At 44.7% G+C, this 111,534-nt stretch overlaps 2 protein-coding genes and 2 pseudogenes across 6 annotated transcripts; 2 read left to right on the top strand and 2 right to left on the bottom strand.

The window, feature by feature from the left end:
* Positions 1–12,452: 12,452 nt before the first annotated feature.
* Positions 12,453–34,762, bottom strand: CYP4V2 (cytochrome P450 family 4 subfamily V member 2). Its single transcript, XM_003933823.4, has 11 exons — positions 34,547–34,762; positions 31,254–31,366; positions 29,794–29,879; positions 28,805–28,995; positions 28,355–28,424; positions 26,882–27,008; positions 24,224–24,409; positions 20,695–20,797; positions 16,658–16,792; positions 16,385–16,564; positions 12,453–15,185 (listed from the first exon to the last, which is right to left on the bottom strand). The coding sequence occupies exons 1-11, from the start codon at positions 34,758–34,760 to the stop codon at positions 15,013–15,015; spliced, it is 1,578 nt and encodes a 525-aa protein (XP_003933872.1). The 5' UTR covers positions 34,761–34,762; the 3' UTR covers positions 12,453–15,012.
* A 46-nt stretch (positions 34,763–34,808) lies between these two features.
* LOC101042711 (uncharacterized) lies at positions 34,809–36,073 on the top strand (annotated as a pseudogene).
* An 11,409-nt stretch (positions 36,074–47,482) lies between these two features.
* Positions 47,483–111,142, bottom strand: FAM149A (family with sequence similarity 149 member A). Of its 5 annotated transcripts, XM_074396734.1 has the most exons (17): positions 104,870–110,246; positions 104,422–104,541; positions 99,161–99,257; positions 76,062–76,172; positions 75,638–75,776; positions 72,855–72,997; positions 71,477–71,602; positions 70,354–70,524; positions 69,116–69,309; positions 67,507–67,661; positions 61,725–61,828; positions 61,025–61,234; positions 60,542–60,622; positions 59,228–59,348; positions 57,880–58,008; positions 57,714–57,792; positions 47,483–48,690 (listed from the first exon to the last, which is right to left on the bottom strand). In XM_074396734.1, the coding sequence occupies exons 3-17, from the start codon at positions 99,175–99,177 to the stop codon at positions 48,617–48,619; spliced, it is 1,854 nt and encodes a 617-aa protein (XP_074252835.1). In that variant the 5' UTR covers positions 99,178–99,257; positions 104,422–104,541; positions 104,870–110,246; the 3' UTR covers positions 47,483–48,616. The 5 variants fall into 5 exon arrangements, 4 of the variants coding, with proteins under 4 accessions (XP_074252835.1, XP_074252837.1, XP_074252836.1 ...); XM_074396736.1 differs by lacking the exons at positions 99,161–99,257; positions 104,422–104,541; positions 104,870–110,246 and adding exons at positions 110,269–110,359; positions 110,669–111,142; XM_074396735.1 differs by lacking the exons at positions 104,422–104,541; positions 104,870–110,246 and having other exon boundaries at positions 99,161–99,298.
* On the top strand, positions 101,603–101,721 carry LOC120363682 (5S ribosomal RNA; annotated as a pseudogene).
* Positions 111,143–111,534: the final 392 nt, after the last annotated feature.

Genomic DNA, 111,534 nt, shown 5'->3' with positions numbered 1-111,534 from the left:
AATATAAAGAGATCCTTACCATGACAAGGAGACGATTTTCAAAGCAGCAAGAGAAAAACAATTCTTCACATAAAAGGGAAGCTTCATAAGTTTACCAGTGGATTTCTCAGCAGAAATCATGTAGGCCAGGAGAAAGTGGGATGATATATTAAAAGTATACAAAGTACAAAACCTGGCAACAAAGAATATAATACCAGGCAAAGCTGTCCTTCAGAAAGAAAGGGGAGAAAAAGAATTTCCCAGATTATTAGTTCATTTTCACACTGCTATAAAAATACTACCTGAGACTGGGTAATTTATTAACAAAAGAGATTTAGCTGACTCATGGTTACCCATGGCTGGGGAGGCCTCAGGAAACTTACAATCATGATGGAAGGCAAAGGGGAAGCAGACACCTTCTTCACAAGGTGGTAGGAGAAAGAGAGTGTGTGTGTATGTCCAGGGGAAACTGCCAATTTCAAATCTCTCACTATCATGAGATCTCAGCACATGATCTGTGTTAGGTTATGTGCTGTGATAGGTTAGACTCTGTACTCCCACCCAAATCTCATCTTGAATTGTAATCCCCACATGTTGAAGGAGGGGCCTAGTGGGAGGTGACTGGATCATGGGAGTGGTTTCCCAATCACCACCCACTAATCACCCCCTTCAATCCAATCACCTCCCACCAGGCCCCTCCTTCAACATGTGGGGATTACAATTCAAGATGAGATTTGGGTGGGAGTAGGGAACCTAATCTATCATTCTGCCTGCCCTTGGCTTCTCCCAAAACTCATGTCCTTTTCACATTTCAAAACCAGTCATGCCTTTCCAACAGTCCTTCAAAGTCTTAACTCATTTCACATTAACCCAAAAGTCCAAGTCCAAAGTCTCATCTGAGACAAGGCAAGTCCCTTCTCTCTATGAGCCTTTACAATAAATTTTTTTAAAAAGTTACTTCCAAAATACAATAGGGGTACAGGAATTAGGTAAAAGTTCCCATTCCAATTGGGAGAAATTGGCCAAAATAAAGGGATGACAGGCCTCATTCAAGTGCAAAACCTAGCAGGGAAGTCATTAAATTTTAAAGGTCCAAAATAATCTCCTTTGAGTCCCTGTCTCACATCCAGGGCATGCCAATGCAAGGGGTGAGCTGTCAAGGCCTTGGGCAGCTTTGTCCTTATGGCTCTGCAGAGTACAACCCCTACGGCTGCTTTCATGGACTGGCACTGAGTGCCTGCACCTTTTCCAGGCATATGGTGAAAGTGGTCAGTGAATCTGCCATTCTGGGGTCTGGCAGATGGGGACACTTTTTTCACAGTTCCACTGGGTAGTACCCCAGTGGGGACTCTGTGTGTGGGCTCTAACCCCACGTTTCCCAGGGACACAGCCTCTGTAGCAGACTTCTGCCTGGACAACCAGGTGTTTCTATACATCCTGTGAAATCTACATGGAGGATCTCAAAGCTCAACTCTTGTTTACTGTGTACTTGCAGGCCCAAGAGCACGTGGAAGCCACCAAGGCTTGGTACTTGCACCCTTGAAGCAACAGCCTGAGCTATGGCCTCTGCTAGCCACACTGGAGCTGGAGTGGCTGGGGAACAGGGCACCAAGTCCCAAGGCTGCATAGAGCAGTGGGACCCTGGGCTCAGCCTATGAAACCATTTTTTCCTCCTAGGCCTCTGGGCTTGTAATGGGAGGGGCTGCCTTGAAGATCTCTTAAATGCCCTGGAGACATTTTCCCCATTGTTTGTCAATTAACATTCAGCTCCTGGGTTTTTCTTTTCTACCACATGATCAGGCTACAAATTTTCCAAACTTTTATGCACTGCTTCCCTTTTAAATATAAGTTCCAATTTCATATCATCTCTTTGTGAATGCATATGACTATATGTTTTCAGAAAAAGACAGGTTATAGCTTGAATGCTTTTCTGCTTAGAAATTTTTTCTGCCAGATACCCTAAATCATCTCTCTCAAGTTCAAAGTTCTATAGATCTTTAGGGCAGGGGAAAAAATGCTGCCAGTCTCTGTTAAAGCATAGCAAGAATGACCTTTGTTCCAGTTCCCAATTGTTTCTCATCTCCATTTGAGACCACCTCAGCCTGGACTTCATTATCAATATGACTATCAGCATTTTGGTCAAACCATTCATCAAGTCTCTAGGAAGTTTCATACTTTCCCACATTGTCTTATCTTCTTCTGAGCTCTCCAAACCATTCCAACCTCTGCCTGTTACCCAGTTCCAAGGTTTCCTTCACATTTTCAGGTTATCTTTATAGCAGTACCTCACTCTGCCAGTACCAATTATCTATATTACACTGATAAAAGATATTACCTGAGACTGGGTAATTTATAAACAAAAGAGGTCTAATTGACTCACAATTCCTCACGGCTTGGGAGACCTCAGAAAACAATTATGGTGGAAGATGAAAGGGAAGCAGTTACCTTCTTCACAAGGCAGTAGAAGAGAGAGAGAGACCATGTGCACAGGGTTAACTGCCACTTTTAAACCATCAAATTTCATAAGAACATCCTCACTATCATAAGAACATAATGGGGAAAACATCCCCATGATCCAATCATCTACCCTCCTTTGGCACATGGGGATTGCAATTCAAGATGAGATTTGGGTGGGGGCACAGAGCCAAATTATATCTCCAGACAAATAAAAGCTGTGGGATTTCATCACTATTAAATTTGTCTTACAAAAAAAAATGCTAAAGGGAATTCTCAAGTTTAAACAAAAGGACGTGAACTAACATAAAAACATATGAAAGAATAAAACTCCATTAAAGGTACTCTTATACAGTCAAATTCAGAATACTCTAATACTGTAATTGTGAAACAGTCACTTTTAACTCTAGTATAAAAGTTAAAAAACAAAAGTGTTAAAAAATACTATAACCACAACAATTTGTTAATGAATACACAACATACAAAAGATGTAAACTATGGCATAAATAATAAAATGTGGAAGGAGAAAAAGTTAAAATATAGTATTTTTAAATGCAGTTGAAGTTATTGGCTTAAAATAGATGGCTATAGCTTTGAAATATTTTATGTAAACTTCATGATAACCACAAAGAAGAAGTTTGTAGTAGATACACTAAACATAAAGAGAAAGGAATCAAAGCAAATTGCTCCAAAAAAGTCATTAAATCACAAAGGAAGACAGTGAGACAAAAGAAGCAACAAAGGAGCTACAAAACAATCAGAAAACAATTAACAACATGATAGTAATAAACCTTTACCTACCAAGAATTACTTTAGGTGTAAATGTATTAAATTATCCAATCAAAAGACAGTGGATGAGTGAATGAAAAACAAGATCAAACTATATGCTGTCTGTAAGAGACTAACTTTAGCTTTAAGGACAAACATAAGCTGGAAGTGAAGGGATGGAAAAAGAGATTCCATTCAAAAGACAACCAGAAGAAAGCAGAGTTGGCTATCCTTATAGCAGATAAGATAGAGTTTAAGTCAAATGCTGTCACATGAGACAGAGAAGGTCATTACATAATGATAAAAGGGTCAATTCATCAAGAGGATATAACAATTGTAAATCCATATGTACCCAGTATCAATGCATCTAAATCTATAAAGAAAATATTAACATAACTAAAGGAGAAATAAATAGCAATGTACTTTCACCAATGAATATATCACCTAGACAGAAAATCAACAAGGAAACTGTGGATTTCAAAACACTGTAAGTCAATAGACCTAACAGACATGTGCAGAACATCCTTCCAAAAGCAGCAAAATACACATTCTTTTTAAGTGCACACAGAACATTCTCCAGGATAGGTCATATATTAGGCCACAAAACACATCTTAATAAATTTAAGAAGACTGAAATCATAAGTATCGTTTCCAAACATAATGACATGAAAAAACTCGATAACAGAAGGAAAACTGGAAAATTCAATAATACGTGAAAATTAACACACTCCTGAAAAACCAGTGAGTCAAAGAAGAAATCAAAAGGAAAATCAAAAAATATCTTGAGAAAAATAAAAATAGAAACAAAATTTATGGGACTGAAAATTCATGGGATGCAGCAAAAGCAGTTCTAAGAAGGAAGCTGATAGTGATAAATGCCTACCTTAAGAAAACAGAGGCCGGGCGCGGTGGCTCAAGCCTGTAATCCCAGCACTTTGGGAGGCCGAGGCGGGTGGATCACGAGGTCGAGAGATCAAGACCATCCTGGTCAACATGGTGAAACCCCGTCTCTACTAAAAATACAAAAAATTAGCTGGGCATGGTGGCACGTGCCTGTAATCCCAGCTACTCAGGAGGCTGAGGCAGGGGAATTGCTTGAACCCAGGAGGTGGAGGTTGCGGTGGGCCAAGATCGCGCCATCCATTGCACTCCAGCCTGGGTAACAAGAGCGAAACTCCGTCTCAAAAAAAAAAAAAAAAAAGAAAAGAAAAAGAAAACAGAAAGATCTGAAATATCCTAACATTATATCTGAAGCAATAAGAAAGAAAAAATACTAAGCCCTAAGTCAGAGGAAGAAAGAAAATAATAAAGGTCAGAGCAGAGATAAATGAAATAGAGAGTAGAAAAACAACAGAAAAGGTCAATGATACTGTTGATGTTTTTAAAAAGATAAATCAAGAGATCTTTAGACTAGGAGAAAAAGAAAAAAACTCAAATAAATAAAATTATAAATGAAGGAGGAAACATTACAATGAATATCACAGAAATACAGAAAATCACGAGACTACTATGAAAAACAATACATCAACAAATTAGATAACATAGAAATAGATAAATTCCTAGAAACATACAACCTACCAGACTGAATTAGGAAGAAATAGAAAATCTGAACAGGCCAATAATGAGTAAGGAAATTAAATCAGAATAAAAACTCTCAGCTAAGAAAAGCTTAGGACCTGATGTCTCCACTGGTGAAGTCTATAAACATTTGAAGAACTAATACCAATCTTTCTCAAACTTTCAAATAATTGAAAAGGAGGAAACACTTCTAATCTCATTTAATGAGGCCAGCATTACTTTGGTAGCAGAGCCAGACAAGAACATCACAAGAAAACAAAATTAAAATTATAAATCAATATTCCTGATGAACATAGATCCAAAAATCCTGAAGAAAATATTAGCCAGACTAAATTCAACAACACATTAAAAGGATCATGATCAACTGAGCCTAGGATGCAACATCTGCAACTCAATACATATGATTTACCACATTAACAAAATGAAGGATAGAAAATTGTATGAGCATCAGAAGAGATGCACTTGTACCTACATATGGAATCTAAAAAAGTCAAAGTCATAATAACAGAGAGTAGAAGAGTGGTAGCCAGAGTATGGGGAGTGCAGTCTATGAGGTGATTTTGGTCAAGGGGTCCAAAGTTTCGATTATGCTGTGTGAATAAGTTGGAGGATCTAATGTACAACATTGTTTTCCATCATCCTGAAGCAGCTATACTGCTAGAATGGTGGAATGGCATTTTGAAGTCACAATTACAATGCCAACTAGGTGACAACACTTTGCAGGGCTGGGGCAAAATTCTCCAGAAGGCTGTGTATGCTCTGAATCAGCATCCGATATATGGTACTCTTTCTCCCATAGCCAGGATGCATGGGTCCAGGAATCAAGGGGTGGAAGTGGAAGTGGCACCATTCACCATCATCCATAGCTATCCACTAGCAAAATTGTTACTTCCTATTCCCAAGACATTACTTTCTGCTTGCCTTAAAGGTCTTAGTTCCAGAGGGGAAAATGCTGCCACCAGAAGACACAAGGATTCCACTAAACTGGAAGTTAAGATTGCCACCTGGCCACTTTGGGCTTCTCCTACCTCTAAGTCAACAGGCTAAGAAGGGAGTTGCAGTGTTGGCTGGGGCGATTGACCTGGACTATCAAGATGAAGTTCATCTATCACTCTACAGTGAAGATAAGGAAGAGGATGTGAGAAATTCAGGAGATCCCTTCAGGCAACTCTTATCATTACCATGCCCTGTGATTAAGGTCAAAGGGAAACTGTAACAGCCCAATCCAGGCGGTACCCCATACAGCCTAGACCCCTTAGGAATGAAGGTTTGGGTCACTCCACCGGGTAAAAAACCACAACCTACTGAGATGCTTGCTGAAGGCAAAAGGAATAAAGAATGGAGAGTAGAAGAAGGTAGTCATCAGTACCAGCTATGCCTATGAGATCCGTTGCAGAAGTGAGGACTGTAATCGTCATATCTCCTCCTTATTTTGTTAAGAATATGTTTGTGCATATATACACTTGTACTAAGAAAATATCTTCATTTTATTGCCTTTTTCCTTTATCGTGTAACATAAGATTTATTTGCTTTGTATCAGCATTTAAATGTTAACTTTATGCAACTGCATTTGAATTGGGGATTGGTGCATTTCTGGTTGTACGAAGGATAGCTGTATTACATTCGGTGTAATTATCTTTAATTATACCTTATTATTGTCTTTGTTTGAAGATCATATGTGATTTCAGGAGATGCGTATGGGTTCAAATAGAGAAGGAGTGGACTCATGATGGTTAATATTGTCAACTTGACTGGGTTGAAGGATGCAAAGTACTGTTCCTGGATGTGTCCGTGAGGGTGTTGCCCAAGGAGATTAATATTTGAGTCAGTTGACTGGGAAAGGCAGACCCCTCCCCCGCCACTCAGTCTGGGTGGGCAACATCTAGTCAGCTGCCAGCAGGGCTAGGATAAAGCAGGTAGAAGAACGTGGAAGGACGAGACTGGCAGTCTTCCTGCCTCCATCTTTCTCCTGTGCTGGATGCTTCCTGCCCTGGAATGTTGGACTCCAAGTTCCTCAGCTTTTGGACTCTTGGACTCACACCAGTGGTTTGCCAGGGGCTCCTGAACCTTCGCCCACGGACTGAAGGCTGCACTGTCCCCTTTCCTACTTTTGAGGTTTTGGGACTTGGACTGGCTTCCTTGCTCCTCAGCCCACAAACTATTGTGGGATTTCCCCCTGTGGTCCTGTGAGTCAATACTCCTTATTAAAGTCCCCTTTATGTGTACATCTATCCTATTAGTTCTGTCTTTCTAGAGAAGCCTAATACAAACATGGTGACTACAGTTCATAATACTGTATCCTACACATGAGTTTTGCTAGAGAATAGATTTTTTGGGTTCTCAGCACACACACACACACACACACACACACACACGGAAAAATGATAACTATGGAAAATAAGAGACATGTTAATTAGCTTGATTGTGGTAATCATTTCACAATCTACATGTATATCAAATCATTATGTGGTACACAGTAGATATATACATAATTTTTATGTGTAAATGATACATCAAAAAAGTTAGAAAAATGCTGTACTCAAAAAGACCCTAATTTCATCTTAGGGTCACACAGTTTATGCACAGGTTTCATTTTAAAAGATGCTCATAACATTCCCAGTTACTTGGTGGCATGCAGTTGAAACCTCATCTCACTGAACTTTATTAGAGTTGCTTGGAGGCACAGTGAATAACGGATGGGTGTGGCTAGCTCCTCCTAGAGGGATATTTTAGCAAATGATATCTGTGCCTTCCTACACTCTACCAAAGAATCACGTCACACTGAAATCTTAGATTTGGAAGGACTGGGTTGATGTTTAGGTCCTATTCGCATTCAATTCAGGCAATGTAATATATCAGGCTTGACAAACCACAGTTCACAGACCAACCACATTTGGCTTTGTACCTGTTTTGTGAATGAAGTTTTATTGAAACACAGCCATGGCCATTCATTCACTTACTGTCTATGCCTGCTTTCATCTTACAACGGCGGAGTTAAGAAGTTGCTCCAGAAGCAGCATGGCCTCCAAAGGCAAGAAGATTTACTATCTGACTCTACAGATAAGGTTGGCTGAAACCTTCTGGATAGCACTTCTGACATAGACTTTAAATTTTCCTGTCAAAATACTTTGACTGAGGAGAAACCAGCTTTCCAAGCAGCCTGCTCCAACTCAGGGAGCTCTATTTTAATTTTATTTTTAAGGAAAAAACTCCCTGTATCCTGAAATATGCCTCCTTGCAATTTCTACCCTTCAGTCCTAGATTTATGTACTAGACCCACACAAAATAATTTATTCTCCTCTTTCTGCTTTTAAAATATTTAAAGACCATAATGACTTGCCCACTAAATCTTTGTTTTCTGTTCCTTGAAATTACAGTATATCATCTTGATCAGTAAATTAGAGCTTTGGGGAGTTTATTCTTAAGTAAATATTTTATGTATATTGCTGGAATGCAAAACTGTGTTTATTAGAAATGTAGGACAATGTTGCCAATAAAATATTTTCTGGTGAGAATGAAGTAAAATGCATATTTTAAATATGCATGTTGTGCTGTCTTGTAGATTTAGGATATGGAATGGTGCAGCAGCAGGCAACAAAACTCTCTACTTTGTGCAGTATGAAAGAATTCAAATTTTAGATTTCATCTGCTACCAGGCTCAGCAGAAAAAGACAAGTGGGACAAAAATCACAGCAAAATCACAGGCAGGACAAAAATCACCTGCCTTCAAATCACAGCAGAAACCCTCAGGATTTCCCTAAAAGGTGAGATTACAGACTTTTAACCTATTTAAATGTGCTTCTGTGTTTAGTTTGAAGTTTTCTCACAGTGAAACATGTTACATTCTAGTAATACAATAAAACTAAAACACCAGCTGGGCGTGGTGGCTCATACCTGTAATCCCAGCACTTTGGGAGGCTGAGGCAGGTGGATAATCTAAGGTTGGGAATTCAAGACCAGCTCGACCAACATGGAGAAACCCCTTCTCTACTAAAAATACAAAATTAGCTGGGCATGGTGGCGTGCACCTGAAATCCCAGCTACTCAGCAGGCTGAGACAGGAGAAGCGCTTGAACTTGGGAAGCGGAGGTTGTGGTGAGCCAGGATCATGTCATTGCACTCCAGCCTGGGCAACAAGAGCGAAACTCTGTCTAAAAAAATACTTAAAAACCTCTGTAGATCCAGGTGAACCAAATCAGAATTAAACTGAAAAGAGGCGTGGTAGGTAGAATTCTAAAATGTTCTCCCAAATCTCCCACTCAAATCCCGGGGATGGTGAACAAAATGAGATATCACATCTGCTCATGATTATGTTACACGAGAAAAGCAATTCTGCAGATGGGGTTGAGATTACTAAACAGTTGACTTTGGGCTAATCAAAACAGAGACGATCAGGGTGGGCTGAATCCCATCCTATGATCCCATTAGAAGCAGAGTTCTCCTCTGCTGTCAGCATGAGGAGAAGTCAGAGAGATTCAGAGTGTGAGAGGGACGAGCAGCAGGGAAGTGCTCCAGTGCTGGCTTTGAGATGGGCCATGGGGACAAAAGCCAAAAAGAACATGGCGACTTCACTTCCACAATCCCAAAGCGCTGAATATTCCAACAAACTGCACATGCTTCGAAGAGGATTTTTCTCCAGAGCCTCCCCTGAGACACTTTCCAGGATGAGGCCTCTCCACCTGCCCTTGTCCTAGATCCCCACGTGACTCACTTCGGTCAGACCACTGCCCAAGCATCGTCTTTTCCGGATGCCATCCTCCAGCAAACATCTCATCTGAAAAGCACCTTCCATCTCTTCCGCTTCCTGTCTCCTTACTATTTGTCTTTCTGCATAGTGCTTCTTATCCCCAGCCATTCTGTTACCTCCCTGACCATTTCTCTGCTGTTTTTCTGATGCCCTCTGTCTGTAACACCTTGCTGGTAGGCCTGGGGCTTGTCTGCTGTCTTTCCCCAATTCCCTGAGTAGCACTTGGCAGACTTTAATGAATGAAAGAGCAAAATGATAAATAAGCACACGAATAAGAAATGAAATGTTTTTTAAAAACAAGAGATTGAGAACAGGAAGTTTCCTTTACCCACAGTTGTAGACCATCTCATTCCCACAGAAGAGTCACAATCACACATGTAAAGTATTAACTGCTAGTTTTAGATGACACCGGAAATGACTGTGGGACGCATTCTGATCGGTCCTTGTTCTGCTGAACGCCCTTTGGTGGGAGTAAATGTCCTCTTGAGGTTCTGTCCAGCTGTATCATATGAGACACTGCAGTCCTTGCCTTTCCAAAACAGCATTGCTTTTGAAAACCACCACCCAGCACTGGCAACATCAAGCATTACTGATGGTAGTCATAATTAAGGCACAGACAGCTGAAAAGACTGAAGCACAATTCCACTCCGAGGAAGATGTGGCAATGTGATAAAATGAGTTGTGCCTGAGTGATTTAAAGGTCTTAATTTAGCCTGGGAAACACGGCAAAATCCCATCTCTACAAAACAAACAAACAAACAAACAAACAAACAAAAAAACCCATAAAAATTAGGCAGGCATGGTATGCACCTTAGTTCTAGCTACTCAGGAGACTGAGGTGGGAGCACCCCTTGAGCCCAGGAGGTGGAGGTTGCTGTGAGCCGTGACAGCACCACTGCACTCCAGCCTGGGTGACAGAGTGAGATCCTGTCTCAAAAAATAAATGTCTTAATTTACTGTATTTCCATAGCATAAAACTTAAAATATGGGCTTCATCTGAGCAAGACAGGAGGCAAAGCTTAAAGGTAGAATACAGAAAGAAAAAGAAAGGGAAGAAGAAAAAAAAAAGAAAAAAAAAAGTTACTCTCCTTCCTGGGAGTGCCCAATAGACACTTCTGTGTCTACTTTTTTTTTTTTTTTTTTTTTTTTTTTTGCTATTCAGCTAAAACACATTTTAAAACTATATATGGCAGTTTCAGTTTACTAAAAGTAAACTGAAAACATCTAAAAAAGAAGACAAGCATGTCTAAATAGTGTGATAATTTTTCTTCCTGATAAGATCTACACCGCTTGTATGCCCCTTATTGAAGGAAAAACATTACAACTTTTTATATAGGAATCTGCATTTTAGTATAGGCTTTATTTCTGTGAAAAAAAAAATTGAATAGTATCAGGAAAGGCAGAGATCAATAAATGCAAACCCCAGCAGAAAGAATATGATGGGTAAAGAGGAGAGAGAATCATGGGAGGAGAAAGAATGTGCCAAAAATTTGGGATAAGGAGAACCAGACGAACAGCTAAAGGCGGGAGTCGATTCCAAAATTGAATTCAGCCCAAGGAAATAACCATTTGGTGAACTCGTGGACAAGAAACTGAGGAAGGAATCCAGCCAGTTCCTTTTAGTAATTCGAGATGGGAGATGTGGCCCTGAAATTTGGCATACAGCTAGCCAGCAGGAAAATGAACCTGGTTTAATTAGAGAAGGAGAAAAATGACTAATTAGCCCGGGGAGTCATCAAGGCAGAACCAAAACACTAGACTGCTGAGTTAGGGGAAGCCTAGCTCATTCTAAATCGATGCATGTAACTTTAATTTTCCTACTATCTAGAAAAGAGACAACTGCGTTTTCTTAAACGGTACCGCGTTTAAACGACTGGTGAGCATATGTGCCATTAATCCAATCTAGAGAATGACTGGGCAGCACAAAGAAAACAGTGTGAAGACCTAAGATCATATCCGGAGAATGAGGTCCCTTCCTTCATCCTGCAGCCGGCCTGACACACACTAAGCCACTTTTGGTCATAAATGAAAGACAATCCATGTGAGCAAAGGGCAATATACGGGCTCTTGTGTTCCCAAGGAGGGTGGACCCACAGAACAGAGGGCAGGGCGGACACGCAGTGAGCCTCAGCGTCACCTGGCCTGTGGGACTCCGACTCCTCCAGGATTCTGTCCATTTCTTCTGTCTGCTTCTCCTCTACTCATCACCCAGCAGCTGCTCCAGAGGTTCTACCGCCGATTGCTCTTGGAGTTTCCACCACAAGAGATGAACTGTATCTCTTCTTCAATTGCAGCTGCAAAAGCTCCTGGGGAGAACTCAAATTCAACCTCTCTTAGGGCTGAGAAAGTGGGATCACCTAGGAACATGGCAGCTCCAATTGAAGCCACATATTTACATTGCGTGTGTATTGGGGAAGGGAAAAGATGGGGAGAAGAGAAGAAAAGATGGTAATTTATTGTCGGACAATTTCAAAAATGAGTGCTGCTCCCAGAAAAAGAGGGTGCCTAGGCAGACTAAAATTGTGTTTAATGTATCACTCAGGGATTAGATGCTGGAAGGAAAAATATTTTGATCTTCTAGACACATTCCAGATAAAAATGGATCTCTTTATGACCGCCATCCCTTATTGGGTCATTTGGTCCAGAAACTGACATTCCCCAGCTGTCTGTGACAATGTGCAGGGCCCCAGTCAGCAGTCCATCACCTGGAGAGGTTTCTGGACTCTAAATCCCTGGGGCCAGTGATGCCTGTGGTTTCTGCCGATTCCCAGTAACTGAGCTTACTTTGGGCCATCAGCCGAACAAAATGTTCTGGTGATTCTACTTCTTCTAGTCGATTTTTCGGTCAGAGAAATTCACAATCAGGGTATGACAACAGTGCAGGAAGCTTTTGTTAGAAAATCCAAGAGACACTGATGACATCAACTCCACAGTGCTATTTCCTTTATTACCCGTTAGGAATCAGCCACCCACTGCTTTATCTTTTTAACAATTTTCTACGTTTTGAATTGATATCATTTCTTAGAATAAAACGCAGCACCTGCATCTAAAATATAATGTATTTTTCTTAAGACATGTCTTTCAAACAGAAGACAGACAGGTAATGGGTGCATAGACACTTGATCCTCTTATAAAACAGGGTGGCATCCACATTTCAGTACCGCAGCACATGAAATAATTTGTCAGCTCCTACTCTGTCACAGTTTAAATGACCGATTAAAATAAGAGTAACAGTAATTCTAGAGCTGAATGAGGTTCTCCGGCCAAAAGGTAACATTAAGCAAGGTTTCACTTTAATGTCATGTGTTACACAGGGTCACTAAAAACAAAATGTAAGAGATAAAGGTACGTGCGTAAAATTGAGAGATAATACCAATTTAAATGAATACAATTTTTATTACCCAAAATCATCTTGGAAGGAAATTTTCTAATATACCCATTTTTAGATGATGAGATCAACCATTTGATGAGAATATTTCCAATTGTATCCCCTCCTTCCTTGACTTTTTCTCATCGGTTTAGGACCTGGGTTGTGCACATGGTGGCTCTCTGGGATAGTTAAGGGGTGCAGTGGCTGAGGCTTCCCTTGCCCTAAACGGCCCAGGCTGAGGGCTTGCCAAATGGCTACCCATTGAAAAATACATATCCCCCCTTGTTGATTGCACAATTCTATCTGCTATTGCCTATTGGGAGCATAATCATGTAAGTTCTAAAGTCCTTCCAGTTCCAAAGCCATTGATCAAACCCGTGAGACACTGAGAGACCGAAGATTACTGAGGAGTCTCTGCCAATAATAAATGGTATATAAAGGTAGCTGTGATTCTATGATGAATAAAAATTGAAAACAAAACAAAACCAATCTTGTTTAAATTATTAAATGAAGAAATCATGGAGTAGGCAGATGTCTTGTCTATCAAATTAAAATTCAGGGAATATGTGTCAGTTATCAGCTTGTTAAGTATGATCTGTAGGGTTGAATTAACTAAAGGTCTAACCCTAAACTAAGTGAGTTACTACTGAGTTACTAAATATAGACGAATGGCTTCCTTTTTCCTTTAAAGAAGGAAGAATCCCAGAAAAATGCCTACATCAGAAGCAGAAGACCCATGTTGTAATGACATGTCTGATCATCACCCTGAGTTCCACAAGGCTACAGCATATTGTAGAAGGCACATCGGTATGCGAGGGGGGAGATTTACAGTATAGATCTCTATGTATTTCCAGCTCTCTCACCAACTGGCAACATGACTTTGGGCAGCAACTTTTTTATTAATTCTATCCCCTTACCGTAATATAAAGGAGCATAACTAGATAAGTTCTTAGGCCCTTATAACTCAAAAAGGCATGATTAACCCTGTGAGGTACTGTGAAAAATTGGAGATTCTGAAGATGAATCTCTTCCAATAATATGATATATAAAGGTGACTGTGATTCTATGAGGAATTAAAGACTATACGTGCACAATGAAACGAGAAACTGTATAGAACCTATGAATCAACTTGTAAATAATCTGCTCTGCGTTATAAAATCTGAGAAGTGCTATAATTATTCTTGTCATAACTGATGCCACTAATATAATTTTAAAACCTAAAAGCCAGGCCGGGCGCGGTGGCTCACACCTATAATCCCAGCACTTTGGGAGGCCGAGGCGGGTGGATCACGAGGTCACGAGATTGAGACCATCCTGGTCAACATGGTGAAACCCCGTCTCTACTAAAAATACAAAAACTAGCTGGGCATGGTGGCGCACGCCTGTAATCCCAGCTACTCGGAAGGCTGAGGCAGAAGAATTGCCTGAACCCAGGAGGCGGAGGTTGCGGTGAGCCGAGATTGCGCCATTGTACTCCAGCCTGGGTAACAAGAGCGAAACTCCGTCTCAAAAAAAAAAAAAAAAAACCTAAAAGCCTGAGTCAGAATACGTAATTACTCACTCTTTTCAAATTATATTGTGTGTGTGTGTGTGCATGTGTGTGTGTTCCCTAGTCAACCTGAGCACCTTTAAAAAATTCTAAAGGTATTCTAGGCATGGTGCCTCATGCCTATAATCCCAGAACTTTGGGAGTCTGAGGCGGGTGGATCACCTGAGGTCAGGAGTTAGAGATCAGTCTGGCCAACATGGTGAAACCCTGTTTCTACTAAAAATTCAAAAAAAATTAGCTGGATGTGCTGGTGGGCACCTGTAGTCCCAGCTACTTGGGAGGCTGTGGCAGGAGAATCGCTTGAACCAGAGAGACAGAGGTTGCAATGAGCCAAGATCACACCACTGCACTCCAGCCTGGGCGACAGAGCAAGCCTCAGTCTCAAAAACAGAAAAATACAAAACTCAAAATTCTTTGTTAGACTTGATGTCAAGATCACTGGAGACAAGGAAGAATTAGGTCTAGGGAATTCAAGCATATTGACCTCATGATCTATAAATTGTAAATGCCAAGGATCTCTTAAAAGAAAGACCCTTGTCATGATAAAGGCACAACCTAATGACATAGTTAGGGTTCATCTGCATTCCTCCTCTTCAGCTTTATCCAGATGCCATTGCTTGGACGAAGAATCAACTGTCCTTCTAGACCAAGTTCTTCTCTTTTCTGGTTGGATTCTATCCAAAAGTGCCTCAGGATGCATGAAAGAATGGTCTTTTCTTCCATCATAGCAAACTTTTGACCTTCAAATTAATGTAAATATCATCACTTTGGTTATAGACTTATCCCAAACATGAGAAACAAGGGGTTCTATCATAGGAAGCAAGCATTTTATATTTTCACAGTAGGCAGAAGAAGAATCAGAACGACCTTGGACACTTGTTAAAAATGAAGAGTCATGAGTGTCCCTCCCTGCTCCCACTTAGCCTATCTCGATAGCTGGGGAGGGCCAGGGAATTTCTACTCCAGCTCATCCAGATAAATCCTGAGCTCGTTCAAGCTTGAGACTCACTACTCTAGATTATGTCTTAGTGTCTTTAATCTGCTATGGATCCACCAAAAAAGCTTCAGTTCACCCATTTCAATCTGACCTCACTTTACTAATGTCTGTATTTACATAAATAAAATGCTAGAGATGCTAAAACCAAAACAGTTTAAAACGCAGGGCGATGACGGGCATTCATTTTGCTTCAATACTTCAGCTGGCCATGTGGCAGCATTTTCTGTTTTGATTTGCAAAATGAAATTCTTAAGAGCAAGAAACACAAAAATTAGGTGAGCCATAAGTAATCACATGAAGTTTTCACTGCAATAAATTATATTCTACTGTAATTAAAAATCAAGAGCATTTCAGAACTCCACCACGAAACTGATTATGTTTTATGTTATGGGTAATTGTGTCTCTCTCCAAATCCATATGTTGAAGTCCTAACCCCCCATACCTTAGAATATGACTGTATTTGGAGACAGGTCATTTTAAAAAGTCATTAAGTACGAACAAGGTCACTGGGGCGGGCCCTGGTGCAGTCTGACCAGAGAGATCAGGACACAGCCCCACACAGAGAAAAGACTGAGTGAAAACATGGGGAGAAGAATGCATCTCCCAGCCACAGAGACGGGCCTCAGGAGAAGCAGCCCTGCTAGCACCTTGATCTCACACTTCCAGCCTCCAGAACTGTGAGAAATAAATTTCTGCTGTTTAAACCCCCCAGTCTGTGTTATTTTGCTACGGAAGCCCACGCAGGCTAATATACTAATATACCTTTTGACAATGATATTTTAAAATTGCAAAGCACAGCAAGTGAGGGGAAAAAAGAAACCAGCTATTTTGTTAAGGCTGTTGCGTACGGGCAATGTCACATCGCATCTCAAAGGAATCTCTGTGAGAAACCTGCTATCATCATGTGGGTCTGAAGGTCCAACAGTTCAGATGCATACAAACCTATGCAGTTCCTGGGTCCAGCAGAGAAGGGTACATAGGCGTATGGGTGGCGCCCTTGGGCATTCTCAGGGAAGAACCGCTCAGGCTGGAACTCCTCGGGATTGGGGAAGTATCTCGGATCTCTGTGCAATGCATATGGAATGATGACGGCTTCCGTGCCTTTCAGAACTCTGTAGCCCGCTGTCAAGAAGTAGTCAATACATCATGAGATGGGAGCAGGACAGACATTAAAGAATTTCCCTCTCCCTTCTACTTTAGTTATAGCATACTTACCCACTTCACAATCTTCACTAAGACTCCGGGCAAATAAGGGAACAGAAGGAAAAAGGCGAAGGGTCTCCTTAATAACACATTCCAGATACCGAAGTTTCTTCAGGTCTTCTACGGTAGCAGGACGGACAGACTTCCCTGATGAAAGCAAGTAGATAAGATGACCTGAAATTGTGGTGTGGGCCTGGGAGGCAGACATCAAAGAAGAACACATGGATCAAGGCATGGGATGCTAAATACCTATCAAATATCCATCAAAGAAGAACATATGGACCAAGGCACCGGATGCTAAATACCCATCAGATGCCCATCAAAGAAGAACACGCGGACCAAGGCACGGGATGCTAAATACCCATCAAACACCCATCAAAGAACAACACGTGGACCAAGGCACGGGACACTAAATACCCATCAAACACCCATCAAAGAACACGTGGACCAAGGCATGGGATGCTAAATAGCCATCAAACACCCATCAACAACACGTGCACCAAGGCACGGGACGCTAAATACCCATCAAACACCCATCAAAGAAGAACACGTGGACCAAGGCATGGGACATTAAATACCCATTAAACACCCATCAAAGAAGAACACGTGGACCAAGGCATGGGTAATACCCACAGCTAAAGCAGAATTTCTAACATTATGTATAATGAAAATAAAATGAGACAATGTGCCAAGTAAAATAAACAGACACAAAAGTTCACATACTATACAAATCCATGAATAGGTAAATCCATAGAGACAGAAAGTACATTAGAGGCTGCCAGGGCCAGGGGAAGGACGAATGAAGAGGGACTGGTTAATGATATACTGAGTTTCCTTTTGAGGTGCTGAAAATGTTCTGGAATTACGTGGACATGACTATCATACAATATGGTGAAGGTACTAAATGTCACTGAAATGTACACTTTAAAATGATGGATTTTATGTTACGTGACATTTACCTCAGTAAAAAGAAAATAACATAAGGAATTAATAATTGCAACTCAGTACACAAAGATTAGTTGCTCAAAAATTTTAGAACCAGGATTGTGGGTAGAAGAAAAAGTGAGGCACGATAAGCAGAAAACATGAGACACACAGAATAAAGACTCTAGAAACGATTATTGTGTCACTAATTCTGCAGGACCACAGAGCATCTGTGAAGCTGGCAAATCAGCTAAACATCGTAGGGGATACAAAAGATTGGAACCTATTCCAAAAGAACCTGTGAGCTCTTAGAAGACCCCATTTACCCCCTCAAGGCAATCTCAGCAAAATTAAAATCCATGTGAAAAAAATAAAATGACAAAAATTTGCCAAAAGGTTTCGATGGCGTCCATTCTGCAAAATAAAAGCTTGCCTCTTAATGTGAAATTCCGGTCCCCGCACAATGTGCACACAAAACTGCTTTTCCGTCCTCATCTCCATGAATGAGATGAGTTTTCACTGTCTCTCGCTCTCCACGACTGCCCTCCGAACCACAAACCTTTCCACGTCAGCGCCTGTGCTCACCTGCTTCTCTTTCCGGAAAGCCTTCTCTCCAGCTTTATTTCTGTAGTTTTCCTTCCTCACCTCTCGCTATGAAACCGCCTCAGATACTCCTTGTTGCTTGGCTAACACAACTTTATTCCTTTTTGCCTTGCAGTTATTGAGGAACTTTTAAAAAGGATAAAATGGAGGGAAGCCCCTTTGTGGCAGACTGATAATGGGCCCCCCAATATTAGGTCATAAACCCTGCAATCTGTAAACGTTACCCTATTTGGAAGTAAAGAACTCTTGGCAGATTTAAATTAAAGGTTTTACAGTGGGGCGATGATTCAGGTGGGCTCTGAATGCCCTCACAAGGATGCTTGTGAGAGAAAGACACACAAGCACACACACACCCCCCACACCACACATGCATGCATGCACGTGCGTGCACACACACACACCCCCAGACAGAAGAGAAGGTGACACAGAAACTGGCAGAGATGTCAGCGATGCAGCTGTTAGCCAAGGAAGGCTGAAGCGACGAAGGGTGGATTTTTTTCTCCGGAAGGAGCACAGTCCCGCCCACATGGTGATGCAGGCTCAGCAACGCTGATCTTTGACTTGGGTGTCCAGAACTGTGCGGGAACAGGCGTCTGCTGCTGGGAACCTCCCCATCTGTGAATGCGTCACAGGAGCCACAGGACACCAACACACCCAGCATCCCCACCTCCCTGCCTTCCTGCCTTGAAAATGAACGTGATACTTGGAACATCAATCAAGAAGACAAAAGCCAAGATGGCAGGGCTGGCAGGGAGCACAGGAGCAAGCCCAGGACCATGGACCTCCCTGCTGGCATCCAGCCAGGAGCCTTTCCTCTGGGTTGCTTGCTGTAGAACAGAAGTTTCACTCCTGGTAGTTTAATCCATCTTTTCTCTACTTTATCTCTAGAGGTCAGATGCAATCCTTTCTAAATCGGCTTCCCTGTACCTTTCTGAACAGTTTGACCAGCTACTCCGTTCTCCCAAATAGCACCTTCTTCACTCAAATGCACAGTCCATGATTCTTCGTGTATGTTTCTGTTTCTCCTGGGAAGCAGTAAGACCCGAGGACGGCAGCACGCATCTATGCACCCCAACATCTAACCTCAAGTATGCCAGCACGCATCTGTGTACCCCAGCATCTAACCTCGAGAACGGCAGCACGCATCTGTGCACCCCAGCCTCTAACCTCGAAAACAGCAGCACGCATCTGTACACCCCAGCATCTAACCTCGAGAACGGCAGCACGCATCTGTGCACCCCAACATCTAACCTCGAGGACAGCAGCACGCATCTGTGCACCCCAGCATGTAACCTCGAGGACGGCAGCACGCATCTGTGCACCTCAACATCTAACCTCAAGGATGCCAGCACGCATCTGTGCACCCCAGCCTCTAACCTCGAGAATGGCAGCATGCATCTGTGCACCCCAACATCTAACCTCGAGGACGGCAGCACACATCTGTGTACCCCAGCATCTAACCTCGAGGACGGCAGCATACATCTGTGCTCCCCAGCATCTAACCTCGAGAACGGCAGCACGCGTCTGTGCACCCCAGCATCTAACCTCGAGAATGCCAGCACGTATCTGTGCACCCCAGCATCTAACCTCGAGGACGGCAGCACGCATCTGTGCACCCCAGCATATAACCTCGAGGACAGCAGCACGCATCTGTGCACCCCAACATCTAACCTCGAGGACGGCAGCATGCATCTGTGCACCCCAGCATCTAACCTCGAGGGCGGCACCATGTATCTGTGCACCCCAGCATCTAAACTCGAGGACGGCAGCACGCATCTGTGCACCCCAACATCTAACCTCGAGGACGGCAGCATGCATCTGTGCACCCCAGCATCTAACCTCGAGGGCGGCACCATGTATCTGTGCACCCTAGCATCTAACCTCGAGGACGGCACCATGTATCTGTACACCCCAGCCTAACCTGGAGAATGCCAGCACGCATCTGTGCACCCCAGCATCTAACCTGGAGGACGGCACCACGTATCTGTGCACCCCAGCATTTAACCTCGAGGACAGCAGCACACATCTGTGCACCCCAGCATGTAACCTCGAGGACGGCAGCACGCATCTGTGCACCCCAGCATCTAAACTCGAGAATGGCAGCACACATCTGTGCACCCCAACATATAACCTCGAGGACGGCAGCACGCATCTGTGCACCCCAGCATCTAACCTCGAGGGCGGCACCATGTATCTGTGCACCCCAGCATCTCACCTTGAGGACAGCAGCACGCATCTGTGCACCCCAGCATCTAATCTCGTGGACGGCACCACGTATCTGTTCACCCCAGCATCTAACCTCGAGAATGCCAGCACGCACCTGTGCATCTCAGCATCCAGCCCAGTGCAGTCACTTGCCAGGTGACCGGCAGAGGCCTGTAAGTGAATGGACGAGGCCTTGCAAAGGGGATGGTACTGGCAAGGATCCCACAGGGAAGCGTTCCTGCTCGTTGCTGTGAACACACTGGCATCTCTGCAGTTAACTTAGCACCACAATATACCAGGGAAGGGGCCAAACATACCAAACACGTCATCCAGCTCATTGTCCACTTTTTTCTGGACTTCCGGGTTAGAACCCAAAAGGTGTAAGGACCAGTTTATTGCAGCTGCAGTTGTATCGTGGCCCTACAAATGGAGAAAACAATAGCTTAAAAAGCAGAGGTAGCCTGCGATGATTAGGAGTGACCAGAAACCGCTTCTGAATTGTCTCTGGATTTGACGGGGGCACCGTGACTGAAGAACAAAAGAAATTAATTCTGTGCAGCACCTTGCCTCGGTGATAAGCAGACAATTCCTGAAAAGTGGAGGCTCGTGCCTAGAGATGACAGCTCCACGTCGTTCAGTGCTGCATACTCGTGGGACGTGCATGTGCTGTGTTAATAAAGGGGGCGTTCCAGGGGCACGAGGTGGGCTGCGCCTCTGTGAAGGGAACGAAGCCTGATGTTCTGGAGCCTGCTTGGCAAGTCTGTACTTCTCTGCCTTCCCCCATCTGTAAGGTGGGCCTTACCTGCGGACGGCAGGTGCCAGGGGGTACAGGTATGGTTCTAAGTCACATCCTCTGCATTCAAAAGTCAACAACAACCTCATTTAATACTTGCTGAGTTGTAGGCAAAATACTAAGTACTTTGCAGAAACTGACTCAATTAATCTGCACAAAAACTCCATGGAAGACTCATTACTGTTATTTACATTTCAGAGATTAAAAACTCAGGACAAACATGTGGCGAAATAACGTCTCCTGTGCTAAGCAGCTTCGTGGGAGGCAGAGGCAGAAGCAGAGGCTCCAGCACGTCTGAGGACAAAGCCAGCTGTGCTGATGCCATTGCCCACACCCTGTGCACTCAGGAGGCTCCGCCTCCACCTCTTACACTAGGGTATCGTCTCGGGCTCCCTTCTTCCCTACCCACTTGATAGTTCAGGTCTTGGCCTCTTACCTGCCTCTTCAGCTCCCTAGCGCATTCCCATATGCAAAAGTGGTGAGTTCTTCAGGAAAAAAAAAAAAAAAAAAATTACCTGGAAAATCAATCCCAGTCATCTACCTCTCTGAGTGAAACGTTAAGGACAAAAAGGAAAAAATGGTCACCTCTATAAAAGATCTCACTTTTCCATTGTCCCTATGTGGCACAAGGGATTATTATAATATTTCATTCTCTGTGCAGAGATCTCCAAAGTACTTGTTTTATAAAACTGCTCGTGGGTTGAACTGCTTGGGGCTTATTCTGCAATTCTTAAAATACGCAGCCTACAGGTCCCTGAGGCCGGTGCCCCATTGCATTTTCCCAGCACTGGCAGTTACAGAGACTACTCAGAACTCCAGTGTTGAGCTCTGGCGCATCGTGCTCGCTTGTCTGCGAAGTACATATGGAAGTACGCTGGCTAACCAATTCTGATTGCTTTCCTTGAATTTATGAGCAGAAGCCTAATCCAAAGGCCTAAGAGGGGTCCGCTGAGCTTTCGACTTTATTTTGTCTGCCATCCTCAGAGGGCAGGATGAGGCAAATGTAAAGCACCAAGGCACACTGGCAGAGCAGGGGGCACACCCACTTTTAGCTCACATCTGGAACTTGGGCAGTTACAGCCTGCACCGGCCTGTAGACCCACACCTGGTATACCTCCATTCAATGCAAAGAAGAAAAGAATTAGAATTTCAAGGAGTGTCAGAACTGAAAGAAAAGTTATTAGTCTGGTTCTGGTTGTTTTCATGAAAGTGAGAGGTTCCTGGTAGGAGATGGATGGAATGTGTGTACATGTAGGTATGGGGTGTGCATAGATGCATGCTGTATGTGGATATGTACATGTGTTTGTGTGTGCATTTGTGCTTATGTATACATGAGGGTACATGGCTGTGTGCATTTGTGTGTGCATGTGTATATATATGTGCATGTGTGTATATAGGTGTGTACATGGTTTTGTATGTGTGATTATCTGCATAAATGTACACGAATATGTGCATGTGTGTGGGGGTGGTGTGTGCATGTTTCTGTCTGCATGCATGTGTGCATGTGTATGTACATGAGTCTATGTGTGTGTGTATATTTGTGTGTGAGTGTATGTATGCCCATGTGTGTGAATGTGGATATACATGTGTTTGTGTATATGCGTGTATATGCAGGAGTGTATGTAGGTGTGTGCATGTGCTTGTGTATGTGTGTATATGGATATATACGTTTGTATGTTCATGAGCATATATGGGTATATACATGTGTCTGCGTGTATGTGCCTGTGCATGAGCGTATGTGTGTATGTATATGTATGTGGGTGTGTGCATGTGTATGTTTGTGTATGTGTGTACAGGAGTATATGTGTGTGTGTCTGGGCAAGGTGAAGATGTGAAAAGGTCTCTCCACTTCAACACCAAATAATAACACCTGGTATCTGCTGCATATTGTTTATGGGCCAATCACGATTCTCAGAGCACCTTTACAAATCTAATCATCATAACTATTCCATGAGGCTTGTGCTATGAAAATCAGAATATTCAGGCCCAGTATGGCTAGGTGAGGTGCTTGAGGTCATGCTTCCAGCGCATTAGAGCTGGGATTTGGTCTTAAAGCCCACACTCTTAACCTCTCTACTTTTCAGCTAATTTAGATGTCCATTTTCTGCTTAAGACTTATTTTCAGTGAAGTGTTCTGCTTTAAAAAGCTTAAAACCACCAGGGCAGTCCGTCTCTCCTTTCTGCATATAGGAAAGCTAAGACAGAGCTCTGGAATGATCAGAACTATCTTATTTGGCTCATCAGCACAGAGCTTGAACTGGAACTAGGATCCAGAGCCCCTCCACACAGCTTTCTTCCACTGCGTTGCGGAGCCTCACACGAGAGTGCATGAGCATTGGCACTGCTGCCAGAGGCTCCCGCAGAGCAGCTAACACGTTGGGTACAGAGCCATGAACAACTCAGGTGCCTTTCACTCTGCTCCACGGGGAGGATACTACTATATGGGCTTCTAAAAACCATGCTTTATCTATTTTGCCATTCACACAGAGAATCCCTCTTTGCAGTATTTAATATTTAAGCTATCTTTGTAAAAAGCACTTCACATATATATGTTCAAATTTGAGACTGGAGATCTCGTTAGAATCATGAGCCAGCTGAAATTTCTGTCGGAGGGCTTTTGCTCTTTAGGTAGAGCAGTTCATGGCAGTAGCTAAGTGCTCGTCTGCTAGAACCTCAAAAAGGAGGTGGTGAGGAAGTGGACTTGCGGGTCTGGGAGGTTAGAAGGAAGCTGAAGCCAGGTGGAGAACTGAGAGCCATTCTGGGCTGCTCTTCTACTTGGGAAAACTCTAACAAATCTTAGGGTTTCTTGAGGGAAGAAAAAAAAAGTCTACTGCTGTGCCCAGCACTCAGCAAAATCGCTTTCTGAAGAAGAAGGTTGAGCTGGTACTTAACCAGTTTCTTAAATTTTCTAATTTCTAATAAAATTATAATGAATCTTCCTTAGTTATATTAAACTACTTTAAAATTTGATTAAATTTTAAAAAATAATGCCAAAGATTCTAAAAATAACTGAAATGTGTTGATATCTGAACATAACAATCCATATACAATACCTCAAACATGAAGGTGTCGACTTCTTCTCGGATATCTTCATGACTCAGCCTGTTCCCTTCGTCATCAGTCACACTTAAAAGCAAGTCGAGAAAAGCCCTGCGTTTGTTTCTGGAGGGGGCGGAGTCCCTGCCATCGCCTCTACATTCGCCACCTGCTGTTATTTCATTGGCCCGTTCGGCGATGACCTGTATCATTTGAATGATAATCACATGTGTTAGTTTGGACTTGAATGCAGCCTAGTCATGCATCTTCTTATAAAATATGCTAGTTTCTTTTATTTTTCTCTAAACCTTTCTATTTCAACATTTGTCAACATAGGCTCTTGTGAAAATACATTAAAGGCTCTTATTAATATTTCAGGCATTATTTGGTGAAAAATTTTTTAATGTTTTTTTTTAATTGCATTTTAGGTTTTGGGGTACATGTGAAGAACATGCAAGATTGTTGCATAGGTACACACATGGCAGTGTGATTTGCTGCCTTCCTCCCCTTCACCTATATCTGACATTTCTCCCCATGCTTCTCCCCAACTTTAATTTCAGGCAAATTCCTAACTTTCCAGTACTATTTTCGCAGTCTTTCCAACACAAGAATAGAATTATAGTCTACTAGAAAGTACTCTAGAGATTTCATTGAGCTAATGAGAAAACGTTTAAAATGCAGTCACTATGCAATAGTCTATTACAGATTCCTAATTACATGTTACGGGGAGCATAGAAGCAAGGAGATGAGTCACCTCAGCCTCTACACCTGCGATTTCTGCTGCCTGAATGCTTCCCTCAGCGGCCTGCACGGCGGACTCCCTCCCTTCTTCCCGATCTCTGCTCACTGCCACACGATCAGAGACACCTCCCTCATCCCTGCCATCCTCGTCCCTAGCACTGCAATGCTTCCTAACGCTGCCTTCTTCTTCTCTATTTTCCTTGCCACCTGACATTATGTGATACTTCCATTAGACTTATTACGATATTATACTTATTGTATGATGTTATTATTATATTGTGTGATATTATACTTATTATATGATGTTATACTTATTATATTGTGTGATATTATACTTATATGATGTTATACTTACTATTGTGTGATATTATACTTACTATACGTTATACTTACATTGTGTGATATCCTTATTATATGATGTTATTATATTGTGTGATATACTTATTATATGTTATACTTTTATTATATTGTGCAATATCACAATATATGATGTTATACTTATATTGTGTGATATCACACTATATGATGTACTTATTATATTGTGCGATATTACACTTATATGATGTTAAACTAATTATTATATTGTATGATATTACACTTACTATATGATGTTATACTTATTATTTAGCATCTTTCTCTTCCAACTCAAACTCTGCCATGTGCGTGTCTTTGTTCATTGATATATTTCTAATCTTTAGAGCACTGCTTGGCATTTTAAGAATACTCACTAGGTTATTTCTTGGATGGATAAAAGAATTGAGGCCCATACACTTAATTTGGTTGTACATTTCAAATTCCTTGTACTAGCAGGTAATTGATCAAACCTGCTACTAAGTGCCTTGAGCAGATTCTAAGCCCTTTGAGGGCAAAACACCATGTCTTCCTTTATTCTTGTGGAATTCCTAGTGCCCAGGCCTCAGTAGGAAATTCTCAATGTTTATTAAATGAATGATATTGTCTATTCAGTCTGGAATTCATTTAATTGTTGCTATCAAATATCAATGCACAAAATTTAAGGAAAAAGTTTACGAAATATAACCTGCCAGCTCTTCCCTGGCAACCAGGTGATCACTCCGCTGTGGCCCACTCAGCCAACATTGCATTCATGGAACATCTACTGATTTATTCATCATTTGATCTCTTAAGGAAGCAATTCCAATAGATTTTAACCAAAATTTACAGCAAGGAGAGAACATACTTAAATAGGCAATTTTTTCAATACACTGAAATTATAATTTGATGTATATTTTCAATTGAATCTTGCTTTTCCAAAACATGTCAGTAACACAAGAATTGACATCCTACAAAACAGCCTCACTATCTTATTTTAGAATTGGAACTAAAATACTCATATCTAGTTAATTTTAACATTTTCTGAGTTAAGATACTGCTATCAATGCCCTCTGCCTTTGAAAATGACTGCAAAATCCAAACATTTTCCAGAAAACTCTTATACACAGATCTATGCTTCTTTATTCTTTTACGGAACACCCTGTTTGTTGATAAGTGTTCATAACTCACATCACATTTTGTAATTATGTGCTGATAGATGACAGATCACCTCTCCTACTAGAATAATTTCCTTTCAAGTAGGGACCATATTCACACTGTCTTACTCATTACTACATTTCCAACATTTGGTATGGTGTTTGGGACTTAGCAAGTACTTAATTAATATCATTATTCAAATTTTATTTCCTGAGACATAGGCTCCATAGTCCTACTATGTTAAAAAAAATGAAAATCATGTTTTTTTATGTTAAAAAAAACATAAAAATCATGGACTCACCGAAAGTTCTGGAAATGGATAATGGGGATAGTTGCACAACATTGTGAATGCACTTCGTACTGCCAAACCGTACAGTTACGATGGTTATAAAGGAAAATTTTATGTTATGTATATTTTACCACCGTTTTAAAAGTCAGGGACTTACGTCATTGGTAAAGGTATGTAGGATCTTAAGGCTCCTTTTGTGTTCCCATCCTTCTTTAAACATAAGGTACCAGAGGTCAAGCCAAAGCCAGGGCATCTTTATTCTTTGAAATATCATCTCACTCATCCTATAAATGGAATACAAATACATCAGCTGTCGTATCAGAAATGCGCATCTCTTGAGCATCTCTTTAGGTACCTGGCCTTGATGAGGGCAACTGAGGAAATGACGATGATTGCCTTAGAAGCTACTAAGCGCTCCATGCGTTATGCTCAACAGTGAAGGCATGCACTGTTACGCATTCCATGAAGCCTTAGAAAATAATGGGTTCTTTAGAGGATGAAGAATCCATTAGAAAACCTCCTTCCTAGGTAGCCATCTGGCTCTGCTTCTGTTTCTCCAGGGCGAGTTCCCCACTCTGCCTAGGGCCTCCGTACCAGGGGTTTAGATGAAACCTGCCTCTTTTTAAGGTCCATCATTGGTTGAGTGACAGATGACAGCTGGCTGCCCTACTCTATAAGCAAGGGTTCTCTAAGTAGCCATCTGTCACTTGGCTGTCCCAGCATCTCCGTCTCAGGTCCAGCCATAGAGCAGAAAGTCCCCTATGTGATCTCCTGCAGGACCAGCCTAGATGCCGGTTCTTCAGAAAGACCTTTTCTGGCCTCTCACTCTGTAGGACACATTCTTGTTTTCTACTCAGATATCAACTTGATCTCTTCTTCCTGAGCAGTTATTACAATTCACAAATTTCTTTGGCCGATGCCTGCCTCCTGTGTTATGTTTTGTGTACGACTACAAAACCAGTCAGTACCCTGTGCAGTGACTGGAAGATCAGAGATGCTTAATAAACACTGGTGAAAATGAAGCGAAATGAGCAGCGGATTTAAATGGACTCAGCACAAGGCACTTCACTGCACTCCATCAAACCAAGTCCTTGCCCTGCTCTTAACACGTGAATAATTGCAAGCAATTTTAGGGTAAAATGGAGTGTTTTGATTATTAAAACAAAACCTACCCAGTGCAGAAAACATGGAAAAGAAGAATAACAAAAGGAAAGCCCAAGAATGAGAAACACACACACAAGGCAATGATAAACACTGCTAACATTCCGTCATAGTATCTGCTAGGTTTTTCTTTATAATTTTTAAATATAACAATGATCATAGTCCAGAACACTTTTTAATCTTTCTTTTCTCAGCATCCTAATGTAGCATCATTATGTACAATATAATGTAATCTCAATGTCAGAGAATAATTCTTCTAAATTACTGCATAATCTAATGTGCCATAATTTACATAAGCTTTCCTCTACTGCTTAAACACATGCTTACATGATGAGGTTAGCTTCTAGTTTAATGTTTAATTCTGAAACCACAAAAAGATATAACACAAATAACACAGAAATTGTCGGCAATATGTTTTAAAGCCCAAATCCATAATAGTTTTTAAAATAACGGAAAGGACTCCACTTACCTATAAACTGCACGGACATACTCGGAATCATCATTACTTTGAGCACCAATGTTCTTCCCCATGGCTGTTTCTATAAAACACAGTGAGAAGCAACCATTCAATCCACGCGTGTTAGTTATCTTGTGTTTGTTCTGGAGTGGCAGACACGAAAGACGTACATCCCGCTTTGTCCTGATAGATTCCAGAATTCTTCTTCCTCCCTTTACCGTCTTCTCTGGCACCGTCTACTTCTACTCCCTGTTCCTGTTCTTCCTTCCCTTTGCTTTCCCGGGCAGCTGCTCCGTGCCCACACCCCTCACATCCCTGGGCGTGGTTGCGGCTCCTCAGCAGGCGGACACAGCAGCAGAGCCCCCTGCCCTTCCAGGTCCTCCTTCCCGATAGAGTGTGATTTCCTATTTGGGCCATTTCATCTTTATGCCATAAATTTAGGAACAAATCAATGGGACTCACCACAGATGATATCTAAGGCACAAAGCGTGATGTAAAAAAAGCAGTTAAATGCTTCTTGGTTAACATGTTTTTCAAGTTTCTTAACCAATATATTTGCTTGCTCATTCATGATATCTAAGAAATCTTCCAGAATGGTGAAATGGAAAGTGGGTGTTAACATCTTTCTCCTGGAGCGCCATTTGTTTCCAGTACTAGACATAAAATAGGTGGTTACAAAAAAAAAAAAAAAAAAAAAAAAGAAAAAAAAAAAGAAAGAAAGAGAAAAGTTACATCCAAAACAATTAAAGCATAAATATAGCAAGTCAACAAAATTCTCCTGAAACAGCTTAATCCACAGGTCCTCAAATGCTTTTGGCAGAATGACAAAGACATATACATATCTATAAAATATTCATCTATAGTTACAAAATATGAATATTATGGACATTGTTCTATAACATTGTTTAAAATAGCATTCATAAAAGTGAAAACTGTTAAGAATTTCTCTCAATTTCTATGTTTCAAGTTTCTAATAATGATTTTTTTCTCCTCCCGTCGATACCTCAGTCCTCAGATGATCCTCACACCCCAGGGTTCTGCCTTGCTCTCTCCCCTGCTCCAGTTCTCCAAAGTCCCTTCGAGGCTCCTGCCTGGCCCTTGCGGGGCCCCTTCTCAGAGGATGGAGTCCCGGTTCTGGATACCTGCTCGCCAGACTTCTCTGGAGCTATCTTTTCGATGGATTTTTAGGATTTCTCTGCTCCACACACTCCTTTGCTTTACTGTGGCCTCCATCCTGCCACCTCCTAAGTCTTCCTGAACACTGGTGACCGTCACTGTTGAACACCACGGCTGGAGATAACCGTTCACCTGAACCCTTAGCCTCTTCTCCTCCTTTCTGAAAGCACAGTCCTGCTACAGAAAAAGCTACCCTGTGTCAATTCCTGAAATCACAAGTTGCACACTGAAGTAACTGTTTCTGTAGACAGTTTCACAAAGGTACGCTGACATACCTTGTAAGAAGTCCTAGGCCAAGCCATGGTTCCAAAAACTTGTACATAGAGGATTTGTCAATTTGCTTTGAACTCGTCAAAATTACCTTGGAAGAGAAAAACATGTTTTAGAGACATCCAGACATCAAAAGACCTTCCTATAATGATAGTAATACCTGGCTAGAGTACAGCTAGTTTTTAGGACATTTCGCAACATTTACTTTCTCTGTGGTTCATTTTCAGTTTCGTGCCTCAAAGACATTCAATTTGAGTTTTGAACATCAAACCTGCATTCAGTTTTGGGGACTCGGTGGAGTTGAGGGAAAGCAACATGTCCGAGATGATTCTCTGGTTCCTGCCGTAAACCAAGAGCCAAGTGGAGTTATTTAATGAGTGGAGGGAGGGATCGAGGTGGAGGGTGAGTACATCTCGGGAGATGGAAATCATGGTGCATTTTCAAGTCATGTTGACTTTGAAGCATTCAGGTTGCTGTGGTCTGAAAGCAGGCAAGACACCCAAGATAAGACCTGAGCTGGAGATGCCTGTTTGAGTGTCTCAGCATAGAGGCAGCAATGGATGGTGTGAGTGTGATCAGATCACCCAGGTTCTGTGTGAAGTGGGAGGAGGGATGGGGGCTGGAGCTGAGCACAGGGTGCTCACCGGGCTTCTTGCTTCAGTCCCCTACTCTGGACAGACCGCCATCTGCACCCACCACACCAGCTTCTGTTAGCACTAGGCCAACAGAGGCTGGAGCCCTGGGCCTGGCCTTCTCACTCACTTCTCTGAGCCAGGATTCTGGAGAAGTGTGAGACACTCCAACATTTTCACCGTAATTAGAAAGACGTATCCTGCTGGCACTACTTCCTAGGAAATTCTGGTTTTAATTTTGGTAAACAAAGAGAAGCTCTGTTTACCCCATTTTTGTTGCCTGCCCCAAATCCTTTTCTCACTGTGCCGTGAGATGATTTCCCCAGACCTCCCAATAAGTAAAAGGACTACAGCTTTTCGGAGGACTAATTTCAACAGCATGGGTTTGTAATATTTATCCCATACGTATCAAATTTGCATTCTCTTTTAAATTTGGAATAAGGTTATCATTGACATGAGACCCTGAGGAACTTGAGGGGAACATACTTTACTAGTCAAGTATTTTTGAAGTCTTAAAAAAGTGTCAGGTGGATAACAAGTGCTCACCTTGCAGAATCATTTATTTATCTTTCTGAAAAACTATATCTTTCTGCAGACTTTCAAATATTGGAACCTGGTAACAAATGTGCACTTTGGTCTGCAGGGTGTTAATCTCCCAGGATTCAGACTACATCTGGAAAGCATTAAATCGCACCTGTGTAGCCTAAAATACTTAATGGAATGTCTTTTGCACTGAAATGGCTGAAATATAAGGACACATTATATTGATTCTGAGGAGATTCTCATGCTGTCAGATACGCGGGGCAATACTGATCATATTCGCTCACACCCACCTCCACATTCTCTGCGTTGTAAAGGGCCACCATTGGCACCGGCCCAACCCAGAGCTTCAGCAGCGGCATGTGGCGGTATTCTTCTGTGTACTGAATTATCTGCTGAAAAAATTCTGGGACAAAAATATCAGATTTTAAATTCAATCAAGATGATAATTTTGTGACAAGTATTGAACAAACATTTGCTTTCTCATTTTGATAAATATACTAATTCTGTAATGTGTCACTGTTAGAGGGAGCCAGGTAGAGGGTATGTGTGAACTCTCTGTAACATTATTGCAACTTTTCTGTAAATCTAAAGTTTTTTTTTTTCAAAATAGTATTTGCCACAGTAAATATACATAGTGCATGTTAGCAATCACAGAATAACTATTATTATAGGGTTTTGATGTCCCATTATGAGCACTCTTTCTAACGACTGCCTAGTATCACAGAGCTAGCAAACACTGAAGCCTGGCTTGTACCGAGACTCCAGAACACATCACTTCACCATCACACTATGCTGCTTCCAAATGTCTCTCGGATGAAGCAGCTGTCAAAATTCCTACGAAAGGAGTGGGCTCAGATCCCCAGGGTCAATCATCCTGCGTCATGCTAATATTCTGCGTGCCCTGGTTTGGTCTGACAGAGGGGACAGGGAGGTCTCAATCTGTGGTTCGAAGGCAGCAGGACCAACAGCTAGGAGTAGCTGGGGAAGGCAGACATTGGCACAATGGACTGGAAAAGGTGAGATTGGCGTTTAGAGGCCAGTTGGGAGCCAACTGCAGTCTTCAAGGTGAGATGGCCGAGGGCAGCATTTGGACATCAGCCACAAAACGAAAGGCAACACCTCTTGTGTGTGAAAGACAGGATTCTTGGGAACAAGGACTATATCTTAGAATATTTTGATATCCCCAACTTTGCTGAGATCAACACTGGGCACCAAGCAGGGCCTCAACAGATGCTTGATTGACAACGAAAGAGCTTGTTTTAACCAAGTTCTAGACAAGGGTCTACAAACTCCGCATGCAACAAATTTAATCCTTAAAGTAGCTCTGTAATATAGTTCATTTTCACAAAGAGGGGGAGAAAACCCTGTAAGTTAAAGAGTTTTACATAATTTCTCAAACAACTTGGTTATAGGGCTGGAAATTGAACAGTGGTTTTCCTCATGCCAAAATCCAGAATTTGTTGGTGGAATAAAAAGTCACTTTTGTAAAAGACAGTATTTGTCATTGTCTTCACACTGAAAGTGACTGCAAGGAAAATTATTTCAAATCGTCCAATCAGCTCACAGATTGCCTTGAAATAGGTCTTATTCACTAGTGATTTTAATTATTGACATCCCCAAAAGAATATGATGAGACTTAAGTATATTACTTTCCAGGGGTAAGGGATGGGGTAAAATCTATAGTTTTGTACAATTATTATTTTTTTAATACCGTAAAGCCTTAGGACAAAAGGGGCGGTTAGTTCTGCTTTTAGAATTAACTGAGATGATTTTTACCAGTGCGATTTTCCTATCTGTCTTGTTGGATTACTTGTTACTTCAATCATCATGATATTTGGCTGGCAAAGAGTTTGCTTGATTTTTTCCTTTCAAAATATTCTTAATATTTTAGTAAACACTCTTCCATGTGGCCTCATCTTATTCTTGTGAAGTTGAAATGACAGCATTATTTTTATTAGAGAAAACAGAAGTGAAAATGAGAAAAAGTCTTTCAAGCTTTGGAGTTAATGCTCAGCCTGTAAAATTATTAATAACAGCCCCAGAGGGAACTGGGTTCTGGTCCGGGCCCATTTTAAAACACGTCGTTTTGGGCAAACCTTTTCAGTTCTGGGTATCTCAAGTTACCCCCTATGAAGGTGAAGTGTTGAGATCGAGTTCACCCTCCCGGATGCCGGGCTGTGCATACCAGACACTTTTGAGACCTTTCCAACTTAAAGTGATTTTTCTCCACCAACACAATGTCGATCTCTTTTTATAATAAAAGGTGACTTGAATTTTTAAAAAAGCAATTAACTGTTTAATATATAAGGGGTTTGAACCTTCCTTAGAAGTTTGCCTGAGGACCCTGCCATCAGTTTCCCAGCTGTTACTACGCCACCTCCTCTAAAGGGGTCTGAAGGCCCAGCGGGAGCCGAAGCAGGTCGAGTCCTGCGATGCTGGGAGGACGCCTCCAGCGAACCCCAGTCTCTCATTTTCCGAAGCGGGAGCGAGAGGGGCGGCTCTAGGCCTGAAGGTGTTTGCCAGCTCTAATGCGCTGCGTGCTTCCTGGGCGCTTCTGTTCTTTTTTTTTTTTTTTTTTTTTTTGAGACGGAGTTTCGCTCTTGTTACCCAGGCTGGAGTGCAATGGCGCGATCTCGGCTCACCGCAACCTCCGCCTCCTGGGTTCAGGCAATTCTCCTGCCTCAGCCTCCTGAATAGCTGGGATTACAGGCACACGCTACCATGCCCAGCTAATTTTTTGCATTTTTAGTAGAGACGGGGTTTCACCGTGTTGACCAGGATGGTCTCGATCTGTTGACCTCATGATCCACCAGCCTCAGCCTCCTAAAGTGCTGGGATTACAGGCTTGAGCCACCGCGCGGGCGCTTCTGTTCTTAGGCTTCCCAAGCCCAGGCAGGAGGAGCGGCGGGGACAGGGGAAGACACCCAGGGCGGGGGTTTGGAAACCCCGAGTGCTGTACTACGCGCCAGGAAAACGCCGGCTCCCGGATGGGGCGCTGGCAGTGTCGGCGGGCGCCCGGGGGCGGAGGGCAGAACTGGGGGGCACTGGGTAGGACTGGGAGGCACTGGGTAGAACTGGGGGGCACTGGGTACGACTGGGGGGCACTGAGCAGAACTGGGGGCACTGGGTAGAAGTGGGGGCACTGGGTAGAAGTGGGGGGCACTGGGTAGGACTGGGGGGCATTGGGTAGACCTGGGGTTTACTGAGCAGAACTGGGGGGCACTGGGTAGAAATGGGGGCACTGGGTAGAACTGGGGGGTACTGGGTAGAACTGGGGGGGCACTGGGTAGAACTGGGGGCACTGAGCAGAACTGGGGGCACTGGGTAGAAGTGGGGGGCACTGGGTAGGACTGGGGGTCACTGGGTAGAACTGGGGTCACTGGGTAGAACTAGGGGGCATTGGGCAGAACTGGGGGGCACTGGGTAAACTGGGGGGCACTGGGTAGAACTGGGGGTGCATTTTCCGCAGGATGACAGGCTCCCCCTCCTGCGGCCACGCCGGAAGCAGCGGGTTCCCGGACGATCGGAGGGCGGGGAGGGCTGCGGACCGCGGCGCGGACCCCGGAGGGACGCCGGCCCTTACCTCGCGCGTCCCGCTTCATCAGCAGCGCGTGGCCCAGCAGCGGAACGGCGCGGGCCACGGTGGGGATGGGCCGCATCTGCCGCCACTTCCACGCGTAGCTCGCCGCCCACTGCAGCAGGTTCAGGACCAGGCTGGCGCCGGCCAGGGACGCCACGCTCGCCGCGCCCCACAGCAGCAGCTCCTGCCCCCCCAGCCCCAGCCAGAGCCCCGCCATCGCCCGGGTCCCCGGAACGACGTTCCCCGCCTGCGCGGCGGCTAGGGAGGCGGCGCCGGGGCTGTAGCTGCGCCCGGCCGGGTCCTCGCAGCGCCGCGGCCTCCGCGCCAGCCGAAAGCGAAACACCGGAAAACGGCTCCTGAGCCCCGGGGCGTCGTGATCGCGCGGGAGCCCCGGAGGTCGGGCCGGGAGGAGGCCGGCGACACTTGGGGCCGCCTCCGGAGTGGGCTGGGGCGTCGGAACGGTCACCGCGGCGGGGCTGGTCTGCGGGTCCTGCGAGGCCGCCCCGGGGTGCGGGATTCGGGGTGCGGGCGGGCGGGCAGCCTGCTCCGAAGGGGAAAGGACGGCACCTCGGACTCGGATCCCAGCTCTGCCGCGGCGTTCGCTCCCTGCGCGACCTTCCCCCCCGGAGGCGGGGCGCGAACCGGCTGCCCGCGGGGTCACTCGGAGCAGCGTCCGCGGCGATCCAGGGTGGCCTTGGGAACACAGCCTCAGGGAAGTCACCCCCTCGTGTGTGTCCTCGGGGCCACTGGGCCTCCGGGTGCGAAATGAGTGGTTGTGAGCCAGATTATTTCCCAAAATGTGCGCCAGACCGGGGAGGCCAGAGCCCCGGAGAACACGGCGGGGCGGGCGGGAGAGGAAGGCGGGCGAGGCTGCTCGGGAGTCCCGGGAGACGGCAGCCGCCCGCGGGGACGCGCAGAAGAGCCCAGACCAGCCACGGAGCCCGGGAAGGGAGGGAAGGACCCCGAGATGCCTGCCCGGGGAGACGCGTGTCCTGACCGCCGGTCTCTCTTCCCGGCCGAGGCCCGGCGCCGACCCCAGCCCCTTTTCCACGCCCGGTGCTTCCTACAAAGTGGCTGGGCCAGGGGTGACCGTACCCTTCCCCAGCCCGAAAGTGCCAGGAAGATGAAATGGAAGAATGGCCCGAATGCCCGCTTCGCTGAATCACTCCGTTCCTTTACTGGGAGCCACTGTGCGGGTTGCCCACAGTCACCTGCGGGGCTCTTCGGTGTGGAGAAAAACATGCCCACGGCTTTTCTCCGGGTGAATCTGTTTTCAGTCATCTGCATGTGCTGATGTGGAAGGCGGTGCGCGAAACAGTAAATGAACAAAACAAGACAGGCTGCAGAATGGAGCATGTAAAATGATGCCTTCTCAGGGAGAAGCTCTAATGTCTGGAAATAAAAATACTCATCAGCTCCATGGAGTGGGAATGAAGATGGAGAACTTACGCTTTTTATTTCACTCACGTCTACATTGTTTAATCACTTTAACACTTTAAAAAAATAAATATCTTCACTTAATATCTTTAAGCATGTCTCATGGGCTTTAGTTTCGTCCCCTCTAAAGGGCTAAGGCTGAACTATATAATAAGGTCAATTACAACTATAAAAGTAAACAATTTGTCTACATCACATTGGGGATTCCGAAATGGGAGGAAGAAGGAAGGGGAGGAAGGGTTGAAAATTGTGTATTGGGTACTGTGTTCACTATTTGGGTGAGGGGATCAACCTCACCAGGCAGTATAGCCATTTAACAAACCTGGGCATGTGCTCCGGAATCCAAAATTAGAAAGAAAAAAAGGTTTGTCTGTTTCCGTCTCTGCTAACCTCTGTGGGCAAAACAAGGCGGGTACCATACAACCCCTCCCCTCCAGAAGCAGAGAGGGAAGATTGCTCTAGGCAGCAGCGAGTCTGGGCCTGGGCAGAAATGGTCAGAAATGCTGCAGAGCCAGGAGGGGTAAAATGAGCTCAAGGGGCAGTGAGGGGCCCCTGCTGGAAGCACAGGGTCCCATGCAGTGACACCGGCGGGATGAGGCGGGTGGGTAGGGTGGAGCCAGCTTAGAGACCTGGACTGCCAGGCTGAGACGCTTTGCCTTTGTTTTGAAGGCAATCTGTGGTGAAGAACAAAATAAAAGCCTTGTCCCTTTGTTTCCTTAGTCATCTTTCTCATGCTTTGTTACCAGATAGGGTCTTTCTCATACTGCCTTGGAATGCTGAAATTTCAGACGAAACCAGTCAGGTGGCTGGGAGTGCAAGAAACACGTGGCAGGACCCTTCTCCCCAGACGGCCTCATAACACCAGAGTACACAGTGTCACACCTTAGAATGTTCACCACGAAATGTAATGGAGCTCAGCGTAGCAGAAGATTGCAAGAGCAATGTGAAGCCAATCTACCCACAACATTTATAACCCTGGGGCTGTCAGCTTCATGAGCTAATGCAGCTGAGCAGGAAGGCATCTCCTGACTTTCCCTCCTCAAGATTCATCCTCTATGAAGCCCTTCCCACTTGAAAGAGCTTTCTTTGGTCAAGGTCTTTATTTGATCCTCTCTCCCCTTAGAAATCAGTGCTTTTGAAAGTCACGGATGGGCCAGAATATATTATAAACTACAGAATGGTTTTGTAAATGTTAATATTTTTATTTCCCAAATTTTTTGTCACTAGGAATGATTCCCAATACAAAAAGATACTTTATTTACATTATAAAAATAAATTCATGGCTGAGTATAGAAGTACGTTATCTGCAAACTACATTTACACACATCAAATCATAAAGGGTAGCAGGAAATTGTTAGGAAATTTTGAATCACAAGTACCAGGATCAAATAAAGTACACAACACTCAAATATACAGTTTCATGGACAAGCATCTAACTTCCATGTAACCACAACCCAAATCATGCAACACAATGTGAAATCATATAGCATGTATTCTTTCGTAACTGGCTTCTAAAACTCAACAGTGAGTTAGATGAATTTGAAACACTAGTTAGATAACTTATAGCAAGAAATATCGACTTATAAATTAATTAAAATCACATTATTGGCACAAAAACGGGCAAACGGCAATAGAACAGATCATATGTATGAGTACAATCACCTGATTTATGACAATCTATATTGACTCTTGCCATGTGTAATATTTTCCTGTATTTTTCACAGCTGTGTATTATTCCATTGTTTGACTATAATTTATCCTTCATTTTACTGCCAATGGATGTTTCCGTTGTTTCCAATTTTCCCATGTTGTGAAGAATTTTGTATAGAAATTCATAGAAAGACATCTACTGTTCTAATTCTATAGACATTCTAATTCTATAGACATCTAATTCTATAGAAAGACATCTACTGTTGTAGATGTCTTTCGATACACATTGTACATATTTCTCCTTCCTATAACTATGCCTAGGACTGGAACTGCTAGGTCATAAGGCAAGCATCAGTTTAGACTTAGTGCTTACTGCCAGTTTTCCAAATTTGTACCAATTTACACACTCATGAGTAATCTTTGATAGTTCCAGTGGCTCCATATATTTGCCAACGTTTGATACTGCCTTTTTTTCACAAAGCCATTCAGTTAGGTGTTGTAAAACTGTTTTGAGATTTGTTTGTTTGTTTTTGTTAGACAGGATCTTGCTCTCTCACCCAGACCGGAGTGCAGCGGCATGATCTCGGCTCACTGCAGCCTTGAGTTCCAGGGCTCCAGCAATCCTCCTGCTTCAGCCCTCTGAGTAGCTGGGACTAGAGGAACACGCCACCATGCCAGGCTAGTTTTTGTATTTTTAGTGGAGACAGGGTTTCACCATGTTGCTCAGGCTTAGCATTGAAATTTTAATATGCATTTTCCTAATGACCTAGGACAGTATGTATCATTTCATAAGCTTATTGGCCATTTCGGAGAGTGCCTGTTAAATCATTTTCCCATGTTCAACATTGTAATTGTCTGGAATTTCAGTGATTTGTAGGACTTATAAATAAGTAGTGAGCAATTATTATATAATAAATTATATATGAATACAGATCCTTTGCCAGATACGTAGAGCAAGTTCCTTCCTCTCTGTAGTTTGCCTTATCACACTCTGAATGATGTTGTCATAGTTCACTTTGTGCTGCTTCAACACAGTATCACAGACCGGTATGGTTCTGGAGGCTGGGAAGTCCAAGACAGAGGAGCTACCTCTGATGAGGGCCTCCTGCTGTATCATGCCATGGCAGAAGATGAAAGGGCGCAAGAGTAAGTGAGAGAGGGCAAAAGGAAGGAGGCTGAATTCATCCTTTAATTAGGAACCCAATCCTGCCATAGTGGATTAATGCTACTGTCGTGGCAGGAATTCCTTCTGGCAGGAATTCCTTCTGGCAGGAATCCACTCCCAGGACAGTAGCATTAATGCATTTATGAGGGCAGAGCCCTCACGGCTTACCCACCTCCTAATGGCCCCACCTCTCAGCACCTGCACTGGGGATTAGTTTCCAACACATGAACTCTGGGGTACACAGTCAAACCATAGCTGATGTATTTGAATGAATAAGAATGTTTTAAAGTTTAACGAAGTCCAATTTATTGATCTTTTTCATTACAGTTAACGTTTTACGGATCTTGTTTAGAAAATCTTTGCCTACCACAGGGTAAAAAAGATGTTCTCTTATATTAACTTCTAAAGCTTCATAATCTTCCCTTTCTAATTTAAGTCCAAGAACCTGCATCTGTAATGTATTTGTGTATGTATATGGTAGTGAAGTAGAGTTTGACACCCTTCTAAATAAAAATATGAATATCAAATGGACTCAATAAAATTTAATGAAAAGACCATCCTTTAATCAATGCACTGGAATGTCACCTTGTCATAAATCAGGTGATTGTACACATACATATAATCTGTTCTGTTCTATTGCTGTTTGTCCATTTGTGTGCCAGTAACAGATGACTTTAATAATTTTATAAGTCCTGATATTTCTTGGCATAAGTTATTTAACTTGTTTTTCAAATTTATCAAGACTATCTTGCTATTTTGGATGCTTTGTATTTCCCTATAAGTTTTCACACACACACACACACACACACACACACACATATACACACACACATTCCCTGATGGTATTTTAATTGTGTTTCAATTAAATATAAAAATCAATCTGAAGATAATTGACATCTTTATAATGCCTGCACTGGGTCTTCCAATCCATGAACATGACATATTGTTCCATTTATTTGGGTTTTCATTAATTTCTCCCAGAAATGTCTTCTAGATCTCTTTGATGAGGTCTTACCTATTATAATGAATAATTTTATGTGTCAAAATTTGGTTATGGGGCCAGGTTGTGTGGTCAGACACCAGTCTGGATATTGCTGTCAAGGTATTTTTAAGACGTGGTTAACATTTAAATCGGTAGACTTAGAGTAAAGCAGATTGTCCTCCAGAATGTGAGTGGTCCTCGTCCAACCAGTGGAGGCCTCAAGAATAAACACTGAGGTTATGGCCAGGCACGGTGGCTCATGCCTGTAATCCCAGCACTTTGGGAGGCCAGGGTGGGCGGATCACCTGAGGTCAGGCGTTTGAGTCTAGCTGGGCCAACGTGGTGAAACGCTGTCTCTACTAAAAATAGAAAAATCAGCTGAGCAAGGTGGTGGGCACCCATAATCCCAGCTACTCAGGAGGCTAAGGCAGGAAAATCATTTGAACCTGGAAGGCAGAAGTTGTAGTGAGCTGAGATCGGGCCACTGCACTCCAGGACGGGCAATAAGAGTAAAACTCCGTTTCAAAAAAACAAAAAAGACTGAAGTTTTTTTAAGAAGAAAGAATTTGGCTTCAAGATGGCAACACAGAGACCCTACCACAATTTCCAGCCTGCCTGCCTTGACCTGTGAATTTCAGACTCAATACTGAACTCTTACCTGAATTTCAAGCCTTCCAGCAGGCCTTACAGATTTCAGACTTGCCAGCAACATTTTCCCTTAAAAGAAATAACTCTCTCTCCATATATACATTAGATCATAACATATAATCTAAAAATCTCCTATTTCTGTTGCTCTGAAGAACTCTAATATATTCATTTTTATTTAATTTATTCCTAGTTGATTTTTGAGGCTATTATTGTATTTTTATAAATTTTATTATCTAATTATTAGTATATAGAAATGCACATAATTTTAATATTGACTGTTTTCAATGATGTTGCTAAAATCATAATTTTTAAGTGTATTTGTATATTATTTTGGATTTTCTGTGTACGTAATCATGTTTTCTGTGAAAAATAAAATTTTTTCTTTCTTCCTAATTCTTAAGACCCTTTAATAATTAATCTTGGCCTGCTGGCCTGGAAAATATATTCTGTATAATGATTAACAGCGGTGGTAGCTGACACTGTACTATTTCAGGAAGTATAGCTTCTGGAATAAGAAAATCAAAATAAAATTACCACTAAGTATACAGTTTGTTGTCATTTTTCCCCCCTAGATACCCGTTAAGAGATAATAGTGCTATTCCTATTTTCCTAGTTGACTAAGAATTTTTATTATGGATTTCTTTTTCAAAGACGTTTTCTTTATTGAGAAAATCACATGATGCTTCTTTTCTTTTTTTTTCTTTTGAGACGGAGTTTCGCTCTTGTTACCCAGGCTGGAGTGCAATGGCATGATCTCGGCTCACTGCAACCTCCGCCTCCTGGGCTCAGGCAGTTCTCCTGCCTCAGCCTTCTAAGTAGCTGGGATTACAGGCACGCACCACCACGCCCAGCTAGTTTTTTTGTATTTTTAGTAGAGACGGGGTTTCACCATGTTGACCAGGATGGTCTCGATCCTTCGACCTCATGATCCACCCACCTCGGTCTCCCAAAGTGCTGGGATTACAGGCTTGAGCCACTGCGCCCGGCTGATGCTTATTTTCTTACATCATTTGTCGCACTGAATGATTTTTACATGGTATATCAAACTTGCATTTCTGAAATAAATTTAATTTGGATGGTATGTATTATCCACTTCATATATTACTAATTTGATTTTGCTTGGGAGTTCAAGGATGATATTGGCCTACAATTTGCTTTTTTAAAAGTAATTCTCAGTTACTTTATTGTAATTTACCTTTTTATTTCTGTAATGTCCTTGTTAGGTTTTATATCAGGGTTGTGGCAGCCTTACAAAACGATGATTGTCTTGAATAAGTTTTTCATGTTTTTGGAGAGACAGGGTCTCACTCTGTCACCCAGGCTGGAGTGCCGTGGCATGATCAGAGCTCACTGTAACCTCAAATCCCTGGGCTCAAGCAATCCTCCTGCCCCAGCCTCCCAGAGGCATGAGCCACCACGCTCAGTCTCAAAGAACTTTTTGATGTTGCTACTAGTGGCATTAACTTTACCTTAACCATTTGAAAGGATTAACCAAGAAAGTCATCAGGACTTGGGGCTGTCTTTGTGAGAAGGCTTTTAATAATAAATTTAAGTCTTATAATAAACATAATCCTTTTCAAATTTTGTTTCTTCCTGAGTGATGTGATATTTTCAAAAAGTTGTAATTTTCATCTAAATTATCGAATCAAATTATTCTTTTTTTACATCTATAGAATCAGTAGTGATGTGCTTCATTTCTGATAGAGTTTTGTGTCCTCATCTTGCTATATCACACTCACTGCTTTATAAAACCCTACCTTAGAAGAGTACTCCTGGACAACGTAATGAATTTATAACACTTTAACAACAATTAAACCTTTCCCAAGTTTATGCTATTTCTATAATATTTTAATCCCAAATACATACTGAACTCCGTATTAGTCATTATTTTATACAATAAGTATTATTTTCTATTTTCCCACATATTTTTCCATTCTGATGTTTATCATTTCTTCTTTTATCACTGTACTTCCTTCTGGGATAATTCTCCCATTCTGTGAAGAACTCTGATTAGTATTTCCTTTGGTACAGATTTGCTGGTGATTAATTCCCAATTTTGGTTTATCTGAAAACGCTGCTCTTCTGCCCTCATTTTTGAGGTATATGTTCACTCTGTATAAAATTTTGGGTTGGCAGTTATTTTTTTCAGCACTGTAAAGATGCTTTTTCTATTGTCTTTCAGCTTCCATCCCGTGTTTAAAAGTCAAGCGTCAGTCTTATTGTCGCTTATTTGAAGATCATGTCTCTCCCCCACCCTCTGACTGTTGGTTTTGTTCTTTCTGATTTGGAGTTTCTAGCAGTTTGTGATGGACCTAAGTATGTTTCGCTTTGTATCTATCTTGTGTGTCTTATACCTTGTTGAATTAGTGCATTGGTGTCTTCTATTTTGGAAGATTCTTCCATGGTATCTTTTCAATACTACGTTGTTCCATTTTCTTTTTGCTCTATGACTATAATTACATGGATATTAGATTTTTTTCATATCGCCTCACAATTTTTTTCTGGAATATCTATTTTTTATGCTTGTTCAAAGTGAAGACTGTGTATTGACCTCTCTTCTAGTTTGCTAATCCTCGTCTGCTATGTTTAATCTGCAGTTAAATACAGCTAGTGAATTCTTGAGTCACTGTATCATTCATTTCTAGGATATCAGTTTATTTTTCAGATTACAGTTTTCTCTTGAAATTATATGTTTTTTTAATATATTTTTGAATGTGCAATTCAAATTGTTTCTCAGCTCACACCTGATACTGCTACTATTTTAATCACCTGTGGGTCTGCTGTATTGGTGTTTTCTCTCCTGGCTTTCAGTCACTTGGCCCTATATCCTGGGCTGTCTCTTAATTTTAGATTGAATGCTATACACTGTATGTTAAAATTATGGAAACTTTAGGTAATGTTATCTTTCTTTAAAGAACATTACCTTTTCTGGCAGTCATATAAAGTACAGGCACATAACTGGGATCTATACAGGTTCCCCGATTCTGGGTTCCGCCTCTAGTGTTTTGAGGACTTGTCTGTATTGAGTCTGCCTTTACTCCTAGAGTATAGTCCTTCAAGGTTGTCAATTCAAAGTCTGAGACATTTCCCAAGGTCATTCCTTTTGGCAGCCTAGTGAGCTTGTCACAAATTTTGAGGGTATCACTTATTCTTGGCCTCTATGCCCCATTATTAGTCTAAAATATACACAAGGAAAGAAAACAATAACAAACATGGGTTCACCTCAATGTATTATTCCTGCTGTCTCCCAGTTTGCTTCCTGAAATTATGCTGCTTCGTGTTGGGGGTTGGGTGGGTGTTGAGCTGTTTCTTGTCCATTCACATTGTTCTCAGGTCAGTCTGGCATGAACTATTCTTTCATAAACAGTAGTAGAATGGCTCCAAGTTTATTTGATACCATCATTTTGATTCTATTTTTGAAATATTTTGCCTTCTAAGCTAAAACTTCCACCCCCACAATGTTCTTTTTCTGAACTCTGAATTCAGACATCCTTCATAAAGTGTAGCCTTTTCTGAATGTTGCCTCTGAATTATAACTTACTATTCATTCAGCTCTGTCAACATTTTCTTAAATTTTCCAGTGGGAATACACTCCACTTGTCCTCCAGAGACCACTATAGCTCTTTCTTTTTGGTTCAACATTTTTGTACTGAATAATGAAGACATTCATCACGATGAACCCTTCCAGGAAACACATGCGCACACATACACTCCCCCACAATTACTCTACTCCCTGTACAGAAAAATTCCCAAGAAGACCTACCCATGACTACTGTCTTTGATTTCTCTTTTCTTTTCTCCTGAACCCACTGCAAGTCTTGTCCATTCACCTATCAGATCTTGTCACGGCCACCAAATTAGCCCAATTCTTTGACCTTATCTCAACTGACTAATCAACATTCGATTACTTGAGTCCCTATCACTTCCTTTAAATACTCCTTCCACCCCTCCACACACACTTTACTTTGAGGATGCCATATTCTCCTGACTCTTATTTCCTTTCACCAGTCATTCTTTCTCAGTCTGCTTTACTGGTTTTCCTTCAAGTCCCAGGCCTTCAGATGTTAAAAGGCACAAGGCTCAGAACTCCCTTTTCCTCCATTTCTCTACACTCATTTTCTTGGTTACCTCGTCCATTTCAGTTCTTAAATACAATCGACATGCTGGCAACCCCCTAATTTATACCTCCAGTCTCCATCTCCCCTCCACAACCAAGTGTGGATATCCAAATACCTCAACATCTCCACTTGGGCATCTAATTGGCATCTCACATAACATGCCTCTCACGCTGCCAAACGTGTTCCCCTGGCAGTCTTTCCAATTTCAATGAATGTCAACACCGTCCATCCAAGTGCAAAGCCAAAAGCCTTGGAGGCGTTGTTGATTCTTTTTATGGGCACACGGCACCTGCCATCCAAAAGCAAATCTTTTTGGCTCAAATTTCAAACACATCCAAAGTCCTGGTATTCTCATCAGCCTTACCTCTATCATCTGAGTGAAACACGATCATCTCTTGTCAATTATATCATTTTATCCCCAAAACTCAACTGCTCCAGTGGCTTATTTCGGACTACTTAAAATTTCCCATAGTCCAGAAAGTATCTCAATCCCTCAGCCTCTATTACCTCAATGAGCTCCCATCATTCACTCCCTTGCTAATTCCATCCCATGTACTGACCTCTCTGCTGCTCTTCAAATGTTCCAGGTGTGCTCTTGGTTCAGGCACATACGTTTTTCACTCTGTCTACAATTCTTTCTCCCCAGATAGTTCCATGGCTTCTTTTCTCATCTTTGGGCTTTGCTCAAATATCACCCCTGCAACACAGCCGTCCCCAGCCGCTCCATGGAAACTTGCAGCCCCTCCCACTCTGTCACCTCCCCTCGCTTTGTTTCCTCATAGCACTTACCGCTAACTGACCAGTAACATGTTTTTATTTAGTTGTTTATAGTCTGTGTCCTCCATGAGACTCTAAGCTCTTTTAGGGCAAAGACCGTCTTGCTCGATACAATGCTTAGAACAAAATTTTATGCCAAGAAAGTGTTCAATAAGTGTCTGATGAAATCAAATCCACGATGATCACCACACAGGGGTGTAATCTCCTGAAACAAACGTTATGGTGGAGTATGCATACGTTATGTAAAGTCTTTGCAAATATATATGGACATATACTTTGAATTCACTGGGGGAAGTCTGCTATGTAGTTAGAAATAATAAATACCTGTGTATTAGAAACGGCAGACTAGAGCGATATTTGCACAAATTATACAAAAATTGGGCATCTAAAAATACTTTTATAAATGTAACACATTTTTGAAAACTCTTTTAACACTTTTATATTTTATTAGAAATTAAAGAAATTGAAAATCCTGCACGATGATCTGTAGTTACAAGAAAATAAAAAAAAAATACCCAAATGATGTATAATATAAAAATGTACTTCGCAATTGGTATAGAAATTCCATTCTAGTTCAGAATACGACCAATGTGGATACTTCCTTTTATATTAAATTCCCAAAATCTAGCAGTTTTCTATGGTATTTTACATTTTTTTAAGATTATTTTAAAATTCCTTCATTCCTTCTTTGGTTTTGGATAAACTAACAAACATTTTGATTAATATAAGTCAGTAATCTGAATTTAAAAATCAATCTCAGAAGTAGTTCATTTTTTTCAATTTTTAATAGATTAATTCTAAAGTAAGACTCATTTATTAGATTATTATAAAAAACACTGCCCTAATTTTTACCTAATTAGCTTAAAAAGCACCATCCTTGATATAAGAATTATTTACTAATCTCTATATCTAATTTAATGTGTAACTAAAACACTAATTTTAACATAGGTGTAAAAATCAGTGCAATGAGAAAGGTCATTTTTAAAATCAATGACAGGGCCAATCTCTATGTAAACTCTAAAATGGTACTTTTTCTTCCAATTTAAGTGTTTAGAAGAGTCAAGATCACTGGAACTGGTTCTATTTTAAAAAATATTTTGTTTTTTACCAATATATATAAATAATAGAATCTTATGTGCAAACCTGTGAAGTCAAACAAGGTAAAGCTACCATAAAATAACACTTTGTCTTGGATACCTAGCTTAATGTTAGTTTAGGTTGAATATCAGCTGTTTCTCCTACTAAGAATTTTAAGCTCATAAAAAAGAACAAGATTATGTCCTTTGTAGAGACACAGATGGAGCTGGAAGTCATTATCCTTAGCAAACTAATGCAGAAACAGAAAAGCGAATACCGTATGTTCTTGCTTATGGGAGCTAAATGATGAGAGCACATGGACTCCGAGGTGAACGACACACACTGGGGCCTATTGGAGGGTGGGAGGAGGGAGGAGGAAGGAGGGAGGAGGGAGGGGATCAGGAAAAATAACTAATTGGTGATAGGCTTAATACCTGGGTGATGAAACAATCTGTACAACAAAGCCCCATGACACACCTGCACATGTACCCTACACTTAAGTAAAACAAACAAACAAACAAACAAACAAAAAGGAGTTTGAACTGAATAGGGAAGGAGTTGGATGGTTCCTGGAAATTGATATGAAATACCCTGAATGATTCTGAAAGAACAAGTGTGCAGGGAGCTTTGAGCAGTAATAATGCACCACAGAGCAGTTAACCAGCAGCCCCATGCACAAGGGCTCCAGACTGCTCACCTACCTAACTATTCTTCAAGTGTGAGGGCTGCTGAATTAAGACAGACATTCGTTCTTAAAAGTGTCTATTGCTAATGTTTAGGAATCATGCAGAACATTCTCCAAAATGCTTTGGTTTGTTTCACGCAGGAAACTAAGCATTAGCAACCTTCCCCGGTTGCATGGAGCTGCCCCCATGTTAAAGAGTCATGGATGTGGTGGTGGCTGTTGCTACTGCTGCCTATGGTGTCTCAGTCAAAGAGAAATTAACAAGCAGAGGCAAGGCTCTAGGGTCATTTCTGTTTTGTCACTCTGTGATAAAGGACAATATTAATTTTAGTCTCAACACATCTTTTAAACTCCAGACATCTACAAGTAGGCAATGATCCCTTCTCCTTCCAGCCAGAAATAATCTGAAAATAATTTATTACGCATTTATAGGATATATATACTTGTGTGTGTATACAGTTTATAATTCTGTTCACAAATATGCTCATATATATAACCTTATACATATAAAGTTACAGTTTGGATTAATAATCATTAGGCTAATAAAATGCAATTATCTGAGAGAAAAGAAGAAATGAGCTGATTTGAGATCTGAGAATATAAAAACTGAGTGTAAGGACTTAAATCACAATCAAGAAAAGCAGTGGGGAGAGGACAAGAGAGAGAAAGGCCCGGAGCCTGGCCTCGACCGATTCCCCTTCCCACGGTCTGCTCTCCTACAGTCACGTCACATGGAGGTACACGCTCTGAAGAAAAGCCGAGCAGAGCAGGAGGACAGAGCATGAAGAGACGAGGGCTCTGGGACGGCATCACTGAGAGGGGGTGACTGAGCAAAGGCCAGCTCGCGATGGCACATGGGGGGTGCAAGGCTCCCCTCCCACGGGGGAGCCTCCACTGTAAACACCTGCCAGAGCTTTTAATTACCTTTACATTCAACCCTGTGGGGTGCTTCATGTGAACTGTCTGAATTTGAAGATGAAAACAAAAGAAAATTAGTTTGGGAGATTTAGCCACTGACATTTCTCAAAGAGATTCATGACGGAAGCACTTTTACAAATGCATGAGCAAGTCACAAGACTAGGACCATGTTATTCAGACCGGCATATTGTCTCAAATGCTAGTATCTGTTACTGTCTAGGATTTTGATGGAATTATAATCGAACGAGACTAGAAAATACCTCAGGGTACAAAGTTGCAAATGGCATATTCCTAGATACCATATTCTTATACATAATTAGCGTGTGGGGACACGCACACCCTAATTATGTTTGTGTATCATTGATAAAACGATGGGTAAACACATAGGAAGGTCTTCTGAGCAAAGCCTACGGAACCTTGGAGATGCTTCCAGTAAAACAGCTTGGTGAGTTTGACTTTCTCTCTCTTTACCAGGGACTTACTTGTTGGCATTTCTCTTTGTCTGACATCTCACGCGGCCAGACGCACAGCTAAAGATAATACGTGTTCTTCCACCTTTCAAGTGAAGAGTGGTGTGCTGAGCCACGAGTGCTCCGATGGTTCTGGTGAAACGGTTTCAAGATATCACTTGGAATCTCTTCCTTAAGGTCAGAGTTGTCCTCTGGAAAGATCTAGGCACATGCTGTGAACCTGGAAACGCCAAACGAAAGGGAATGCTCATGAAAATGTGATCATGCAACCACTCAGAAAGCTTGTTTTGTGCATTCCATGCAAATACTTTTTTAAACAAATTTTTACGTCACTTTCGTATAAATTAGGAAAGAGTCATATGCAAAAACTGCCAATGAGGGTCTTGAGAAAAGGGAAGGCTGCTCCTACAGAACCCAGCCTGAGTGCTGCTCATCTTCCCCAGCTGGTGGACCTGCCAGAAGGCGGGTCCTGGCCCCCGAGGCTGAGGGAGCCCTACTTCCTGGCAGCCCTACTGCTTCCCAGGGGCAGGGGCGACACCAGCTGCTTTAAGAGACCCTTCCCACTCTCTGGGACACGGCTTTGGTTCCTTCATTCTTTTTTTTTTTTTTCTATCACAGAAGAAATAACGTTTATTAAGTAAGTAGCTCCCAGCGCTTTCTGACCTGGACGCAAAGGTAGCAGAAGGCCTCCTGCCTGTTGGCCAGAGAAAAAGAAAATAAACCCTCGGAAAGATGGACATCTGTCTTCTGGACCCTCCATCACTTCTGTAGATACAGAAAAGGCCTCTGACCATCAACACTAGCGGTCTCGGAGTTATTGGTAAGAGTGCCTCCTCTGAAGCCCTGTGTCCAGCCCTGAATCTGGGAGCCAGGCCCTGAGGGCGGATTCGGGGTTACCTGCGGAAGGGTGTCGGGAAGGAAGGGAGGAAGGCAGGAGTGTGGGGATTGGAGGAGGAGGAGGGAGGAGTGTGGGGAGTGAAGGAGGAGGAGGGAGGAGTGTGGGGATTGGAGGAGGAGGAGGGAGGAGTGTGGGACTGAAGGAGGAGGAGAGAGGAGTGTGGGAGTGAAGGAGGAGGAGGGAGGAGTGTGGGGAGTGAAGGAGGAGGAGGGAGGAGTGTGGGGAGTGAAGGAGGAGGAGGGAGGAGTGTGGGACTGAAGGAGGAGGAGGGAGGAGTGTGGGAGTGAAGGAGGAGGAGGGAGGAGTGTGGGGATTGGAGGAGGAGGAGGGACGAATGTGGGGAGTGAAGGAGGAGGAGGGAGGAGTGTGGGGAGTGAAGGAGGAGGAGGGAGGAGTGTGGGACTGAAGGAGGAGGAGGGAGGAGTGTGGGACTGAAGGAGGAGGAGGGAGGAGTGTGGGGAGTGAAGGAGGAGGAGGGAGGAGTGTGGGGAGTGAAGGAGGAGGAGGGAGGAGTGTGGGAGTGAAGGAGGAGGAGGGAGGAGTGTGGGACTGAAGGAGGAGGAGGGAGGAGTGTGGGACTGAAGGAGGAGGAGGGAGGAGTGTGGGACTGAAGGAGGAGGAGGGAGGAGTGTGGGGAGTGAAGGAGGAGGAGGGAGGAGTGTGGGACTGAAGGAGGAGGAGGGAGGAGTGTGGGACTGAAGGAGGAGGAGGGAGGAGTGTGGGACTGAAGGAGGAGGAGGGAGGAGTGTGGGAGTGAAGGAGGAGGAGGGAGGAGTGTGGGGAGTGAAGGAGGAGGAGGGAGGAGTGTGGGGAGTGAAGGAGGAGGAGGGAGGAGTGTGGGACTGAAGGAGGAGGAGGGAGGAATGTGGGAGTGAAGGAGGAGGAGGGAGGAGTGTGGGAGTGAAGGAGGAGGAGGGAGGAGTGTGGGACTGAAGGAGGAGGAGGGAGGAATGTGGGGAGTGAAGGAGGAGGAGGGAGGAGTGTGGGACTGAAGGAGGAGGAGGGAGGAGTGTGGGACTGAAGGAGGAGGAGGGAGGAGTGTGGGACTGAAGGAGGAGGAGGGAGGAGTGTGGGACTGAAGGAGGAGGAGGGAGGAGTGTGGGACTGAAGGAGGAGGAGGGAGGAGTGTGGGAGTGAAGGAGGAGGAGGGAGGAGTGTGGGGAGTGAAGGAGGAGGAGGGAGGAGTGTGGGACTGAAGGAGGAGGAGGGAGGAGTGTGGGGAGTGAAGGAGGAGGAGGGAGGAGTGTGGGAGTGAAGCAGGAGGAGGGAGGAGTGTGGGGAGTGAAGGAGGAGGAGGGAGGAGTGTGGGAGTGAAGCAGGAGGAGGGAGGAGTGTGGGGAGTGAAGGAGGAGGAGGGAGGAGTGTGGGGAGTGAAGGAGGAGGAGGGAGGAGTGTGGGACTGAAGGAGGAGGAGGGAGGAGTGTGGGACTGAAGGAGGAGGAGGGAGGAGTGTGGGGAGTGAAGGAGGAGGAGGGAGGAGTGTGGGACTGAAGGAGGAGGAGGGAGGAGTGTGGGACTGAAGGAGGAGGAGGGAGGAGTGTGGGACTGAAGGAGGAGGAGGGAGGAGTGTGGGAGTGAAGGAGGAGGAGGGAGGAGTGTGGGGAGTGAAGGAGGAGGAGGGAGGAGTGTGGGGAGTGAAGGAGGAGGAGGGAGGAGTGTGGGACTGAAGGAGGAGGAGGGAGGAATGTGGGAGTGAAGGAGGAGGAGGGAGGAGTGTGGGAGTGAAGGAGGAGGAGGGAGGAGTGTGGGACTGAAGGAGGAGGAGGGAGGAATGTGGGGAGTGAAGGAGGAGGAGGGAGGAGTGTGGGACTGAAGGAGGAGGAGGGAGGAGTGTGGGACTGAAGGAGGAGGAGGGAGGAGTGTGGGACTGAAGGAGGAGGAGGGAGGAGTGTGGGACTGAAGGAGGAGGAGGGAGGAGTGTGGGACTGAAGGAGGAGGAGGGAGGAGTGTGGGAGTGAAGGAGGAGGAGGGAGGAGTGTGGGGAGTGAAGGAGGAGGAGGGAGGAGTGTGGGGAGTGAAGGAGGAGGAGGGAGGAGTGTGGGGAGTGAAGGAGGAGGAGGGAGGAGTGTGGGAGTGAAGCAGGAGGAGGGAGGAGTGTGGGGAGTGAAGGAGGAGGAGGGAGGAGTGTGGGAGTGAAGCAGGAGGAGGGAGGAGTGTGGGGAGTGAAGGAGGAGGAGGGAGGAGTGTGGGGAGTGAAGGAGGAGGAGGGAGGAGTGTGGGACTGAAGGAGGAGGAGGGAGGAGTGTGGGACTGAAGGAGGAGGAGGGAGGAGTGTGGGGAGTGAAGGAGGAGGAGGGAGGAGTGTGGGACTGAAGGAGGAGGAGGGAGGAGTGTGGGACTGAAGGAGGAGGAGGGAGGAGTGTGGGACTGAAGGAGGAGGAGGGAGGAGTGTGGGACTGAAGGAGGAGGAGGGAGGAGTGTGGGGAGTGAAGGAGGAGGAGGGAGGAGTGTGGGGAGTGAAGGAGGAGGAGGGAGGAGTGTGGGAGTGAAGGAGGAGGAGGGAGGAGTGTGGGACTGAAGGAGGAGGAGGGAGGAGTGTGGGACTGAAGGAGGAGGAGGGAGGAGTGTGGGACTGAAGGAGGAGGAGGGAGGAGTGTGGGGAGTGAAGGAGGAGGAGGGAGGAGTGTGGGACTGAAGGAGGAGGAGGGAGGAGTGTGGGACTGAAGGAGGAGGAGGGAGGAGTGTGGGAGTGAAGGAGGAGGAGGGAGGAGTGTGGGAGTGAAGGAGGAGGAGGGAGGAGTGTGGGGAGTGAAGGAGGAGGAGGGAGGAGTGTGGGGAGTGAAGGAGGAGGAGGGAGGAGTGTGGGACTGAAGGAGGAGGAGGGAGGAATGTGGGAGTGAAGGAGGAGGAGGGAGGAGTGTGGGAGTGAAGGAGGAGGAGGGAGGAGTGTGGGACTGAAGGAGGAGGAGGGAGGAATGTGGGGAGTGAAGGAGGAGGAGGGAGGAGTGTGGGACTGAAGGAGGAGGAGGGAGGAGTGTGGGACTGAAGGAGGAGGAGGGAGGAGTGTGGGACTGAAGGAGGAGGAGGGAGGAGTGTGGACTGAAGGAGGAGGAGGGAGGAGTGTGGGACTGAAGGAGGAGGAGGGAGGAGTGTGGGAGTGAAGGAGGAGGAGGGAGGAGTGTGGGGAGTGAAGGAGGAGGAGGGAGGAGTGTGGGGAGTGAAGGAGGAGGAGGGAGGAGTGTGGGGAGTGAAGGAGGAGGAGGGAGGAGTGTGGGAGTGAAGCAGGAGGAGGGAGGAGTGTGGGGAGTGAAGGAGGAGGAGGGAGGAGTGTGGGAGTGAAGCAGGAGGAGGGAGGAGTGTGGGGAGTGAAGGAGGAGGAGGGAGGAGTGTGGGGAGTGAAGGAGGAGGAGGGAGGAGTGTGGGACTGAAGGAGGAGGAGGGAGGAGTGTGGGACTGAAGGAGGAGGAGGGAGGAGTGTGGGGAGTGAAGGAGGAGGAGGGAGGAGTGTGGGACTGAAGGAGGAGGAGGGAGGAGTGTGGGACTGAAGGAGGAGGAGGGAGGAGTGTGGGACTGAAGGAGGAGGAGGGAGGAGTGTGGGACTGAAGGAGGAGGAGGGAGGAGTGTGGGACTGAAGGAGGAGGAGGGAGGAGTGTGGGGACTGAAGGAGGAGGAGGGAGGAGTGTGGGGAGTGAAGGAGGAGGAGGGAGGAGTGTGGGAGTGAAGGAGGAGGAGGGAGGAGTGTGGGAGTGAAGCAGGAGGAGGGAGGAGTGTGGGGAGTGAAGGAGGAGGAGGGAGGAGTGTGGGAGTGAAGCAGGAGGAGGGAGGAGTGTGGGGAGTGAAGGAGGAGGAGGGAGGAGTGTGGGGAGTGAAGGAGGAGGAGGGAGGAGTGTGGGACTGAAGGAGGAGGAGGGAGGAGTGTGGGACTGAAGGAGGAGGAGGGAGGAGTGTGGGGAGTGAAGGAGGAGGAGGGAGGAGTGTGGGAGTGAAGGAGGAGGAGGGAGGAGTGTGGGACTGAAGGAGGAGGAGGGAGGAGTGTGGGACTGAAGGAGGAGGAGGGAGGAGTGTGGGACTGAAGGAGGAGGAGGGAGGAGTGTGGGACTGAAGGAGGAGGAGGGAGGAGTGTGGGACTGAAGGAGGAGGAGGGAGGAGTGTGGGGACTGAAGGAGGAGGAGGGAGGAGTGTGGGAGTGAAGGAGGAGGAGGGAGGAGTGTGGGACTGAAGGAGGAGGAGTGAGGAGTGTGGGAGTGAAGGAGGAGGAGGGAGGAGTGTGGGACTGAAGGAGGAGGAGGGAGGAGTGTGGGAGTGAAGGAGGAGGAGGGAGGAGTGTGGGACTGAAGGAGGAGGAGGGAGGAGTGTGGGAGTGAAGGAGGAGGAGGGAGGAGTGTGGGAGTGAAGGAGGAGGAGGGAGGAGCGTGGGGACTGAAGGAGGAGGAGGGAGGAGTGTGTGGATTGAAGGAGGAGGGAGGAGTGTGGGGACTGAAGGAGGAAGGAGGAGTGTGTGGATTGAAGGAGGAGGGAGGATTTGGGGGAGTGAAGGAGGGAGGAGTGTGTGGATTGGAGGAGGAGGCAGGAGTGTGGGTGTGAATGATGGAAGGCAGGGTGGCACACTGTCTGGAGCCAACATGCTGTGTGGGATCAGGTGCTTTCAAGGCTTTGCTTTTGGGTGGGAATGTCCCCTGCCCAGTTGTGCCACTGAAAAGGACCGCAGAAAGGTGTAGTTCTTAGAATGACTGATCAGAATGATTCAGAAATGCCCTTACGAGGATCTTGTTTATGGTAAGCTCCATGAAGACTTAGTTAGAGGAAAATTGAAACAGTTTCGTTCAGTCCTCAGGGTTCAGCCTGACTTTGAAATTAGTGCAGAAGCTTCTAGACTTTGATTTTGAAGACAGCCGGTGGATGAACAGAGGAAACATCAAGGAACACAGGTCCCTCCGTGAAGGGTTTAAGTTGTGATGAAAGGCCAGACAGTGGCAGGAGACCCGGTGTTCAGCGGGGAAGTTTCCACTTTGGCGGGTGAAAGGGCCTCCTTTTCCCTGAGGTTTTCTACCCTCGTCGGGCGCCCTGCCTGCTCTGCGGGCTTAGAGCTCACCAGGCTGCTCACTGCTGGTCCCTGAGTGCATTGGCTTGGCCAGTCCTCTCCAGCAGCACAAGCCTGGCCGGTTCTAGGCAGGATTGGCCCGGAACAGAGTCACCATGAACCTGATCTTGAAGGCACAGTTTTGTTTTGTTTTTTAAATGAGGCAGAGCTGACCTTAAACAGGCTCATGGGTGATCAGGATGGGTCCCTGGACACGTTGAACCTTGTTATGCACGAGGCACAGCGTTACATGCTCTGTGTTTTATTCCATCCCTTCAGGAGCCCATGAGGGAGGTATTATCCCCATTTTACAGATGGGGAAGCTGGGGCCTGTAGGGAACGCCTGGTCCCGTAGCAGCCAGCAGCAGAGCTAGGACTTCTGTGCCAAGGCCTGTGTCTCTCACCACCACCAGGCATGGCCTTCTCGGGAATGCGCAGGCTGGCACCTACAGTCCTGGGCACCTGTGCCCTCCCTTCCCAGCTGCACAGGCCCTGTGGAGCCAGGCGGAGCTCCAGGGGGTCTCCTGTGGCGAGTTTTCCTGTGCACAGTGTAGAAGGGAGGAGAAGCCAGCGTGATTCTGAGAGAGCGTGGACATCCCCTTCACACTGAGCTTTGCAGCATTAAAAAATGGTTAAGGAGGGGAAATATTTCAAACCAAAGAACTCAGTGTTAGCCTGTCATTACAGATGCAGAATGTCTTGGAGCTGGGCGTTTGGGCGGCTGTGTTCTCCCTGCTAATAGCTCTTTAGTCTTGGGTCAGTATTTAAGAGGCAGTGACCCACCGATGACAGGTGTGGACTGTTCCCTGGGTCTTGCACGAGTTAAGTGGCTATATGTGACCCCATGTGTTAATGGACCTCCTGTAGACGCTCCCGGGGTCACTGCAGTCCCCACACACTGGCTCTACCCACCTCTCCTCTTCCAGAAAGCAGTGAGTGACATTCCAAAGGGGTCACCATGAATCCACTCTGGTTTCTAATTCATTCCTGAATGTCCTAGTAGACCGTGGTGCGCTGACTAAGCTGGTGGCCAGAGGCGGCTCCCTGTGTGAGCGGCGTGGTGGGCTCACCTTGACAGAGTGCTTAGAGGAGAGAAGTGGCTTTTCGTTTTTGAAGGGCAAGACTTAGGTCTCCTGATCTGCGTGTGCAGGTGATTTGCAGCCTCACTTTGAGCCTGGGACATCTGCATTGGGCACGTGCCATGGCGCACCTTCATCAGAGCTTGCGCCTTTGAGCCGCGTTCCCTCTAGGTGGTGAGATGAGGGGGCCTTGGTTGTATTTTCCTTGGTGGATTTTTGTGTTTCGCAAGTTGTCAATTTTGATAATGTATTATTTTTATAATTGCAGAAAAAACAAATAGCTTATTTTAAAGCAAAAAGAAAAGAAAAAAAGTTACTGATAAGAGAATACACTGACCTGGCATTTGGTGAATGATTTAACAGTGCAGATTTTAAAGAAGTTCAGAACCCAATTCCCTGTCCAAACCTCCACTTTCATGTGCCTGAACTATCTACTGGACACCTCCACTTGGCATGCTGCAGTCAGCACCCCCAAAAGTGACCGTGTCAGAATTCCCCATTCCCTCTCAGCACCGCCTGCCTCTGGCCATCCGCAGACACGTCCGTCAGCCCTCGCCCCCTTCTCTCTCATCCCTTGGGATGGCCATCTTCTGCAAGAAGCCTCTGTGCCCCCCAGCCACCGGACAGGGGAGCCAGAAGGTCCTGCTCGCTCTCTCACAGCCTTTTCCAGCTTCCCTGCCAGGCTCAATGTTCCTTGAGGCACAGACAGAAACACCCCTGGTGCTTGAATCCGTCTTTAGCACGGACTTTGGCACTGAGTGAGCACCTGATACACCGTCGATGATTAATCAGCTAACTTGGGCACCTACCTTCCCCCAAGCATCTACAATTGTGTTAAAAGTAACACCTGGGCTGGGCACGGTGGCTCATGCCTGTAATCCCAGCACTTTGGGAGGCCGAGGTGGGTGAATTATCTGAGGTCAGGTTTGAGACCAGCCTGGCCAATATGGTGAAACCCCATCTCTACTAAAAATAACAAAAATTAGCCAGGTGGGGCGGTGCGCACCTGTAATCCCAGCTACTCAGGAGGTTGAGGCGGGAGAATGGCTTGAACCCAAGAAGTGGAGGTTGCAGTGAGCTGAGATTGCACCACTGCCCTCCAGCCTGGGCATTGCAGTGAGAGTCCAACAACAACAACAACAACAAAAAAAAAAAAAAAAAAAAAAAAAGCAACACCCGATCATGTAGCATGACTGCCTTTTAGACCATGAGCCGTTGCCATGAGAACAGCCGCTAATACTGCTGAAGCACATACAGCAGCAGAAAGGCAACAGAAAGGCACAGCAGCCCAGAGCTGTTAGCCCAGGAGCAAAATCTGAAAGAGCTGAAGAATCCCTGACGTCGCTGTACTACAGGGCTACAGAAGACGCTGCTGTGAACAGTGACGGATCTGTGTTACACAATGCTTACCTTCTACACAGTTCACTTTTACAATTAGAATAAGTTTAAGATTCCCTGGAAAACAATAAATTCTCCCTGACATTTCAGATTATCTATAATAGGAACGATCATAAGTCATAATCTTTGAGCAATATATGCCTGGCATCTAGCTAGGTCCTTGTCACAGATTTCCAGTCGTTAGTTTATCTACCCAGCTTGTTATAAAAGAGGAAGCTGAGGCCCAGAGAGATTGGGACATTCCTAGGGCTGCACAGCCAGTAGCAGAACGAGGGTGGAAATCCCACCGCAGACTCCAGGGCAGCACACCTCCGGATGGGGCCCCACTGCCGCCCTGAAAAAAGTGTTGGTAACTGGAAGTGGACACGCCACCGGCCGGTATTCAAACTAGAACTTTATCCTGCAAACAACATACTGGGCTGGGATGTATTTACCTGTAAAACCCTACGTTATAAAGTAATTAGCAAATTTCTGTTAAATTTCTCAAGCATTTTTATCATTCGATTTTCAAAGAGAATCTGAGATTAGAGTTTCATTTAGAAACAGAGCATGAAAACTCTGTAGCAAACAGAGGTACTGACTGCTCCTGAGACAGCACTTTTTTTCAGAGTGAGGCCCCAGTTCATTGAGAGCATGTGGGCATTTCCCCCTTGCTGACCTAAGGGCAGGTAAGGAAGGATGTGTCTGTGCAGGTGTGCTCTGCGATTGATGTTTCTGAGGTCGGGCTTGCTATTCCCTTCTCCATACGAAAAACAGGCTTATTGAGGTAGATAATCTTCCACCTCACTTTCTGAAACTTGAAATCTCACCTATTACATCACTTTATCTATATATGGAGAAAAGCTGACCTGTGAAAATACTTTGACCCGTCCACGTATGAGCAGCAAATTCCACTTGGGTCAATGAACTTTTTCGAGGCACATCCAACTGTTGGAAGAAAAATAACATCAGGGACAAGTTTCATTGTTTTCAAACGTTTTTCAAAATTAAAGTTACAGCGAACAGAGCACCCACCCGGAGCGCATGGGTTGTGCTGGGCCTTGACAGCTGTTCCACGGTGGCCGTTCTTTCTCGAAGAGGTGACCGTTCTATACCATCAGGCATGGCACTCAGCACACAGTTTTGCGGACATTTTCCTCTGTACTAAATGAGGGATAGTATGTTCTCTTTTAAAACAAATGCAATCCTTAAAAACACAAGAGAAAATCTCTACATGCTCAATCATTCACTCTTTATTTGGAAACTTTTAGTTAGACATTACTAAGGATCAGGTCTCCTAAGGATAAATACCTGATGAGATATATTTTGATTATGTAACTGCACTATGTAACCTGACAAAATGACAGTGTCACCACAGGGAAAGAGAGATAAAAAACCTGTACCACATTCATCTCTTAACATTAAACCATAATAGAAATATAATTCTGCATTTGTGAAGTATCAGGCTTTTTCATGTGATGTTCGCCATATTTAAAATGAAGTTATTCGAAGGTTAAACGCTAACACGTTGCAACTCTAGCCTTTTGGGAATGGGTTCTAGTGCTGTGCTCAAGGTGGCACAGGAAATACAAGAGAAAACCTTGCCCCAGGCAGGGTTTTTCTCTCTCTATGTCTTTATGTTCCTACAACAGGGGTCCTTCTGTGTTGTATAAAATGAATAGAGACCGGTGACTTGTGTGAGAATGAGTGGGGGGGTGGCTATAAACCTGGGGCAGCTGGCTGTGGCATGGGCAGCAGCATGCTCCCCAGACCTTGTGTGACTGCGTGGCTGGGCGGAGTCTGAGCGCAGACATTATCGCCCTACACTGCAACAGACGTGGCAAAGGTTGGCTGTAAAAATGAGACCTGACAAAAACGACCAGGGTCAGAATTTCCTGAGCTCATGACTTCACGTTAGGAGTTATTTGACACCGATGAGTTCATTTCATCCTTCTAATAATTCTTTGGGGTTAACAATTATTAATCCCTTTTTATAGAGGAGAACACTAAGGCTCGGGTAGATTAAAGTGACTTGTACCAAATCACAGAAGAATTTCCGTGGCAGGTTCACGTGGCCCTCCTGTCTCCTGACCAAATCTCATGCTGTCTCTGCGACACCATCTTATCAGATATTTCCGTGGCACCTGGACTTTCTGATTTAGTTCAAGACATGCTTTCATTTCACAAAATGGTGAATTAACCTGTCACTCCCTGTGAATTCTCACAAGCCATTTACTTTCTGGAAATGGATTATGAAGGCATTTGAATACAGCTGCTCGGATCTTACGTTACTAATTTCACTTGGAAGTGCCAAGGTTGTTTTTGCTTGTTCTCTGATATACTGCCTAAACGGTCCAGTTAACCAGAATGAATTCTGTCTTACAGAAGCAAGGAGGGGTCCAGGAACTGCTGCGTTTCGCTCCCCGGTCTCTGTGCCTATCTGTGGGAACCTGCTCCGTGAGGTCTGGACCAGCGGGGAAGCCACGTGGTCTGCGCCTGTGAACCTGCAACACATCATCATGTCACTGAGCACACAGGGATAGGAAATCTGCCAAGAGCTGTGAGTTCTATGCTTCTGGGGCACACAGGAGGTCGTCAATGTCTGCTATTTGTGGTATTATCCTGATGCTCCCCAGGAAACTAACAGCACTGTGATAATTAGGAAAAAATGTTACCTCGATAAAAGTGAAAGACAGAGGATGGGGGTGAGAAGACTCAGAGCTGGTGTGTGTGTGTTGGGGGGGGGGCGGTGGTCAAAGGGAACATGAGGCAGGCCAGAATCCAGGTGGGTGAGAAGCCGGGGGACGCAGGTGAGGCAGTGTGATCAAACAGGACAGGTGTGTCCTTGTGAAGCCACAGCTTCCCTCTTATGTGTAGAGCACAGCTGTGCACACAAACAGCCTGTCTGCGGGACTACAATTCCTGCGTGGGAGAGCAGCTGGGGAGAACTGCCTAAAAGGGCTCCTCAGGGTGGCAATCATAAAAAAAAAGCTGGAACATCACCAGCCTACAGGGAGAGAGGGGTCAGAACACGGAGGGATTTGTACAGTCGGAGGCAGTTGAAGGTATCTCAGTAGGAAGCAGAGATGGGTTTCCATTTGATGATGTGTGACAGCGGAGCCCAGGAAGGCTGCAGCAGGCGGAGAGAGCCTGCCATGTGCTGCTCACTGGCACCAGGCCAGCGAGGCCGGAGGCAAAGGGACCCCAACGAAGGAATCAGCACCGCAGACCTAACACAGCTGCAAACATCAGCCCCAAACTGTGAAAGGAACAGGCACCTATTAAAAAGCTGAAAGGGGGTTTATGATGACTGCCTCTGGAAAGATTCCAGCTGCCAGGTAAGTGCTGGCAGCCGCCCACTCCTGAGCTCAGCTCCTATTAACTCCTCCTTTGCATGCCGGGGTGGGGCCAGTGGGTGGTCTCCGAAGCCAGAGGGCACTTGTGGGTGTGGGTGGGCCCAGCTCAGCCTCTCCGTGGGGAAGGATCTCTGGCAGGCTTCCCCTGTTTCCTCATCTCAGATTTGGGATAGCATGAGTCCCAACCACATAAAGGTTTGCAGTGGGGAGTAAAACCACAAATGTAATTCCTTTACCTGGTGCTGGTAACAAAGAAAGCCATCAGTAAACATTGGCTGTTATTATCCACACAAGTATCGGCCGATACTGGTTAAGTTAGCTGGAGGGCAAGAGATAGGTACCTTTCTAATGACGCCACGGTGGGATATGAATCCCTGAGATCAAAAGCTTTGCTGAAACTCCTACGTAGGGGGAAGTGCATCCTTAAAGAGAATCCGATACAGACATACTCCTTTTATTTTTATAGCATTTTACATACATTATTTTATTTAAACCTCCCCCTAAAAAGTACTAATTTTGTAACTTAAAGGCATTAACTAAGTATTTGTTTTACAGAGGAGGCCACTGAAATCCACCCAAGGTCACCCCACCGTCAGAGGCTCATTCTGCCTGTGTCACAGAGATAGCCTGACCTTATGTCCTAGTATACAGCGAAGTGGACCCCTGGAGCAAGCTGAATGTTAAATACTCCATGAGCGCATTAGAAAAGTGTCTGCATATCACTGGATAGAGGTTCCCTTGTCCGGGATGAGCCACAGACCCTAACTGACAAGCATCTAGGCCCTGCGTGACCTTTAGTTGCACATGAGAGAAAGAAGACTCACAGTTTTGTTCCCCGAAGAACTTCGTCACTACAGACATTGGGGGTTTTTAGTCTCTGTGGATCTGGAACAAGAGAAGGCAGTCTCCATGGCACTGGTGTTTTCTTTGCAGAAGGTAGTAATCGGTGCGTGTCTGAGGCCCGTCCCAGTCTGTGCCGTGAGGAGGAGGGAACACCGGCCCCTCCACCTGACAGCTTGTCCGCCTGTTCATTCCTGGGGGAAGGAAATCCGGTGAGCTACTCAGACGCAAGTGTTGTGAGAACAGGGAACACACCTGTCTGTGCTTGGGTGAGCCCCGTCCAGAACAGTGCCTGACACCTAGAACAGACTCTTAAGAACTGGTTGAATGAATAGGAAGACCCGCCACTTCCTGTTTCAATGAAGAAACACCCACAGGAAGAGACCTAAGGTTTTAATTGTGAATAATCCAACAGTCAAGCCCACAAGATTAAGACTTCATGACTGTGTTCCCCTTTGTCCGACTCTCCCAACCAAATACAGACAGTCACTGTTTGTGGTTGGTACTGGAAGGGCTTGTTTCTGCTCTTCCACACTCCCCCGGGATGTGCTCAGGCATAGCTGAAGCAGGGGACGAAATGGGACCTTCGTGAGCTCACGTCCCCTGCAAGTCTTCAGCGCTGCAGTGTGTCCAGCACAAGGTAGAGGCTGGGTAACTACAACGGATAGCGACACTGATACGTACTGCGTTCTGTCAGGAAAACAGGTCCGTCTGTGCTGAAGTGGTTTTGCTTGAATTGTCATGACACCATTCATGTCACTATAAAAGTTGTTGGAGAAGCGATGAACCTGAGAACAGTAAAAAAAAAGAAAGAAAAAATTACAACTGCCCAGTGCCGTTCCAGACCCATGCTTGTCAGAAATCGGCAGGAAACTGGCTGACTGCAGGAAAAGCTAATGCGGGGGGTGGGGGGTATTTTATACAGACGTGGGCTGAGACATGAATAACGAATTGGTTAATTCCACAAGGCTCCTAACCATGGGGACATTCAGACACCTGGCCTAAAGTGGTGGGAAGTGAGGAAGAGGTTCCTGTACTGGAGAGGGTGGCTGCACGGGGAGGATGCCACCGGCCCAGGGTGACCTGGCAGGGACGCTGCAGGGACGCAGAGCCCGGCTTCAGTCTCTGCTAGAAGTTGAAGGGCAAGGGAGCGCTGATGGTCGATGTGTATCAGCCTCTGGTAACTCCAGGGTGAGAAAGGCAGAGACAGGGCCAGGAGAAGCACAGGCCAGGCATGGAGGCCCCTCCACTCCGCACCTGCCGGGGCTCTCTTCCCTGAAGCAGTGAGATGCCTGGGACCCAAGCGTGAGCTCTGGAGAAGCTTCCGGCTGAATCCTGTTCTCACCGCTTCCTGGTCAGTAATTCTGGAATGCTTACTTTGTTCTTGGAACTTTAAGGTTCTCCTCTTTACACTGGGGAAAAGTCACACCAGCTTCAGAGAGCTCTTGTGAGAACTGAATCAAATGACATTTGTAAAAGCATGAGCTAATGGCTAAGGGATTCTTAACTCCGTCTTCACTCCCACAATATGACCAACGAGGATTTAAAATAGTATTTACCTAGATGACGGGCTGATGGGGGCAGCAAACCACCCTGGCACTTGTATACCTATGTGACGAACCTGCACATTCTGCACATGGATCTGGGAGCTTAAAGTAAAATTCAAAACTTCAAAAATCATAGTCATACTTAGATTTGGGAGAACAGGATTTCTGGGACTGGAATTCTGTTCTGATTCATGAACAGATGTGGCAACCAGAATCACAGGTAGAGGAGTCACTTAAGAACTTCTGCAATTACCCCTGGAACACCTTGAGTATTTCATAGCACGCTCTATTTTTACTCTGTTCACTTTGCTTTCCATTTATTTTTTTAACATTTATCCAAACAAAGGAATTACAAAACCAAAACAGCTATTTTAAAAAGTCCTCCGCTTCTAGATTTTCCACATTTTTCAGGTCTATTTATTTTGCCTGATATTTAAAGGTTCTTTTCTATATTATCATCAACTGTTCTTTTTGTGATATTCATACTACCTATTTTTTTTTTTTTTTAAAGTAGAGAATGTTGTATTGAAATTGTCAGGGCAGTTTAAAGCGATCAAAAAATACAATAAGCAGGTAGCGGTTCCAAGTTTCTTCAGAACAGAAAAGACAGAGACCTCTTGCCAAGCGCCTCCCCTAAGAGTGAAAGAAGCCTCTGTGGCGCTCTGATTTCCCACTGCCCCGAGGCACAGATGCGTCCGGCCTCCGCCCTTTCAGTCCCACAGGGATCTTTGGTTGGGACGCTCCGCACCTCGCATTTCTGCCTTCGATTTGAAGAGGCCCCCTTCCTTTCTCACCCTAACAAATCACACCTACGTCATTTAAGGCTTGGTTCGTATCTTACCCTACTCTGAAAAGTATATTTTTCCTCTGAACCCCATGGCACCTACGTTGGTGTGTTGTGAGTTGTGTGTGCATGTGGTGTGTGTGGTGTGTGTATGGCGTGTGCGTGGTGTGCTTGTGTATGTGGTATGTGTATGTGTGTTGGTGTGTGGTATGTGGTGTGTGCATGTGCAGTGTGTGTGTGCGTGGTGTGTTTGGTGTGTGTGTGCTTGATGTGTTGCTGTGTGTTGGGTGTGTGTGTGGTGTGTGTAGTGTGTGTGCATGTGGTATGTGTTTGTATGGGGTGTGGCGTGTGTGTGTGGTGTATAATGTATGCTGTATGTGTATGGTGTGTGGCGTGTTTGTGTGGGGTGTGTGTGGGGGATATGTGTGCATGTGGCATATGTATGTGACGTGTGTGTGTGGTGTGTTTGTGTGGGGTGTATGATGTGTGGTGTGTTTGTGAGGGGTGTGTGTATGGTGTGTGGGGTGTGTGCGTAGAGGGGTGCATGTGGCATGTGTGAGTGATATGTGTAGTGTGTGTGTGCATGGTATGTGTGTGTGGTGTGTGGGTGTGGGGTGTGTGTGTAGTGTGTGCATGTGGTATGTGTTTGTATGGTGTGTGGTGTGTGTGGGTGGTGTATGATGTGTGGTATGTTGGTGTGGGGTGTGGGTGTGGGGTGTGTGGGCTGTGTGTGTAGTGTGTGCATGTGATATGTGTGTGTGTGGTGTATGATATGTGGTGTGTGGTGTATGATGTGTGGTATGTTGGTGTGGGGTGTTGGTATGGGGTGTGTGGGCTGTGTGTGTAGTGTGTGCATGTGGTATGTGTGTGTGTGGTGTATGATGTGTGGGGGGGTGTGTGTGTGGCATGTGTGTGGGGTGTGTGTGCGTCTGTGTGTGTTTATCCCTTTTCTCTGCTCCCTGACACACAAGACGGGCAGTGGAAACAAGCTCCTTGGCCTCCCGTGAACAAGCGTGTCCTTTCCAGCCTCACCCACTACCAGATCTTTCAATAAAAACGCAATTCAAGAAAAATGTATTAAGAGCTTAATATGTGCCGGTCCCTGGGGTGGGAGCTTCCTGGTATTTCTATGATTTTATCCTCACAGCAATCCCTTGGACAAGATAGCATCGTCCTCATTATAAGCTAAGGACACTAAAGTTCAGAAAAGTTCAACATATCCAGAAAAATACTCCTCACAGGCCTCACGATTCCTCATCCCCCGTCCTTGCCACTATGCTGCTGTTCCCAGTTTCTTATACCCTAAGTTCAGTCCAATCACAGTCCCCAAAATGCCCCGTCTTTCCTTCATCCATGCCTTTGTTTGGCCTGAAATGGGTCACCCAGAGCTCCTTCCCACAAGCCTTGCTCATGTCTTCATGGTTCTGCTCAAATTTCACCTCCAACGTAAAAGACCAATCCCCCTCCGCTAATCAGAACAAATCGCTCTCTGATTCTTCTCCAAGGCTCTTGTCTTGTGCACGACCCTCACAGAATGCATTACAGCTGCCCCTGGGTCAGAGCTTTTGTGTCACTAGTTCGGGGACTGCTTGATTCACCTGTGCATCTCCTCAAAACCCCTCAACTGCAAATGATAAATGCTGAGTAAGCCCAGTGTATACTCATTGAGTCTTGTATCACTTTGGTGGAAAGAAGGGAGAACATTTATAATTTTCAAACTGGCTGGAAACATTAGGGGGAAAGCATTTGTTTATCTCCCAAAAGGTAGAAAACAGTTTCACATCTCAGAGCAGTGCCACATGGTAATTCTGTTCAACTTCACGAAATAATCACGTTGCAAACAGACCCCAATACCATTGTTGTAAATAGAAACTGAGGTTTATTTTCCCTCAGCCTATTTCCGTCTTGCTGGTGGCCTGTGGAAGAACAGCTTGAGAGTTGATCCTCCTCATTCACCGGCCTGAGCATTGGGAGGTGCAGAACAGGCCTCCCCGGCAGGCTGAGCGCTCCAGTCTGCAGTGGAGACTCGCTGAACGGGCACGGCAGGCCCCTGCACCTCCAGAGCAGTCTGCAGCCTCAGGCTGAGCAGTAGTGCGAGTAAGGGCTGGGCCTGCACCCCCAGGCTGAGCTGTAGTATACGCAGGGGTTGGGCCTGCACCCCCAGGCTGAGCTGTAGTGTGCACAGGAGCTGGGCCTGCACCCCCAGGCTGAGCTGTAGTGTATGCAGGGGCTGGGCCTGCACCCCCAGGCTGAGGGTTAGTGCATGCAGGAGCTGGGCCTGCACCCCCAGGCTGAGCTGTAGTGTGCACAGGAGCTGGGCCTGCACCCCTAGGCTGAGCTGTAGTGTGCACAGGAGCTGGGCCTGCACCCCCAGGCTGAGCTGTAGTGTATGCAGGGGCTGGGCCTGCACCACCAGGCTGATGGTTAGTGCAGGCAGGGGCTGGGCCTGCACCCCCAGGCTGAGGGTTAGTGCACACAGGGGCTGGGCCTGTACCCCCAGGCTGAGGGTTAGTGCATGCAGGGGCTGGGCCTGCACCCCCAGGCTGAGGGTTAGTGCACGCAGGGGCTGGGCCTGCACCCCCAGGCTGAGGGTTAGTGCATGCAGGGGCTGGGCCTGCACCACCAGGCTGAGCTGTAGTATACGCAGGGGCTGGGCCTGCACCCCCAGGCTGAGCTGTAGTGTGCACAGGAGCTGGGCCTGCACCCACAGGCTGAGCTGTAGTGTATGCAGGGGCTGGGCCTGCACCCCTAGGCTGAGGGTTAGTACATGCAGGGGCTGGGCCTGCACCCCCAGGCTGAGGGTTAGTGCACACAGGAGCTGGGCCTGCACCCCCAGGCTGAGCTGTAGTGTGCACAGGAGCTGGGCCTGCACCCCCAGGCTGAGCTGTAGTGTGCACAGGAGCTGGGCCTGCACCCCCAGGCTGAGCTGTAGTGTATGCAGGGGCTGGGCCTGCACCCCCAGGCTGAGGGTTAGTGCATGCAGGGGCTGGGCCTGCACCCCCCGGCTGAGGGTTAGTGCACACAGGAGCTGGGCCTGCACCCCCAGGCTGAGCTGTAGTGTGCACAGGAGCTGGGCCTGCACCCCCAGGCTGAGCTGTAGTGTGCACAGGAGCTGGGCCTGCACCCCCAGGCTGAGCTGTAGTGTATGCAGGGGCTGGGCCTGCACCCCCAGGCTGAGGGTTAGTGCACGCAGGGGCTGGGCCTGCACCTCCAGGCTGAGGGTTAGTGCACGCAGGGGCTGGGCCTGTACCTTGTCTGGGCGGCAGTACTCAGCAGGCACTGGGGCAGTCCATACCCCTAAAATCCCCACTTGGCCACAGCTTCATCAGCAGCAGGCTGCTCTTCCCTCTCAATCTCTTCAGGGTCTCTGTAGAAGCAGAGGTCAGGCATGACCTCCCGTGGGTGTTCCTGGGGAATGGTGCCACGCACGCTCAGAACTTTCTGAACCAGCAGCCACCCCTTCAGGCCCACTGAGCGAGCTCCCTTGTTGCAGGGGATGGCAGCTTCCACACAGCACCGAGGAGCATCTGTGCTCCACAGAGCAATGGGAGGTAGGCTAGCCCAGGACGCCTCTGTGGCAGGCTGGCGGTTGTTCTGGGATCAGTAACACCAGCAGACACGGCTCCCGAAAGGCTTCCTGGATCTGGCGAGCGAAGGTTCCAGGAGTGAAGCGGCCAGCAGTTGGAGTGGCTCTGGTGGCATCAGTAAACCTCAGCATAGCCCTCCGGCCAGTATTCCTGGAGCACATGACAGGGACATCAGCAGGACTTTCAACAGCAACAATGCCACCAGCAGCTTCTCTCAGGTCCTTTCAGATTGATGACGGAGATGCCATTGCTGTTCCTTTTGTAGATGTACAAGGGGGTGCCGCCTGCGTGGGCTCCTACTGCCAGGAACCTGAGGACATCCTCCTCCTTCGTGGGCAGGACGTCGAGAACTCCTGGCACTGTGATATTGCGAAGGTTTCTTTTTAAGTTACCATGGAGAGCCTACGTGGCCCCCGCTGCAGGCAGAGTGGAAGGCAGCCCCAAATATCTCAATACCACAGTTTAACAGAACAACGCTCTTGACACACGGAGGTTAGAGACACACAGATTGAAGGTGAGAGAGAGAGAGAAGGTGTGAAAACACCGACCTGGGGCGGGTTCAGATGAGAAGCCAGGGAGACGCAGCGAGCCTCAGAGCTTCCAGACCCGGGGCCACTGGCTCCATCAGCCTGAGCGCGTGGAATGAGGGCATGCGGAAATCTGTTTCCAACGACTTTCAATTTTTCTCTCTGCTTTTCCCCTGCTGTGTCAACAGAAGAATCAATATTCCCAGAGACATCAGATTATCTAATACAAATACTGAGAATTCACTCTTAATTGAGAATATCTGTTATTGAGCTACCACGAGTCCATGCTATACCCACTACACTCATTGCTACGGAGGGCAGAGACCCCCATGGAGCAACCGGCTGCTGTGACTGGAGTCACAGTGGGACGTGGAGAAACAGATTATACAGTGCGCAATAAGAGTCTCAGCACGTGATAAAGCCCAACCAGTCCCTTAAATACCAGAAAAAGAACAGGATTTAGGTTAACAGGATTATGGCCTTATTGTACAAACTGATGAATAAAACTAGTCATTAACATCCATCACTGACATTTTTATGATTTGTTTCTGTTCAATGTTAAGTTTAGAGAATATTTTATATTTTGAAACAAGACAACTAAAGGATTATTCAATTAGCTATATTTACATTTTATATGACAGATGAGATCATGAATAAATACAAATATCTCATTATTAACGATTACTTTTTTTTTACTGTAACAAAAACGTGACTTCCAGCCTTGTTCTTGTGTATTTCTTTGTGTTTTCCAGACTGCAATCATATGCATTGCTATTTTGTGGGGGAAAATGGTTTCACTTTGTTGCCCAGGATGGGGTGCAGTGGCATGATCATAGCTGACTTCTAACATCGAATTCCTGAGCTCAAGGGATCCTCCCATCTCAGCCCCCTGAGTAGCTATGCCTACAGGCATGTACCACCATGCCTGGCTAACTTTTCATTTTTATTTTCTGAAGAGATGGGGTCTTGCTATGTCGCCCTAGCTGGCCTTGAACCCCTGGGTTCAAACAATTCTCCTGCCTTGGTCTCCCAAAGTTCTGGAATTACAGGTGTTAGTCACCATGCCTCCTGCATTCTGGGTTTTTTTGTTTGTTTGTTTTGTTTTGTTTTTTTTTTTTTTGCTTTTTTTTTTTTTTTTTTTGAGATAAGAGTTTTGCTCTTGTTGCCCAGGCTGGAGTGCAATGGCACAATCTTGGCTCACTGCAACCTCCGCCTCCTGGGTTCAAGCAATTCTCCTGCCTCAGCCTCCCAAGAAGCCAGGATTACAGGTATGCACCACCACACCTGGCTAATTTTTGTATTTTTAGTAGAGACAGAGTTTCACCACGTTGGCCAGGCTGGTCTCGAACTCCTGATCTCAGATGATCTACATGCCAGGGTCTCCCAAAGGGCTGACATTACAAGCGTGAGCCACCATGCCCAGCCAGCACTGCATTATTTTTTATAATGCAAAACACAATAGCGTCCTTTTTGAAGGGACTGAAGATCCCTCGTGAATAAAGTCAGAACACCCACTTGTCTTCTCACTGACCATGTTCTAGGTATGGCCAAGCTGAGGAGCAGGGGCGCAGGGCTGAGGGGCAGGGATTTTGTTTCTCTTTTTATGAAGCCGACTCCTGCACATAAGTACCTGTGAGTGTAGTTTCCCAGTGTTTTCTAATCAGCTCTTGCAAAACTTCTACCACATTTGTCCAGACGTGATCAAACACTTCTGCTGTCACGGCATCTTTGACACAGTCATGAGGGGAGACAGGAGGAAGTCCGAGTTTGCGCCATTTCCTACCGAGCTGAGCTGCTGGTTTTTGTTCAAGACGGTTGTCCTCACTAAGGATAAAGACCCACTCCAATTACTAAAATATCAATGCTTAGAGTTAAAATAATTCTATCTACACACATCCACGTATGTACATTTATACATATATTAATACACATATTCTTGGTTAAACAGCATTGTTCTTTTGTAGCATATATAATTTTTGTCAATTACACACGCATAAAACCGGGTGGGGGAAATAAACCAAACAAAATATCAACGCTTGGTTTCACTGATCTTTCTTTTTTTCTAGTCTCTTTTCGTTTACTTCGGCTCGGATCTTTGTTATTTTCTCCCTTCTGCTAAGTTTGGGCTTGGTTTGCTCTTTTTCTCATTCCTTCAGGTATAAAGTTAGGTTGTTGGTTTGAGCTCTTTCTCTTTTCTTAATGTAGGCATTTACCGCCATAAGCTTCCCTTAGAGTCTACTGTATCCCGTAAGTTTGGTTCTAACATGCCGTGTTTCCATTTTAATTGTCTCAATGCGTTTTCTGATTTCTCTTTTGATTTCTTCTTTGCCCTCCTGACTGGTTGATTAGTTTCCACATATTTATTTGTGACTTTTCCAGTTTTCTTCCTGTTACTGACTTTCAGCTTCATACCACAGAGGTCAAAAAAAGATGCTTGATTTCAGTCTTCTTACATTTGGTAAGACTTGTTTTATCGGTGTTACTTAAAATGTTTCAATTTTCAATCATGAGGCAAATTTGTATCAGGTAATATTTGTAGTTTTTGATTAGGAACAAAATACACATTTAGAGCAGAGGCGGGAACGCTTGGGCCGTTTCAGGCAACCAGTGATAGGGAAAACGGAGCCCCTGGACCAGGCCTTCGAGGAACATTGTCTGCTTGCACAAGCCTGCTGAACACGCTCTTCACCATTCCTGCACGTGCACCCCCTGCTACGGATCAAAGCTCTGGGGAGTCATTACTCTCCAAAGAATGGAAATCTTTTGGGTGAGAAAAAAATAAAACACTAAAGGAGCATACAATAACAATAAATGTCAAATAAATTCATCTTATTTTCGGAGGTCAATGTCGAGTAAGACCCAATTTACCTCTCTTTTCTGTCAAAAGCAAAATACTCTTCGATCTTCCCATCCACAAGGTAAACCTCCTCTTCCAGCCATGAATGTGCTGCTAGGTCAGCAATCCCTGTACCGTGAGGGCCTGGCAGAGCAGAGGCTGAGAGTGCCACTGGGACTAACTGAGAGCCAGAGACGCACAACCTATGGAAAAAAAAAAAAAAAAAAAAAACAGATTCCCCATGGAGTTTATATAATACCAAGAATGCAATGCTTAAATGATTACGGCGAAACTTTAAATTATGTGTAAGGTACAGAATCCCCCCAAAAACTATTGATTATTACATTGGAAAAAACTCAAATCCTTAAAAACACTTGAATACAGGCATCACTAAAAATTTTAAGGGCTTCTCACTACACACTGGGGTCTGTTGGGGGGAAATGGGGGAGGGGCGGGGGGGTGGGGAGGTGGGAAGAGATAGCATGGGGAGAAATGACAGATACAGGTGAGGGGACGGAAGGCAGCAAAGCACACTGCCATGTGTGTACCTATGCAACAATCTTGCATGTTCATCACATGTACCCCAAAACCTAAAATGCAATAAAAAAAAAGAAAAAAAAAATCAGTAATTAAAAAAAAAAAAAAAATTTAAGGGCTTCTAAAAGCCGAAAGTATTCTCTAAGTTTGTGCCCTCTTTGGTTGCAGTGAAGGGATCACTTTGTGTCACAGCATACCAACTATGTGTGAATGGATAGAGAGCCATCAAAATCTGCCAGTGAGCAGATGGCAGGACAGAGCTTCATTTCTCCTGCTGCCACTGCCTGCAGCTTACAACCCATCACAGCGGGGTGGCTTCCGGCCTGCGCCCAGTCCGCCTGTCACAGCACCTTTGGACACACGTTGAAGGTGACTACCGTGTGTGTGCACGTGTACTCAGACATATTTTACATATCTATGTGTATAAGCACACACATACACCTGCTGTCAATTCAGAATCAAAAGCATCTTGTAAAAACTCTTCTCTGTACCTGCGCTTCATTAGAATCTACATTTCCAAACCGCGTGGTACCGAGGCTTGTGGATGAGATAAACGTGTAAAAGTATAACTAAAATACAGCTAACAATACTTTTTGAGAGTAGCTTATCGGAACATACTCTCTGATGTTGCTGCTGTGTCTGCAGGCACCGAGTGGGGGTCTGTGGACCGCGGAGCCAGGAGCGCTGCCCTGGAAATGCTGGACGCCCTCATCAGTGGGCAGGATCAGTTGTCTTCCTAATACTCTGCAAGGTAAAAGAGAAGCGACTCACATTTGGATCAGACAAAGGGAAAACGTTTTGGGATTTTAAAAGGAGGAGACAATGATTTTGCAGGCACGAGGATGATATGATAAGGTGTGTATGGGTATGTGGGAAGCATCACGCATCACACAAGAGTGTGGCTTTGAGAGTTTAGGCTAGATTGTTCTTTCACTGACTCAGTCTCAGGCAAGGTTCTCAGGCTGATTTGATTTTCTGTCCTTCGTTTACAAAACAGGATGGTAACGGTTACCTTGCAGGGCTCATCGTGTATGACAGACTCAGGTGTCTAAGGCCACACTGGGCACAGAGAAGCTCTCCATATACATTAACTAGTATGCAGTTCAACACAAACACAACAATAAAAACACGTAAATACGCACACTGGGCTGATGTACCTGCAGTCTTTCCTTTTCCGCCTTCCTTCCATTTCTATCAGTGATGTAAGATGGCAGTGACAAGAATAAGTGTGCGCTCCTGAGTTTCGGGTGAGTGACCATACCCAGGAAACTGAGTGTCCACAATTGGTATCTAGTGGGCACATCATACTCTTTAAGGCAGGTGGCTTATTAGGGATAGAAAAGGCAAAAAACCCTAGGTGGTCAAGATTTCTGTAAAAGTTACCTAGTCGATGTAAGCAGGAAATCCGGCCACATTTACATGAGTGTTCTAATTCATCCTCCCCAGATAGAATCTAGAGGAACTCAGGTAACTTTGATAAACTGTCCCCCAGGAAGCTGGCTGAGTGACTGAAAGAAAAGCTTGCCTTCCTTCCCAATCCATATTCTCCATCTTTGATAAAAATCAATAATATGTGATCCTCCCTACATAATGGGGTGAGATGGGAAGACGCATCTGACCAGCTGTCCAGCGATAATCACTGCCCGCCCTCGCTGTGTTCTGGGAAGCAAACAGACACTGCTGCTCACACACAGAGTGAATGTGAAGGTCACAGGTGGCCTCCACCGTTCCTGCAATCACTACATGTGCAATGACCTCCTCAGGACAAACTGAATTTGCTTCTTGCAAATTAAAAGGCGCATGAGCATTGGAATGTCTCAGTATTTCCTCAGACACCATAACCAGGGAAGTGACCTCTCAGTGAAGGACTGCGCTCTGCGTCCATACTCTGGCTGGGCAGGTGCATTCAGTCTAAATGTACTGACTGTATCAAGGCAGGTTAGGGGTAGGCGCTTCGCAAACCCGCCCCAGAGAACTTCCACCAACCAGGCCCCACCTCAGATGGAGGGATCTTCTTGTCCACTCCCCGCATTCGGCCAGCAGACTCTGGGTCTGAGGGTTCACTTTCCCTTCAAATAGCATTTCCTCCACCTCCCAGAGTAACCGCTGCACGGTCTGTGCGCTGGCTTCATCAAATTCCTGAAGCAGAAATGCACGTTAGTTATAACACTAAAAGTGACAGAAGCTCGGCCTTCTCGGTCAATGCTACTTCTGTGTTTAATGTGGCCCACGATGTAGGCAGGTGCACCACGTGGTAAAAAGGTGGCTTTGCAGTCAGACACAGCCCTGCTCCAGCTGTCACCTTTCTGAGAAATCCCATCTCATTCTGAGCCTAGATTCTTTTACTGTTAAATAGAGAAAACTTCTACCACAGGAGTTATGAGACTCGAGATTTCACATGGATGCAGGTATAGGTATTCCCGCTGCCATAGACATCGGTGTGGATACGCAGACACACCCACATCTGTGTCTGCACACACACATGCAGCCGCATGTCCCTCACAGAGCTGGACCTGACACACCTAAGCACACCTGCAAAATACAAGATGTATTTTTCTTCTGATGATACCACAGAAAAGGAAATTACTTTCGTAGAAAGGGCTATTAACCTCCTTAAATCGATGAACTGGAAAAACTTTTTAAAAAAGCCTTATCTTAAGAAGTCTGGTTAGTAGGGTGAGGCCTGAGTATTGATTTTTCCTCAGGCTTTCGGAGATTCTTGCACTTGGCTGCAGGGAATTGGAGAAGAGAGAACCTCTCAGCCTTCCTAGATGGTCTCATCTGGGAGGCAACTCTCCTAGAGCTCAAAGCCAAGGTGAGATCCCCACCATGTGGGTTTCTAGAAGCACAGGAATCTCTACAATTCACAGGGAAACTGTGGACTCAGTCAGACACACCTGTCCGCAGATGGTCAGTCCAGGTTGATTTTTATAGAATGCTATTTGTTATTTTCTGCATTAATTCCTCTCTCAAACTGAAAATGAACCAGATTCCCAGATTACAGGGAAGTTGAATTATTTCTTTCAAAATACAAATAAAAGGAAAATTAATAATAATATTTATCTCCCAGGAGGAGCCTGGGTGGCTGGGGCATGGGAGAGGCTCACTTTCATTTCTCTAAGCTTTTGCATTCTATTCCTTTTGCAAATATTTCCCATCAATAAGTAAATATATTTTTTAAAATTAAAATGAAAAGCAATTACAGGGTCTGGGTCTGAAGTATTTTTAATTCTATAAATGGAATTTATATGAATTTCCCTGGTAATTCCATTAAATGTTGAACTAAAAAATCCTAGAATTTAGGCAGAATGAAGCAGTGGTGTGAGCCTTCTACCAAGAAAGGCAGGTTTGAGGGGTGGCGGTGAGTGGGCATCAGGGTGAGGAAGGGGGCAGCTACCCCTAAGTGAGCGAGGCGCGTGCATGGAAGGTCCTCCAAGCGGTGCTGAGCTGGGTCCCTTCCAGACCCCTTTGGTGCCCCTCCATTGCCTGCTCCCCTGAGAATCACAGCTGTACAGCTACAGGCAAAAGCGGATTCACATGTGCTATGGGAGTGGAGAATCACTTTTAAAGAAAGCAAACAGGCCAGGCACAGTGGTTCACGCTTATAATCCCACCACTTTAAGAGGCCAAGGCAGGAGGATCACCTGAGGTCAGGAGTTCGAAACAAGCCTGGCCAACATGGTGAGACCCCCATCTCTGCTAAAAATACAAAAATTAGCTGGGCATAGTGACGCACACCTGTAAAACCAGCTACTCGGGAGCCTGAGGCAGGAGAATCGCTTGAACCAGGAAGGCGGAGATTTCAGTGAACCTCCATCCTGGAGATTGTGTCACTGTACTCCATCCTGGGCAACAGAGCAAGATTCTGTCAAAAAAAAAGGAGAAGGAGAAGGAGAAGGAGAAGGAGAAGGAGAAGGAGAAGGAGAAGGAGAAGGAGAAGGAGAAGGAGAAAGAAGGAGAAGGAGAAGGAGAAGGAGAAGGAGAAGGAGAAGGAGAAAGAGAAGGAGAAGGAGAAGGAGAAAGAGAAGGAGAAGGAGAAGGAGAAGGAGAAGGAGAAGGAGAAGGAGAAGGAGAAGGAGAAGGAGAAGAAGAAGAAAAGGAAGGAAAGAAAAACAGCACAAACGAGGTAAAACAGAACACCGAAGGTGCTGTACCAGGTGGGCATTACAAAAGGCTGTGTCCTGGGATTCTCAGAGCCCCTTGGAGGGAGGAGCCAGTGGAGCCAGTGAGCTCCTGAGCCAGCGGCACTGGAGCCGTGGGAGCAGAGCTCACCCAGCCAGAGTCCCAGGCTCACACAGACAGAAGCAGGCCAGAGGCAACAGCTCCCCCTGGGGTAGGAGGTGAAGGTGAAATATCTGACTGGGAATATTGGCGATGTGGGGTGGAGGGTGGGGGGCTCTAATCTTAACGACTATCACAACTTTTACTTTTCCAGCAGTTTTTGCTTATTCAAGTATTTAGTTGTCAGGGTTTGTCCTGAATTTCTGGCCAAGGATACCATCTAAGAAGTCCCGGGGAACACACGGGAGAGCTGGCTGCAGGTTGGAAACAAGAAGACTGCCGGCAGCTAAGACGGGGCCAGGAGATCACGGGTTTACTTTTCTCCATAGTTGGCGGTGTTATTTTCACATGTAACATGCACATGCTTGTATATATATGTACATGTATGTGTGCAGTAGGTCATGTGTTTATAATTGGTTAAAAAAAATCGAACATAAGGAAGCAATTCTCCACTATAAATTGTAATTACAAGATGATCCACAATATTCCAAGACCTACGTCATCTCTCCAGGAATAAAGGGAGCCCTTCTCCGTGGATGAGCTGGTGGTGGAGCTCTGCGTGGCTGACCCAGACCAAGAGGTGTGGCCTCCCGTGGGTGTGCAGCTTCCGCTGGAGGAAAACGATGGTGGGGACTCACTGCGGGAATGAACACAGGCAAAGAAATCACAGTTGCTGGAAGGGCTCGGACTGCTACAGTGGCCTCACTTCTCTGAGGCTGCTTGCTCTTTCATTAAATATATTTGTTAATTTCACAGTATACTAATTTCGAAATATTTTTACAGTGTGATGTTTATACTAGGCTAACAATAAAACTGCATTTCACTTTTAGAAATGTATCTAATCACTGATTTTGCTTCCCACATTCGTTACGGGCATCTTCTGGTTTTGCAATCTGAAGCAAAGAACAAGATGAATTCTTACCAGGTATATCTATCAATGGCTTTCTGCACATTTCTTGTAAAATGTATAGGTAAAGGATCTTTGCTTCTCACAGAAAAACTGGGTTTTCTACATCCTTCTGACAGTCCTCTTCTGGAAATAAAATAACACATGAAAAGTCTCCCTAATGTAATAATATAGTTTTATTCATTAAGACTTTTACAATTTCCTTTTTGTATACAGTTCCTCCTCTTCTTCTGCCACATTCCTCCAAAGCCACCTGTGCATAAGTTTGTGCACACACACACACACACACACACACACACACACACACCACATCCTCAAGAAACTGAGGCTTAGGACCTTGTCATTTTTCTTTTTCTTTTCTTCCTTTCTTTTCTTTTTTTTTCTGAGACGGAGTCTCACCCTGTTGCCCAGGCTGGAGTGCAGTGACATAATCTCAGGCCACTGCAACCTCCACCTCCTGGGTTCAAACAATTCTCCTGCTTCAGCCTCCTGAGTAACTGGGATTACAGGCGCCCACTACCATGACCAGCTAATTTTTTTCTTGTATATTTAGTAGAGATGGGGTTTTACCATGTTGGCCAGGCTGGTCCTGAACTCCTGACCTCGTGATCCACCCACCTTGGCTTCCCAAAGTGCTAGGATTACAGGCTTTAGCCATTTGTCCCAGTCCATTTTCTATTTTTCTTAAAATCAAGATTTCCATTAACCTACGTGCACCTTTATGTGAACTAAAAACAACATCAACTTTTTGTGACTTAGCCAGAGAAGTGAAAGTTGCCCCCAAACAGTTCACAGTATTTCAGGAATTTCAGGTCCCAGTTGTCCCTTGACCAGGCCCCTTATACTTGCAAAACCCAACAAGCCCTCCAGCAAAAAAATCATTAATCCCATGTTAACTAAGAAACATCAAATTATCTCAACTCACCTAGAAGCCTCACAGACATCTAACTTGCTTTAATTTAGCATTGCTGTTTATTATTTCTAAACAAAAGGTATTTCTTCTGTTTTAGTTCCCCATTTAATATCTAGATGTTAAATAAACTATTAAGCCTAACTGGTATAGCACTGTTCCTGTTAATCATTGAAATGTCCTTTCAACGAACCGCTTAAAACATTTACTTCCTTTAGTCAAAATATCTTCCTAATGTTTAACAATCAACAACTTCTGTTCTTTAATAGAAATCTTATTTTCCCTTACAAATAAAACATATATTAACATAAGATATGGTAATGAATCAGGAAAAACTTCAACTTTTAATATTTCTAATAAGGACACCACTCAAGAATGCATTTTTTTAAAGTTTGCTTTTGCTTTCAATTATAATTCTACCTAACTGATCTCCACTCACTGCAACCTCTACCTCCTGGGTTCATGCAATCCTCCTGCCTCAGCCTCCTGAGTAGCTGGAATTACAGGCACCTGCCACCACACCCAGCTAATTTTTGTATTTTTAGTAGAGACAGGGTTTCACCATGTTGGTCAGGCTGGTCTCGAGCTCCTAACCTCAAGTGATCCATCTGCCTCGGCCTCCCAAAGTACTGGGATTACAGGTATGAGCGACCACACCCGGCCAATAAAGGGAATTTTTTAAAACAAATTTATTACCATTACAGATTAGCAATAACCTCTGCCTTCCATAGATGTACCTTGTGCAAGAGAGAATAATAGAATTATATGATGTTTTTTCTTCCCCTTATTGCTTATATATCTTAAGTACAACCAGGTAACTTTGAGAGTAAAGGTGTGAAAGGCCACCAGAGAAAAGAATATAGAACAAGCTTGATGCTGACACACCGTTTTACCTTTAGCCCTCTTCAGTTGCTTTCAAGCTATTAATTATTTCTTGCTTACATGTGACTCGATAACCTTATAGGGAAACATACAAATACTAATAACATAAAATAACAATCAACTAAAAATTCCATCAAATAGATTTGTTTGGAACACTAAGAAAAACATACTGGTATATGAGTTAACATATGATTTGAGAAAGAATTTTAAAATTCCGCATGATGAACTAACTAAAACATTGTTCTTTTATGATACACATCTATAGAATAATCATAGAGGATTCAAATTTGCTCTGCCACTGAGGCTTCAAGCAAGTCACTTTTCCTCTCCTGAACGCAGTGTTCACATCTGTAGACAAAGTATACGAAGTATTTAATCAGTGCTAGATAAAGCAGGTTTACCTGCTCATTGCTATTATTGTTGTTAGATTATTATTATTATTTCACACAGGGTCTTGCTGTGCTGCCCAGGCTAGAGGGCAGTGGCAGGATCTCAACCTCCAAGCCTCAAGTTAGCCTCCCACCTTCAGCCGCCCCAGTAGCTGGAACCACAGGTGTCTACCACCACGCTTGGCTTTGTAATGTCTTGTAGAGATGGGGTCTCGCTATATTGCCCAGTCTGATCTTGAACTCCTGTGCTCAAGTGACCCTCCTGCCTCAGCCTCCAAAGCTGCTGGGACTACAGGCACGAGCCACCACACCTGGCCTCTCACTGCTGTCATCATCATCACATGCTACTCTATGAAGATGCTGTGTTCTTTGGACTTCCCATAATATTTTGTGTTATATAGCTCTTTTCACATTTTCACTTTCTGTTGTGACCTTGACACCTTATTCATCTTTTAATCTAAGCACCTGAAATCACGCTCATCACACAAAAGAGGCCCTCTGTTGAAAGAATCAACGTGCAAAGATGAAATTAGCAACTCAAATGCAGAATTCATTTTCACTATAGAATTACTCTGAAGATTTATGCCTGAAACATAGGATTATATTATGATTGGATATGAAAATATTCCCCAGATTCAAGACATTACTGGATAATTTTTTACTAGTTAAAAACTCACAGCTCTTCTTTTGGGAGCTGATGTTCCCCCTCACCAATGGTTTTCACCTCCAAATGGAGCGTCTGCTCTGCTCAAGACCACCTTTCCTGCTTCTAGCTCCTCCTCCGCCTTTTGTTCAAAGTCAGAGCTAAATTCAATGGGGCGCATGCCAGTTTGTTTTGTTTTCAATGAATAATTTCTTCCTCTAGGAAATTCACTCTTTTTCAGGGGAAAGGGTGGAATGTCTTTTCAAATTAAGAAGAAAATTATTTACAAAACAGAGGAACTCATGTCACTTCCCAACACACCATATCCTTTCCAGGACCAGGCTTCACACTGTCTTGGATGTGGAGCTGAGGCCAGGACGTCTTGGGATGCAGGGGTGGGGGGAATGGGAAGATAGGTAACAGCCACACCGATTATTATGAATTGGATGCTTTAAAACCTCCCTACTTCCGGCCGGGCGCAGTGGCTCACCCCTGTAATCCCAGCACTTTGGAAGGCTGAGGCAGGCAGATCACCTGAGGTCGGGAGTTCAAGATGAGCCTGACCAACATGGAGAAACTCCATCTCCACTAAAAATACAAAAATTAGCCAGGCATGGTGGTGCATGCCTGTAACCCAGCTTCTTGGGAGACTGAGGCAGAAAAATCGCTTAAACCCGGGAGGCAGAGGTTGCGGTGAGCCGAGATTGCGCCTTTGCACTCCAGCCTGGGCAACAAGAGTGAGACTACGTCTAAAAAAAAAAAAAAAAAAAAAGCCTCCCCTGCTTCCACACCATTTCTCCATTATTTTTCTTCTCTGCCCTTCCCCTCTGTGTCTCCTTTTGAGCAATTTCTTGAGCTTCAGAGTTCAGTGTAATAACATACAAACTTGACCACACAATTCACACAAAAAAACTAGGTGAACAGGAATTCAAGCCCATATCATTGTGACTACCCACGAGTACAAGGAAGATAAGGATGCAGTTTCTTCCGGGACGCAGCCCACTGAGCTGCGTGTCTCTCCAGGACCACAAGTGACTAACGTCATGAATTAAGAGCAAAGCCTAGAAAAATCCCTTTCTTTTTCTTTCACATTTTCTTTTCGTTCTTTGGTTTCTCTGTTTTCTAACCAAGAACTGTACAGATCCTCCAGGCATAATGTTGAACCTCTTTAATCCCCATGTAAATTATGGACTAGTATACATCCTACACAGTCTAAAAAAGTCTACACAACTTACCAGATGCATCCTTCAAGTGTCTGAAACCTTGAATGAGGTGGCCTGTCTACGAAGCTTCTATTACTCAATACATAGACATGCAGGTTCTACACTAGTTCCCGTCCATGCTCTTTAAATGTAGCAAGGCTGCTGATGTGGGGACAGGACCCAGGGCTTCGTGGGGTGGATTGAAGTGCAGACACTAAACTGTGTTGCACTCATTTGTTGGGGCGTGCAGGTTAAGGGGGAGTTCCAATCTCCATGACTCCATTCCAGCTGTCAGGGAAAGTGTTACTTTTTTAGGCTGCTTCTTGAGGGTCCACAAAGCTCTGCTCTACTGCTCTGTAGAAATTCTAATGTCAAACACTGACAGCAGCTTTCAGAATTTTCTATTCCTAGTTCACGTAAGCACTGTACTCTAAAGTGCAGGCTGGTTTTCTGGACCGGGTGGCACACCGGGCACTCCAGTGTGGCCATGGGAAGCCGCTGCTCAGCACGCAACATTCACACCCCCACGACCGAGACCAGCAAGTCCCAGGCGCGGCCGCGGCGACAGAGGAGTCCCTTTGGCGTGAGCCGTGCCCGGGCAGGCCGGACGATTCCCGGGTGCCCGCGGGGAAGTCCGGGCCAGACGCAGCCAGCCCCGGGCAAAGGACACCGCGCACGTCGCCCGCGGAGCGGCCGGAAGACGAGCCCGGCTGCGGATGAGACTCACCCGATCACGATCAGCCCCAGGCCTGTGCTCGCGGAACCCGCGCCGGGCCCCGCGCTAGGCTCGGGCACTGTCAGGGAGGGACACCGCGCGCCGGCCCCACGCGGACAGCCGGTCACGCGCGCCCGCGGCCCCCGCAACTCCCGGGCCGGAGCTCCCCGCCCGCCCGAGCCTGCGCCCACCGCGCCGCCGGCCCAGCTCAGGCGGCCCGGGCGCGCCCGGGGTCCGCGAGGCTTGCGCGCCCCTTCCCTCTCCAGATCCTCCCCACGCCCGCACCCGGCGCCGCCTCCTCCGCCCTGCGCTGCACGGCACCCTCGCCGGCCCGGCCCCCACCCGCTAATCCAGGCCGCGCCCGCCCACCCCAGCTCCCTGCCGGGCGGTTTCCCAGCCCAGGAGCGGCCCGCAGCACACAGCCCGGCCTCCCTACGCCTTCCGGGGTCTCCGTGGCCGGGGCTATGCAGGCAGGTGCTGGCTGCCCTTCCCTCTTCCAAATCGGATTTCACCCACTTAAGAAAGAAAGAAGAACCACAGGACCATCTCGCCTGTCCCCGCCCCATCAAAGGCTGCAGACCCGGGGCTGGGGTGGGGAGTGGGCGATTGAGTTTAAAAACTGAAGCCTGGATCCGGTCAATGCGAGCTCCGTTACTCCATCAACAGGAACGCTAGATCTGAGCAGGCACACTCAAGACTGGGCCCGTCCACGCCCGTCCTGCCCTGCAGGCTCACGCAGCCCGGAGCAGGCCTCCTCTTGCGTTATTAACACGCGCTTGCTTCCGTTTTGGAGGCTCAGGATCACACCAGGAGCAGAGCAGCTGGGCTCGAGGGGAACCGCATTTTCTGAGCCTAGTCTCAGAAGGTGGGCCCTGCACTAGGCATGCCTTTCCCTAGAACAAACCACCCCATATGTAAGTAATCAGGTCATTTTGTTATGCTCATGATGCACAGAATTCAGGAATACCGGCAGGTGGAGTGATTCTTCTGCTCTACGTGGGGTCGCTCAGTGGCATACAGGTGGAGGGTAGTCTGGTCTGCGGGGTCTGAGAAGGCTTCAGGACAGGGATTTTAGTAATGACAGTTAGTTCACCAAGTGCCGTACACTTTTCATCCCGGTCCTGCCATAGCCAGTCTCTTTTGAGAGCTGAGGCCATCTAAGTTTCAACAGGTACAAATTATTTCTCCTGCTCAATATCCTGCGTTTACAGAAGTGAATCATGTCTTTCTGAGTTTTTAGTAAAACGCCCGGTTTATTTCTGATGGACCACCCCAGCATGATAAGAAACCACTACCAGTAACAAAAGCAGTAGTCCAGCCAGGGTGGCTCACGCCTGTAATCCCAGCACTTTGGGAGGCTGAGGTGGGTGGATCACTTGAGATCAGGAGTTCGAGACCAGCCCAGCCAGCGTGGCGAAACCCCAGTCTCTACTAAAACACAAAAATTAGCTGAGTGTGGTGGTGTGTGCCTGTAATCCCAGCTACTCGGGAGGCTGAGGCACAAGAATCACTTCAACCCGGGGGGCCCGAGGTTGCATTAGCCAAGATGGCGCCATTGCATTCCAGCCTGGGCGACAGAGGGAGACTCAGTCTCAAAAACAAACAAACGAAAAAAAACAGTAATCCACTGTTGAACTAAGGACACTGGGATCCTCCCCACTTTTATAAAAGTGGTAAGTGATTATAAATTGTAAAATCAATGAGATTTTAAATCCTGATACATGTGTGTGTGTGTGTGTATATATATATATATATATATGATATGTGTGTAAGTGTATCCATATCTATCAGGAAAACTAATGGTATCTGAAGTCCACCCTGCCCTACTGATATTACTTTTTTTATTATTATTATTGTGTATAGCTTGTTTTTTTCTTTTTTTAAATTTAATTGCATTTTAGGTTTTGGGGTACATGTGAAGAACATGCAAGATTGTTGCATAGGTACACACATGGCAGTGTGATTTGCTGCCTTCCTCCCCATCACCTATATCTGGCGTTTCTCCCCATGCTCTCTCTCCCCGGCTCCCCACCCGCTGACTTTACTTATATTGCCAGGGGCAGGAAGACGGACATGACAGGGAAACAAAAGAAAGTAGCCTGGTGTGATGGCGCACACCTGTAACCACAGTTGTTTTGGGAGGCCAAGGTGGAAGGATCACTAGATCCCAGGAGTTCAAGACCAGCCTGGGCAACAGAGCAAGACCCTGCCTCAAAAGAAAAAAAAAAAGTAAAAATCAAACACAGAGTCATTTAAGATCCAAACATAGGCCAGCTGTTTTTACTTATATATATATATATATATATATATATATATATATATATATATAATTTTACATATATTATTTTAGATATATTACTTCATACCCATAGGTAGATACTATTATCACTGTTTTGTTGAGGAAAATACTGATGACAGAGACTTTAAGTAATATGTTCAAGGTCACACAGCTAGGATGTATGTGTGTGAATATGTCCCAGGTATCTATTATCCCATAACAAATCACCCCAAATGTAGTAGATTAAATCCACGGCCACTTTGCTATGCTCCTAATCCACAGAATTCAGGAATTCCGGCAGGTCGAGCGATTCTCCTGCTCCATGTGGGGCCGCTCAGTGGCATATAGGTAAAGGGTGGCCCTGTCTGGAGGGTCTGAGAAGGCTTCACTCACATGCCTACATCACGCAGTGGGGAGTGGCTGGAAGCATGGCCTCAGATGGATCCTCTCTCCTGCGGCCTCCACACTTCTCCAAGCAGCCCCTCCAGCAAAATAGAATTTCTATATGTCGGCTTAGGGCTCCAAGAAAGCAAGGTAGGAGCTGCCAGCTGTATTCAAGGCTGCACCCGGCAGTGTCTCCTCCACTGCACTCTGTGATCAAAGCAGTCCCAAAATGAAAGAGTTGGAAAACAGACCCCCCCACCGACCCACCACAATGGGAAGAACCGACGGCACTCTTTAATCTGCCATAACCCTCCTCTGGCCACACATCATTTACACCGCTCCACAGACACGATACACCCAGCTCTCTCAAGATGCTCAGAAGTTTCATCAAATAAAGCACCTCCATGTGTGGATGAGGCTTCTGCTTGGGCTATTTCCTTTACATCTGAAGACCTGTGAACTAAAGAGAGAAGGCAGCAACCTTCCCCACATCCAGCCGACAATGGTGAGACAGAGCCAGGACAGCAGCAATGGGCACCTGTCCAACAGGAGGGGCAGTGGAGGGCACCTGTCCAACAGGAGGGGCAGCGGAGGGCACCTGTCCAAAAGGAGGGGCAGCAGAGCCACACAGCAGCCACTGTGGGAGGACTCACTTCTGCTCCCTGCCTTCTCCCCAGCCCTTAGCTCTGTCCTCTGGGCTCTTGTTTCTACCCTCTGAGACTTCCTCAGGGATAAGAAATGGCCTAAGTTTGCAACTGAGTAGCCTCCCTGCTTTCTTTCAGAGAAGGCTGGAGAAGGGGGTCCAAAAATCCGTGCCCCTTTTAGTTCAAGCCAGCAGTGCTTCCATCACTCTGCCAATACAGTTCTCTTAGAACCTTGTGGTTTTCTTTGAATTTTGTCAGAGTTCACCCCTTCCATTATTTTATCAGAGTTCACCCCTTCCATTAGTCACAAACCACAATGGCTTCTCTGAGATGGGCCCTTGGTCCACCTTTGAGATAGAGGTGTGACAATTCTCTTATGATTTTTTTAAAGTCCTATTGTTTGTCCTAGAGGATCTATGAGATCCCCCTAAATCTGACATCTTAATAAGACAAACCTTTGATTTCACTTTTACCACTGCCTAGGATTTGAACTTTGCACAGAGGCCATTTTTCAGTTTTGCGTGGAGAGATTGTGATGGTCAAAGTTTCACGAACCCACTAAGTCCTGACTTTTATATTTCCTATGACTTCTGTTCAAAACCTGAACCATTCCTTAATTCATTTTTCTCTTCTCTCAAATTTCAAAACCTAAAACTATGCTGCTTGCTTAAAGTGATAAAATCTTCACATTGGATGGGTTTAGATCACCACTGTCCAATAGAAATATTATGTGAATACATGCAACTTTAAATTTTCTAGGATTCACATTTATAAAGTGAAAGAAACAGGGACAATTAATTTTAATGACATATTTTATTTAATCTAATATAGCTAAGATATTATCCTTTTAATATAAAAATAGTGATTAGATATTTTAAATTTCTGTGTACTAAGTTTTGAAATCCAGTGTATATTTTAAACTTATATTTCATGCATTCCACAAAGCTCTACTATCCAGTATCTTTAAAAAACTTAAAAACAAATTTGCAAGAAAAAAAACAACCCCATAAATAAGTGGGAGAAGGGCATGAACAGACACTTTTTGAAAGAAGACTACATGTGGCCAACAAGCACATAAAACAAAGCTCAACATCACCTATCATTAGAGAAATGCAATTCAAAACCACAATGAGATACCGTCTCACACCAGTCAGAATAGATATTGATAAAAAAGCAAAAACAACACACAGTAGCAACTGGGATTGGAACTACTTCACTGACTCTCCTGGGTCTCCAACTTGGCCTTTCTCCTTGAAGACCTTGTGACTAGTCAGCCTCCGTAATCAATCAGCTAAGTCCTTGGAATAAATCTCTTTATACAGATATAAATAGATACAGATTTTGAGGTAGACACAGATCTCCTATTGGCTGTTTCTCTGGAGAAACCTAATACAATGTTATTTGTACTTAGTCCATATGATTTTCCATCTTTCCTTGATCATTTAAACCCTAATTGAGAATTGAAAAGTATATAACTCTTTCTATCTTATTAAGTGTTTTACATTTTAATGGTAAGGACCCTGGCACCAGTAATTATAGTCAGTAAATTGGAAACCTCAATTCCTGAAATAATAGGGTCTGCCTTAGCCGACTCTGGAGAATTCATTAGGATAAAATAAATGATATAGGCTGGGCACAGTGGCTTAGCACTTTGGGAGGCCAAGCACGGAGGATTTCTTGAGCTTGGGGGTTCAAGACAAGCCTGGGCAACATAGTGAGACCTTGTCTCTATTTAAAAAAAAATTAAATAGCTTGGTGTGTTCACACAGATTTGTAGTCCCAACTACTTGAGAGGCTGAAGCGGGAGGACTGGTTAGAGCCCAGGAGATGGAGGTTTCAGTAAGCTGTGGTGACATCACTGCACTCCAGCCTGGGTGGACAAAGCAAGACACTGTCTCAAAAAACAAGTGGTATATGTGACTATGTGATCACCCTCTGAAAATTAATTAGTAATATAAAATACAAAATTATTCCAAAAATTGTAAGCAACATTTACCTCCTCTAAAAATCGACTTGATTTCAAATGCTGGCTCTGTCTTGCCCTAGCCATGCGACCCTGAGCTGGTAACTTAATGCTTTCAGCAGATGTTAGCTAAAGCAAGGCTAGTAATATTGTCTTCCTTGTGTGAATGAGAGACAATTTTTGGAAAGTGCATATAGATACATAATAAGTTGTAAGTTAAATTATTCTTTTTTTCAGCATTTAAAGCATTGAGTTACTTAAACTGAGTGTTTTTTTTTTTTTTTAAATGTTAGGTAGAGTACTAACCAGTTCATTTTAATATTATGCACTGTAATACATAAAAAGTACATATCAGCTTTCATGTTTATCCAGTATGAGCAGTCCTGGCTTTACATGGGTATCACGTAAACTGAAAGTTGTACGTATCAGAACGGTGTCCTTGCTCTGCAAATACACACATATACATGCAACTGTGTCATCTCTGTAACCACAGAGCTTCCCCAGTAGCAGTGAGCATCTCCAGGGCCTGGATGGTGATTCCTAACACTGCTTACTACGTTTGTGCTGCTGTAATGAAATACCACAGACCGGGTGATTTATCAACAATGGAAATGTATTAGGTTGGTGCAAAAGTAACTGCGGGTTTTGCCATGACTTATTTCCCACAGATCTGAAGGCTGGAAAGTCCAAGATCAAGGTGGCAGCAGATTCAGTGTCTGGGTGCCTTCCAGCTGCATCTTCACATGGCCAGAAGGGTGAACAAGCCCCCAGGCCCTCTGCTATTCACAAGGACTCTGCAATCATGACCTAACTGCCTTCTAAAGGCCCCGCCCTTAGTGCCACTTCACTGAAAAGAGCTTTCAACCTATGGATTTTGTGGGACACGAACATTCAGACCACACCAAATGTCATTCTCCAATAGAGAGACCAGGGCTCCTTGGAGAAGTGGCTGATTCTGGGGCTGGGGCAGGGAAATACAAAATGTATCTGGAGCGTCTTATACTGCCAGACTGTAGGAAAGTGCTCACAAAACAAAAACAAAAATAACAAAAGAATGAGAGCATGTCACAGGAGCCAACGTGCAAGAGCCCAAAGTGGCCAAAGCTGGACCAACCTAAGTCACAAATCAAGTCATGCCCTATCGCATTATAACTAAAGCACAAAATAAATTTCTAGGAGCCCAGACTGAGAGAAATAAACAAACGAATGGGAAAGAAGAGGTGGATTTCCTGCAGAAGAACTCCACACCAGTGATGTGTCTTTCCTCTTTCCAGGAGGCGGGCCTCACACCTTCTTCTCCCAACTTGAGTAGGGCTTGAGTACAAGAGTGCAGTGTGGAAGTGGGGGGTAACTTTACAGGGGGGGACCTGACAAGCACTCCCAGAGCCAGGTGGTCAAGGCTGGCACCATCTGCCATGTGTCATGTTGACATGCACCTTTGTGATGAGGTGATGAGACCAGACCAGCACTTCCCCCTCTGTGGCCTTCCCCACCAAGCCCACAACCCCAGTCTCACCATAATGAAAACACAGGCAAACCCCAGTGGAGAGGCATTCCACAAAACACGCAACCAGTGCTCCTCCAAACTCTATTGGTCATCAAAGCAAGAAAGTCTGGGAAATGGTCTCGGACCAGAGGACACCAAGGAGGCATGACAAACCCATGTAATGTACAGTGGACCCTGGAAGAGTGGACGAGCACCGGGGAATGTGGTGGTCGTGGTTAATACTAGCTGAGTGGGCTCTTAGCGAAGCAGATGACCCTCCATCATGCGGTGGACCTCATCCGATCTCTGAAATTCTCTGGTTCACTATTTGCAAATTCACCTATTTGCTAAAATATAATTGCAACCCCCAAAATAATCTTTCACCTCTGCAGATTTTGGACTTCCCAAGCCTCCACAATCACGTGAACCAATTTTTTAAAAAAATCTCTCTCCGCTTCCACATACACAAAGACACACACACACACACACACACACACACACACACACACACACCTCATACTCACTAACTCATCCTGTCCAATCTGATTCTCTGAAGAACCTGACTAGTACTCTGGTGAAATCAGAATAAAATGTGGAGTTTAACTGATGGTCACGGATTGATGTTGGTTCATTACTTGTGACACGTGTACCAGAATAATAGGGAGCTGCTTTTCTGTAAATCTAAACCTGCTCTAAAATAAAACGTCTGTTTTAAAAATGCTTGCATTAACCTGCTCTACACGTTTAAACATATTTTACAAGTTAGCAACTTCCTTCCGAGAAGACTAATGAAACAATATCATGTTTTATTGATGCCCTGTCTCCTGAAAGTGGGAGGTGCATCACTGGTGTAGGACAAGTGCTGAAATTTACGAATACATTGTTTTAAAATGAGTCCAGGAAATTGTAATAAAGAATATATTAAATAACAGAATTTTTCTTCTATGAGAATTTTCTAGGAATAGCCTGCATAAACCAAGCTATAGTTCTAGATCGGGATCGAAAGGTCGCGTGCAGTGATAGTGAAATGTTGGCATGTAATATTGTCAGAAAGCCACCAGATGTCAGCATTTCCCTTCTTTCATCACTATTTAAATTATAAAAAAAAAAAAAAAAAAAAAAGCTTTCCCAGATTTACGTCTTTTGGTAAGATTTAGGATTTGCTGAATTTTCCTACCAGAATAGAGGAGAATCCTGTTTAAATCAGAAGCCACCATTCCAGCGGACAGTAGCTGGGACGCCCGCCAACAGAAGGTGTCATGATAACGAACGTGCATGAGGGATGGGGTGCTTTTGCTCTGAAGGGCACTTAGGGCCGCAGACGAATGTACCTTTCTCGTAAACCTCACAACAGCCACCTGAACAAAACCTTCAGCCACCTGGAAGGTGGTTACGCTTTTATACAGAAAAACAGACGGTCAGCAACCTCCAGTAAACTCCTAAGGGTACACAGCTTTCTCCAGATCAGTCCAGTCTGGCTTTAAACGTTTAGCTTTCAAAGATTTATCTCAAATCCAATCTGCTGATTTCTGTTGAAGTTTCTTTCATTATCGGCCTGTTTTAAACACAACAAATGTGTTCTACTGCGGGATCCACTAACATGTATTGAACACGTACCACATGGCAGGCCCTGTTTTAAGCACTCACTATATATCGGTGTATTTGAGCTTCACAGCCATTCTTTGACGGGGCGCTACTGTTGGTGCCATTCTGCCAGTGAGAAAACTCAGGCAGAGAGGTGGACAGAAAGGCAGAGGCACGTGTTAGGCCGTGGGCAGCCTGGCTAGTTCAGCCCCACACCTCCAGCCCTGCAGGGCACAGCACACAGCTCTCCACAAATCACACAGAGACGCTGAAGCTCCCGCACATGGCAAAGACGAGCAAGACACTTTAAAATTGCTATGAATGTTGTATCCAAAAAGAGAAGATGAAAAGTACTTAGACTTTTAACATGAAGAGGTCCTAGGTAATCAATGAGGTCCACAAGCATATAGAATATTATAGAAAAATACAGAATTAGCACACTATTCAAAATAAAATACCCAAGTTCTAAAAGAGAATAATTGTTAGGTAGGATCATACTATTTGAACCAGAGAAACAGAAATTTCATTGTTTCAACCTAATATAATGAACAATTGGGTCCAATGACATTCTTTAATATCCAATTCTTTTTCTTACTTTTACACATTTGTTTACTGTATCAGTATAAAGTGAAAAAAGAAAAAATAATCTAAAAACTGTTTTACAAAAATTTTGATAATTAGTCTTTCAAAATAAAAATTACTATCCAACTATATTCTATGAAGAGTTCAACTGGGCAAACCGCAACATCAGTAAAGCCAAATTTTCCAAAAATGTGTTTTTCAGTGTCTGATTTATTCTTTTAAATAGCACAGCAGAAAACAAAGAATTTGTAGTAATTGCTGGACCACGAATGTACCTTATATTTTACGGAGCTGAGTAAGATACAGTCGATCCTTATTATTCTCTGTTTCACTCTCTGCAAATTCACCTGCTTGCTAAAATACATTTGTAAGCCCCAAACCACAAGTGTAGTGCCTCCATGCCCCTCCGCACACATCAGAACGATGACACAGCTGTCACTTCAAGTGTGTGCAGACACATGAGGTGACCCTGCCTTGTCTCAGCTCTCCCACTGTAAATAAGTGTGCACTTTGGTGGGTCTATTCAGTGCTGTGACAGGTTTTCCAAATTGCTGTGCTTTTGGTGGGCGATTTAGCTGTGTACGGTGGTCTTGGAGTGCTGTGCTGAAGCTGTCGGGTGTTCCTAAGTGCAAGACAGCTGTGGAGTGCCTTAGGAAGGGAGTATATGTGCTGATCCGCTTTCAGGCACGAGGCCCAGAGAGTGCTGTCAGTGAGTTCGTGTTAGCGAGTCACCACTACGTATTAAATAAGGTGTCTTTAAACAGGAACAGGTATTAGACAAGATCAGGTATTATCACTTGACGAAAACATCGAGACTGGAGGCTCCCAGGAAGCTCGCCCTGTATTTCCTCTACAGCTGTGGTTCAGCGTCCACTACATCACGGTTTCTGGTGACTTCACAGACCATGACCACTAGGGATAATGAGAACTGATTATTTCCTCTACCGCCACTCATATTTATGCAACATGACGACACAATGTCTTCATAAATCTATTACTAAACGTCACAACGTACGGATGGAATTGCAGAACACTAGAATTGGGAGATTGCACGGGTTTTGTGTGTAACACACAATCTAAAGTAAAGGCTGTGAGTGCAGAGGCAAAGGGGCGGTGCCTGCTATCTAGTGTTCACATTGCAGTTTTGCTTGTCAGATCAGAATCGAATTCAATGGTTGTCAGATTCTACCATGCAGCAGAATCACTGGAGTGCTGGTAAAAACTCAAGTTGCTGGGCCCCATCCCAGGCTCCGGTGCAGCAAGTCTGCGGTGAGAACGTGGGTTTCTCAGGGTCCCACGCGCTGCGGGTACTGCTGGCTCAGGACGCACTTCGAGAACCACCACCCCGATTCATCTGCTGCACATTCTATCTTGCCAACCCACTCCCACCTAAAAAACTGCTTGAGCCCAGGGATCGTGCCATACTGAATTGTGTCACCCCCGCCTCAGCACATAATAGACCTTTAACCAATGTTTGAAAAGTAGAGGAACTAATCGAAGACTTCGTATTCCAGAAAGGAAAAAGTGAGGCCTCAGAAGGGCAGGCCTGCTGCTGCTTGGTGAAGACCAGGGAGCAGAGCCGGGATTCCTGCAAACGTCCAGCACAGGAGGCTGCTAGGGTTTCTCTCCACAGCTTTAACTGTTTTAAGTAAAACCGATTCTATCTTTGGGTGGGGACACCAGCAGAATGTCCTTTCTAAGTGTAAACTAGCAAAGCTGTCGGATTCCAGGGTAATGTGGGACACCCAGGGAAAACTTAGGTCTGACTAAGGAAGCCACTTGGGAGAGCACAGAGGTTCCTCTTTACTTGATGCTCCAGGGCTCTCGGCTGACCAAAGCAGAAAGGAGAACTCGGGCTGCCAGACACTCTCAGGATGACTGTGTTCTTGCTGTCTTTCTCACACACCTAAAAAAGCAAAGCCTCTTCTTCCTCTCTCTGCTGCAGCACTTTGTACAGAGTCAGGCATGAATATGCTTCACATGCAGCTTTCTTCCTATTTTAGACCCAGGAAAATACCAGTCTAAACTGTTGCGAAAGAAGAAAATAAAGATCATAATTGCTCAAGTTTAATCTCTGAGGCTGGGATGTGTCTATCTTCAACAGCATCTCACAATGCTATCTGGAAGCCCGTGCCACAAAATATGAAAAAGATCAGTCCTCCATTTCAAACTCATTAGAGTGGCTGTTTAAAAAGAAAGCAGGTAAGTTTTGGTAGGATGTAGAGAAAAGGGAAGCCTCATGCATCACTGGTGGAAATGTAAAATGGTGCCACAACTATGAAAAAATCCTTCAGCGATTCCTCAAAAAGTGAAACGTGAAATTACCATATGATCCACCAATCCCACTTCTTGGCATATACCTGAAATAATTAAAAGCAGGGACACAGGCCAGGTGCGGTGGCTCATGCCTGTAATCCCAACACTTTTGGAGGCTGAGGTGGGTGGATCACTTGAGTCAGGAGTTCGAGACCACCTTGGGCAACACAGGGAGATCCTGTCTCTACAGGATCTACAGAAAATTTTTAAAGTAGCTATGTGTGGTGGCACACGCTTATATTCCCAGGTACTCTGGGAGGCTGAGGCAAGAGGATGACCTGAGCCTGGGACGTCAGGACTGCAGTGAGCTGTGATCACGCCACTGCACTCCAGCCTGAAGGACAGAGCAGGACCCCATCTCTTAAAAAAAAAATGCTCACAGCAGCACCATTCACATAGCCAAACAGGGAAACAACCCGAATGTCCATCAACAGGAGAACAGATAAAACAAATGGTAGTATATATTAATACATATAATAAAATATTCAGTCTTAAAAAGGAGTGAAAATCTGATTCATGCTGTAACATAGATGTACCTTAAAAACCGTTATGCTAAGTGAAATAAGCCAGACACAAAAGCACAAATATTGTATGATTCCACTTATATAAGGTCCCTAAAGTAGTCCATTTCATACAGGCAGAAAGCGGAACGGTGGTGCCAGGTGCTGAGGAGAGGAAGGAACGGGGAGTTACTGATACCGGGTAGTGAGTTTCTGCTTGAGATGGAAGATGGTGATGATTGCACAACACTGTGAACATGGTACTGAATGCCACTAAGTGGTACACTTAAAATGTGTGAAATGAGCAATTCTATGTCATGCATATTTATCACAATTATTAAAAAGTCACCTCCCAGCTTGCAGAATGTAGTATGTAGCCTGAAAGGAAGTCAAGACAGTACATGACTCCTGTCTAACCCTAACCCACCAGCGAAGGCCTAGGGAGGGGCAGGGAGAGCTGAGGCGATGCCTTTACTCACGTTCCCTGAGCAGCTGAGTGCGGGCCAGTTTCACAAGCAAGGCCAGTCTAGGAACCCAGCATCCACGTCTCTAAAAAAAAAATCCCTCTCCAAACACCATCGCACTGGGGTTCAGGGCTTAACACATGAACTTAGGGCAAGACTGTCAAGGAAAAACAACAACCTGGGACCCTGAAGAAGGAAATTAAATAATAACGATAGTAAAAACAAAATCTCATAATTTGTAATTGCTATTATAATAAAGTTTACTGTGTGTGTTCAGTATAAAACCTAGCCCCCAGCTCTGCTTGAAATTAACCAACTCCCTGTAAAACCCACCTTATCTATTCTCCCCACGTTCTCAGCAAAGTTCCCAGGCATCTCAAGACTGCTGTTTTTCTTGCAGACCAGCTGCAAGGTCACAGGGCAAGATAATGCCCAAAGAATGTGCAATGTGCTTCTCAGACTGCTATTTTCAAATCTACCATACCTCATAAGACGTATAACAGATTAATGAACTGTTCTTGGTTCTGACTTCTCTGAACCTGTTAGCCGCGGCGTCATCCTGGATGTATAAAAAGTCAAGCCCTGTCTTTGTCAGCCGCTCGGCCTTGGGACGCGAATCCGCTGAGCCGGTGGCCACCTTAATACAATCCTCCTGTTTCTCCCATTGGTCTCTCCAGTCTCCTGAATATTCTGTAATACTTGGTTCACTATGCCAAAGGGAAAAAATCAAGCTGAAAGTTGTGTCATGCAAGAAACTTGCCTTTTGTTGATAGGCAGATAGCTACAGAGAAAAGGTTAAGTATCTTCACAGGTAGCTACTCTATGTTCACGTTATCTTGTGTAAAGAGCAGATTTACTGGCTGGGCGCGGTGGCTCAGGCCTGTAATCCCAGTACTTTGGGAGGCTGAGGTGGACAAATCACAAGGTCAAGAGATCAAGACCATCCTGGCCAACATGGTGAAGCCCCGTCTCTACTAAAATACAAAAATTAGCCGGGCTTGGTGGCGCAAGCCTGTAGTCCCAGCTACTCAGGAGGCTGAGGCAGGAGAATTGCTTGAACCCGGGAGGTGGAGGTTGCAGTGAGCCAAGATCGCGCCACTGCACTCCAGCCTGGCACCTGGCGACAGAACAAGACTCCATCTTAAAAAAAAAAAAAAAAAAAAAAAAAAAAAAAAAAAAAAAAAGCAGATTTACTGAGCCTGAGCCTAGAAGAACCTAATTGACCATTGCCCTCCCTGCTCCTAGTGTCTGGGAACAAGTGGATTCAGTAGTGAGACCATACGCTCCTTCTATTCCCTCCAGCCTGCTTTTCCGCTTTAAACACTGAAGCCCTCAAAAATCACCTTTGGAAAAAGGCACAGACCTGTCTCCCTGGCATGTGCTTAACCTTGGCAAAATTTCTAAATTGCCCGAGACCTGTCTTAGATACTTTTTGGTTTAGAAGACACAGACATTCAGCCCACCACAATCATCCTTTCACCAATGTCTGCAACGCCAACTTTGCAACAATCCCACAGACAAATAGGTCTGTTTCTGGCTTTTCTACTGTGCTCCCAGGGTGCATCTGTTTATCTCTGCATCAGTAACACACTGCCTTATGTATTGTAGCTTTTAAATCAACTTCACATCTATAAGAGTGATTACTGTGTTCTATGTCTCACCAGTGCTTTAAGGGCACAAAAACACCACGTGGAAAAGCAAAGACCTCAAAAATGCTGAGCAGAAAAGGCATTCTCAATAGTTGGTCTCTGCTTACAACTTCTAGGACTTTTTTTCAGCCTATGTTTTCCTTTTTATATCAGCAAAGAGTGACTTAGGATTTTTAAAACCCTGATTAAATTTAAACAATCTATTACAATAAGAATTAAAATTCTCAATGAGAAAGTATTGTAACATTTTTCTTTGTAGCGGAATGTAAAATGACAGTGTGTCTTATAATCAATTGCATTTTAAACTCAGTAAAACTCAGTAACGCCTGATTTTGAAAAAACGTATTTTCAATAATGTTAAATAAACATTAGAGGAGGCCATCAAAAGACCAGACTAAACATCAGAATGTGGTTACACGCTGAGGTTCCACATCACCAAACCCAACCTGCGCTATTATCCAGCCTTTCCAGAAGTCAGGAGAGAAAGACAACCTGATTTCCCAAGCAGGTCAGTTTCAGTGAGCATGACACTGAAGTTTCCTCTGTTCTCATCATTAACCTGAAGTAACTCAGCGTCAGCCAATCAGTTTTCTATTGTTTTGTCTCCTTATTCCCACCTTACAAGGAAAAAAAAAACACACACAATTGAAATGTCCTGTCTCTAAAACTCACCTCCTCTGCTCTGTCCCTCGGCACACTTACTCTATTTTATGAAAGCGTAGGCCGGGCGCAGTGGCTCCTGCCTGCATTCCCAGCACTTTGGGAGGCTAAGGTAGATGGATCACAAGGTCAGGAGTTCAAGACCAGCCTGGCCAATATGGTGAAACCCCATCTCTACTAAAAATACAAAAATTCGCCAGGTGTGGTGGCGGGCACCTGTAATCCCAGCTACTCAGGAGGCTGAAGCAGGAAATTGCTTGAACCCATGAGGCGGAGGTTGTGAATCAATGAGCTGAGATTGTGCCACTGCACTCCAGCCTCAGCAACAGAACGAGACTCTAACTCAAACAAAAAAAAAAAAAAAAGAAAGAAAGAAAGAAAAAGTGCTGCCCAATCTAGAATTGCAAGTAAAACCAATTGAGATTTTTGAACTAAATTTGTTGTGTTGTAATTTTGTCTCCTGACAAGACTGATGGCTTAATTTCCAGAAACAGATAATAGATCTTTAAAATTTTGTTCTTTATTAGAAGTGACATAAACTGGAGAATGATATTGTATCAAGATAATTTGTCAAATGATTAATTTCACCAAGTCTCTGCTGTGGAAATGGCACGTTATCTGTGTTGCTAAGCCTTAATCTGGAACTATTTAATGTTTTGTCTTCCAATCTTTTATGGAGATGATAAAGCCAGAACAGAAGCTAAACCCAGCAAAAACAAATTAAAAAGAACTTTTTCTCAACAATCAATTATAGTTAAAGGGCTAGATGGCCTTACAAAGCTTGTTTGGTCATTTAAAACCTTCCAGTAAATGGTCTGTTTTGATTAACAGAAGGTCTTAATTTTAATAGAGTATAACTTATATTTTATTTTTTGGTTAGCAATTACTTTGTCTGTTAGCAAAGAGATCCTCACCTATCCTAAGGCATGAAAATCGGCATCTATGTTCTCTCCTAGAAGCTTCATTGTTTCACCTTTCATAGTCAGAGCTACAATTCAGGTGAAATTGGTTTGTATGTGTAGTGTAACTTGAGGTATTGGATGTCTTTCATTTCTCTAAGGATATACAATTAGTTCTGCCCATTTATTGAAAAGACCATTGCCTCTGTCAGCTTGGGATGCTATGGCAACACACCACAAACTAGGCAGCCTAAACAGCAGACATTGATTTCTCACAGTTACGGAGGCTGGAAGTCCAAGATCAAGCTGTTGGCTGGTTTGGCTCTTGCAAGGGCATTGTCCTGGCTTGCTGAAAGCCACCATCTCCCTGTGTGCTCACATACCCTCCTCTTTGTGTGCACATGGAGAGTGGAAGACTCTTTTTTTTTTTTTTTTTTTGAGACAAAGTCTTGCTCTGTCACCCAGGCTGGTGTGCGGTGGTGTGATCTCGGCTCACTGCAACCTCCGCCACCTGGGTTCAAGTGATTCTCCTGCCTCAGCCTCCTGAGTAGCTGGGATTACAGGCATGTGCCACCATGCCTGACAATTTTTTTTTTGTATTTTCGTAGAGATGGGGTTCCGCCAGGTTGCCCAGGCTGGCCTCAAACTCCTGTCTCAAGCGATCCACCTACCTCAAGTTCCCAAAGTGTGGGGACTACAGGCATGAGCCACTGTGCCTGGCCAATTGTGTATAATTTTTTAGAGTCAAGTTGTTTCAGAAAAAATATCACCAATTTACCTTAGAAAGATTTGCACAACATAGGAATTCCTCTCACAGATACAAAATGTATTGAAAAGCTATGGTAAATAAGACAGTATGGGGAGAGAGATCCAAGATGGCTGATCACTAGCAGCTCGGGATTGTAGCTCCCAGTGAAAGCGCAAAGAAGGAGAGGACGCCACACCTTCACATGAATTCTTGTTGCTCACGCACCAGGAGATTCCCAGCGGAGGAGCCCCACGGGTCGCCAGTGCGACTCTTGTGACTGGCGAGGCGGTTTTGCCGGCGCTTTGGAGCGACGGTTCTTGGTGCAGAGTCGGAAAAGCATCGTCAATCTTAACGCCGCTGATTTGGTCGGTGCAGTGGGTTGCTCAGATTTCGGCGCTGAGAATCAGTAAGTTGGACGTCCACTCAGAAACCTAATTACAAAGACGGTGAATTCAAAGACCACAGATGGATAAATTTATAACGAAGGGAGGAAAACGGCCAAAAAAGGCTGAGAATGCCCAAGATCAGAACGCCTCTCCCTCAGCGGGGGATCCCAGTTCCTCATCAGCAACGGAACAAGGCTTGATGGAGAACGAGTGTGTTCCAATTACAGAAGCAGGCTTCAAAATGTGGATAATGAGAAACTTCTGTGAATTAAAAGAACTTGTTTTAACCCAATCTAAAGCAACTAAGAACTTTGAAAAAAGATTTGACGAAATGTTAACAAGAATACACAATTTAGAGAGGAATATAAGTGAATTGATGGAGCTGAAAAACACAATAGGAGAACTTCGTGAAGTATGCACAAGTTTTAACAGCCGAATTGATCAAGCAGAAGAAAGGATATCAGAGGTCGAAGACCAACTCGATGAAATAAAGCAAGAAGACAAGATTAGAGAAAAAAGGATAAAAAGGAATGAGCAAAGTCTCTAAGAAATATGGGACTATGTGAAAAGACCTAATCTATGCTTGATAGGTGTACCTGAATGTGACGAAGAGAATGAATCCAAGCTGGAAAATACGCTTCAGGACATTATTCAGGAAAATTTTCCCAACCTAGTAAGGCAGGATAATATTCAACTCCAGGTAATACAGAGAACACCACAGAGATATTCCTCAAGAAGAGCAACTCCAAGGCACATAATCGTCAGATTCACCAGGGTTGAAATGAAGGAGAAAATACTAAGGGCAGCCAGAGAGAAAGGTCAGGTTACCCACAAAGGGAAGCCTATCAGACTTGCAGCAGATCTCTCAGCAGAAACCCTACAAGCCAGAAGAGAGTGGGGGCCAATATTCAACATCCTTAAAGAAAAGAACTTTCAACCCAGAATTTCACATCCAGCCAAACTAAGCTTCACATGTGAAGGAAAAATAAAGTTTTTTGTGAATAAGCAAGCACTCAGAGATTTCATCACCACCAGACCTGCTTTACAAGAGCTTCTGAAAGAACCACTACACATAGAACGGAACAAACAGTATCAGCATTTCTAAAAAAATTATCAAAAAGAGCATCAATATAATGAAGAATTTACATCAACTAATGGACAAAATAGCCAGCTAATGGCAGTATTAAACTCATATATATTATTATTAATTCTAAATTTAAATTGACTAAATCCCCCAATCCAAAGACAGGCAATTTGAATAAAAAACTAAAACCCATCAGTATGCTGCATCCAGATCCATCTCACATTCAAGGATACACAAAGACTCCAAACAAGGGATGGAGAAAGATTTACCAACCAACCAGAGAGCTAAAATAAATAAATAAAAAGCAGAAGTTACAATTAAGCAACAAAGATCAAAAGAAGCAAAGAAGGACATTATATAATGATAAAAGGATCAATGCAACAACAAGAAGAGCTAAAGATCCTAAATATATACGCACCCAATACAGGAATACGCAGACATACGAGACTTATAAAGAGACTTAGACTCCCACATAATAATAGTGGGAGACTTCAACATTAATATTAGACAGATCAATGAGACAAAATTAACAACGATATTCAGGACTTGAACTCAGATCTGGAACAAGTAAATGTATTTATAATTTATAGAACTCTCCACTTTAAATATACAAAATATACACTCTTATCAGTACCACATCATATCAACTTAGAAGTTTAAACGCAATGTTGGTTGGCTCCTTGTTTGTTATTCTCTTCCCTCATTTTCTTTTATATCTCCATTATTAAGGACAATTATAGGCATACCCATATTTAGACTGCATTCTAGCCCGGGCAATAAAGCAATACCCCCATCCTCTCTCCCTCTTCCTCTTTCTCTTTCTTCCTCTTCTTTATTCTTTTTCTAAAAAAAAAAAAAAAAAAAAAAATGTATGAATTATATATGTCTTTTTGTTTCATCCAGCCATCTGTAGCCCATTAACAGAATGCTCAGACATGGACAATAATAATTAGATTCCATAATCTCAGAAAAAAAAATTCAAATAATGCAGAAGTATACAGATGTGGAATTGAGATCCTTCATTACCCTCTCTCTGCTTCCTGCCCCCTCTGATCCCCCACCCATCTCTGGAGGTAGCCACCATCAATGTTTGGCATCTTTCCATTTCTTTTTCCCTGCACACCTCCATCCTCAGTATTTTAGCACACCCTGCTCCACAAATATCCGTTTAAAAAAATAATAATTAAAAAAATAAGACAGTATGAGTATGTTATTGACACAAAGGTAGACAAAAAGGCCAGGAGAGTATTGTAGACAAGAATCACCTGCACCCAGGTGATTCTGCCTACAAGCTATAGTCAGCTGAGATCACATCCCTGTGGTCCAGCCTGAATGACAAGAGTGAGACCCTGTCTCAAACAAACAGGCAATTAGATACAATTACTGGTAAAATCTTCCACTACAATTCTGGATTCTCCTTTTAGTTCTGCCAACTGTATTTCATAAAGTCGAATTTTAGATTCCTTTTTTGGAGTAAAACAGGTTTTTCACCGTTTAGAAGTTGATGTCTGAGTTGTAGTCTCCTAACTGTGTTCTATGATTCCTATACTCTTCCATTCAATCTTGGCTACAACAGGCAGATGGACAAGAAGGGCCAGAACACTTTTCTCTTGCATCTGGAGAGAAAACCTTGGCAGCAGACATTAGCTGCTACAAGTTAGTCAAATCAATGCATCTTTACACATTTTTGAAACAATGTTATTGGTATCTATAAATTAAGAATTCTCCTATTTTCTCAGAGAATGGCCCTTTAATCTTTATGAAATGGCCCTTGTTACTTCTACCAATGCTTCTTATTTACTGGGAAGTCTACTTGGTCTGATATAAGACAAGATACACCAGCTTTCTTTTATTAGGAATATTTGCACATACAAACACGATGTGCACATTTATTTTTGACATTTCTTTCTTCTACTTAAATGGTGTCTGGTAAGCAATATAGAGCTGCTGCTTGCAGCTTAAGTCCAAAGAGGATTGTATTTGCTTCATATAACAGACTGTGCTGGGGTTTCTCAGAGTCCCAGGACACCTTAATCCAATCAGGAATTGAGATCTAAAACTGGGTTTCAGTCTCTGGCATTACACTATTTCCAGGTCACCCCAACTCTATCGTGGTCTTGAACTTCGTGTTCAGTTTCTCTAGTGGCTCTCAGCTGGTGGCTGGTGTGAAACAATCCAGTCCACCCTTGCTGGAAGCGGAATTAAAACTTTTGAAGTGAGATACTGTACAGTGTGTGATATGAACCACATTCATCTTTCAAAGGAATCTTTATTGAAATATGGAGTTTTTCCTCGTGATTTAAGGCAATTGCAGTTCATGAATTCCTTATGGGGAAAAGAAAGTTGCATCTTGCTTCAGGGTCAGTGTGGGACCAAAACAGAGGCTCCCAACAGGGACAGCAAGGTATAGATTAGAAGTATATTCGGAGCACACAGACACACAGACTAGGACAGTCATCATGTTTGTGTGCATCTGAATATCAATTCCAATCAATGTCTCCTTTATATCTTCCGTAGGATCCCAAGATTTTTTTCAACGCAATTTTGGTACGCCCTACTAAAGAAATTTCACTGTAAAGAACTGAATTTACTACTTTTTAAATTGTCACTTTAATAAAACTTTAAAACTACATATTTTAAAAATATATTTTAACTATATTTTATAGATCCTCAAAATTATATCATTTACGTTAGAAATCAATAGTCGGCCAGGCGCGGTGGCTCGAGCCTGTAATCCCAGCACTTTGGGAGGCCGAGGCGGGTGGATCACGAGGTCAAGAGATCGAGACCATCCTGCTCAACACCAAGGTGAAACCCCGTCTCTACTAAAAATACAAAAATTAGCTGGGCATGGTGGCGCGTGCCTCTAATACCAGCTACTCAGGAGGCTGAGGCAGGAGAATTGCCTGAACCCAGGAGGCGGAGGTTGCGGTGAGCCGAGATTGCGCCATTGCACTCCAGCCTGGGTAACAAGAGTGAAACTCCGTCTCAAAAAAAAAAAAAAAGAAAGAAAGAAAGAAAAAGAAATCAATAGTCAAAAAAGATCCACAACGTTAAATATTATATGAAACAAATATACTCGCTAGAGAAACACGAACATTAGTGCCTGGCAAGGATTACAGTTGTCAATATTTAATGATGAGGCTTCCTCCAAACCCTTAAGTGAAACCTCTAATTAAGAAAACGCTGTTTATGGTCAAACCATCCTGAACCCGCCCCATCTCATCTGATCTCGGAAGCTAAGCAGAGTCGGGCCTGGTTAGTACTTGGATGGGAGACTGGCTGGTAATACTGGGTGCTGTAGGCTTGTTAAAAAATTACAAAAGAAAGAAAGAGAGAAAATGCTGATGTACAGGACAGCCTTCCCCTGGCAATGCATCTTCTAATCGCTTCTCCATTTTTTTCTAGTAAGACAATGCTTACTCATTACTGCCTTTCTAGTACGAATAAAATATTTGATTTGGTAGACACCATATATAACTTAGAAGAAACATAATTATAAAAATAAACGGGAAGAGAGTTGACACAATGAATGCTTTACTGTTAAGAAGTCATGCCTTTATGACAAAAGGCATTTGTTATTTGTACTTTGAAATGGACTATTATGGTCTCTTTATCAGTACTAACAGGAATATTATTTTGAGAAAGATACTTTTAGATTACTAATAAGATATTTAAATTTTTATTGGAAAGAGTATAACTCTTTGGAGTCATTTTGTTCCAGTGGAAATACCATGAGTTACTTTGGAAGTAGATTTGAATCCTCATTACTATATTAATTCATTAAAAATACCTGGTTATATCTATGTGCGGAAGATTCAGGCGTCCCCAAACTACAGCCCGCGGGCCGCATTCGGCCCCCTGAGGCCATTTATCCGGCCCCCCGCCGCACATCAGGAAGGGGCACCTTTCTCATTGGTGGTCAGTGAGAGGAGCACAGTATGTGGCGGCCCTCCAACAGTCTGAGGGACAGTGAACTGGCCCCGTGTAAAAAGTTTGGGGACGCCTGATGCAGATTATTTCCAGGAACTGAATCTGACATTTTTTACATAGCAGCTAGGCAGACTTAGGTAAGTTCTTATTCTTTCTGAGTCTCAATTTCTTCATCTGTAAAATGGAAATAAAATTCCTACCTTGCATGTGTGTTTTGGGGATTTATGATAACGTCTATAAAACATGCATGCTGTATGTGGTGCCTAGTAGATCCTGAAATACCAGCTGTTACTTCAAATGCTAAGAACCCTGGCTTTGTGGACTAACGAGCAGTTGATCAATGATCACATCAATCAGTAAAACATGCTTACAAAAATGTTCAAAGTAAAACCAAGGTCTCAGGGAGACCTTTCCCGGGAATATAATCACCCACTTATTTAAAGTGCACTTCATATACCGAAACTATAGTTCCTTAGGATTTAATTTTTTGCACTAAATTAGCAATAAAACTTCTGTTTGAGGGGAGGGGTTCATTTTATTCGAGGGGTTCTATTTATAGACTCTTAGTCCGACTGGATTATGAAGAGTCCTGTATCTACAGGGATGGTTTTCAAGCCTTCACACTGTTTGATATTAGGGAATTGAATTAAATGTTGTATTTTAATATAAATCCCCACTTTAACTTTCTATACAACTAGCAACATTCTCTGAAATAGAATTATTAACATCAAAACCCTGCTGTGAACAGGAGCTCCCAAGGTGAGATGTGTCCTCATCCTACTGACTAACATTATATAGAAGTTCCACAATATTTGAAAATAATTTCAAGTTAGGGTTATAAATTTAAAAAGGCAATGATTCTAAGAAGACTATGTCAGTATGCACGCATTTGAGAAGAACATTTTATTTAATAATCTGTTTACCTTAATAATCTGTTTCTTAAACAACAGAAGGGTAAGTCTTAGCTTGGCTGTTTTTCCTATCAGTGCCAAACGCTGTCAGCTTCTTAATGGTATTTAATCATTGCAAAGCTCCATAATCTTTAATCATGACAAACCCTTTTCTGCGCTTTATAAAAGATGGCGTCTCCACTGAGTATTTCTACCTCTCAAACAAAAAGGGACAACTTTTGATGTTTTTCAATACATTGTTAATGAACAGTATTTATTCATTTGCTTGATCAGTATGTAGTACACAGTGCCTAGTGAATCATCCTGTAAGTATGTGTCTGTGTAACTCTATTTATAAGACCATTAAATGTGAAGGTAATTTTTAAAAATCTTTGCCTATGAATTGTAAAATTCTGCATATCTGAAAAGGTACGTGATTTAACTGGATAAAATGAAACAAATACCTGCCCCGCAGCCATGAGAAAAGGGTGTCCTCTGTATGTGAAGGAGACGTGGTATGGGACCTGTGAATGCTAACTGACATTTTTCCCCTGGCTTTTTCACTTTCCTTTGTCACTCCTCATTTCGAATAATCCAAAGGTTTATTTTCAGAGAAAGCAATAGACTCCGCTCCCCATGGTTTTAATGTCAAAACAAAACCTAAATTTACGAGCTAGGATGAAAGCAGGAATAAGAATCAGAAAGTGCCTCCTTCCAGGCAGTGGGTGCTTGGCTGGAGGCTGCACCCCAGTGACCACAGCACTCAGACACTGTGAACTGCGCACGTCCTCAACTCCAGATCATCCGAACAATGTAAAGAATTGCACCTTCAATCAGAGGATCCTATCTGAATATTGCTCAGCCCGGTATTTTAAGGACAGTAAAAGATAATGTAATCGTTTGGCTGTTTTTGTTTTTGTTTTCTTTGGTGTCCTGAAATTTTTTTGCTCAGTGTGGTCTAAAGGTATCTTAGTAATGTCCACCTCGGTGGTTTTCAAACTGTCGGTACTGTCAGAACATTTTCCAACATATTGCATATAAATACTTTTAAAACAGGAAAATAAAATGGTAAGATGGATATACAAAATATGAATCCAAATGTAATATTAGAGTCAACAGACAGAACGCTCCTCTGCCAACTGCTGTAACATTTCTAAATGCTTATTCTCCCTTTCTGTACTTACCTCTTCTTGGACAGGGAGCAAGTGACTAACTGGTGACTGCCAGTTGATGGCACACACGTTGAGAAGCACTGTTCCAGCAGAGAAAGGAGACGCCCCTCATTTTAGAGGGTCTTGAAGCACCTGGCAACCACAGTAATGAGTGCTCTAACCTCGCCTGGCGTGTGATGGCACCTGCTGTGTAGTTTGTGATTGCTGTGTGTTCACCATCACCTGTCCATGCAAAGCTGCCTGTTTATACTCCCAGTCCTTAACTTCCTGCTGCACTCCACCGTGAACGTGCAGCCCCGAGCCTGGTCCCTTCTCTGGATGTTTTCCTAGACCTCAGCTCAAGGTGTATCCCAGAGTGAATTCCTCATCTGCCTGACAAACCCTCATCTTCTGTGATCCCACTGTACTATGGTGCTCCTCCCAGCCACGTGACGTCTTCTCAGCTCTTCCTCCACCTCACCTGTGTGTTGCCAGTCTTGTGAGACTTGTCAGTTCAGTACCTTCCTTTTCACTGTCTTCATTCCTCGGCTCCACGCCTCTCAGTTGTTTATGCCTAGAGCCTCCTACTAGCTCCCTGCGCGTTAGCTCAATCCTAGGGCGCAGCCTGCTCATGCCACTCCTCTCCCTAAACGGTGCCTTCTCCAGTGTTTACTAAACACAACCTGGTATCCAAGGCTCTCCCTAGTTTTCTCAACGCTTTTCACAAAAGGTGTGCCACTAACGAACTGAAAGCCTTGCGCCTGAGGCTCTGTGCCTCCAGGCGTCTGCTCGAGCTGCCCTGGTCTCCTCCGGTGCCCTCCCAAGCCCCAGATGTCCATGTGCCCCAATTTTGCACATTCTTGAGAACTCAGACCCCTGCCACCTCCCCTCCCTGCTGCACGGTCTCCAGGCAGCCTCCTCTCTCTTAGCTGTGTGCTCACAGCAGTGTGTCTGAAACCACTCTTGAATCATTTGTCTTATTTTTCCTGCTTTTTGATAAGATCCATTTCCAGCTCTTTCTCTGATTACTCCAAAATCTAGCTCCATGTGGATCTTAGATGGAACAGATGTTTGTTAAATACAGGTTGACATTTAGTTAAATAATACATTAACCTTCACTGCAGATCATAGCAATAAGGAGTATTTTATACAAAAGATGCTGACTGTGGGTAATCAATAAAAATATATTTAATGTATATCAGGTAATAGTAACAGATATTTGTTGATTGCTTATGTACCAGCCACCAGGGAGACAAGTTTGTATATATGATCTCTTAATCCTTACAATGTCTCCTTGAATAGGCATTATTATTAATTCCCATTTTACGAATGAGAAGGTGAGGCTTAAATAGATTAAATACGGTAGCCAGTGTGAATGCTTAGTTAGCATTCTAAGAAAAATTATAAAATGGGATGGATCAAATTCGGTCTGCCTTCAATCTGTGCTCTAAAAACTATACAAATTTACATGAGCTGTTGTGATTATGAAATGCTGAAGGGTTCAAACCCCACAGGACTGTCGTTATGAGCTTGGCACACGTCAAGGGCCATGCTTGTTGGATAAGAAATTAGAAAACATTCGAAATTTGTTCTTTAAACACACCACAAAAGAATGTATAACTGATAACTCAAATACAATTTTCAAGACTTAAATATAACAACAAAGAATCAGGATAATTTAAAGCAAAAGTCTACTGCGCAAGGCAGTGAGAACAAAATTGTTTTCTCGGGTTTAAGCAAAAACTCGACACGGAAAACCAAGTTGAATTCATTTTTATTTTTAATGAAAGTAATGGTCATGTGACTGTAATAGAAAGTAATGGTCATATGATCACTGTACAAGCTCACCTTTCATCCCTGGGAAAATGCTAAGTCCCAGGAGAAAGCATTATTAACTTTGGAAAAACTTCAAGACAATGAAACAAAAAGACCCAAGACAACAATTACTCTTAAAGAAAGACATTTAAATTGCCCCTAGATTGCTGTAAGATTAGAAACCCAGGAGAGTGTTTTACATGAAGAAGAAAATATTTTCTTCATCCATTCAATAAATATTTGCTAAATGTCCTTTATGGGTATGTGTTCCCTTACATCCCACAGGATAAGGAATTTACGGTCTGATAATGGACATAAGACGTGAATCTAAGTCATAGGATTTCAGTGGAGGAATCGACACGGGCTACACAAATGTACAATTTGTGATACTACTGATTATTCTGCAGATTAAAAGCTTGATCCCAGAGTGGTAAATACATTTCCTTCTAGGTGCTATACAGCACTCAGTGGTAATGTTAACTAAACTAACCCTTATCTTCTGTAAGTCAGGCAGGGACAGCAATGATGAAAGACTGGCATGTACTATAATTTGCTCTCCCAAATAACTGAACTAAAAGACGCCATTTATTACCGCCACACAGTAAATGTAATGAATCATTTTTCTCTCAGTCTTTTCTTCACCTGGAAGGTTTCTTTAGATAAAACATGGCTCTCAATTTTCATTTCTGTGCCAAGAAGCAGGTAGTAATCATACGTAGCACTTAGAGATGGAGTCTCGCGATCTTGTTGCCCAGGTTGGAGTGCAATGGCGCGATCTTGGCTCACTGGAACCTCTGCCCACTGGGTTCAAGCGATTCTCCTGCCTCAACCTCCCGAGTAGCTGGGACTACAGGCGCACACCACCACGCCGGCTACTTTTCATGTTTTCAGTAGAGACGGAGTTTCGCCTTGCTGGTCAGGCTGGTCGCAAACTGCCGACCTCAGGTGATCTGTCCACCTTCCAAAGTGCTGGGATTATAGGCCTGAGCCACCACGCCCGGCAGATAACACACACTTTTTTTTTTTTTTTTTTAAGCATTTCTCCATGTTACGTAATACATTATTTTAATTAATTTCTAGAGCACCTCTACGCGGAAAGTATTATTATCATCTCCATGGTATTAAGAAAGAAAAACTACAGCTAGGGAAAAATGAGTAACCTGCCCAGAATTGTTCCAGTAGTTTGAGGTGGAATCCACCTCCTCTGACTTCCAGGTCTACAGGCTTCTCCACACTGGAGGCTGCCTCAGTGGCAGAGGCATTAAGACGAGTCCCTCCAATCGCTTCACTGCCAGCCGTGCTGACAAGCCCTTCCAGCAGCCACTGCCACGTTTCCACACTAACGTGATTTCAACATTGTAACTCAATCCCAATAAAAAGAGGAGTATACGCTAAGAGCTACGACTATACAAGCGATAAATACTTCCTGACTAGAGGAAGCTTACGATCTACCAACATTCAGACACAGTAATTATCTGTCTATCCACCTTATGTACTGCCAGGAATTCTTACATGTGCCAAGAATTCTTACATGTGCAGAACAAGTAAGAGAGTAAGACCGTCTCAAGGTGGAGTGTTTGTCTCAAACCGGAAGTGTGCAAAGAGGTGGTGAAGAGGGATGAGTGAGACTGGAAAACACTGAGGCGTAATATAGACGTGAAACGCACAGGGAAGCCAAGGTGAAGGTCAAAGGTGTTGCTCACACAGCTAGGGATGCAGGAGGTGAGGTGAAGAAAGAGCGCGCTGTATCCTCTGCGTCTGGCTCCCATGCGCAGCCAGTACGCCCTGAGGAGCAAAAGGGCAGTTTCCTTTCCACGGGCCTTTCACTTACGAATTCCCGGGTCAGAGATCACAAACCCTGCTGCTATTCAGCATCTTTGTTTACAAAAAACCCCTCTACAGGGCAGGATACATTGCGTTGCATTTTCCTACTCAAGTTATATTTCACTAATTTTAGTTTAGTTTTTTTTTTTTTTTTTTTTAAAGAAGTCAAGAATCAGGCAAATGTAAAGTGTGTGAGTTATCAAAAAAGTATAAACTGTTAATAGGGTTTTCCCTTATAACTCAGTGCTACAGCCTTAAAATTGATCTACATTTCTTGTGGATAGGTTTACGTTTCCTTTATACGTATTCACATTGTCTCTCATCATTCTTTTTTTCCTCGACATTACCCATTTCTCCATGTTCCCAGACCTGAAATTTAAATTCTTGATTTTAACATTAACCACACAGGCTAACAGCAGCAGCTATCTACCAAGTGGCAGATGAGATGGTAGGAGCAAATTTAAATTCATTATCTTATGCTTGTTTATTCCAAGTTATAAATCACCACTGCAGAAATCCAGGAAAGGAAAAAATCCTTCAAGGTGCAAAGTCTGTAGTATTGAAGGAAAAGTCACCTTAATCCTTTCTTCCTTCCCCTTCATCTCTTTTTATGTTTTAGTGATTGAAAAAGGAGTGGGGTATGATGAGAGGAAGGGAATGTGAGTAGTCACAGATGTGAAAGGAAAGGAAAAATGGTATGCCCAGAGGGCCCGTCTGCTTCCTGCCTAGGTGTGCCTTTACCTGCTGCTGCAGACAGCAGGGGCACAGACTCGGGAAGATTCTGCAAAGCACCTAGCTGTGTATATTACTTCTCATGGCACTTATCTAAAATCCAATTTCATGACCAGATGCAGTGGCTCCTGCCTGTAATCTCAGCAGTGCCTTGGTGGGAAGACTTCTTGAGGCCAGGAGTTCAAGATCAGCCTGAGCAGCACAGGGAGACTCCGTCCTCCGTCTCCACACGCACACGCGCGCACACACACACACACACACACACACACACAATTTAATTGGCCAGGCATGGTAGCTCACACCTGTAGTCTCAGATACTCAAGAGTCTGAGACGAGAGAATCAGTTCTCTTGAGCCTGGGAGGTCGAGGCTGCAGTGAACACTGATCACAGCACTGCACTTCGGCCTGGGGGACAGAGGGAGACCTCATCTCAAAAAATAATAATCGTAATTTTAAAATTTCAATTTCTTCACCATCTATAAAATTGAATGCATCTGTTAATTCAGGATAATCTCTTCTGTAAGTAATGCCAAATGCAGTGTTATTGAAAAAGTGTCTCTTGCAAATTTTTGCACAATATAAACGTGAGCTACGATGTTCAAGAATTGAGACTAACACCAATTCTTTCACCAGCCATGCTGCATATTTCAGTGCCTATTTGTTAAAAGCACTAAGACTAGAGTTTAAGGTCAGTGTGTAGATCTGTTTGCTCATAAAACATTAATTGCATAAATGTTAAGGACCAGTTGCCAAGAACAAAGGTCTAATTCCTCAGGCATAAGTATTTCAGTCCGTTTTCCAAAAGCAATTAATCTTCCTTAGGGAAAAATATCAGTTGATAAACATATTTCATTATATAGTATTTGTGAATGAGTGGGAATAACTTTTTGTTTAACTGCTTATTTTCATGTTGACATGAATATCGTGCAATTTTGTGAAATTGTAATTATTTAAATTGTGAATGAGTCAGGATCGGATGAATTCAAAAATCAGTCAGGATTTTTTAGGGGGAGTAGGGAATGGCCTCACTAGATGACAATGTAGAAACCTCGGTCTGTGAATGGGCGCCTCTGTCTTTGACCATTTCACTATTCCTTTGCAGCATTCCGGATGAAAATTTACCCACTGAAGAATAGCTAACAATATGCTCTGCTCATCAAAAATTAAAATTCATCTTAGCTCTAAAACATGTTTTGAAAGAGCAATGTTTTTATCACTACTATCGGAAGTGAAAGGGGTGTGCGTGGGGGCGGGGGTTGTTGAGGGAAGCGGCTTCCAATTCCCAGTGAAATTGTTCCCATGAAGTCAAGTTTCTGCAGCAACTCAGGGCATTGCGGCAGCTCTCAGGAGCTCTAGGGAAAGAATCAGACGTGTCCTGGGCACTACAATTCCATTCGTGTCAGATGATGTTACGCATATGTAAACTAACTAGATGTCACACAATGGAGACCCATCCCTTGGTAAGACTAGGGGCTGCTCCTCAGAAATTAGGAAAGCACAAGGCCTCACCGTTTCTTAAAATAGCTGCTGCCGAGGCGTGTGTTCGGGTTTCCTGCAGGCCTGCTATATTCTGAGACAAAGAAAGGGACTTCCAAAAGTCCTTCAGAAAACCAAACAAACAAACGCTCTAAGTAGCAATGCGGGCAGAAGGGAGACAATATTGTCTTTTCCTTCCCCTCGCTTAGGATTCACTCGGAGAAAATGCGCAAAGCCGGTCCCTGCTGGTACCTGAGCGCCCGCAAAGCCAAGGACTGATCCAGGAAAAGGGCAAGGAGGGTGCCCAGGGAGTGGCGGAAGTTACTGCCGGTATTTTATCTCCTGAGACGCACCCGCGAAGGTGAGGGCGGCAGGCGGAGGGGTCGGGGGTGGCAGGACAAGGAGCGCGCGCCGGGACCCCGCGGCTACTCACGCGGCCTCGCCGACGTCGGGCAGGGTGGGCAGCGGCGTTCCGCGGCCAGCCCCGGGGGGCACGCAGGCGTCCGGCTCTCGCTCCCCCGGGCCAGGCGGGCGCGGGTTCCAGGGGCGGCCGCGCGGGGACCACCAGGCGGGCCGGGGAGCCCGCGGCGCTGCAGCCGCCGCCCCGGGCCGTGGGGAGCTGGGGCGGGGCTTCGGCCGCTCCCGGGCTGCGGGGCCACGAAGCGGGGTGCCCCCTGCTCCTGCGGCAGAGCCCCCGGGGTAGGAGTCGGGGTCCGGAGCCAGGGCGGGGAGCGGGGTCGGGGTGGCGGCGGCAGCTCCCGAGCGGCCGGAGGAGGGGCCCGCGGGGGGCGCCGTCGAGTCCTGAAGACTTTGGCCGAGGGAGGCCCGAGGTCCCCACGCCTCCACCGTGGACGCGCCGCGCGAGAGCGAGGAACCCGGGGTCCCCGCACCCTAACCCCCTCCGCCCCGAGGCACCGCCCGGGCGCTCAGCCCCGCCCCGGCCGCAGGGAGCAACCCCGCTCGCCCCGCGCTCCGTTCCGCGCTCCCGGCTAACTGTGCCCGCGGGGGCGCCCCGCTCCCCGCCCGCCTCCGCCTTAAAGGAACCCTCGCCCATTTCCCCCGCGCTGGGAGCCTCGCGGATCCCACCCGCCGAGCTCAGGCCCGGGGCCGAAAAGGCGAATGCTGGGTCCGAAACGGTCTGGAACTGCCCAGCCCGACCAGCCTGCGCGTGCTGGGGTCAGGCCACCTGTCTGATGGGAGGGAAGGTGTGTTTGGGCGAAAGAGCTCGAAACAGCAGCGCCTGTCCCCCCGCCCCCGACCCAGGGTCCTGCTCAGAGCGCGTCACTAAGGGTAGGGTGG

This window comes from Saimiri boliviensis, chromosome 3, assembly GCF_048565385.1.
Source record: "Saimiri boliviensis isolate mSaiBol1 chromosome 3, mSaiBol1.pri, whole genome shotgun sequence".
Taxonomy (NCBI): Eukaryota; Metazoa; Chordata; class Mammalia; order Primates; family Cebidae; genus Saimiri; species Saimiri boliviensis.
This window is presented reverse-complemented; position numbering and strand designations above follow the sequence as displayed.

Bases quoted from the DNA above. Each gene is read 5' to 3' on its own strand.
- CYP4V2 (XM_003933823.4), bottom strand. From the start codon at position 34,760: ATGGCGGGGCTCTGGCTGGGGCTGGGGGGGCAGGAGCTGCTGCTGTGG. The intron at 16,793-20,694 runs GTATGTTTGGCC...TGCTTTCATCAG, and splicing joins TGAGCTGGATGACGTGTTTG to GGAAGTCTGTCCGTCCTGCT. The intron at 15,186-16,384 runs GTTTGTATGCAT...ATTAATTTGAAG, and splicing joins TGGACCCAGGAACTGCATAG to GTCAAAAGTTTGCTATGATG.
- FAM149A (XM_074396733.1), bottom strand. From the start codon at position 81,353: ATGGGGCGGGGACAGGCGAGATGGTCCTGTGGTTCTTCTTTCTTTCTT. The intron at 76,173-80,799 runs GTGAGTCTCATC...TTTTATTTCCAG, and splicing joins CTGGGGCTGATCGTGATCGG to AAGAGGACTGTCAGAAGGAT. The intron at 48,691-57,713 runs GTCAGCTTTTCT...TGGCGTTTCCAG, and splicing joins GGGTCAAAGTATTTTCACAG to GTTCACAGCATGTGCCTAGA.